This window comes from Mustela nivalis (genome assembly GCF_964662115.1).
Source record: "Mustela nivalis genome assembly, chromosome: 1".
Classification (NCBI taxonomy): Eukaryota; Metazoa; Chordata; class Mammalia; order Carnivora; family Mustelidae; genus Mustela; species Mustela nivalis.
The window spans coordinates 119,240,542-119,363,318 of record NC_139020.1 but is presented as its reverse complement, the minus strand read 5'-3'; the positions used below and the strand labels follow the sequence as shown (position 1 = coordinate 119,363,318).

Genomic DNA, 122,777 nt, shown 5'->3' with positions numbered 1-122,777 from the left:
ATTTCACAATATACACATATATCAAATTATTATGTTGTACACTTAAAATTAATACAATGTTATATGTCTATTATACCTGAACTAAAAGTAAATACATGTATATATATATATATATATATATATATATATATATTCACTTAGCATATATATATATATATGCACTTAGCATATAGCATGCACTTAACATATATTGCTACATGTAGCGCATATATCTGGCATGTGAGAAGACCCAGGAAAATTCTAGAAAAAAGAAAACTCCAGGCTCTGTGAGGGCTCTAATTTCTTTACCAATGAATCCTGGGCACCTAAGAGTACTTCAAAGCTATTTGTTCAAAGACTGAATGAAACAGAATGTGCTTCTGGCGAAAACATCCCTCCTTTGTATGTTAAATTCTCTAGATTTTCTATGTTCCAAATCTGGGGAAAGAAAAGCCAAGAAAGGTTATCAAAGTTAACATTTCTATTACTCACCTTGTATCAGGGACTCTTCTAAACTGTTAAACTCATTATCCCATTTATTGCTCACAATGACCCTGTAATGCAGGTATGGGGATAGTATAATCATTTCGCTGATGAGGAAACCTAGATACGGACAAGTCAAAGTGATTAACCCAAGGTCACTAACTTAGTAAGTGACAGAGCTGGGGAAAGGTTTGCAAAAGCCTCATTTGTTTCTACCCATTTGTTTCCCAGCCATAGAAGAGACAACACTTTGGCTGGTTGCAGATTAAGTGCCTACATCACATCCTGCACTGCAGTCCCCACCACCAGCCCTCTGAGGTGGTGCCTCCAGAGAATGCATCACTGAGTTTTCCAGAAGCTGTGGGTGATAAAGCACATGATATGGTCAACAGAAATGAGTTTTTGGCACATGATGTAATGAGCACTGGCTATTGCATAAGACTGATGAATCACTGACCTCTACCTCTGAAACTAATAATACATTATACGTTAATTAGTTGAATTTAAATTTTTAAAAGAACACAGTAAAATTTGTGTAGATGGGGAAATTTTAATCATATATCTCCCACTCTCCCCAAAGGGTTGAGAAACTAAATGGACTTTAAGACAATAAATTTAAGAAGACACTATTTGCCATGCTGAAAGTTTAGATGTGAAAGGTTTTTATATTCATCATTAGAGAAGAACTGGCAAACCAAAATAAATAAATAAATAAATAAACGAGTTTATCCTGGGGGAAAGGGACTACAACTGCTGCCTCCAACTCCTCCCCCTCCACCCCTACACTTATTCTTTTGCAATCCACCCTCCTCCCTCTGACATTCTGAAGTCAGTTTCATCCACTCACTGTTCTCACATTTGTTAACCTGGGCTAGAAAGCAAAGAGTCATCTCTGACTACTCCCCTCCAACCACTCCCTCAGGACCCACTGCCACCCCACTTCCCTGCCACATTTGGTTATCACAAGACCAAGCAAATATTCCTCTCTGACTTCAGCAACTACTGTTTCTTTTATCATGTGGGTCCTTATTTCCTCATTATAAGAGTATAAGAGCATGGCTATCGATGCCCAACAATCGATCCAATCATCAAAAGGAACAAGCAGGTAAATGTGAAGAAAAAAAGGTCACCTCACATTCCTTTTCCCAAGCCACAGAGAGGCAACTATGATCTCCGGGTTCTTATGTATCTTTCCATAGACACACTATGCCTCTGTGTGTGTGTGTGTGTGTGTGTGTGTGTACATATACATACATAAAAATAGTGAACATACATATATACCTATACATAGATAAACGTGTGTGCGCATGTGCATGTGTACACATTTTCTTCCTTATTCAGGTAGATTTGGTTTTATTCTACACCTAACTAAACAGCCTAAACATAAGACTTCTGCTAAGACAAGAGAGAAACCAGCCTTCATATTAAAAACATTATTGTATCAGTTTTTAGTCTCACCCATATACCAGCATTATTGTGCATCTTATAATAAAAATAAAATTCATTGGCTTTCACCATGTCTGCCTGTTCACTCCATAAGAAAAAATACTTACAGATGTGGAGTCTTGCACTATTCTTAGACACATTTTTTTAAAGAGAGAACATGTGCAAGCAGTGGGGGGAGGGCCCGGGAGAAGGGGCAGAGGAAGAGAGCAAATCTCAAGCTGGCTCCAAACTCAGCACAGGAGCCCAACACGGGGCTCAATTTCACAACCCTGAGATCATGACCCAATCGGAAACTGAGAGTCGGATGCTTAACCAGCTAAGCCACCTGGCCATCCCTTTAGACACAAATTTTTAAGCCTCTCCAATTTGAACAAATTATACCCTAAAATTATATCAACAACAGTCACCCTGAACTGGATCTCTCATTTCCTGTGTATCATTTTTTTGGTCTTTCTTTATTTCCTCCCTCACTTTGCTGGCACAATATGCCAGTAACTTTGTGAAGAAGAACATATGGGAAATTAATTTAATGAGAAATCTGAAAATGTCTTTATCCTACTTTCCCACTTAATTAATCATTTGTCTTGACATGGAATTTTTGATTGGAAATTATTTCCAGTTTCTAGTTTCTAGAGTTGTTCTTGAGAAAGCTATAGAAATTCTGACTCCTTATCTTTTTATGTGGTAGCTTTTAAGATCTTCTCTCTATGTTCGGTGTTCTTAAATTTTGTAATGATATGCCTATTCATCTACTGTGATTTACACTGAGGTGGCCTTTGTATCTGAAAATGTATGTCCTTCACTCTAGAGAATTTTTCCTGAATTATTTTGCTGATTAATTTTTCTCCTGTATTTCACTAGTCTCTCATTCTAAGACATGGGTTCCAATATCAGATCTCCTAGACTGATCCTCCTGTTTTCTTATCTTTCTCCCCTCTTTTCCATCTTTCTGTCTTTTGTTCTATTTCTTAAAGATTTCCTCAAGCTTATCTTCCAAACCTTCTGTTGTATTCTGCTATCATATTTTAATTTTCAAGAGCTCGTTTTTGTTCTCTGAATATTTCTGCAAAGAGTCTGTTAATTGTTGCATATCATCTTTTGACTCTCTGAAGATGTTAATGATAGGTGGTTTAAGTCTATTTCTCCTACCTTATCTCTGTGTCCTCCAAGTTGTTTCTTGTGGTTTGTTTCCTTTGGTCTCTTCCATGTTCCATGTTGGAAGATTCCTCTGATGCCTGACGATGCTTGGGTGTCTGTTCATGATTAAGAGTAAGGAATTAAAAATTTGTTTGGAGGATCTAAGTTTGTGGATGAACTTGTTAACTTTAGCATTAGAGTAAAGGGACCTAGGTGAGCCTTGGCTGAAAAACCATATTTAAATCTTTCCTCTTCTGCTGGTAGTTTTCCAATATTTTGCCTGGAAGGTAGGAGTTTGGCTGTCAGCACTTTGGGAGCTGAGTGAAAGAAAAGAGATGTGTGTGTGTGTGTGTGTGTGTGTGTGTGTGTGTGCACATGTGATAGTGGTGGGGTTTCTGCAGGCTTTATTCAGTATGAATAAATGTACTTAATTTATATGCTTTCAGTATTGCAACTTCATCCTCAAATGTGTGAGATATTTCCCAGTTGAAACACTTTCTGCTTTACCCTTTGAGAGAATGAGACTCTAGTCTTCCGCCAGGGTGGGAGAGGGCAGTTACCCAGTGGTGTGGAGTGAGAAAGGAGAGCTTAGCTCTAACTTACTATCAAACAAATTTTTACCCAGTCTTCCTTATTTTGGCCCTTATCTTTCCACCCAAACTTCACCCTCAATTTGTTCTCAATCCTGCCAGTTCCTGAGGCTTTTGATGATACTGGAGTGTAAACTGGATTGTTTTTTGGGTTTCTGTACTGAGAGATAAGACTTGGCTGTCTGGCCTTATTAAGTTAGTTATAACTCATCCAACTATTTTTCAGATTCCAAACTGTCATCTCCTTTCCTCTTCTTGTACTGCTAAATTTTTCCACTTAAATTAAAAAAATAATTTTTCTTTAATTTTAGTGGAATTTCAGAAGTAATGGAATTAGATGTGTGTATTTAATCTCCATTGTACCTGGAACTCCACTATTCTAGGACTCTACCATTGAGTGCTTTCAGTCTAATATCCAAGTCATCAACAATGTGTCTTGAAACTAACTCAACTCTTTACCAATTTTATTTTTCCCCTCTTCTCATCATATTGGAAAACCATGATACTGCCAGATTTAGCTACTAATAATTTCTGAAATACACCCTGTATTATCCAGGCTGCTTCCATTTATGCTATTCTATATCTCTGGAATATTTCTCCCCATCTTCCTCTGTTTATTGGACTCTTATTCATCATTAAATCCTGGCTCAAATATCACTGCCTCTGCTGGGCCGTATACCTAACGACTACACATATCCTTGGATCACAGAATACCCCTTCCAGGCAATAATTCATTCTTATACTAAAACGTTCCTTCCTTACCAAGCTCCATGATTCTGGTCATTGGCCAATACATGGAGAAACTGCAAGTTTCCCAGGAGGAATTCAGGCCACCAAATAAGCAAGTGTTATTTTGTTACACACACCTTTAGTCTTAAACCACTCGGTCCGGGTAGTTTCATGCTCTACATGCCAACTTCTCCCACTCATCCTAGATTTGGCTTTTGACCACCCGATTGCCTCCTGTCCTTGTCATACCACTTAGACCTGACAATCATTTCCTTCTCCCGCGTTAAAATCTTCGTTTCCTCACCTTAAGTATGGTTTGGATTCACTCCCCAAAAAAGCTGCCGCTGGCCACCCAGGATAATCATCCCTTGACCCATCTCAGCCTTCTGAGCCCATTATTTCAAAGCAGTCACACCAGACCAGATCTTCCCAGCCAACTGGAAGCAGGATTATAGTCACATGGCCCTACACAGGAGGTAAAGGTGTGCCCTGTATTTTAGTAGACATCCTCATTAACTTAAGTAAAACCTCTCATTTCATGGAATCATATAATTTTAGAGCTTAGAAGAACTCAAATAGTTCTTGGTCCTCGTGGGAGGTGGAAACTGGATACCACAGGAATTGAGAAGCAGGGTCTAGAGAGATGTGGAAACAGAAAGCAAGACTCACTCAGAGATGGGTAGGGTGGTGGCAAGGCTAAAACGAATAGAAAAGGAAAACTTTCTGTTTACAGCAACATTTCTGAGCCTTGCTACACTTTAAGTTTGCTAGCATGTAATAAGACACTTCTAATTATGTGAGCAGTTGTTGTTGTCTGTTCCTTATACATTTCCTAAAAAAATATTTGTCTGCAAACAGTGCGTTAACAAGCATTAAGGATAAAAGGCACAGATAATGAATGAAATGGCAAAGAGATCAGACTCAGTAGTTTACACATCTTATAAAGCACATGAGATTTCCCACTTCTCAAAGTATTTCCTATTAACCTACACTTCTGTTATAGCAATCAATAAATTGTCTTAAGTGAATGAGGAGAATACATTTCAGTTTTTGTAGGACCCTTCACCTATAAAGTCTAAGTCAGAATCACAGGTGGGAGGAACAATAGATGCTGTGGCTTGGGTCAAGTCTGTTTTACTAATGATGTCTTCAGAGAAAACTAAGTACCTGTGCCTTCTTCATCCTGGCACCATTTACATTGTTCCCTATTCACATATACACAAGAACAATGTAGTATTTTTATAAACAAGTGTAACATGACAAAGATTAGAGTACTTACTGCTTTTTAAATGTTTTATTGTGAAAAGAAGCCCTTTAAAAATACATGTGAAGTTATTTCAGAAAGGTGCTCTCCACCATGGCGGTAGTGCCAGTTTACTCCTACCCACTGCATGAGGCAAAGTGGCGTCTTTTCCCATGATCTGATTATATAATACTGCTCCTGAGATTACACACTGTGTTTCCGAAGTATAGAGAGTACAAAGTAAAAAGTCACTTACTTGTCCTAACAGTCTATTAGACATGGAAAAAATATAAAAAGCAATTAAACTATTAGGACTGCATCAAAATATAAAACTTGTGCACAGTGAAGGAAACAATCAACAAAACTAAAAGACAACCAATGGAATCAGAAGATATTTACGAAAGATGTATGTGATAAAGCATTAGTATCAAAATATAGAACTTCTAAAACTCAACACCAAAAAAAAAAAAAAATCCAATTTAAAAATGAGCAGAAGAGGGACACCTGGGTGGCTCATTGCATTAAGTATCTGACTCTTGATTTCAGCTCAGGTCACAATCTCAGGGTCGTGAGTTCAAGCCCCATGTTGTACTCTGTACACAGGGTGGTGTCTTCTTTAGATTTTCACTCTCCCTCTCCCTCTGTCCCTCTCTCCATCTCTCTTTCTCAAGTAAATAAATAAATAAAATCTTTTTTCAAAAATAAGCAGAAGATATGAACAGACATTTCTCCAAAGAAGACATAAGGTGACCAAGAGACACATGAAAAGATGTTCAACATCACTCATCATCAGGGAAATACAAATCAAAACTACAATGAGTGGGGCACCTGGGTGGCTCAATGGGTTAAAGCCTCTACCTTCGGCTCAGGTCATGATCTCAGGGTTCTGGGATCGAGCCCCGCATCAGGCTCTCTGCTCAGCAGGGAGCCTTCTTCCCCTCTCTCTCTGCCTGCCTCTCTGTCTACTTGTGATCTCTGTCAAATAAATAAAATCTTAAAAAAAAAAAAAAACCCTACAATGATATATCACCCCACACCTGTCAGAATGGCTAAAATCCAAAATACAAGAAGCAAGTTGGTGAGGATGTAGAGAGAAAAGAACTCTCATGCACTGTTGGTAAGAATGCAAACTGTTAACTTGTATAGTCACTGTGGAAAACGATATGGAAGTTCCACAAAAAATTAAAAGTAGATCTACTATATGATCCAGTAATTCCACTACTGGGTATTTACATAAAAGAAATGAAAACACTAATTCAAAAAGATGAATGCTTATTTATTGCAGCATTATTTACAGTTGCCAAATAATGGAAGCAGCCCATGTCCATTGATAGATGAATAAAGAAGATGTGATATATATATATGTATATATATATCTGATATATGTGTGTATATATATATATATACAATTATATAATATTCTATTATATGTAATGGAATAGTATTGAGCCATAAATAATAAATGAATGAAATCTTGTCATTTGAAATGACATGGATGGAACTAGAGAGGGTAATGTTAAATGAAATTGGCCAATCAGAGAAAGACAAATACATGAGTGCACTCATATGTGGAATTTAAAAAACAAATGAACAAAAGGAAAAAAAAGAGACAAACCAAAAAACAAACCCTTAACTATAGAGAATAGATGGTTACCAGAGGAAAGGTAGGGAAGGGATGAAGTAGGTGAAGGAGATCAAGAGTACACTTACCTATTGCATGGAGCACTGGGTGTGGTGCATAAACAATGAATTTTGGAACACTGAAAAGAAATAAAAGAAAATAAAATGGGAAAAAAAAGAATATACTTACCTTGATAAGCATTGAATAACATATGGAAATGTTGTTACTCTATTGTACAGGTGTAACTGATTTAATACTGCATGTTAACTACACTAGAATTAAAATTTAAGGAAGGAAAAAGGCCTAGATTCTTTAATAAAATGGAAATAATATAATAATATATTATTATAATATAATATAATTCTAATATATTATAGTTATAATTATAATAATATTTAATTATTATAATTATTATATACTATAATTATTATAATATATCATTTAATGTATTGATTTATTAATAATTTAATATATTAATGATAAATATATAAATATAATTAATAGTATTTAATATATAATAATAGATAATAAAATGGAAACTTTAAATATTCAGTAATACTGTTATCTTTCAAAAAAATTAATAAATACATAAATCACAGTCTTTGATATAATTACTGAGATGAAAAGATTCTCTTCTATTTCACAGATCCAGTATGGGGGTCGAGCAAAAGTAATTTCAGAAATGAGACACAAAAGACATGGAGCAGGAAGCAGAGGCTCTTTGCTTCCGGAGCACTGGCTACCAAATAATCGGTATGAACTCTTTAGGTTCATATTTGCAACTCACAGCATATACCTGAAGTTTCTTATTAGAACATGCCAGGGTAGGTTTGCCATGCTGACTGGCAACACAAACTAGTTACATGCTGTTTTCACCAGTCCACCTGCCACTTTTTAACTGCACACATCAAGTATGTGCCCTTAGGCTTCAAGCCTCACAACCTTTGTAGAACAATTGAGCTGTATCCATTGGATGGGAAAACATCAAGTCTATTCCATTAAAAAAAAAAAAAAACTAAAAAAAAAACAAAAACAAACAAAAAAACCAAACCCGAACAATCCAAAATATGGTGTGTTTCTTTACTGATTTACTTTTTCCTCTACTTTTCAATTTATTTGTTGAATCCTCTTGGAGTCATAATCTCAGAGTTTGAGACTCTCATTGTCAATTTAGAAAGAAAAAAAAAGGGAATGCTTTTTTTAATGCTAAAAATAAATTCTATTCCTGTGCTGAAACCAGGCATGCATATTAACATCTGTCAGTGTCCTTAGGCTTCAAAGAGTCTTGACCAGAAAAAAAATATTGTAGCAAGACTTATAGGAACAAGGTGACATGTCAATGAAAATTTTAAGAATTTCATTCTTCTCGAGTAATTGCTTATATTCAGAACTTACTAGATGTAGTTTATTTGTAGCAGAAGTACAGGTAAGTTATAAAGAAAACATTGCTTTGGGGTCTTAAACATTGGTTTGGTCAAATCATCCCAAAACAATGTAAGGAAGGGATTTTGCATCATTCCTATCATTGTCATCACCGTCATCATCATTATCATAGCTATTTGCTGAGCATACCATATGTCTGGCACTATGTTAACCACCTTGGGAAGAAGAAAGAAAGGCTGCATCATCTTGCAGAAGTTTAAGAACTTGTTTGAGAAGGGAACACCAAAAGGAAAGCATGGTGAGGTAAGGTAGTATCTGAATTTAGAGAAGGGGGGAAAAGTATGAGCGCAGCAATGAACAAGTATTTTACTGTTTTGGGACAGGATGGGGAGGTGTAGTCCTACATTAAGAGACAGGTATAAGTGAATACTATAAGAGAATACTATGAAATAATTTCTAAAGAAAGAATTCAGAGAAGAGTATCTAGGTATCATGGAACTACTGCCAAAAGTGTACCCTCAAAAGGGATTTTGAGGAAACGAGAGTATTTCTCCTCCAGCTTATTGTTTGATCCATGCTTAATTTGAAGATGGAGCCAGTCCCAAGAAAGCAGATCCAAGAGATGGCTAGATCATGGCGATGTCATGCAGACCCTCTTTCTAGCCACACCTTTGGTTAAGTGAGCCAATAGTTTTTCTCTCTCCCTCCCTCTTCTTTTCTCCTCCCACCCTTTCTTATCCCTTAGGTTGCTTTTATTTCTTTCTCTTTTTTTTCTGCTTTTAATTTATTTATAATATAATTTATTTTCAGCATAACATAATTCATTGTTTTTGCACCACACCCAGTGCTCCATGCAATAGGTGCCCTCCCTAATACCCACCACCTGGTTCCCCAAACTCCCAGTCCCCGCCCCTTCAAACCCCTCAGGTTGTTTTTCAGAGTCCATATTCTCTCATGGTTCACCTCCACTTCCAATTTCCCTCAACTCCCTTCTCCTTTCCATCTCCCCATGGCCTCCATGTTATTTGTTATGCTCCAAACCCTATGATCATTGACACTCTCTGCTTTATTTATTTCACTCAGCATAATCTCTTCCAGTCCCATCCATGTTGCTACAAAAGTTGGGTATTCATCCTTTCTGATGGAGGCATAATACTCCATAGTGTATATGGACCACATCTTCCTTATCCATTCATCCGTTGAAGGGCATCTTGGTTCTTTCCACTTATTTCTTAAGTCAGACTTTCAGTTCTTAATTGATGTATCATAGAATGGAAAGTCTTGGTTCAGCTGAGTCCAAAGGTACAATCAATATCTTCAAGCTACTCCCATCCTTGCTTCTGCTTCCTTTTGGCTTGGATTGTCTTTGCATTTTGACCTCCTCTCCTATCATAGGAAGATTCTTTCAATACAGCTGGGAAAGATGGTCACAAGAAGTTCCAGCTTCTGTTGTCTGGAGAATCTTTTTTGTCAGCCACAACAGAAATATTCTTGAGAGAATGTCAGTTGGGTTTGTTTGGGTCACAAGTTCATCCCTGAACCAATCACCATGGCCGGGGATTTCTGACTTTATTAAATAGGTCCAAATATTGCTCTCTTCTCCCTCCCAAAAATCCCAGGGGAGTGGAGTCAACTCAAACTGGAATACAGTATAATGTTATATTGGGGAGAAATGGTGTAATGGGTGTTGGTGCCCCATCCAGTTTCCCTTATCTGGACAATGCACCCATCCCCCTGGAGCTGTGAATGTTGACATTGTAAACAACCCATAAACTGCCTTCTCTCTCTCCGAGACTTGCCCTTGGCCAAATAAGAACTTCCTCCCCTAATTCTATATTTGAAATTTGATTTTATTCATTATGATTTTTAATTAATTTTGATTAACTTAAAATGTTGCGTTAAAATGGTGTTCATCTTCATTAATGACTCTTTGCCAACCTTCAAATTTTACCCTGCTCCCCTCACCCTAGTCCTGGCCCCAGCTAAGAAGCTATTGCTAGCCCTCCACCATCCCCTCTGGGGACAGACCTCAGTCAATGATTAACTGATGTAAGGGTACAAAAGGTCGGGCCCCATTGCCTCAAGACAGCACTAACTCTGCAGGAGGAGCTTCCCATAGGATTAGATCCTATAGTTAGTTTCCAGCTAGGCCCACATTCTTGCTGGTTTTTATTCCTGCCTCATTTCTGCCTTCCTCTCCTTTTCTGAGAGCATTCCCTGCAAGTTATATGGATAAGAATGCTTGACTCTGAAAAACAATCTGAGGGGTTTGAAGCAGCGGGGGGTGGGAGGTTGGGGGAAACAGGTGGTGGGTATTAGAGAGGGCACGATTGCATGGAGCACTGGGTGTGGTACAAAAACAATGACTACTGCTATGCTGAAAATAAATAAATTTAAAAAAAAAAAAAAAAAAAAAAGAATGCCTGTCTTCAGGGAACCCTACTTAAAACAGTTGCTACCCGGAACAGTTCTAGAAAGTAGAAACTGAAGGTGAGTTTCTGTAGTTCAGTTATTCACCACTTGGATAACAATGAGAACTAGGTTTTGATACTGCCTGGATGCTGTGGCAGTAGATTATTGAAACTTACCTGCAGTGAGCTATTATGGGATCCAGACACAAGAAGATGCATTAACTGGTACAATGCCCTAGCATTAAAGTCACCTAGAATCTCTAAAAAATTCCCAAGTCCAGACCACATGAAAGATAATTACATCACAATTTCCTGGGAGGAAGGACACAGGCACCAATCTTTTTAGAAGCTTCCAGGTGATGTCAATGTGCTGACAAGTTTAGGATCTACTGTCTCAGGCAGTTGAGGGGTATGGGAGCAATAGTAACTGCAAGAAAGTACTGTGGAATCAGCTCTTGGAACTCACTAATTTTTTGCAGAGAGAAAAATCACAATTTCATTAATGAACAATTTTAAACAGAAGAAACGTCAGAGTATCTCTTTGACAACATGTAAAGAGACACTCTGTTTCCTGCAGCTGGAGGGGAGACATGGCTGGAGACTAGGTTGAGGCTATATCGAGAACTTCAAATTGTCTGACACTCTAGGCTTATAGAACTGACCAGCTGTCTCCCCTATTGAAAGATACTGCTCTCCTGCTGCTTAAAGGCTATAAGGAGATCTCCAGGAGGTAGTGCTTTACAAGTAGAGTTGCCAGATAAGATGCAAAATGCTCAGCTAAATTTGAATTTCAGATAAACAGTGAATAATCTTTTAGTATCCCAGTCTCCTGTATCCTGTATTGTTACTTGCTAAAGCTGGCAACACCAATTTTTTCAAGATTTATTTATTCATTTGGGGTGGGAGGGGCAGAGGGAGAAAATCATCAAGCAGCCTCCACATCCAGCCCAAGAGCCTGGTGCAGTGCTCAATGTCATGATCAATGAGATCATGACGTGAGCCAAAACCAAGAGCAGGATGTTTAACCGACTGAACCACCCAGGCACTACTGGCAATCCTATTTTTAAGACAATTCTTGCCCTCTACATGGTCTGCCCCCACTTCCATCTGGCTACAGGACGCATCATTAATACCAGGGCTATCTAAAAACCTGACTGGGAAGTCTGATGCTTGCTAAAGGAACAGGAGAGAAACTATACCAAAAGAGCTAAGGACCTGGCTGGCATGTACTGGCAGGAATTGGGAAAGTATTCCTGGGAGTGAATCCTGAGGTGCTGGATAAAGGGAGGAGGAATGAAAATCTAGACAAAGGATTTAACACATGGCCCTAAGAGGATCCTGTGTGACAACTCCTAATATATTACTGAAATGGCACTTGATTGGAGAAAAACATGGCTCATTGTAAATGAAGTAGAGGTGTCAGAACTGTGATGGCAAAGTGTGGAGAAAGCCTCAGAAGGTTGGAATACTACAGAGCAGGGGCAGCTCTTAAACCTCAGAGGTAATGGGTGTAATTAATGTGATGGGCAGCAAGACTGGAACAGTAGGTAGGGGACCTCACTGATCCCTAGAGATGACTCCTAAAAATGGTACCCCTCGGGGCAAGGAAATGGGCCACCCTCAGAGGTCCTGTTTTACATATGTAACCAAAAAGGATCAGAACAGATAAGAAAACTGAGGTCACAAGCCCACCATCACCCTACATCTGGAGGTAATCTCTATCTTTGTGATAAATTTTTCTTGTTTGATTTATTATTTTGTAGCCTATGTATGTACCCTAAACAACATAATTTAGTTTCCCTCAGTTTCCAACTTTTATATAAATAAAATTATACTCTACAGTTTTTAGTATTTTAGGTGTGATTAATTTCCTTCATTCTATATTATGTTTGTGAGATTCATATGTATCACGAGTGTCCTCCATGTTATTCCATTGTATGAATATCCTATACAAGGTCTGCTTTGTGGGACATGCAACCAGGATAGTCATACAGGCTCTCACACTCAGAAGGACCTGTTTTTGGTCTAATAGTTTTATCTTTGAATTTTAGTTTGGTAAGGGAAGTTTGATGGAACAATGTAGCATGTGGTGCAGGCTTGAAGTCTCGGCTCAAAAATGATCCTACCTCCTGCCATCTTCCTGGAGTAGGTTTCAGCCAATCACTCCCAACCCCAGTCTTCCCAGGCTTCCTGGCCCAGCCCCATTCAGCAATGGTTAACACCCTATCAGAGATCTGGGCAAGGGCCCAGAAAGGGTTAGGAGAGTCTCCTACAGTATCTGGGTGTGGGCAGGGGGTGGAATATGGTTGCAATCATCCCTCTAGGCTGGAAATGCCATGGTGAATTTAGAGGTAACTTGATGGAGACGAACCTCTCATCCACCTATGTCCAGGAACCTAGCACTTTCAGACATTTGATTCAGGAGGTTTCAATACTTTGTGGATTAGAAGGGGAGAGGACTGCCTCAATTTTGGGGGCCAGTTCTAGAAGCTGGTGGGAAGAGTAACCCAGCAGTTGGTGGGTTTTGTGCCTGCACCAGAGAATCTGTACTTGCTCCATGAATGTCCCTGAATCCAGTAAAGCATACATTAGACAGCAAATCATAACCACCTTGACAAGTCGAGAGAAACCACAGAAGAAAAGAAAACCCTTTCTTCTTGCTTTTGGAAGGTGAACACGTTTTCATTTGGCACTGGGCCTGACAAATGATGTGGCCAGCCCTGATGCTATAGTTTGTTTGTCCATTATTATTTAAATCAATTTGCAAACCTTAAAAATTGTACCCATATAAAAATGCATATTTAAGGGCTAGTACAGTCAGTTGAGCATTTGGCTCTTGGTTTTGGCTCAGGTTGTGATCACTCAGGATCATCAGATGGAGTCCTGTGTGGGGCTCTACACTCAGTGCAGGGTCTGCTTAAGTTTCTCTCTCCCTCTGCCTCTCCCTGCCCTCTTCTCTAAAATAAATAAATAAAGCTTAAAATATGTATAATTAGATGTGTTTGACATATTTATACACCCATGATGCTGCTGCCAAAACCAAGATTCAGAACATTTCCCAAAAGATTCATAATATCCTTTGCAGTCCACTCTTCCCTCCATCCTGGCCCCCAGACAACCACTGATCTGCTTTTTGTCATTATAGATTGTTCTACAGATGACAGGTTGATTTTCAAGAATTTTACATGAATGAAACTATACAATATGTATTTTTTTAATTAAAACATTTTATGGAAGTATAGTTGACATACAATGGTAAATTAGTTTCAGGTGTACAACAGTGATTCTATAACTAATATGTATTATTCCTATGTGATTGGCTTTTTTGACTCAGCAGTGTTTTGAAAATCTACTTAATCTTGATGGACAGTTGAATTTTTCCCAAGTACAGCTATTATGGAAAATACCATTGTTGACTTTCTCACACACATGACCTCGTGCACCTTGAACAAATGTCTCCAGGGTTCATACATAGGTCCTGGGCCATGGTTAGTTTCTATTTTATTAGATAAAGCCAACCTCTTCCAAAGTTGTCATTCCAGTTTAAATTCCCACCAACATATATGACAGTTTTCCCTACTCTATATCCTTGTCAAATCTTGGTGGTGTCAGTCCATTTAACTTTTGCCAATCTAGTGGGTGTGTGGTGACATTTTATTTGTGGTTGGTTGGTTTTAATTTGCATTTCCCTTATTACATCATTTCATATTCTTATTGGCTAATTAAATTTTACTGTATTATGAGGTACCCATTTATACAGTTTTTATATTAGATCTAACTTTTTCTTTTTGATTCATAGGAGTTCTTTATATATCTTGATTACGAGTGAGTTTTTCTATCAGTTTATATGTTACAAATATCCTCTCCTCTTCCATAACTTGTCTTTTCATTCTTTTTATTGTACCTTCTGAGTAACAGAAGTTCCTCATTTTAAGGGACAAAAGCATCAATCTTTTCCTTCATGATCAATACTTTTTATATCTTAAGAAATCAGTCCCTACATGCAAATCATGAAGATATTCTCCTCCTGTGTTATCCTCTAAAATATTTTTGTCTTTTCCTTTCACATATAAGTACTATCTACAATTTATTTTTTTGTATCATACAGAGTATATATCCCAAATAATTTTTTCTTCAATTTGGATACCCAATATTCCCAGCATTGTGTACTAAAAAAAATCCACCCTTTTTCCACTGCTCTGATATACTACCTCTGTCATAAGTCACTTGTCCAGATATGCATGGATTCGTTGGGGGAATATCTGTTTTAGCTATTTATCTATTTTTCCATCCTTACACCTACCACCACACTGCCTGGTTAGTGATTACCAAGAAGTCTTAAGCTAAAGTCTAGTAAACAAGTTATTCCACTTTCTATCTTGACTAGTCTTAGCCATCAGCACTTTCATATATGTTTTAAAATTTGCTTACCAAATTCCACAAATAGATCTTTTTGAATTTTGACCGTTACTACATTAAATCTATGAATCAATTTGTAAAGAATGGACATCTTCACAAAATCATGTTTTCTATCCTATGAGTATGGTAGAACTCTCCAATCACTTATGTCTTCTTAGATGTCTTTCAATAAAATGCTTAAATTTTCTTCATGGTAGCCATGCTCATTTGCCCATCTTTTGATAGAAATGATCCTTGGCACTTAATGTGATATTTTTAGTTTTCTTTCATGTCTAATGAACTGTTGCCATTATCGAGAACTACAATTTATTTTTGCACATTGATTTTTGTATCCAGAAAACTCCCTAAATGCTCTTGTTAGTTCTACTAATTTATCTGTAGATTCTTTGAGGTTTTCTACTTACACAGTCATTTCATCTGAGACTAGTGATATTTTTATTTCCTTTCCAATCTTTATACCATCTTTTTATTTCCTTGCCTTACTGTATTTCCTAGGATTTTCAGTACAATACTGATTAGAAGGCATTTTAATTAGCAGGCATTGTTTTATTTTTTATCTCAAAGGAGATGCTCTCTAGTGGTTTACCATTAAGAATGTTTGCCGTAGGTCTTTGTACAGATTCATTATCAGTTTAAATATATTTTTATTCTTAGTTTAAGAGATTTTTCATCCTATAATTATAAATGGATATTTAATGTTATCAAATGGTTTTCTGTATCCTTTGTGACAATAATACAATTTTTCTGTATCATTCCATTAATGTGGTTAATTATGTTCATAGTATTTCCAAAGTTATTTGATTTTATATTTCTGGGATAAATGCTATTTAGTCTTGATCTTTTTTATATATGACTAGATTTGGCTTGCTAAATATTTGGCTTCAGATTTTTGTATCCATTTTCATGAGTCAGATGTCTGGTAATTTTCCTTTCCTCTCCAGTGTTCTAGTGCTAGTCCAGTTTTGGTATCAAAAGTATATTAGTTTCCAAAAATGAGTTAGAGAAATGTTACTCCTTTTCTATTTTCTAAGAGTTTGTCTCATACTAGAATTATTTCTTTTTGTTTTTTATTGTTTTTGTTTTTAGATTTTATTTATTTATTTGTCAGAGAGCGAGCGAGCACAAGCAGGGGGAGTGGCAAGCAGAGGGAGAAGCATACTCCCTCTTGAGCAAGGAGCCTCATATGGAGCTCAATCCCAGGACTCTGGGATCATGACCTGAGCCAAAGGCAGCAGCTTACCCAAGTGAGCCACCCAGGAGACCCTAGAATTATTCCTATTTAGAATGTTTGACAGACCTTGCTGGTAAAACCATCTGTGCCCAGAGTTTCCTGTAAGGAGATTTTGACTACTGATTCTATTTCTTTAGTAGTATAGCACTATGCAAGTTTACTTTTTCTCTTTGAATCAGTTTTGTTTGCTATATTTTTCTGGGAAATGGTCCAATCTATGTAACTTTTCAAATTTATTGGCATAAAATTATTTATAAAATCTCCTTGGTGTGATTATTGATGTGTGCAAGATCTGTAGTGATGGCTCCTTTGTTATTCCTAATATTAGTTATTTGTACCTTTATTTTCCCTTTCTCTCTTTCCATGCCAACCTCTCTCCCATACATGAACTCAATGTCACCAGAGATTTGTCAATTTTATTAGTCTTTCCAACAAACTACCTTTTGGCCTTGTTGATCCTTCCTATTTTATACTTTTCCTACTTCATTCATTTTTGCTCTTATATTTGTTATTTCTTTCCTTCTACTTTCTTTTGGCTTAGTTTGTCATGCTTTTTCTAACTTCTTTAAATAGAGAATCCATCCATTGATCTTCAGGTGATTTCCTTTCTGATCTACTTACATAAGGCTATGAATTCCATCTAAAAACTGCTTAATTATATCCCAATACTATGCCATGCAGCATTTATATTATTGTTCAGTTCAAGATATTTTTAAAATTCTATTGTGATTTCTTATATAGCTCATGGGTTACTTTTATTTTATTTTATTTTTTAAGATTTTATTTATTTATTTGAGAGAGAGACAGTGAGAGAGAACATGAGCGAGGAGAAGGTCAGAGAGAGAAGTAGACTCCCTGTGGAGCTGGGAGCCCGATGTGGGACTCGATCCCAGGACTCTGGGATCATGAACTGAGCCGAAGGCAGTCGTCCAACCAACTGAGCCACCCAGGCATCCCCATGGTTTACTTTTAAATGTACTTCTCAGTATCTAAATATTTAGGGATTTTCTAGGGGGGGTTTGGTTTTGTTGCTTTGTTTTTACCAATTTTTAGATTAATTTTACATCATAATCAGAGAACATGATCTGTATGATTCCTAGTCTGTGGTTTTTTGTTGTTGTTGTTGTTGTTCTTTATAGCTCAGTATGTTGTCAAATTTTTTAGTTTGTTCCTTGAGTTTGAAATGGAAGTACTTTTGTAGTTGTTGGGTACAGTGTCCTATATAAATTCATTGTGTCAAATCCATTAATGTAGTAAAATCATTTAAATTCTTATTGATCTTTTTTTGTATTGTTATCCTATCAACTACTGAGAGAAACTTTTTAACTCTCCCATGATATCTGTGAATTTTTCCATTTCTTATAATTCTGTCAATTTTTGCTTTGTATATTTTGAGGCTATATAATCAGATGCATTGTAAATTTTAAATTGTAATGTTTTCCTGGTGAATTAAGCCTTTTATTGTTATAGAGTGATTCTCACTACATATGGTACTTCTGCCTTTAAGTATACTTTGTGTTATGTAATTAGCCATACCACATTTGTTGGTTAGTATTTGAAAACTGTAGTTTTTTTCATCCTTTTAAGATACCTCTTAGTGTCTTTATGTTATAGATGTGTCTAAACATTTATTCTTAGTTTTTATAAATCCAGCTTATCAATTATTATTTTATTTATTGTAATTGTTGATATATTTTGCTTAAATATATCACCTTTTTGGTGCTTTTTATTTGTTCCTTCTGTTTATGTAAATTTTTCTCTCCTTTCTTGCCTTCTCTTAGATTAAGTATTTTCCAGTATTCTACTTTTATTCTCTACTGTGAAATTAAATATTTTGTTTCCATTATTTTAAAGACTTCTATAAAAATAACAAAATTAAAAATTAATCAAATTTGAAAAATTAAAAATAAACAAAATAAAAAAATACAAATTCTCAAAGTGTACAATTAATTACCTTTTCCTCTTGGAAAATACAAGGTCCAACTACACTTTTAATACCATTTAAACCCCTTCCAACTTACAAATTATTTTTTATGTATTTAACCATATCTTTTCTTTTTTTTTTTTTTTAATACCATAGACATTATTACTGTTTTATATAGTCAATTTACCCACATGTTTACTACTTTTACTATTCTTTATTTCTCCTTAAACTCTAGGCATTTCTTCTAAGTATCCCTCTAGGATCATTTTCGGTCTATCTAAGGCATATGCATTAGGCCTTCTGCCAGTGAGAGTTTGCTGCTGAAAAACTCTGTTTTGATTACTAACCCTTATTCTTGACAGATATAAAATTCTATGTTGGCAATTTTTTTAAAGTCCAATGAAGATATTACCCCACTGTTTTGTAGCTCTCCTTGTTACATGGAGAAGTCAACTGACAATCTGTCACTCCTTTGAAAGCAATCTATTTTTTTTTTTTTTCCCTTTCTGGCTTCTTTTAAAATCTCTTTATCTTTGGAACTCTGATATTTCATTATGATGTGTCTAGGTATAGGATTTCTTTTTATTTATGTTGCTTGGGTTTCATTAAGCTTCTTAAATTGCTGTATTGATATTTCTTTTTTCATTTCCAATAAATTTTGATCCATTATTTCTTCATATATTGCTTTTCCAAATTTCTCTTTCTTCTCCTACTAGAGTTCTGATTTATTTATTCAGGTCTCCCCATACTACCCTCCTTGCCTCTTAACTTTTTGTCTGTGTTCTCCAGGGTTTTTTCCTCTAGACATTTTTTCTTACCCTATCTTGTAATTCACTAACTATATCTTTACCTATATCTAATTTGTTGTTAAACATTTCTACATTTCATCTACTGTGAGATGAAATTCTTGGTCCTTCTCAAAATAAAATGGTTGTCATTCATTCATCCATTCATTTATGCAATTAACACTGAGTACTTACTATGTTTCAGGCATAGTGGATGAATAAACTTGGATATATAGTAGTGAGTAAAGCAGACAAGACCCTGCCCTCATGGAGCTCACAATCTAGTAGAAAGAACATACATTTAGGAGGTACTTAAACATGCACATTCATTCATATTGTAATAAATATGATGAAAAAGAAGAACAAAATATTGGGAGAGGAAATGGGCGTTGGAGTTTCCATTGTGCCTCTTTTACTTTCACGAAAGCTCGCATCCTGATTTATTCTAATTGTCTGATACTTGTGGCTATTTCTTAGCTACCAACTTGTCTTTTGTCTGACACTATTCCTCTCTGAGCCATCATCCCTAATAGGGATACGCCCAAGTCTGACTCTGCTTCTCTTTACCCTGGCTTCCCTGCTGACCTAGCATGGCATGAGTCAGTCTTGCTCTGAGAAACAAAGTTCTGAGAAAACTGAGCCAATGAAGAGGTGACAAAAAAATAAAACTCCTAGCGTAAGGGATTTGGAGCATGTAGGGGTGGAAAAATCACCCTGGAGTTGTCAGATGAACCTGATCCAGATAAAATACTCTGTGCTTAGATGAGCAAACAGATAGAGAAGTAAATAAAAGTACATTTTGAGTACTGTTTGGAACAGTGGCACATAAATACCTCCTGTGCCTTGAGAAAAACCCTCACACTAATAGAGATCTCATGACAAAATAAAACCTAAATATTTAGACTGTGAAAAAAACAGAAAACCAAACATGCAGTCAATGAATCCACATTTCCCTAACACCAGAGTCTGGAAAATAAACCATTAAATTCTCAGGGTTTCAGGATTTTTAAAAAAGTCCTAAAATGACAGGAAATTTCCTACCAGTGTCTTCCTTGAGCTGTCAAATCTCTGCTCCACCAGCTACATGGTCTTAGGGAGACTGTTAAGTCTTATTCACTTTGAGCTCAATTCCTCATCATAAAATGTGAGTAATAATGGGCCTTCTAGGGGGGTTTGATACTTAACATGTGATAGGTATTATAATTTTATAATATATAATTTTTTCGGCATCCAGCTCCATGCCGAGCACATATTAAATGCTCAATAAATGTTTGGTTGTTCTATGAGATGTACTTTTATTATTGAAGCCCCCTCAAATAGTGAGGCTACATCTCTAAGATAAATGGGTAGGTGGTATCTGCAGCCTCACAGAGGCTTTCAGAGGTCTGGTGACCAGATCTACAAAGAGTGACACAAAGGTACTCCAAGACACATTCACCAAGCTAAGCTCCCCAGGCACGGAAAGGAAAATACTTTTTCCATTTACCTAGGCCAGGTGCTTTGCTTGACCTATCTATCTTCCACCTCCTTAGGTAGACATGGTCACAGAAACAGAACAATTTGCATATTCTTTAAATAAATAAATAAATAAATAAATAAATAAATAAATAAATAACACTGGGTAATGATTATAAACATTCTTAATCTAGCTGAGCTAAAATGAAAACTCAAACTGACTAGAGGAGCTTTGCCAACTACCGGCTCAACATATAAGGTTGTGGTAGAGTAGACAGTTAGTTAGACACGAGCTGCAGGGAAGAACACTGATAAATAGGTTGCACATTAGAAGACTGGGGGCACAGCATTCTGACTTTGTGGCTTTTAAGACCCCTGAACATCCTGGCCTTTCGGCTTCTAAGGTCCCAGGACTAACAGACCAAGAGCCACCTATGCAGTACAAGCACCCCATCCTTCTATTTCTGCCTCAGTATAACCCATAGACTCATTATAATGCACATGCACTGTGATTTTAGTCCCACCATGGGGAATGCTGCCATGACTGTTCTGGTACAAACCTTGTAGGGTCAAAAACTTCCCCTCCCAACTTGTGAGAAAACTGTGCCAAATGTTTGGAATCCCTTTATTAGAGACCACTCTCCATGACCCAAGACCCAGCTCACATAAAAGGAAAAGACCCCTGTAGCCTCAGGGCACACCTGAGGGGCCTGCCCACTCTCCCTTCTCGAGGGTGTACAGTCCTTAATAAACTGCTTTGTGCTTACTACTTTCCTTCTGGCTGTCTTTATTCAAGCATGGATCCTCATGTAAATCTTTCACATAATGTAGCCTCTCCAAACCACTAACAGTTGCATGGACTTAGCTTTACAAGAAGACCACCGACACAGTCCCAGGCCCTACACCTCTTTCCTGACCAGAGTTCTAGCCCACACCCTGGTGGTCTTCGGTCAGCTCATATGTTTTAACTTTCCCCATGAAGCAGCAGCAATTACCTTCTTTATTCTGTCACCCGCTTCAGCTCCGTAGCTACGAAATGGCAAATCATGAAGTGTCAGAAGATGGGGCAGGGGCTATCTGCAAGGTCACCACCTCTGGCTGCCTCCCTGAGTATTTAATGGAAACTTAAGCTCTACAGGAAACTTTGTTGTTAAGGCCCTGGTACCTGGGGTATAAGGAGACTCTCTTGGAACAACACTTGGTCCCAAACCAGTCTGTGGCACAGAAAAAGAAGGTATTCTCAGGAAAGGAGAGACAGTCTGCAGGGCTCCCCCACCTGAAAGGGTAAAGTTCGCCTTAGAAAATTTGATGGACCTAACCAATAAATCATCTAAAATTCAAGGAGATTTGCTCCTACCACAAAGAAAAATAAGGTCAGAATTTTTCTTCTCAAAAGAACCAAAGCTACTCTTTGGAAAGGAAGTTTGATATTTATAACTATGGGTTTCTTAGTAATCAGCTGGCAACAATTTTATAAATCAAGAATGGAGACAAAATTAAACACTCAGATATGAGTTTTATACATCATAGTTAAGGTCAATCCTATGACAGTAAAATGGTTAATCGTGGGCTTTAGCTGTTCAGTAAAACAGGAAAAAAAAAAGATAATTTATTTCCTGAAAACTAAAGACTAGGCTTTCTCTTTAATCCCAGACCACATTATCCTGATAAATAAGGAAGTTGGGCTTATTAACAGGAGCTTAATAAGATTGCATCCCCCTTTAAATATCCTGAAGACATTGGTGGCTTTCCTCTCTAGCATCAAACTGTGGTAAGCAACTCAGAGTCATTTCCTGCCCTGCTCTTGACTCCCGGCAGCAGCCTGTGGACATGGCTGACCAGGGCACAGGGCCATGATTCATCTATCTTCCAAGCATACGGATATGAGGGCAGCACCATCTCACAGGAAAGCACAATTTTGTTTTACATTGTTTAATGTGCTTCTGGGACAGCACAAGCTGTCCCTATTCTAAGGCTAGAGAATTTTATTTCCTCTCTTGTTTGTGGAAATGGGCTCCATATCTGACCCTATTTAATCACAAATTGATAATACTAAGCACACTAAGATGCCAACTGGAGGACTTCCCTGGACCATGGCAGACAGCAGCACTAATCCTTCTCACTGAACTTAAGCCCGACCTCAGAATACAGAAGTCTTGGCAGCCCCACTCACAACAAGAGTAGGTATGTGTGATTAAAACCATCATATATTTCCTCAGTTCAACAGTTCATACTATTTTTTCACCAGGAAAGGAAAACTAGTTACTATTTCAACAGTTAGCATGGAATTCTACTAAGGGAAGAGAACAACTAGTTCTCTTGTACATTCTTCTGATGCCTTTTTTTTTTTTTTTTTTTTTCTCAGTGTTACTTTCAAATTCCCCTCGGAACTCCCTAACTCCTCAGTCAGAATCCAATATAGATAATCACCTTAATATTCCTGTAGACTTTGGGGAATGGAGGAAGAAGGATGGTGCCTATGTGAAATGAAGCACAAGGAAGAGAGGACCACAGACACTGAAAGAAATGGTAGAAGCCAGGAAAGAGTAGAGAGGCAGGCTGCAGAGTGGATAAACTCAGAAAGAGGCAGACACAAGAGAATCCTGCAGATAAGTGGGCAGGGAATGGGGAAACAGGTGCGTGAGTGTAGACGGGCTTGGGGCTGTTATATGGTGAGTCAATCTCCATTTATTTATTTACTGGACTATTTTTCTGGTCTATTTTTATTGATATCTTCAAATTTTTCACTTTGTCTTATCTTTTTATAGCAAGTTTATTGAGATACAATTCACATGCCATAAAGTCCATCTTTCTAAAGTGTCTAATTCAGTGATATTTAGTATATTAACAGAGTTTTGCACTGATCATCACTATTTAATTCCAGACGATTTTTATCACCCCTAATGGAAGCTCCATATCCATTAACAGTCACTCATCATTTCTTTCTTCCAAATAGCCCCTGGCAAGTACTAATCTACCTTATGACTTATGGATTTGCCTATCCTGGACATTTCATATAAGTTGAATTACACAATGCATGGCCATTTGTGTCTGGCTTCTTTCACTTACTATAATGATTTCAGTGCTCATCTATGTTGCAGAATGTTATCAGAACTTAACTCCATTTTATGTCAAGCTCCATTAATTGGAGATACCATATGTCATTTATCGGTGCATCAGCTGATGGATATTTGAGGTGTTTCCACTTTTGATTATTATGATAATGCTGCTATGAATATTTATATGTAAGTTTTTGATGGACATTTGTTTTCAATTCTCTTGGGCATATACATAGGCTATAGGTATATACAATTAAACATACTTGGAAGTACTAGATCATATGATAACTCTCCAACATTTTTGAGAAATTGCCAAACTGTGTTTCAAAGTGAGACACCCCTCAGCAGCATTTGTTAAAGAAGACTATTCTTGGGCACCTGGGTGGCTCAGTGGGTTAAGCCTCTGCCTTCGACTCAGCTCATAATCTCAGGGTCCTGGGATGGAGTCCCGCATTAGGCTCTCTGCTCGGCAGGGAGCCTGCTTCCTCCTCTCTCTCTCTGCCTGCCTCTCTGCCTACTTGCAATCTCTGTCAAATAAATAAATAAAATCTTAAAAAAAAAAAAAAAAGACTCTGCTTAAACCTAGCCAAAGAGGTAAAGGATCAGTACTCAAGGAACTACAGAACATTCATGAAAGAAATTGAAGAAGACACAAAAAGATGGAAAAGCTTTCCATGCTCATGGATTAGAAAAATAACCATTGTTAAAATGTCTATACTGCCCAGAGCAATCTATACTTTCAATGTTATCCCAATCAAAATTCCACTGGCATTTTTCAAAGTGCTGGAACAAATAATCCTAAAATTTGCATGGAACCAGAAGAGACCCCGAGTTGCTAAGGAAATGTTGAAAAAGAAAAACAAAATAGGAGGCATCACCACTGCCTGATTTCAAGCTTTACTACAAAGTTGTGATCTCCAAGACAGCATGGTACTTGCACAAAAACAGACACATAGACCAGTGGAACAGAATAGAGAGCCCAGATATGGACCTGCAACTCTATGGTCAAATAATCTTTTAAAAATCAGGAAAAAATATACAGTGGGAAAAAGACAGTCTCTTCAACAAATAGTGCTGGGAAAACTGGACAGCTATATGCAGAATAATGAAACTCTACCATTCTTTTACACCATAAAAGACCTCAACGTGAGACAGGAATCTATCAAAATCCTAGAGGAGAACATAGACAGTAACCTCTTTGACATAGGCCACAGCAACTTCTTTCAAGACACGTCTCCAAAGGCAAAGGAAACAAAAGCAAAAATGAATTTGGGGACTTCATCAAGATCAAAAGCTTCTGCACAGCAAAGGAAACAGTCAACAAAACAAAGAGGCAATCCACAGAATGGGAGAAGATATTCGCAAAGACAATACAGACAAAGAGCTGATATCCAAGATCTATAAAGAACTCCTCAAACTCAATCCTCAAAAAACAGATAAACACAACAAAAAAAAAAATGGGCTGAAGGCACGAACAGACACTTCTCCAAAGAAGACATACAAATGGCTAACAGACACACGAAAAAAATGTTCACCATCATTAGCCATCAGGGAAGTTCAAATCAAAACCACTTTGAGATACCACCTTACACCAGTTAGAATGGCCAAAATTGACAAGACAGTAAACAACAAGTATAGGAGAGGATGTGGAGAAAGGGGAACCCTCTTACGCTGTTGTGGGAGAATGCAAGTTGGTGCAGCCACTTTGGAAAACAGTGTGGAGATTCCTTAAGAAATTAAAACTAGAGCTGCCCTATGACCCTGCAATTGCACTACTGAGTATTTACCCCCAAAGATACTGATGTAGTGAAAAGAAGGGCCATCTGTATCCCAGTGTTCATAGCAGCAATGGCCACCATTGCCAAACTTTGGAAAGAACCAAGATGCTCTTCAACAGACAAATGGATAAAGAAGATATGGTCCATATATACAATGGACCTCCATCAGAAAGGATGAATACCTAATTTTTGTATCAATATGGACAGGACTGGAGGAGATTATGCTGAGTGAAATAAGTCAATCATATGGTTTCTCTTACTTGTGGAGCATAAGGAATAACACAGAGGACATTGGAAGAAGGAGAGAAGAAGTGAGTTGGGGGAAATTGGAGGGGGAGATGAACCATGAGAGACTGTGGACTCTGAGAAACAAACTGAGGGTTTGGGAGGGGAAAAGGGTAGGGGGTTCCATGAGTCTGGTGGTGGCTATTAAGGAGGGCACGTATTGCATGGAGCACTCGGTGTGGTGCATAAACAATGAATCTTGGAACAGTGAAAAATTAAATTAAATCAAATTTTAAAAAGAAGACTATTATTTCACCCATGGTATGGTCTTGGCACCCTTGTCAAAAATCAGTTGACTACTAGGTATTTACTCAGAAGGATAATATTTACCCAAATGATACAAAAATACTGATTTAAAGGGATATGTGTACCCCCAATGTCTATGGCATTATCTACAACAGGCAAATTATGGAAAGAACCAAAATGTCCATCAACTGATGAATGGATAAAGAAAATATGTTACACACACACACACACACACACACACACACACACACACACAATGGAGTATTATTCAACCATAAAAAGGAATGAAATATTGCCATTTGCAATAACATGGATGGAGCTAGAGAGTATTATACTAAGCAAAATAAATCACCCAGAGAAAGACAAATACCATGATTCCACTCACATGTAGAATTTAACAAACAAAACAGATGAACATAAGGGGGAAAAGAGAGGCAAACCAGAAAACAGACTCTATTGGAAGGATAGGTGGGCTGGGAGATGGGTTAATGGGTGATGGATATTAAGGAGAGCATGTGTGATGAGCACTGGATGTTGTACGTAAGCAACGAATCACTAAATTCTATAGATGCAAACTAACACTACACTGTATGTTAACTAACCAGCATTTAAATAAAAAACTGAAAAAGAAAAAAATCTGTTGGTCACAGATTCGTGGGTTTTTTTCTGAACTCTCCATTCTATTCCATTGATTTGTATGTCTATTCTTATGCCAGTAGTTAGTTCATGATCTTGATGACCACAGTTTTGTAGTAGGTTTTGAAATTTTAAAAAATGTGAGTCCTCAACTTTGTTCTTCTTTTTCAAAATTGTTTTGGCTATCTTAGTGACTTGCAATTCCATATGAATTTCAGAATCAACTCATCAATTTCTATAAAAAGTCAGCTAGGATTCTGATAAGGATTACATGGACTCTGTAGACCAATTTGGGGAGTATTACCATCTTTTTTTTTTTAACTTAATTTTATTTTTTCAGTGTTCCAAGATTCATTGTTTATGCACCACACCCAGTGCTTCATACAATATGTGTCCACCTTAATACCCATCATCAGGCTCAACTAATAATATTAGCTCTTCTGAATTATGAACATGCGGTGTCTTTCCGTGTATTGAGGTTTTCTTTAATTTTTTCAACTGTTTTGCTGAACTCATTTATTCATTCTTATAATTTTTATAGATTTCTTAATTTTGTTTTTATATAAAGTCATAAGATAGTTTTGCTTTTTTTTTCCCAACATGGACTTTTTAAATTTATTTTTTTTGCTTAAACACCCCTGTTAAACTCTTCAGTACAATGTTGAATAGAAGTGGTAGAGCAGAAATACTCACCTTGTTCTTTACCCAAAGAACTAGTCTTTCACTTTTATGTATGATTCTCTAACTTGTTGACATATAACTTTCTATTATATTCTCTTATAATGCTCTTTATTTTTGTAAAGTAAGTAGTTATGCACCTCTTTCATTCCTTTATTTTAGTAATCTGTGGTTTCTTTTTTCTAGTTAACCTAGCTAAAGTTTTGTTAATTTTGTTGGTCTTTTCAAAGAACTAAATTTTTGATTTATTGATTTTATTAGTTTTCTATTCTCTATTTCACTTATTTCCACTCTAGTCCTTTTTTCCTTCCTTCTGCTAGCTATATGTTTAGATTTTCCATCTTTTTCTGTTTGTTTCTTTTGATGGAAGACTAGATTATTGACTTAAAGATCTTTCATTCTTTTCCATATAGATGTTTGCAGCTATAAATTTCTAAGCACTAGTTTACTTGTATTCCATGTTTGGTGTGTTTTTCATCTCAAAAAATTTCTAATCTAGCTTATAACTTTTCCTTTGGCATAGTTGTTATTTAAGAGTGTGTTTTAACAATCTGAGGGGTTTGAAGTGGTGGGGGGTTGGGAGGTTGGGGTACCAGGTGGTGGGTATTATAGAGGGCACGGATTGCATGGAGCACTGGGTATGGTGAAAAAATAATGAATCCTGTTTTTCTGAAAATAAATTAATTTAATAAAAAAATAATATGTTTTAATTTCTACATATCTATGAATTCCCAAATTTCTTCATTAATTAATTTCTAATTTCATTCCATTGTGGCCAGAAAGCATGGTTTGTATTATTTTAATCCTTTTAAATTAATTGAGACTTATTTTTTTTAAGATTTTATTTATTTATTTGACAGAGAGAGAGATCACAAGAAGGCAGGGGGTGGGGAAGCAGGCTCCCTGCTGGGCAGAGAGCTGGATGCAGGGCTTGATCCCAGGACCCTGAGATTATGTCCTTAAGCAGAAGCTTAACCCACTGAGCCACCCAGATGCCCCAATTGAGGCTTATTTTAAGGTCACAAACAAAAAGTACATGTATATCCTCTCTTTTATTTATCTTTGTAATTACCTTTACTGTGCTTTTTATTTCTTCATGTGGGTTTGAGTTACTGCCTGGTTCTTTTCATTTGAACCTAAAGGACTACACTTAGTATTTCTTTTCCAGTAAGTTGACATATAGTGTAATATTAGTTTCAGAGAATAGTTGGAGATATTGTTTGACCACAATCTTATTGTGTATCAATACTGTGAGAGAGAAAATTTTAGAAAGAGCCAACTCAGGCAAGTAATATTCTAAATTTACCATATGCATCAGTCAAATCAGTCTGGGAGCCCAGAATGAAAGAGAACTTTAGCAAACTAGAGCTCATACTAAGGAAAGAAGAACAATATGAGAGAGTCTTAAAACCTGTCTTTGAGGAACTGCTAAAGGAATTGAAGCACATGGCTCAGAGAAGGGAGTGCTGCTGGGGAATAACTGAAGAGCCAGCACATACTAGAAGAAGATTATTATTAGGGATTCTTGGATGGTTCAGATGGTTAAGTGTATGTATGTCTTTTGCTCAGGTCATGATCTCCAGGTCCTGGGATCTAGCCCCAGCTCAGCAGAGAGTCTGTTTCTCCTTCTCCCTTTGTTTCTCCCCCTGCTTGTGTGCTCTCTATCTCTCTCTTTCTAAGTGAGTAAATAAAATCTTTTTTTTTTAAAGACTTATTCTGTATTGTCCAGAGGAAGGAAGTATGAATTGCTAGAAGATGTCAGTTCGATATAAGTCAATTCAACTCAACAAATATTTATGGTACCTATTATATGCCAGGAATTGTTTGAGGCACTGGGAATAAAGTAGTGATCAAAATCTCTATTATCAAAGAGTTTACATTTTATAAGAGAGATAGACAATAACACAAATACGTCAGGTGATGAGGTGATAATGTATCCTAAGATAAATAAAGCAAAGTATCAGTGACAACCAATTAAGAATGACATTTTAAAATGATGCCAGATACAATTGTATCAAAAACCATCAAGAAGTGCTTGGGTGTCTCAGCAGGTTAAGTAGCCAACTCTTGATTTCAGGTCAGGTCATGATCTCAGGGTTCTGGGATCGAGCCCCACTGGGAGCTCTGCACTTAGCGGGGAGCCTGCTGGAAGATTTTCTTCCTCTTCTTCTGTCCCTCCCCGACTTGTTCACCTACTCCCTCTCTAAAAATTAAATAAATAAATAAATAAATCTTTAAAAATAAAGAATTCCCTCAAATGCCTAGGAATAAATCTAGGAAAATTTGTGCAAAAGTTATACACAGAAAACTCCAAGTTATTAATGAGAGTAATTAAAGTAGACTTAAATAAGTAGGAGAATATTCATGTTTATGGATTGCAAATCTATGAGACGTTAATTTTCTCCCAAATTGACCTATAAATTCAATGTAATTCCAGTAAAAATTCTAGAGCTGTGTGTATGTGTGTGTGTTGACAATTTGATTCTGAAATGTATATGGAAATACAAAGGACCAATAGCCGCCCACATGATCTTAGAGAGGAATAAACTTAGAGAACTTTACCAAATTTCAAAACTTACTATAAAGCCACAATAAAAAAGACAGTTTGGTATCTCAGCAAAACAATAAGCCAATACATAATGGGACACAATAGAGAGTCCAGAAACAGACCCACACATAATTGGGTATTTTACAAAGATGACACACAGAACAGAAGGGAAATGTTGATCTTTTCAGTAATAGTGCCAAGTCAATTGGATATTCATTGGGGAAAAAAAGAAAGTTGACCATAAAAAAATCAATTCCAGGAGGATCATCGATCTTAAAGTAAAAGGAAAACAACAAGGCTTCCAGAGATAACATTGGAGAATATATTCATGACTTGGTGTAGGCAAAGCTTTCTTAAGCCGGACCAAACACACTAATCATAAAGGAAAAGACTACATTTTTTTTTTGAAGATTTTGTTTATTTATCTGTCAGAAAGAGAGAGAGAACACACAAGCAGGAGCAGCAGGGAGAGGGAGAAGCAGATTCAGATTCCCCGCTGAGCAAGGAGCCAGATGTACAATTTGATCCCAGGACTCTGCGTCATGACCTGAACCGAAGGCAGACGTTTAACCAACTGAGCCACCCAGGAGCCCCAGGAAAAGACCACATTAAAAATAAAACTTCTGTTCATTAAAAGGCAAACCACAAAATTGGAAAAGACATTTTTCATATCAATAATTGCAAAGAACTAGACTATAAAAGGTATGCAAATATTTAGCGTCAGAAGAGATTTCAAAGAATGTTCTAAAGTCAGAGTAATTTCTATTTCCACCAGTAGTAAATGAGAGTTCTTAGTTATCTTAACCCAGTAATTCTACTCTGATATATTGCTCAACAGAAATGCAAGCACATGTACACCACAAAATATCCATGACAGCATCATTTGTAATAGTTAAAAACTCAAAACAACTCAATGCCCATCAAGTAAAATGGATCAATAAATTGTGATACAGTCATATGAGAATACTCCACAGCAATGAAAAGGAACAAAGTGCTGCACAATATGGTTGAATGTCACAAGCTGTTGAGTGAAAAAAGTTAAATATAAAAGAGTATTTACTCAACGATTCCATTGATATAAATATAAATACGGTGTTCTAAATCAGGACAATGGTTACTTTCTGGGGTTTTTACCAAATGGAAAAAAGGTACAAGTGCTGGTCAAGTTGTACATATTTCTAAACATGTGTTCCACTTCCATAAAAACAAAAACAAAATGATTAGGCCCCATCTGAGTTTCTTAGCCCATCTTAAGAGGGATCAGGGTGAAAGAGGACATGGGCTAGAAATGAGAGTGTGAGAACATCCTCTAGCAATAACATAGGAAATTAGGAATCCAGGAGGAAAGACAGCCAAGGAGAAATTCATGGCAGCTAGATTCCTACGTGTTTGTAAAGAACAGAGTATTACATATTCATTTTTAAGTTGTGTTCTGGGCTGCAATTTGCTCCAACTTCTCTGACCCCATCACCTCTCCCCCTTCAACTTTATTTCCCTCAAGCCATATATAAAGTTCACAACACCCTAAAATATGGTAAAGCAGAATAAAGAAACGGATGATGTGTGGAGAAAAAAGGACTATGCTATTAAGGGATAGGAATCCCAGAGGAAGGCATCTCTGAAAAGGTAACACTCGAATAGAGATCAAAAAGAATGTTCCAGACTGGGAAAAGTAATTGAAAGTCTCTGAGGCAGGATCTGGTGAGCATATTCAAAACCCAACAAGGAAACCAGTGTATGGGAGCCAAGGAGGATTATAGGAGATGAGATCAGAGAAATAGCCAGATGACGCTGGCTTTTCTGGGCTATGAATTTTACTGGATTTTAGTCTGAGTGAGATAGGAAGTCATTCCAGACAGGGTTTTGAACAAAGAAATGACATAATCCAAGTTGTGTCAAACGTATCCTTCCAGGTGCCAAGGGAAGAACACATTGCAGAGAGGCAAGGTAGGATGCAAGAAAAATTAGGAGGTTTTCTAAGGGACACTGGCTTAGATAAAGCTGGTAGTGCTGGAGGTGGAGAAAAGAGGTTGATTCTGGCTGTATTTTGAAATTAGAGCCAGCATGACTTGCAGATGGACTGGGTATGGAATGAGAGGGAAAGAGAGGTCTTTCAGGGAAGCCTTAAGAAAGAACTTTCTAACCTAAAGAGCTGTCTATTGAATGAGCTTCTCTGAAAGCAGTTATTCTAATGGGGGCAGTTACTCATTCAATTTGTTTGCTCTTTTCCTTCTAGCTTGCCTGTCGTGTAAGATCCTAAGAGGATTCCTGCCTTTAGAGGCAAAAGGCCCCAGTGACATCTTAAGATATTCCAAGTGCCAAATACTCTGAAGCTTTAAGACAGTCTGATAGTGATCCTGTACTTGATGAATTTTTAGCCCATACAGTTGTAAAGTAAATTTCCTACACCAAAGTCACTTTTTAACTGCTGTGTACCTTTTCACACATATGCATTTTTATACTTGTCAAAATGAACAGCAGAGACAGCTGCTTTGGGGCAAGCAGACACCACACAAGCATGAGACTGGCAGATACGGATATTTGAAAGAAGGAAGAGATGCCCTGTCCTCCTGGTCTTTGGAAATCGTTATGAATACAGAGGATACCAGAAGAAAGTGAAGTTAAAGAGTAGATGATTGAATTGTAAACAAACACCCTAACATTTTCAACCCCCCTTCCCCAAATGCTACCTCTTTCAAAGCAATTACCTTCAGAGTAATTTACCAGTGTTCATACATAATACAATTGTCACATTGATGCTGCTGTTGCTCAAAGTTCACCTGGAACTCTTCTTTGGGAATTTGTCCTCAACGGGAGTTAATGTGACTTTTTTCAAAATGCAGTTTTTCCAGAGGTCAAGTCTCCCGCAAGCTCTGCTGTCAAGAATCTCAGATTCTCCTGGTTGGCAGGAACGTCAGAGCTTATAAACTATCTAGTGTGTTTGCCTTCCCATGCCATCACTAGTGACAAGCAGTCATCTAAATTCCGCTTCAGTTCCCGAAGGGAGCGCAATGTGGTAAATATTGCCATGGCAGCCCTTTCAAATCTTCTCACCCAGCTCTGATTGTCAGAAAGTTTCCGTTCGGGGTGCCTGGGTGGCTCAGTAGGTTAAAGCCTCTGCCTTAGGCTCCGGTCATGATCCCAGAGTCCTGGGATCGAGCCCCACGTCGGGATCTCTGCTCAGCGGGGAGCTTGCTTCCTCCTCTCTCTCTGTCTGCCTCTCTGCCTACTTGTGATCTCTGTCTGTCAAATAAATAACTGAAATATTTTAAAAAATTTAAAAAAAAAAGTTCCCGTTCCTTTTGAACTGAAACCTGTCCCACCATACATTTCATCCACTGGTCATAACGGAGTGTGAGGCAGGATTTCCCAAAGGTTAGGCATCTGTTACCACCTTCATCATTTGGCCATTTCTACCATATCCAAATAGCACTGGTCTTATTCATTCTTTAATATCTTTCTTTGGGGTTACCCAATTTTCTTAGGTAAGTAAATTTACCTTAAATGAAAGCTACAATATCTTGTAAGTGGAAAACCTGTATCAGTCAGAAATTAACAGTGTAAGGAATAATATCAGAAGGAAGCAAAAGCAATGATATTAAATTCTACTTAGGAACTGTTGCCTAGCAAAGGTGTTGAGCCTGAGGCAGGCTTTCTCTTTGTTAAAAACAGATTAGCAAGTGCTAGAGAAATGTAAAGACAAAGAATCACAAAAACGATTGTTCTTCTTTAGGCATAATCTATAGAGTGGAGAGAACTGAAAAGGACAGAACTTCTTTCACCATGTGATCCACTGTTATTTAATTTCCTCACCTGTATACCACTCAAAGCCATCTACTACATCCCGGGTGGGAGATGTACACACTGGAACTCACTGGCAAAGGGTTTGACTGTGGTCAAACTACTCAGATTTCAGGTCATGCTTCTGCCACCTCCTAACTGCTATAAGCTTCAGTTTCTTCTTCTTTAAAATGTAATAAAAGCTCTTCAGAGTGAAGAGCTTAAATGTCTTAAAGACATTTAAACGTTATGCCCAGGTGTGAGTTGATCACAGAAAAGTATTAATTCAGCCCAAGGCTGCAGTGTTATTCAGTTTTGGGGTGGAATTATTTCAGCTTTTGGGCACTGACTACATTGTGCTTGTAGCCAACTACAATCTTCCAGACATCTTGATATGGACGCCTGCTGAGCCAAATCCCCCACTATGAACTTGCATTGCTGGGCATTTGGGCCTGAAGGAGGGCTTGGCATTTATTCTTATTAACTAGATTCTCCTCTTCACTTTATCCTGGTGCTTGAACATTTATGCAACTCCCCTTATGCTGCCTTCGAGGGGAAGTAAATTAATGGGCAGAAGTTGGCTGTGATGAGGATGTATTTGAGAGATTACATTGAGTCTATGCTCCTTTAAACCAAGAAAATGGAAACTTTTTGTGGAGTAACCACTATGTATCCGGCATTTCCCCCAAATACTTAACTACATTTAATACTCCAAGAATCCCTCAAGGTGTTAGCCCCATTTTACAGAGAAGAAATTTGATTTTTTTACTTGAAGTTGTTAAGCTTAGTAACTATGCAACTTTTTACTCTTTTGGCTTAATGTTATTTTGTAAACACTTCACCAAGTTACTTCATCTTTTCCTTTAAAAATAACTATTCCCCTCTTGTTCTAAAAACATTTTGAGGCACACATGCCTTGATGTTTTTCATTTTAAGGATTGTGCAATATCTCATTAAGTTATCCTCCCATAATTTATTTAACCGATTTCCTATTGTTGACAGTTTGGCTTTGTTTGTTTGCTTTTTGTGTTTTTTATTACCATTAATTTATGTAAAAAGATAATAATCTTGCTACAAACATCTACACATGAACATTATTTTGTTTTGGAAATTTCCCCAAGAATGAAATTACTGCATCAAAGGGATAATAATTTTTGTCATTCTTTATAGATGCTAGCAAACTGCCCACCCAAAGGGGTATGTGTTGTTTGAGGCTAAAAAGAAAAACACGGGTTTTCTACAAAAGAAATTAATTTTCCCTACTGAAAAAATATTCGAGCGTCTGATAGGTGGCGGGCGCTATGCCAGGCGCCCCGGACTGGAATGAGCAAGGCATCGGTCCCCGTCTACCAGGAGCGCAGGGTCGGGTCGGTGCAGGAAACCACAAGCTACAGGTGCCTGCATCTGGCGGAGCAGGATCTCGAGTCCTTCGGAGCAGGAGCTTGTACAGAAGCAAGGAGGGAGCTGTTTTCGAGCACCGAGGAAGTCTCGCAGCGTAAACAGCGCTTGACCCGAGTCTTACAGAATGAGTAAGAGTTTGGGCATGGGATTTGTATTTATTCTACTGTAGCTCTCTGGTCTTTTACAAAAAAAAAAAAAGTTTCCCACTGTTGGCACAGAGAACGTTAGTGGAGTCGCAAGCCCCCAACGTCTTAAAGCCTCTTTCCATTTTCGAGGAGGAGGGAAGGGGTTCTCTCCGACTGCGGGAGCAGGATCTGGGGTCCGGGAAATTCCTGGTGCGGAGAGGACAGGGGAGGACCTGAGCGTGGGACCCGCTGTTCTCGGGAACCAGACCCAGTGGGTGGCCCCCGGGGGAGAGAAGAGGCGCCCTGGGCGCCGGGCTCCAGAGGAGTTAGCGCAGCTGGATCTGGGCTGGGAAGACCGTGAGGGTGCTGGGGTTACCAGGGGTGCGAGGTTACGGAGCAGCGGGCGAGTGGGCTCCGAAGGGAGCTGGGCTCCGCAGTCTGGGATCCCCAAGGGACAGGCGGGCGGGGAGCGGGAGAGGGGCGGAGCTCCGAGGCCCGAGCCGCGGCTGCCGCCCAGAGGGTCTGCGGGGGCTGCGGTGGCCGCCCTGACAGCCGGCGCCTCTCCGAGACCTTGACCGAGACCGTGGTTGCTGGGCCCACCTGGCGTCCTGAGCTCAAGTTCCTGCCCATCTTCGTGTAGATCCACAGCCAACGGGCCGGCGCTGCCCCTGGTGAGAGAGCTGGGGCCAGGGCTGCAGGTAGGACCAAGGTACGCGAGGGGGGCGGGCGGAAAGTGCCACAATGCAGGATGGGCAGTGGCGGGGTCCAGGGACCGCATGGGCTCAGGAGCAAACGAAGGGCGCCCGTCGGAGCAGCTCAACCCCGGGAACACCGGGTGCGTGGCTTGCGGGAAGTCAAGACCAAAGACTTCAGGAGCAGGACCGACTGTTCAGTTACCCGCAGAAGCTGCTGGGGGTCGCCCTTTGGGTTGAACGGGAGTGCGTACCAACACACGGGCTGTGGGTAGTGTGCTATGCCTGCGCCTTGTTTCTGCCTGTGGCGTTGTCAGAAAGAACTCCCTTTCCCTGTGTCTTAACAAGGGACCGGGCAGCTTTCTAGTATGTTCGCAATGGAAAGGGAGGGCCACCGTGTCAGCATCCAGCCTCTTTAGCCAAAGCCTCCAGGTGCCTTGAGGACACTGCCTCTGTGGCACCAAATTAAGGTGTCAGACCTGATCACCAGCTGCCACATTCCCTGTGGAGAAAAATAAAAGGTACCAGACAGTAGGTGGTCATTTATTATTTTTTAGGTTATTTTAAAACTGTAATTTTAACAGATAACACATGCACTTGGTTTTTAAAATCAAACATTGCAAAAATCTTGTCTTCCACTTTGTAGCTTTTTTTTTTTTTTAACTCATGTCCTCTCTTATTCTTGCTCTGTCCCCTCCTTTTGATTCTTTATCCTACCTCCTGCCTAAAGAAAGTACCAGAAGAAAATGACATCACTGCCACTGCCTGCATCTCATAATCGCCAGTGTTCCCCACTGGCACAGCCCCTGCTGTCTTCAAAGTCTTTCACTGGGGTAGCCCTTTGGGGTAGGGAGCCCACTACTGAGAGGACACTTCATTTACTTTCCTTAACTCTCCCAGCCTTAGGGAAGAGTCCATGATGAGTGCTAAAGTATGTTCTTTTCCTTAAACTAGAATTTCCAAGTGTGACTTAAGTAGAGTCTGGTACTGAGGGGAATTGATGAAGGATATTTCCTAAAATGCGCTTGATTTCCAGGAATTAACACCTCAGGAGTTCCTATTCCTGAAAACACAGTTTTGCCAATTATGGCTCTTAGTAGCTTCTCCCTTCTCCACCCAGGCCCAACAGAGTGGCAGGCAGAGGATTCTTCCTCCAAAAGAACCTCAAAAGATGGATGTTTTATACTTGTGAAGGGGCTCAGGGACATAGCTTTGTGGCAGACAACGGAGGTGGGGAGGTGGTGGGGAGAGATGTAGAAGAAGGGTTAGAGAGGAACACAGAAGTAGGAAGGGAGGAGCAGGCCAAGATTCTTGCGAAGAGAAGAATCCTGAAGCATAGGGCCCTGGCATTTAGAAATAATCTCCAGATAATTTTGCTATGTGACCACACATGTGGTGTAACTTCTTGCTAACAATCAGCACAATCAACTCTGTTCCAACGCTTTTACTAGGCAAGGCCAAAATGTATTGAGAAATGAAAAAAAATCAGCAAATAAACCCATTTTTATCTATTTGACAAAATAGAAGTAGTTTGAATTATTTTTAAGAACTAATAGGCTTTTTTAGAAGTTATGTAGTGTTTAAAATAACCTAATAGGGGGCACCTGGGTGGCACAGTCAGTTAAGTGGTCGAGTCTTGGTTTCAGGTTAGGTCATAACCTCAGTGTTGTGGGATGGAACCCCTAGTCAGGCTCTGTGCTCAGGGCAGTATCTTTTTTTTTTTTTTTTAAGGTTTTATTTATTTATTTGACAGATAGAGATCACAAGCAGGCAGAGAGGCAGGCAGAGAGAGAGAGAGGAGGAAGCAGGCTCCCTGCTGAGCAGAGAACCCTATTCGGGTTTCGAACCCAGGACTCTGGGATCATCACCTGAGCCAAAGGCAGGGGCTTTAACCCATTGAGCCACCCTGGTGCCCTGGACAGTGTCTTCTTAAGACCCTCTCTCCCTCTCCTTCTCCCCCTCCATCCTGCTTTCTCTCTCTCTCTGAAATAAATATATAAATCTTTTAAAAAATAATAAAGTAAATAAAATACCCTAATAAGTACTCTAAGTCACTACATTTCCTTTATTTTGTTCATTTTATTCATGTTGCATTACCTAGACCTGGATCCCACACGTGTCAGAAAGTTCAGGTTGGGGAGAAGCTGCACTTGTAAGGAGACTTTTTTTTTAAAAGATTTTATTTCTTTATTTGACAGAGAGAGAGATCACAAGTAGGCAGAGAGGCAGGCAGAGAGAGTGGGGGAAGCAAGCTCCCCGCTGAGCAGAGAGCCCAATATGGGGCTCGATCCCAAGACCCTGAGATCATAACCTGAGCTGAGGGCAGAGGCTTAATACACTGAGCCACCCAGGTGCCCCATAAGAAGCCTTTTTGAATGGAGGTGAGTAAGGGAGATTTGAAAATAAGGACTGATCCTTGTGGTAGAGTAGGGAAATAATGAGGAGGAATAAATTGACTACCAGCTTGAGTCTCATAAGAAATGAGGTATAATTCTTAAGAGAACATGGCAATGATTGATTGATTCATTCATTCATTCATTCATTCATTCATTCATAATGTTTATAGAGTATCTGGCTATGTGTCAGTCACTGGAGGAAAAAATGGTGAAAAAATAAAGAAAGATCTCTGATCTCCTGGAGCTTATAGATGCATCAGGGAAGCAACTGTTAATAAAATAACAAAGTATTGAATATGTAATTACAAATTAAAACAAGTTCCCTAAAATAAAGAAGTAAAGTTCTTTGAGGGTGTATACAGATTGTATTGCAAGACCAAGGAAGGGTTTCTCAAGGAGGTTTCCCTTCAGCTGAGATTCCAGAGTAGGTGGAAATATTGAAGATATATACGGTTTTGAGATAGGAGCAGAGTGTATCAGCTGATATTGCATTTGGCTGCTAGTAATCAAGAAGTCTGGCTGCCACGTAGTGTTTGCCATACAGCATGTGTATACATGTAGAACTAGCATTTCTGAAATTCTGGAAAAGGATTCCTTGCTGTCACAGTATCATCTGTGCTGTCTTAAGTTGGTCATGGTTTTCCATTGCTGTTACTCATGCTTTTAAATGAAGTGTTTAATTTCATTCTTATCTGTTTATTTTACTATGCATAATAAAATATGTGCATTATGGTTCAAAAACAAATGATCTATATTCCCATTGCTAACATAGATATGCATGTATCTGCCATACCAAATTTGACTTGTACATGACAACTCATTGTTATCACTTTCCCAGTGAAAAGAAGTGTGGCAGATAGACTACAGTATCTTCTCTCCACTCTTACCCACTGCTGTTATTGGTAGGATGTCAAAATGTTCAGTTACTCTAAAGCTGCAAGTACCTCTTCAGAGTTTCATATTCAGTCCTTTAGTAAAGAAAAACAATTACTAATTGCATTGATGCTCTAAGTAAAAGCAATATAAATTTCACAATGTATTAACGTGGGATGCTCTGATCAAGCAACATACTTCACATGTGAACAAATATTTTCATTCATCCAACAATATTTGCTGTAAATCTTCTATGTGCCCAGCACTGTGCTAGATACTATGGATAAAATGGATTAGTAAGATATAGTCCCAGCATGTAAGGAATTCATAGACGTTTAAGACGGGGGACTCATACTTACTCATGTAAGGATGGGAAAGCGCTGTGGTTGCCGTAATGAAAGCATAATTAAGGAACGTGATACACAGGGAGCCAAGGGGTCTATTTCACCAAGGAGAGGAGAAGTTGAGGAAAGGTTCAGGGATGAGTTAACACTTGAGATGAATCTTGAAAGATGAGACATTCCTCAGATAAACAAAGGAAAGAGGGCATTATAAAAGAAGGGATTTGTGTGGAAAAACAAACAAAAACAGAAGTGTGGAACAGCATGCCAAGGTCTAGGACATGCAAGTGGCTCAAAGAGCTGAAGCATAAAGAGCAAAAAGGAGCTCATGAAGGGCTGAGGCTGGAGTGGTGAGCAGACCAGGTCATGGAGAACCAGCGTGCCATCACATGGATAGTTGCCGGTTTTAAAATGTGCACAGTGAAAGCACACATACCCAAGTTTGAGTCACAGCTCTGTCACTTTCTAGCTGTGAGGCTTTGGTTAAGTATCTTGACCTCAATAAGTAATGGTAATGAAGGTTGCATCTCCCTTATTGGGTTCTTGCAAGAACTGAGGATAAATCATGTAGTACCCAGTACAGATTATGTATCTAGTTATTATTGGCGTGCTTTTTTTCTTCATTATTTATCCTAATACAAAGGAAGCCACTATAGGGTTTTAAGTAGAGGAGTGACTTAATGAGCGTTTTTATTTAGACCATAATCATTCTGGCTGCATAAGGATGCTGAGTTAAAGGGGGGACAAGTTTGGAACAGAGAAACCACTTACAGAAATTATACCCATTCAGATGATGATGATGATAGCCTGAACCATGGTGGCTGTGGCAGTGGCCATGGAGAAAAGGAACCAAAGCTTGAGATGTCTGCAAGTTTTGTAAAGTCCACAAAACTCAATTACTCATTACTTGTGGGGAGTAGGATTCTAGTCTGTCATTTTTTGGTTTTGTCATCTAAATGACTTTAGGATAACAAAAGGAAACCAGGTATCCACAAGGACTAGAGATCAGGTATCTAGGATGTGCTTCTGTGCAGAGAACTTAATGATTGGAACAACAACAACAACAACAAAAAAAAAAAAACCCTGTCTTTGTAATTGAGAAGACTCCTTGACAACTTCTATGTTACAACATAAAATAATGTCAGGAAGGCTTAGTTGATCCAGAACAAATAAAAGCCATTATCTCCCTCTCTCTCTCTCTCTCTGTCTCTCTCATCTCTGGGAGGCTTTTAGTTCAAGGTGAGTGAACATTAGATCTCATCCATTTGCCACTGTCATAAAGTGGCACATACAACACTCACTCATGCCTGGTAGTTTTGTTTTTCACTCTTGCCTGACACTAACCTGATTGAATTTTTTCTCTTTTTTTCTCAAATGCCCTCTCACAGTTCAATATGCACAAGCTAAGGTGCCTCTATTAAAGCCAGTGAGAATCAGGGGATTTAGATCATCCCTATTTTATAATGCAATGTAGTCTTGCTAACCACATCATCCATTTCATAAGATGGAAAATTATCCAGATGTGTGTGGTAGTGCTTGGTGGACTGTTGCTGGGAATTTTGTGCCTGTTTCCCCCAAACGTGGATCCTAGGAAATGCTGACTGAGTGTTGGATTCACTTGCTTGAACAACTGTATCATTACTTGAAGCCACAGAAATGTACAGACATTATAATTAGGCAGGGCCAATGAGTGAGTGGTAAAGTGTAAAATGAGAAAAAATAAGGTCTGCCTCTACACTAGACGGTCTAGAATTTGGATAAAAGTGGACTGTCCATCTCTGTGACTCTGGGCAGCATACCTCACCTCTCTGAGCCCCAGTTTTTACTGGGGGGTATTCCTTTAGATATCTGTAAAATGGAGGATGTCTCCTTGAAAGGGTGGTTGTGAGGTTTACATGAACTATATAGGGAAAGTGCTTACCACAATGCCTGGCATATGGTAGCCGCTTAACTGGTCCACATGCTTTGGCTCAGCTCCTGTCTGAGATCTTTCCTTACACTGATAAAGCAGGAAGAATGATGATTTCTTAGGTTAAGTAACCTGAATTAATTGGCTTTTATGTGTTTCTCATCTATAATTGATTTTTTTCCCTAGGAACTGGGGTGGAAACCTGTTTTCCTCCACCCTGGGGAAATGCTTATCGGTATGATGGGGGCAAAGGTAATGTGATACCCGCAGGGAGAAAACTAATTTTAGCTACTCTTTCAACAAGTCTTTCACATGCATACAAGCAAAATTACTAACAGTAAGAAAGTGAAGTGATTTGACTTCTTCCTCCCATGTCTTTTGTTGGTGGAGTTCCTAACAAGCATGTTTCTTGTTTACTTGCTGTTTTTCATGTAGAAAGAAAGAAGCAGGCTCAAAGACACTCTTATTGTTTCCCCCACCCCCCAACAATAATTGTGAGCTGTCGTCCTTAGGAGAAAAGTTGTTTTTCTCCTCTTAATGGAAGTTGATGGTTGAAAAAATTATCATGTCCTCCATTTGGTCATTCTAAATTTTTTGTAATTCGACATAAGCCTTTAGTTTAGTTCCACAGCATTGGTTGAGCTCTAGCTGCATGTCAGGCATTCAGTTAGCTCTACTCACTCAGATAGGCCAGTCTTGATACCCAGATCTCCAGTCTGGTAGCCCTTGTGGGGGATGATGGGTAGGGAGAGGAGGGGACGTGCCAGCTGATCAGAGAGAGCCAGTGAGAGTGGAACCATCAGACCAAGGTTCTTTACCACAGCTTCAGACCCCCAGTCCATCAGAGCTCCTTCAGGTCAGGATCCTAGTCGGCCCCTCCCTATACTGCAAACCCCTATCGAAGGGAGCGCTTTAGCACTGTTTGTCAATGGAGAGTTCAAGAGATAAAGGTAGTGAGGAGGCCATATGGCCTTCCCTTTCTTTATTCTTAAAAATGAAAATATTCCAAATAAAGTTTCACTCTGCAGTTATCTAATTATCACCTTCATCTTTTGGGAAGCAGCACAGCCTCATGGCTTAAAGTCCAGACTTTGGAGTTACACTGCCTGGGCCTGTGTCCCAGCTCTACAGCTTTCTAGCTGTGTGACCTTGGGTGAGTTATTTAACCTCTCTGTGCTCCAGTTTCCTTATCTATAAACTGGGATTATTTATTTTTATTATTATTATTAATATCACCTACCTCGTTGGGGTTTTTTATTTAGTTATAATTGAGATACATTATATTAGTTTCAAGTATACAACATAATGATTTGATATTTGCATATACTGCAAAATGATCACCACAATAAGTCTAGTTAATATCCATCACCATGAACAATTTTTTCTTGTGATGAGAACTAAGATCTACTCTCTTAGCAACTTTCAAATATGCACTACAGTCACCATGCTGTTCATGACATCCCTGTGACTTATTTTTATAACTGGAAGTTTGTACCCTTTGAAGCCCTTCACCCATTTCAACCACCTCATTTCACCCACTCATTGGTTGTTAAAAGACCTAAAAGAGCTAACACTCATTGTTCAACCTTATCCAGCACAGATAACAGGTCTTATTCGGTGTTGAAACCCCAGAGTCCATTGGAGGAGCTGAATGAAGGAACGAATCTCAAGATGTAGACTGCTATAGCACTCAGTGGTGATAAAGCACTTTCCTAATATTAACTCATATGATCCTCAGAACATCTCAGGAGGTCAATAAGGGAGATGCACAAGATAGGCATCATCATCTTACAAATGAGAAAAACAGGGCACTGAAAGGTGGAATGACTTGCCAGAGAAAACACGACTATAGATGACAAAGAGGATTAACGTTCCTGAGTACATTTATTTCCAGCCCTCGACTCTTCCCACTAGCTGTCTCTTGATTGTATGCAGGTTTCATGGAACTCAACTCCATGGATATCTATTGGCAAAAGTGAACACACATAGCTCTTACAGTTTTCTGAAGAAGTGAACTTCTTACTGTAAATATACTCCCTCAAATTGTAATTTCAAGCTAAACTTGAAGTTTGGAAAGTTTCTTTTTGGACGTGTGAGGAGGAAAAGAGGATTTATTATGGGGATGAGGAAATTCTTTTTAAATGTGAAAGTAGCAGAGAATCATGAAGGAAAATATTAATAGACTTTATTACTTAAACATTTAAAATACTATGTATAGGGGCGCCTGGGTGGCTCAGTGGGTTAAGCCACTGCCTTCAGCTCAGGTCATGATCTCAGGGTCCTGGGATCGAGTCCCACATCAGGCTCTCTGCTCAGCAGGGGCCTGCTTCCCTTCCTCTCTTTCTGCCTGCCTCTCTGCCTACTTGTGATCTCTCTTTGTCAAATAAATAAATAAAATTAAAAAAAAAATAAAATAAAATACTATGTATAAAAGTCATAATTAAAAGGAAAACAAACTAAAACAAATCAGGCCAAATATGCCAAAAGGTTTAAAGTTTCAGTATCTAAAGAGCACATAGAATTTAATAGAAAGAACATTAAAACTGTGGTTTCAAAAAAGTGGGCAAAGGATTTAACAGTTTTCAAATAAAGAAAAGCATGTGGTTGGTGGGTATATACAAATATTTTAACTTTACATGAATAAGAGAAATAAGAATTTTTAAAAATGGTATGCTAGTTTATTTATTAAAGATACTAAGACTTTAAAGATAATATAGGTGGAGTGGGATGAAATGGCTACCCTCGTAACACATTATCTGGAAAACAATTGTCTTAAAATTGTCTTAAAAGTGGACCTTGACCAAGGATTTCAGTTTCTGGGACTCCGTCCTAAACAAAATATCAGGAATATGGTTAGAGTCTTATATCTGAAGAGGTCCTCTACAGAGTTTATTTATGAAAGTGAAATGCTAGAGACAACCTATATGTCCAATAGAAAAGGAATGGTTATATCAGTTATAGTCGGGGGCGGGGGGAAAGCAACATAGTCTAGCAGCTAAAAACATGGATTCTAGAGTCTCACCACCTGGGTTCAAATTCTGCTCTGCCACATATTAGCCTGTAACCTTGGAAACCTCTCCATGCCCTACTTTTCTCATCTACACAAAGAGGATGACAAGGGTACCTACGACATAGGCTTGTTTTGTGGTTTAAATGAATCAATATCATTTACAACTCCAAAATCCTCAAGGCCCTGAAAACCTTTGGGGCTAATGTTTTTTTATAACTTTATTACCAACAAAGCATAAATGAACTGACATAAACTGACATAACCTAATCCCACTTACTGTACCCATATTCTGTAACCATCATCTATCTTAATCATTTCCCATAGTTTTACATTTCATGCAGAATCTCTAAAGTTCTTTATACATTAATAACCTTCATGCGCTTGTGGAAAGATTAACTTTAAGGTCAAAGCTAACTGGATTCAGGTGTATCTACTTTGAGCCAATCTCTTGGCCAAGAAATTTTTCCAATTCCTCCAGCCCAGGACTTTTAAACTTTAAGGATGGGAATATTCTTCACATGTAGATTGCTGAGTTCCACCCCCACAGAAATTCTGATTAAGTAGCTCTGGAGTAGAGCCAAATGTCTGTAATTCTCACCAGTTCCCAAGGTGATACTGGGGATGCTGATCCAAGGACCACACTTTAGGTAGCCTTGCTTGGATCCATTCCGTCGTTAATTTTTAATCTTCCTTTACATTGTACCTTTCTTATTTGAACACTTAGGTTTCTAGAAATCTTCAACTTGTTTTTTATGTTACTGTTCTCCTATCCTCTCCTTCCTATGCTGCGCTTTTATCTCCAGAAGTAGTCATATACTAAAATTTTATATCAATTTCCAAGCACTTACGATGCTCCAGTAACTGTGTAGTGCTTAATTCATAGTATTTTTTTCATCCTTTCAACCATCCTCATTTTAGAGGTGAGAAAACTGAGGTACTAGGACTCCTAGTAAGTGAGAAGAATAAGTCCTCTTGGCCCCAAAGCCCAGACCCTTTCCATTTCACTGTCCTGTCCCTGGTGGTACATGTCACCAGGTCTCCAGTCAACATGGCTTCTCAGTCCTTCCTCAGCTGCCTAGCTCCTGCCAAGTCCCCAGTCGAGAGCCTCCTCTCTCATCATCGTCTATCCAGATCCCATGCGGGTCTTCTATACCAGGAAGCTTTCTCAGCTACACCTGCCCACAGCCAAAAACTCACCACAACTTATGTTCCTACTTGATATTTATCATATGTGTTTGCATTTTCATATTAAGGGATTTTTGTCTTTCTAACTGAATTTGAAACTCTTCAAAAGCAGGGCCCATCTCCTGCATCTTTGGATCCCTTGTGGAGTAGCTATTGTGGGGACTGATTGCTTCCCTTACCCACACCCTCCTTCCTATTCTTCTCCTTTCCTATCCTCCGTTTCTACCTTATCCCTTCCTAATTTGGTGAAATCAAGACACATTAACAAGAAGTCAAAAAATAAGCCAACCTTAACCCTCTTTCCCCTCCCTTGCGTGTCAGCTATGGATGACTTGCTAGTGTACCCTGTTGTTCCATAGTATCATGAGAAGGAACTTTTCTATGAGACCCTGTGTTTGGCAGAGAAGCACTAGCAATGCCCTGTAACACCTGGTTCTTTTTGAGGGTTTCCAGACACCCTCCTCTCCTTCCATATTTCCTCAAATTCCATTTCCATTATTTTACTTCCTAATTCCATTCATCCTTCATTGAATGTCTTTACCCAAGTGTGTCAGGAGTTCTCAACTGCCTGCTCTCAGTTTGTACATCTGTGGAGCTACTCCCCCCCCCCCCCCAATGAAATCTATTAGGCCAGTATGGTGGGACCCATTCATTTGGTCTGCACACTTTGGTTATTTTCTCCCCTCCCTTCTCCTTTCCTTCCCTTCCTCTTTCCATGCCTGCCTTCCTCCTTCTTTTTGAGGTCACTATTCCTGTTATTGCTTGAGTGGTGCTATCAACCTGCTAGGTCAGCTTACACATGTCAGGGCTTAAAATCTTCCTTTTATAATTTTCCCAGAACTTGTCATTATCTCCTTGGAAGGAGGAGTCTGCCGAGCAGCTGGGGCCTCCTAACAAAGGGGTGAGCTTTCCCATAGCGCTTTCGTTCCTCCCTGCCCATCAGTAGGAGAGTGCTCATTTGTTTGTGTTGTAGCCTGGTGCAGCTATGATGCGAAAATGACACCACTAGGACATAATTGTAGAGTCAGTTCATTTTCTAATTGAAGAAGGCTCTTTTTCTGACCCACATTAATGAGGTGGTTTTGTGGTAGCCCTGATGCTTTCCTTTAGTATCCCATGTAATCTGAATTCCTTCTCTGTGGCGCCTCATTCCATGTGCTATTGTTGGTAGCTTTCAATATGAAACCATAAGAAAAAAAATTCTAAGGAATACCATTTACTGTTTCTTTAGTGTTCATAATGTATTAGACATTGCGCTAAGCATTTTTATACCTTGCTTTGTTTAATGCCATCAAAAACTTTAGTTAGGTATTATCCCAATACAATGAAAAAACTGAGGTTTAGTGAGGTTAAATGGCTTGCCTGAGGGCTCATGGCCAGTTAGTTGAACCAGCCTAGATTCAAACCTATGTCACATAATTCCAAAGCCCATAGTCAAAATTTAGTTTCTGGGAGCTTTGTTCCATTCTTCGGACTCTGAAAAACAATCTGAGGGTTTTGAAGGGGCGGGGGGTGGGAGGTTGGGGGAACCAGGTGGTGGGTATTGGCGAGGATATGGATTGCATAGAGCACTGGGTGTGGTGCAAAAACAATGAATACTGTTACGCTGAAAATAAATTAAAAAAAAATATGATGATTTTGCCAAAAGCTCACTTGTGTATTACCTTGACAGTATAAATGGAAACACCCTTATTTGAAGGCAATTTGGCAACAATATTATAAGCTTTTAAAATGTTCTTTTCTTTTAATCTAGCAATTCCCATGCCTGAATTTATACTAAGGAAAGAATAATTAATAAGTGCGAAGATTTAACCCTAAGGAAGGTTAGGGAGGCAATATTCATAATATGAAAAATTTGAAATATGTTCCATGTCCAACAGAAGGGAATTAACTATGATACACAGAGGTAATGAAATACCAAGTAGTCATTATAAATTATTTGGAAAAAGAATATTCAGTGGCATATAAATGTGTTCATGACATAGTAACTAGTATAGGATTTCAGATTACATCCATTTTTATAAAAACAGGTATGATACAATAGAGTCAAAGAGAAATGACATAGAGCTAGAGAACAGATATGTAATATATATATATATATATTAATGTGAATATATATATATATATATTAATGTGAAGAGTTGTGAGATTAATGAAATAGAATTCAGGCTAATTTTTATTTTTTTCTTTTATCTGTGTACTTTTTAAATTGACACTGACATTTTTTAAAACTTATTTTCCTTCTTTAATTGGAAAAAATGCCTGTGTGTTGTCTGAAGACATGGAGGCTTTGGAACTGCATCTTGCTCATTCCCTCTGTTTTGTGCTTTTATGCTAAAGACTTCTTGGATTGTTCTTTTGGCCCATCCCCGTGCAGGGCTGAGCTGGGAAGCTGATCGTTTGTGCTGGAAATATTTGCATGAAGCTAAGCTCTTGTCTGGTATTTTGTACCTTGTGGTTCAGGTAGCAAATTTATAGCTTGTTTGAACCAAATCCTTTTCCTGGTCTAAATGAACTAAATGCTGTCTCCTCTTCCTTCTGCTGCCTGGTTCTGTGCCCGGCAACCCTTATGTCTCCTGTAGAGCAGGAGCCAGCCACCACCTTTCCTCACCTTCACTTACAACTGTGAAGAAAATTTCACTCTTTTTCTTTTATTACAAGATCTTTGACTGTGGTTCATATTTGCCAGTGCTCTTTTTATATTTATAATTTCCTCCACAAACAACCTTTTCTACAGACCATTGAGTTCCATCTTCTCAGCTTCCTTAATAACTTTTTTTTTTTTTCTTAATGCAGGTTTTCATTCGTGTTTTTTTTTTTCTTAGACTCAGGGCACCTTGGTTTCCTAACCAAGAGACACCTCCCAACTGCCTCTTGCTGCTGACTCATATACATCTCCCAGCCTTATCACATTGTCTCCCCTGCTTTCAGGTCTCAGGGTGTCTTTGGAAAGCAACTCCCATTCTTGTTTTCTTTCTGCCCTCATCACTTTGATCATCTCTCTGCTGACTTCCTTCATTGACCGTTTAGCAGTCCCCATTTCTGCTTCTAGAGAATGTATCTGTCTCTCATCTATTTATATCCTCCATTTAGCTGGTAATCCTTAGTCTAATCATTTCAGCCTTTCATTTGGACCTTCTCTGAAGTGTTTTTTCAGATATTTTTAAAACAAGTTCACCACTCAGGCTCCTGAAGGGGATGTGGAGCTTTCTGAATCGTGCCTTTTTCTTTAGAGCATAATCAATTGTAGAAGGACTAGTTTAACCTTAGAAAATAAAATACTAAAACAAAACATCAGCTAGCACTCTCTGTATTTTAAAAAATGTATATATTGGTTTGTTTGTTTGTTTGTTTTAAAGCAAGTAATCTTTGAAAAGAGCAAATCATCCTTGGCCAAAAAAGCTCATGACATAGTATTTCCACCTCTAGGAATTAATCCTAAAGAGATAATCAGACAAGTGTTAAAGAAGTATTTAAAGATTAGTTAACTGAAATATTGTTTGTAATAGGAGAAAAAGAAGAAATATCTTAAATGCCCTGCAATAGATGACTGGTTACACCATTAATCACTATGAAGCTGTTAAATATGATTGTTACTTATTTATGGAAACAAACACATTTGTTGAATGGAAAAAAAAAACTGGGTTGCAGTCCAGAATGTATAATATGATCCCTTTCTGTAAAATTATACATGTATGTGTATATGTAGTCACCAGAAGGAGGGCTCCTGGTGATGGACTCTTCGGGTGATTTTTAATTTTGTTTATTTTGATGTCTTCTTTATACCTTTGTACATTGCTTATATATATTTCAGTTAGTAAATATTGCTTTTAAACCAAAAAAACCCTAGTTTCTTTTCTTAGTACATTACATAACTAACTTTAATTTTTAATTCTTCCTTTTATATTTTCTTAACATTTTACAGTGAAAATATCAAACACTGCTTGATTAATTATGAAGTATGTTATTCATACTATACTATAGCTATGTAATATACATGTATGGTTTAAAAGGTAATAATAAAATAATCAGTTTAAGAAAATTAATCCTTTGGAACCCTTCTGTGCCTCTAATCAAGCCCATCCTGTTCCTTCCTCCAAAAAGGAAGGAATTTGTATTTCACATTCTCTTACCTAATAGTTTTATGAAATACAGGTGTATGTTCAGTTGATTATGCTACAATTGTGTTACTTTAATGCACACTAGTTCATATGCAATGAGTAAAAAAGGGAATTATGTCAATATACACAAAAGTCACATTATTTATATAATATTTTTCTCCCCACATATATGTTCTGTACTACTAAGGAGCAGTAGCTAACTGCAAAGTATACTCACAAGGCTGAATGGAGCAAGCTGAGAATTTCTGTACACAAAACTTACCCACCCCAAGTTCCTCTCTTGGCTCATTTTAGCCTCACTCTGTCTGGGAAGTGCGTGTACCTGTCTAGGAAATGTTTATTACACAGTTCTTCCTGAACTTCAGGCTTAAAATCTTTGTCCCAAATCAGCTTCCTCAACCTTCCTTTCAGCCTTCTAAGAAGCTATTTTCCTCTTTTCTGTAAGATTAATTCTAATATTTGCAGACATCTTTATTTACTAAGAATGTAATATGACTTCTAACTATACTAATTTTTTACTAGGATTTTTATTGGTTTTATTAGTATTCTGTTTACAAGGTTATCTGGAAACTTTTTTATATTTTCCAGAGGAAAATAGTCCATAATCTCTGTTATTGTTAATGCATGGTTTTACAAAATAAGTGGCTTTTTAGTATATATATCAGAGATACATTGTATCCCTTAACACTATTGTTTAATTTGCATTGTTTTGAATTTTGTACAAATAGAATCATGCTATTTGCATACTTTAATGTGTACTTCTAAAAATATTATATTTGCGAGAATAATCCATGTTAATAACTATAGCTGTGGTTCATCCGTTTTCACTGCTGTATAGATTTCACTCTAATGGAGTAACAAAGTTTATCTATTCTTCTGTTGATCATCAGTTGGTATTTGCAGTTCTCTGGTGTTATTTTTTAAATGGTATAAACAGTTTTGTACATGACTCCTTGGCACATATGCAAGAGTCTCTAGTTCATTCTACCTAGGAATAAAAATGCTAGGTTTAGGGTATGCACATCTTCATGTTTCCTAGACAATGTGAAATAGATTTCCAAAGTGATTTTACCAACTTAAACTTCCAGAATTATTGTATGAGAGTTATCATTTATCTACATCCTTGCCAACAGTTGAGTGGTTGCCAAATTGTTGTGGTTTTAATTTTTTTTAAGATTTTATTTATTTATTTGACAGAGATCACAAGTAGGCAGAGAGGTAAGCAGAGAGAGAGGTGGGGGGTCGGGGAAGCAGACTCCCTGCTGAGTAGAGAGCCTAATGCGGGGCTCAATCCAAGGACCCCGGGATCATGACCTGAGCTGAAGGCAGAGGCTTTAACCTACTACGCCACCCAGGCACCCCTATTGTTTTGATTTGATTACAGATGTGTATGTATTTCTTTCCTTGTCTATTCAGAAGTTTTTCCCTCAAAAATGCCTGTTCATGTCCTTTGGCCATTTCTTTTCCATTGGGAGGCTTCTATTTTCCTTTCAATAGGAATGTTGTACATTCAGACTACTCCTCCTTTTTCAGTTAGATTGCTGCAACTATTCCCTTCCTGTTTGCAGCCTATCTTTTCACTTTACAGGATCTTTTTATGAGCAGTTCTTAGTTTAATGTAGCTAAGCTACATTAACTGAAACTACATTAACTAAAGTTAATTTGTCATCTTTCTTGTATTATTTGTATTTTTTTAAACTTCCTTAAGAAATCTTTCCATACTTGGGTTATACGACATTCGACATTTTCTTTGAAAATTTTTTTGTGCAAACCGTAAACTTTATTAACGGAAAATGGAGTGGCTTATTAATGGAAATCTTGTCTTAAAAATGGCAGAAAAGGTCACATTTTTTTTTTAAGTGGATTTACATGGTATTGAGCTGCATCATGGTGGCAGGATTTGCTTGCATTTCTTAAAAGATTCTACAAGTTCAAGGTTACTCTGGCTTGAGATTCAACTGTGCATCTGATTGCCTGGAAACTCAGAATGAGTGGGGTTTAATAGTGGCAGGTGAAGTAGGAGTACAGGTGGGCGTGGGAGGAGGGATGCGTGTGTGGGACTCAGCTGCCTTGCATCCTTTGCCTATCACACTTAAATCTTCATTTGCAGTTGATTTTTGTGTATGGTCTGAGTACTGGTCCAAATTCACTCTTTCCACACAGGTAATTAGTTGTCTCAACACTTTTTAGGTACAGTCCACTCCATCTCCCACCAATACAATATCATCTTAATTATCAAGGTTCGGTGTATTCATGAGTCTCTTCCTGTGTTCTCTGTTCTATACTATTTGTCTTCCCTGCCATTATCAACTATCTCAATTATTCTAGCATAATATTGTTTTGGCCAGCTGGTAAGATGAGCCTCCCTTCCCCTTTCTTCTTCTTTGGGACTATTGACTATTTTAGGCCTTTGTTCATCCATATAAATTATAGAAGCAGTTTGTCAAGGTGTGTACATGCAACACACACACACACATATCTGTTAAGATTTTAATTAGAATGTAGTGAATCTATAGATCAATCTGGGAAGAACTGACATGATAGCAATATTGAGTTTTCCATGAATACAGGAGAGAGCTCAATTTATTTAGATTTTCTTCAGCGTCTTTCAATAATGTGAAATTTTCTCCAAAAAGTTCTTGCGCATCTTTAGTTCATTCTCTTCTGAAGAAACTAACTTTTTTCTATTATAAATAGTACCTATTTATAAAGTATATATTTGTTATTGATAATTAATAGAAATGCAATTGGCTTTTATCTACTATATAACTGGCAACTTTGCCAAATTCTCTTATGAATTCTAGTTATATGTTGTAGATTCTAAGATTGTCATATTGTCTATAATTGATATTTTTTATCTTTCTTTTCTAAATCTTACATTTCCAATACATTCCTATTATATTACTAAATTGTCTAAACCTCTGAGAAAATGTTAAAGAGAAATGATGATGGGACATCCTTATCTTGTTTCTAATTTTAAAAGGATGGCTTTTAACATTTCATCATTATATACAGTGTTTGACATCTCTAGCACAGAGATGCCTTCTAATTTGGAGCACACTTTTTTCATACTTGATTAGGAAGACCTCAACTCAAGTTTAGACTTGGAACAAGAGGCAAAATCATATGCCTTAGATCTAGATTACTTAGGCTAATGTAGTATAGAAAAAGGATTTTCTATGTGGCCCACTAGAATTTGACATTAGGGTTTGGAGCCAAAGTCCTATATTCTCTGTACAAACGTTTTCCTCTGAGACCTTAAGGCAGGATTTGAGTAGTTCTGAGTCCCAGCCAAAACCATTTCCTAATGCAGTGGATGAGTATCAGAATCAAATGTTGGTGGGCCCCCACCCCAAAGTCTATGACTCAGCCAGCCTGGAGTGGGGCCTGAGAATTTGCATTTCTAAGAAGTTCCCAGGTGATGCTGATGTTGAAGGTCCATAAACACCTCTAGAAAACATTTCCTGGGACACCTGGTTGACTCAGTTGAGTCACTGAGTTGGTTAAGCATCCTATTGTCAGTCTCAGCTCATATCTTGGTGTTGGTCTGAGTGCATGTCTGGATCTCAGCGTTGTAAGTTCAAACCTAACTTGGGCATGGAGCCTACTTAAAAACAAAAACAAAACACTGTCCTAATACCATCTCTTTAAAACATCTCAAGAGTGACCATCAAGAGACAAGGAAACAAAATTATTAAAGTGCTTGGGAAAGAACAAGGCAGACTGTAACCATGAATACCAGTCCTGGACTCCATGACTGGGGGATGAGAGATGGTCAGTCCAAACATGGGAGAAATGAAAGAAGGGGAAAACACAGGAGGAAATGGGAGATTTGGGACAGAACAATGAAAGAACTCATAGGAAAGTATGAAGGAGACCACAAATAAGCAAATAAATCAGGAGGTGCTGGTTATTCAGTCTGCATCCAACAAAGGACACGGAGGGGAAGGAAGACAGTGAGACCTGCATAGCTTTTGGGAAGGGCAGTGATGGGATGGCCATTTAAGTGAAAATTCTCTGCTAAGATCTGTTCCACAAAGAGGTGGGCCCCTGCCAATTAAGATAGTAAGTGCTGGATAAATCAGAAACCTAAGCCCTAGGAAGTAATAGATTTAAGCAGATAAACTGGATTTATTCTTAAAGTAACTAAGAAAATGTAAGGTACCTCAAGCAGAAAAGCCTTAAAGTCATGTTCATTACTTCAGGAGCTGCAGTCCCTACCAGAGATGCTTTTACTTGGACTTGGGGCCAGTGAAGTGGCAGGGGTAGGACAGGGAAAAGGAAGAAGTTGGATTCATTGCCCTATTGGAGGGAAAACAATACCAGAGGTGCCAGAGAGAGACAAAGACTAACTGAACATAGGACTACAATCAAATGATGCTTTTTGATACTGGGTTTTTACTCACCTACAGTGTAAATTAGCGACTGATAAAACATAGGAAGGGTGTAAGTTCTCCACTCCCCTTCCATACCTGCTGCCAGCCAACTTCCTGTCAAGGGCTAGCTGGCTCTCTGGGACATCATGTTTGAAAGCTTCTTGGCTTTGATAGTGTACAACATCTCATAGCTAGAAGGAATCACACAGGTGGTCCTCACCTGCTAGGCCCATACGGCAGGAGTGACTAACCAAAAGTCAATGTGAGTAAATGCATTCGTTTACTTTATTTTACATATTTGGCATTAGGACTCTTTGATTCAACTTATATACATATTAAAACATATAAATCAGTATCTCCATATTTACCCTATAAAATCTGAAAAGCTTGCCTTGGATATATGTAGCATGTTGCCGCTAGGTAAACTCAAATAGTTTCATGTGTTTAAGTTTATAAAAACCATTGAGAATTATATCCCTATGAAGGATTTTTATCCCAAATTAGTTCAAACCATTTTTAAGCAAGTTGTTTCATCACTCTGTGATTCATTGCTCTTATGAGGCTAGAAGTAAAAGCACTTTAATTTCGAAGAAAGGTGCAGTATAAATTCAAGGTAGTTCTTAGCATTGTAGATTCTAGTGGGACATGGAGATCATCTGTCCACACTGACCCACGGCCCGATGTTCCCTCTGCTTCCCTCACACCAGCTCCTCCAGCCTCTTCCTGAACACTTTTGCACGCTCACTTTGGGAGGCATATATTTCCATTGTTGCATTGTCCTAACAGTTGTAATAGGAAACTTTTCCCATGCCTAGTAGGTATAAACCTACTAGGTTTATAGCTTGTACAGTTTTGATAGTTAGAATATTCTTTCTTACTTCACACCAAAATCTATCTCCCTGGAATATCTGCCTCTCTGTCCAATCCTATTCTTTGTACCCACTGAGAAAAAACCCAAGACCTCTTTCAGCATCCTGAGGACTCCAATCATGTCCCAACTAAGAGTTCTTTTCTCCCAACAAACTATCAGTATTAGTTCCCACAACTGTTTCCTCCTCATTGTTTCATTTTATGTCCTTTTTTTTTTAAAGGAATTTATTCATTTATTAGAGAGAAAGAAAGAGCAGATTTCAGGGGGCATAGAGGGAGAAGGACAAGCAGACTCCCCACCAAGCTCAGGGCCTGACAACACAGGCTCCATCGCATGACCCTGAGATCAGGATATGAGCAGAAACCAGGGATTGGAAGCTTATCCGACTGAGTCACCCAAATGCCCCACCACTTCATTTTCAAGCTTTTATTGTCCTATTTGCTTCTCTGGACAGAAGCCAGCTTGTCTGGATCCCCTTCTCTAAGACTGAAATATACATACCTGAACACCATGTGGCATAGCAAATGTAGGCAAAGGGTAGGTATGATAGGGTTCTTCGTCCTTCTGGTCCTTGTTAACAACCCACTGCTTTAGTAGTCACCTGACCCTGTGACTCATATTGGCTATAAACACTATAGACTCCTTCTATCTTTTTTCTTACTTATATGAGTATAGTTGCTAAGCCAGTATCAAAACACCTATCTAAATTACTCAAATCAACACTCATTTTTTTATCCATCAGTTGGACAACCATAGCAAAAAGAGGTCAAAAATAATTTAAGATGACTTGCACAAGCTGGTTCTTGACTATTTCAGCTGTGGTTTCTAAGAGATGCAAGCCCTCCACTTGAAGATACCTTTCTCATTTCTTCCATGTGCTTCCTTCTCTTGGCCAAATTCTGCCAACTGCCGTGGACCTTTATCAGTGTATTTTCTGCCCACATTTAGCTCCTCAACACCTGACCCTGTGTTATCCCCTCTTCTTGAAAACTCCAAGGTGACTCTTGGAAGTACTTGCATATTTGTTGTTGCAGTATACTATTTCCTTATCCTTTTGTCCCTCTGAACTTTCATCTACCAGATTCTTTCATTTGCAATTTTAGGTTTGTCGATTCTACTTTATGACTCTGCTCTCTTTTTTTCTGCCTACAGTATTCACTTAAAGATCCTTTTAAGAGTCTTTAATAGGGACTGTCTACTTTGCTTATTAAAGTCTTTGATTTGCGCTGGCTTCTAAAAAAAATGTTTTCTTCAGAACTTCTCTAAAAATATGCTACAGTAATTTTATGGTATCTTAAAAGGGGGTACAGACAAGCAGTTTCAGAGCTGGAAGAGAATCAAGTTCTCCAATCTCTCACTTGGATGACTAAGAAAAGAGAATGCAGACACAACCTTACTGTTCTATCTTAGTTCAGTATGTTCAAAAACCCCAGGGAGATAGTGGACTAGAAAAAAGGGGTGAGAGTGGACTGGGAACATTAAGATCATCAAATGACACATGCTGAACACATCTAAGTCCCAACTCTGGCCCAAAAGAGAAAGTTGTACTACTATTCAGGTAAATTCAGTTGTCATTCACTCTGTACTTAGATTGTACAGGAATGCTTTATAGTCTGGACTCTAATGGTGAGAATTTAGCCAAATAAAATCTCTTTTGGCTGCTAAGGGGTCCTTGGAGTGAAAATAACAAAGAAAACACCATGTGCCCTAACTGGACATATGGCAACAGAGCAGTAAGTTCCGTTCTTTGTTTGAAAGCACCCATAGCACAGTATTTTTTCAATGACTGGACTAAGGGTCACACCAAAGTCCATGATAAATGACTTGCTTTTCTTCTAAGTCATTTATTAACCTCAGGATTGTGGAATGCATCACCAAGAGACTAATATTTGCCACTGGAAGGACATAAACCAGAGTTTTCTGGACCACTAAGGGGGAGGGTAGAAAGGAAGTAGGTTTATCCTTGTTTTTGCTATTCTCCCAAATATGGCCACCTCACTACCCTGAATAACAGATGGATAGAGAGTCTTTGACCAAACATATGAGAAAGCTGAGCCATGCTATGATTAAAGCCTCCTGACTCCAAGAGTAGCCAAAGTCACAACTGACAGTTGGGCTATGAATGAGGCATAAAATGACCTACAAATTTATTTTAAATCAACATACTAGTGTGTGCACAGACAAATTAGTGTGGTCTCCATTTAAGTAAAGCCCCTTGAAAGGCTTTCCACTTATTGCATGATGGTTCTATTGCTCAAAAGATCTAGGGGGATTTGGGTGCAGGAAAACACACTTGCACACACTGACAGTCATTTATATTTACAGGTTAGAAATAGCTGCTAATATTTTGCTATATTTGCTTTCAACATTTTTCTTTAAGAAATCTGTTTCTATTGTTTCTCATTAAAGCAAAACATGGCTTATTATAGAGATTTCAAGTAATGCAGACCAGAACAAAAATTGAAAGGTTTTTTTAAACACCTCAAGGTCCATCATTAATATTTGGTGTAAATTCCAAGAATTTCTCTATATATGCCATTCTTTTGAATTTCATCAGTTTTTCAATTGACAAAGGTTCCACCTTTGAGAAAGTTTTTTAATTTGATTTTTGGAAATAGGTCAGAGTTGCCAGGAGCCAGCTAAGTCTGGTGAATAAGGTAATGATTTACCTGAGTGACAAGATTTTGGTGCCAAGTCAGGTGTAATTGGTTTTCTTGGACAGAGAGGCACCCGTGTCAGGAGTGCTTTGAACTCCAAGAGCTATCCTCTGAAGGGCTGTCTCTACAGGATGTGTACATGGGGTGGCAGAAGCCTTGGGAACCATAAGCTCTGGAACCAAGCCAGGACTGAGTCCCATGTAAGCTATGAGCCTCGATCCTTACCTATGAGGAGCCTCTGTTTGCTCATCTTTAATGGGATGTTCATAATATCCACTTTTCATGAGCAGTTATGAGAATCTAATTCAATCATGGACATGAAAGCACTTTTGCAAACTGTCCAGCCCTGTACAAATGTAAGGCACTATTATTTAAGTATGTGTGTCAGATTAATCTTGTTTCTTGATGGGCACACCTCCTACACACACAGTCTCCATGGACGGCCACATCATCAAAACATAAGTGGGTAGGACTATTCTCTTGCCTTCTAGTTTCCTTCAGCTGGAGATTTATCCCTTCAAGGCTGCCTTGCCCTTGACCTCATGATCATTTTACCTGATTTTTCCAGTACCTGAGCATAGGCAAGGGAAATCAGAGAAGAAGTGGTGAGACATTGTTTAAATCACCACCACTGGCATTTCTAGCTTTCAGAAGCCTGGGGGAAAAGCCTGGTAAATGATCTCAGTCTGGGATGCCTGTTTTGGAATTTTAAAAGGATCTGGTCAATTTATCATTTACCTGAAATATTTTTTTGACATTATCTCTCACAGAACAAGGGAATCTGAGAACAGTTAGGAGTTCCCATGATGTATTAAAAAGGGCAAGAAACTAAAAACTTATCACATCCTCAAAAATGGGTATAATAACTGTACCATCTTAATAGTTGGCTGGGAGGACTAAAGTTTTAAAAGATTTTATTTATTTATTTGAGAGAGAGAGAGATCACAAGTAGGCAGAGCAGCAGGCAGTGAAAAGGGAGGGAAGCAAGCTCCCCGCTGAGCAGAGAGCCTGATGCAGAGCTCTATCCCAGGACCCTAGATCATGACCTGAGCAGAAGGCAGGGGATTAACCCACTGAGCCACCCACTGAGTCCTGGAGGACTAAATTTTAGGCACTATTTATGTAGCCAGTACAGTCTGGCACATAAAAAGTGCTCAATGTTAGCTAGTATTTTTGGTGTTTTTATTAATACAAAGATTGGAATTTATAGACTTTTAAGTTATAAAAACATCAGGACATGCTATCAGCAAATTTTGGCATGTAAAAGAATACCTCAGCAATAATGAGCTAATATTACTTATATATACAGATTTAATTTCACCATTTGGATTGTCTTACAATTTATATTTTATTCATTCAACATGTATTTATTGAGTATTTACTATACATAAGGCATTGTGCCATCCATTGGAGATACAACAGTGAACCAAACAGACATCACTCTCATCCCCATGGAGCTTACAATGAAGGCAGCAAGCAGTAAAGAAATACTTATGTGTACAAGTGGTGCCTTTCTGGAGCCGGAGTGGGAACTGGTTCAAAACCTTGGTCAGGGCTAGGCCAGCAATGAAGGTTAGAGTGGCAAACCCACCAGTTCAAGGTTAGAGGGATGAAGAGGTACCATCTATGATACCAGATTGATGAGACATTTAGTGGATGATGCAGACATGTGAGCTCTATCGTAGAATACCAAATACTATGAACTCAATGTTGTTTAGCTTCTTGTGATTTAGACAAGAGGAGCTCCTACCTTAAAGACTTGGTTTGCTCTAGAGCGTGAGGCCTTTGGGCAGCCTCCCTAGGAATCTACTTGCCTTTCTGATCCCATTCTGTTTCTCTCCATCTCAACGTTGTGCACATAACGTAAACTATTCAGAATTCTGTGAGAAGTTTCAGTTCAGTATTGCCAGTACTGCTCTGTCTGCATGTACATATGTATATATACACATTGGGTCAACCATGATGAGCATGTGTGGAAGTTGGGGCGTGAGGAATAGCTACATCCAGGTGCATTAGCCTGCAGAGCAACAAGCATCTCCATGCTTGCTACGAAGTTAAAGAATAAGCAAAACTAATCTAGAGTGATAGAATAGAATTTGAGGGTGTAATTGGGAGAAAGCATGAGGGAGTCTTCTGGTATGCTGGAAATATTCTATGTCTTGATCTAGATGGTGTTTATATGGCTGTTGTACCTTTGTAAAAATTCACCAAGTTGTAGTTTTATAATTTGTGAACTTCATTAAGTTATGCTCAATAAAAATGTTTTTATTAGAGAGAGAAATAGAAGAGATACCTGAACCCAAAGCACATAAGACAAAATGATGGTCCATCCTAGTAACAATCCAAAGGAGTAGCAGTGTGTCTCCTCTCAGAGCTTGCTGGCATCTGACCTCTCCTTCCTATCTTGCTTCCAGTCTTAATCCCCAGCCAATGTTAATGCTACCCAGCCACATATAGAAAGGTTGACAATTTATGCCAATAAGTCAGGTCCAGTGAAGTGTCAGACAGTACTGATTATTTCCAACTATCGGAAATTCAGCGAGACACAGACTGAAAATTTCTAGACAAATCCAAAGCAGCATCCCTGTTAGTCATCATCAGTATCCCTGATGATCACAGTTAAATACAAATAAACAGAACAATCATAGAATACCAAGGACTTACAGCACTATTAACTTGAAATCCTGGAGAAGGAAAACAATAAGAACAAGAAAATTAACAGAATGAAATTATATTTGTCTTGCCTTTCAACTTTATTTACTGTGTCCTTTTCTTGAAGATTCTGCAATTCACATTAGGCTATTGAAGGCACTGATAAGCCCTATAGTCAACAGACATGTTTACTCTTATTTTGCACAGTGTTTCCTTATATATTTGATCAAGAACATTTTGGGAATCTACAGTTATCATTTATTTTTTCCCCCTCATTTTCTTCCTTGGAAAATCATCAAAGCTCACCATTCCAGCTGCCATCTTGGTGCTATAAAGTCTCTCTTGTCTTATAAAGCAAGGAGGATGTCTGTTGAGCACATCCCCAGCCTCTCCCTACAGCTTTAGGACATCTCAGCCCATAGCAAATTTTTACCTAAATGGTCTACATGGTATAGAATGGGGATCTAAAAGGAGTTCAGAGGGAACTCTGAATTCATTATCCTTTCATTCAGTGAATATGAAGAATGAAGCTGGTGATATGAAAAGGCTCTATTTCTGCAGTTTTTATTAAGCCACCTTGAGAACTGAACCCTGAACTCAATGAATCTTAATGAACAACTATGGCAAATATAAAATACCTTTTACTCACGTCAGTCTTATCTGTCATTTAACTCCCATCTTCTCCCACTTCCTTTTAGATACATGAAGCTAGCACATTTTCCACACAAACACCTGAATCTACAGCGATTCAGACCCCTCCTTCCTGCCACAGACACATTAGCTGAGAATTCTACCAGAAAGGGAGAACGTGGCTGACTACCTTCTTCTAGGACTGAAGTGGGGTTGGGCTTTCTCTGAGAAAGCCTCTAAAAGACAACGTCATTATTTCAGAACAGATTCTACAGAGAGGTAATGGAGGCCCTTGGGAGGATCCACGCCCAGCTGGAGGTAAAGACAATTCACTTTGTCTAGACCCTTGGTTTTCTCATTTGCTAAGTGATTCCCAAAGTTCCCACCAGCGCTGATAGTCCACGTACCCAGGGTGTGTGCCTAAGGTGCCTGGCAGCGTGCCCACACCACTTGCCCATGAGAGGCTCAGGAAGCAAGTAGGATGTCTGTTGAGCACATTACTGTATCATTTCTTAAAGCAAACAAAAACAAAATGGTTTTCTATTGGCATCTAAATGACTCTCTGGCCAGGTTAATGTGACCACTTCAAAGTAACAAGTCCTTCCTGAAATGTACATACCTATGAGGGACACCAGCAGTCTGAGGAAGGAGTGGATTAGAGTGGTCCAGTGGAAGAACACTGAATCAGGAATCTGCAATCTGGTTCCAGCTGAAGCTTTGCCAGTTACCGGCTGTGTGATACTGGGCAAATCACTTAAACCCCCTCAGTCTCGGGTAATCTTGGTGTAGCTCTGGTTGTTTGTTTGTTTTCAGCATTATGGGCCTAACACTAGGAATCACTTCCCTGTCTAGCTCGCAGAGATGTTAATAACGCTCCATTTTTTCTTTCTATGTCTATGCATATTTTTAAAACCAGTTAGTTTCACCGTACATGCTGTTCTGTAAATTTGTTTTTCAATTTTTTAACAGCATATTATGAGAATTGTAATATGCCTTTTGGTGGTTTTATTACCTGTTTTTAAGGACTGCACAGTCTTCTGAGATTGTACCATCTTGGCATGCCAGTCATCACTTGTGGGACATGGAGTTCCATTTTTGCTATTAGAAATAAATAGTATTGGGACACCTGCGTGGCTCAATCAGTTGAGCATCTGCCTTTGGCTCAAGTCATGATCCCAGTATCCTGGGATTGAGTCCCACATTGGGCTCCTCACTCAGTGGGGAGGGGGGGAAGGATGAATTGAGGAGAGGAAGGGAGGAAGAAGGAAAGAAAAAAAGGAATAGTATTGTCAAGTGCAGAGTACAGGAAAGAATCCGGTCTTCTCGAATAGAGATCAGATCTCTCATGGGCTACTTATACAGACTCATCTATCTCTGGCGAGAGTTGAGATCCCAAGGACAGAAAGGACTGAAGGACTGGTCACTCAGAGGAGAGGAAGAGGCTCAGGAGAACAGGGCAGGCGCTGTATGCCATCTGTTTATTGGGAATTGAGGTACCAGACACGTGTATGGCTGTTAGAACAACCCTATGAGATAGCGGTTGTCCCCCATTATCTAGGGGCATTAGCTAGGCCGCCCTAGCAAGGGTGAACTGAATGTGCACTCCTGGCTACCAGCTTAGAGGGGAAGCTAAGAAGGGACCACAACTACCTGCTCCTGTGCCTTCACCCTCTCTACTCCCCAGCAGGTATCCTCCCTTCCCTCCCCCATCTACATATTCCATCCCCCAATGCCCTACTCCTCTCTGGTACACCCCCCAGATACCCATTGACTTACCCTATCTGGAATTCCCAATCACATATTTAGCATTTTATTATAAATGATCTAACTCTCAGATCCTTTGGGTTACCACAGTTGATTAACACAGCCTTGCCTGTGTGCAATAAAGGGCCTACAAGATAGAAAAATTCCTGTTTTTCTGAAATATTGTTAAAATTTAATAATCCCACAGTACAGTGAAGATAATCTATGCCAAATGCTTGTTTTATTGTGAACAGTCTTATATTTAAAATTAAATTTAAATTTTATTTAAATTTATTTAAAATATATTTAAGTATATTTAGTATATTTAAATTTAAATTAAATATACACTTTAAATCTGCTAAACATTTTTTGCCAGCCTCTCTATTACTCTCTCCCAGTTCCATCCCACCCTCAAAATCAGGATGCACACTAGAACCAAAATTTCCTACTTCCCTACTGGAGTGCGTTTATAAGGTTTGTTTGCATCTCGGCTTCCATTCCTTACCTAAGCAATGAAGTGACAGAATGAACATTCACATTCTATTCCTGGCACTGCCAAAGGTCATGTGCCTTTGGCAAGTTGTGTCCCCTCCCTGAGCCTCAGTTAACCCGTTTGTAAATGACAGATTCAGACTAATCATAGACATGCCGCCTGGATTTTACTGGATTCCGATTATGTATTCATTTTGCTCAGAGTGTGTCTCTGGTCTTAAATTATCAATGACTCCTAAAGGAGCCTAAGGCCTTGGGAGGCGATCCCCCAAACTGGCCCGAGGCGTGTTGGGAGACCTTTTGCGTCAGTCCCCTGCCAGGAGCAGGAAAGTGCAAAGGCAGTGTCACCTCTCGCCGTGGCGCCGGCGCGCAAGGCCATAGAGGACCTCTCCCCCAGCTCCACGCATTACAAGTCAAAACAATCTCACTTCCTTGCTGACGCCACGGCCAGGCTGAGGCTGGAAATCGATCTGCGATCTTTCTGCTCCAGCACAGCCGGGCCCCTGGCCCATGCGGGCGCGTGGACGCGCGGGCGAAACGGCGGGGAGCTGCGCCGGAGCGACGGGCAGGGGCTGCTGACGGCGGAGAAAGGAGCGGGCTTCCGCGAGGGGCATCCTCTCCAGCCCACTATCCCCCCAACCCAGGACGGTTGCTGAGCCCAGGGGAGGAGGGAGACCCTCTCACCCGTGGAAGGCGAGGGGTGGGGACAGGCAGAGTGGCCAGCCCTTTGCTGAGGCTCCGCCCGCAGGACTCACCAAATCGGTGCTGTCCAACTCAATCAGGGGGAGTGGCAGAGCCCAGACTAGAACCAGGGTTCCCTGGCCCCTTCTAGTTCTCTGTCACCAACAGGGTTTCCCAGCCAAAAGGCTTTTTCTTGGTTTCTCCACAAACATACTTCCAAGTTGTTGCACTGACCTGTCGGACTGATACATAAAGCATCAGAGATTTGCGCAGTTGAAACCTGAAACCCATCTCTCCCTTTGGGATCTACAGCGGAACTTCCTTGCTTGTTTTACTTGCCATTAGCTCAGAACTTCTGCAGCTTTCACACTGTCATCCTCTGGCCTGTGGTCACCCTGGGAGACATGAGAAAACGTCCTGATCACGATCCCACTGTAAGAGTGTGTCACACAGCTAATATCCACCCTGTGGACAGGATGCTAACTGCATCTCTAACCCAGCTGCTGGGTGGCATGTCTGACTTTATGCTCCAGTCCTGTGTCATCATCATACACTTGCTATCTGAAGGTAGCTGCACCGTGGGTGAGCTCAACCCGGTGTATTTTGGGACCAGAGAGAAACAGCAAAGTAACCTCTCTGCTCAATTAAAGTAAGGCGAGGGGCGGGTGGGGGAGGGGAGCTGGCATTGCTATCATCATGTTAAGAAGTAACATTTATCAAGTATGGACTGCGTGCTAGGCTCTGTGATAAGTTCTCACAAGATTATTTTAATGTAATCCTTACAGCAACCCCATCATTCCTGTGTTCCAAAAGAGGAAACAAAAGCACCAAGCTACCACCTAGTCATTGTCAAAGCGGAGATGAGAACCCTGGGTTCATTCAGAGCTTGTGCCTTCAACTGTTATGCCCTGTTGTCTCTCATGACGGAATGAACATTTTGATTTTAAGGGAAAAGATAGCAGATGGGGAATAAGGAAATTTAGCTTCCATTCTTGCCCCTTTACAGAGGTAAGAGAGTGGTACCTCTCCATGGGAAGAAAAACATCCAATCATATAACCTTGCTTTTAGGCTATATGAAACACCTGAAACATACAGAATTTGTGCAGATGTGCATTTTTTCTGGGAAGAGCAGACATATTGCATTGACATTTCAGAGAGAGGCATATAAATAAGTGCTTGGACTATCTCATCTTTATAGCCTTTTTCTTGCCAAACAGCCTACTCTACACTGTCTTCTAACATTTTAAATAATGATGCAATAGCAGCTTCAGACTCCAGGACACCTCTCTGACCAGGGTTCCTGGCTTCATGCTGGCCTTTCCAGCACACCCGCATGTCCAGATAGTGATCACAGGAAGGACCACATCGGGATGGGATCATCAAATTCATCCTCTACCTATTTGCAACACCTCAGCATTTTTGCTTTAGCCTGTTGTATTCGTTACTTGCAACCAGACTCTCAGTTTGTATAGAGAGACACCAAGAAAAGATTTCAGAACCCTTTTTAATTATACTACAAAAAGAATTCTAGTGGTGGAAACTCCACCAGGCTTGGGGTAAATTGTCCATTCATTATTGACGATCTGCAATGTCCAGAGCATAGGGCAGTGAAAGACCAGATCCCTGACTGCCTGGAGATTCAGAGGGACTAGCAGGGAAATGCTAGGAAGATGGAGAGCACTAGGAAGAGTGAGGCCTGGAGAGGCAGGAGGGGCTTCCTTGTGAGGTGATGGAATGTGAGCCAACCTTGAAGAATGAGTAGGAATGAATTAAGCCAGATATACAGGTCAGAGTGCGGGAAGAGCACCCGAAGCAGAGGAAACAGTTTGTGGGAAGGACCTGAGACAATAAAGAACCTGGCCCGTTGGAGGAAGTGAAGGGCTGGGCCGACTAGAGCACAGGAAGGAGAGTGGTATAGGCTGTCCCCACACCTACAATGAGGCTGCTGAAGGAGGCAGGACCAGCGTATGCAGGGTTCCTGGAGTCAAGAGACATGGGTCCCAGAACCAGCTGTATGATGCTGTGTGTGTGTGTGTGTGTGTGTGTGTGTGTGTGTGAGAGAGAGAGAGAGAGAGAGAGAGAGACAGTCCTAACTGGCTGTGTCATGTTAGCAAGGAAGGCAACATCTCTGATCTTCCATTTCCTTAGCTTAAACATGCAAGGTTCGAACTAGATAGCTTCTAAAGTCCTTTCTGGCTCCACTATCTTGTGACTTTTGTGACTTTAAGGAAGTGAAAAAGAGTGAGTCAGTGAGACTAACTGGTCAGTGAGAAAGAGAAAACTGGCCCCTGATACTGGGGAGATGGGTGGCACTATCAGTAAGTCCCTGATGTTTTCCTGCCGAACACAAGCAACTTCATAGAACTTCACCATCAAACAAGACCAGTCTGTGACTGTGAAGGACAGAGACAGGAAAAAAAAAAAGCACTTCACAATCATGTCTGAGCACAGATTAAAAAAAAAAAATGTTATCCAAACCACAAAAACAACCAAATATCCCCCTACCCTGGCTCAGATGACTACTGCATCTTTACAATTGCAGCTTCAGCCTCTCTCTAGTCTTCCTTCACTTTAGACAAGAGTCACTAAAATGCCCTCTCCAAATTCCCCTCACACAAGCCTCAGCCCTGTAGTTCTTCCTACTACCTTCTCTGAGATGACCCACAGTTCTGCTTCTCCGCAGTGAGTAACAAACCACACTTGTCCAACCATAGGGCTGTGCCTCCCAAAGGGCCAGGACAAGGGCCAGCCCTCACAACCAGTGCCTCTCCCATTCTGCACCCTAGGTGCCTCCCTTCCCTCTTGGCCTGCTGGTGCCTGGCTGCAGGGCATTGACATAAGTCCCCTCCCCTTCCAGCGTTCTCTAATCTCCCATCAAGAGCCCTACTCTGAGCCTCAGGGTCTTGGGAAGTGGAGCTGTGATGAGGAGGAGAAGAAAATGAGAGAAATGCAAGAGGACAGCTTCACAAAGGCATTTGCATTCATCAATGATAAAAGCAGAATGAAAGTGATCTCCAAAGCAAACATTTTTTTCCCTCACTTGAAGTTCTGGGCCTCCTCCTTTCAGGCCTCCACCCTGCCAAGACCAGGCATGGGCTACATGGGAGGTAGTGGTATTTCTGTTTCCCAACCAAACCACACCAATCATACCCTCCCTTAAGGTCATCTTCATAGGAAGGTAGCTGGTTCCCAGGGAACTGACTCATTTGGCAGCATCAAAGGGGGTAAAAACTGTTGCTGCTGGTGATTCAGTGTCTCAGCTTGGACTTCCCATCTTTAGCTATACTTTTTTCACTGGGGGGAGTCCCCACTACACAACCCACTCCATTCTCTTCATGTGAAAAAATGGCAAACAAACAAGACCCCTGATGTCTCCTGAGTGAGTCAGATGGCAACCAGGGAGAAGAAGTGGCCTGTTTCTCTGGTCACAAAACAGACTGTTGGACTCATTGCCCTAATTGAAAAGGCTAATGGAATCGGCTCCTTTGAACTTTCAGAAACCATCGTGCATACCAGGCACGTAACGATTTCCAACACTGTCAGCCTACAGTCCTGGCAAAGATGGAGTCTTCTCTGTGTTCAGTTTACTTCAGGGGGCAGCAAACTCTCTCTGTAAAGGACCAAATAGTAAATATTTTAGGCTTTGTGGGCCAATGTCTGTTGTAACCACTCAAATCTGCCCTTGTAGCACCAAACCAACCATAGATAATATGCAAGTGAATAGGCCTGCATATATTTAAATAAAATGTTTACAAAAAGAGGTGGGCCAAATCTGGTCACAGTTGGCCCCTTGGTCTAATATAGTCAGCACATGGGCATAGCTGAATAGGAACAGAAATAATAACCTTCACCATTACTTTTAAAAGAGCTTATTTCTCATCAGAGAGATTGGGAGAAGTCTTATAACCCAGTTGAAACTTCAGAAAGACAAAAGAAAGCAAAAGAGGCAAAGAAGAGAGAAGAAAATCAAAATAAAATAGGATTTCACTTCAAAAGAGGAGTGGAGGCATCAGAGTGGAAGGAGATCTTTGTAAGGCCTCTGTGGCCTCCTCTTACCCCAACAGGACTTCGGGAGCCTCTCACAGGCTCAGGAGCAAGTGGAGAGACACTGATAGTGCACTGGATAGACACAGACTGTTCAATGTTCAGGACCGTTCCAGCTTCTGAAGGAGAGGTCTTTCTGAGCCCCCAGAAGGGCTGACAGAGTGAGCCGAAGACAACAGAGGGTACAGGACAGAGAGGATTTGTGAATCTTAAATCTTAAGATTCTTAAATCTTCCAGAATCTTAAATCTTCTTTTAAGATTTTGTTTATGTATTTGAGAGAGAGAGCATGCAAGCACGAGGAGGAGGAGAACCAGAGGCAGAGGGAGAAGCAGACTCTCTGCTGAGCAGGGAGCCCTATGTAGGGCTCAGTCCCAGAAGGCTGAGATCGTGACCTGAGCCGGAGGCAGACACTTAACAGACTGAGCCACCCTGGTGTCCCTGTGAAAGTGACTTCTAATGGCCACATGTACACAGGATCCTGAACCTTCCTATCTGGAGCTAATCCACTGGTTGTGAGGAATATATATCCATTTGGCAAATCTGAAAGAGGAATTTAATAATGAAAGAATCAAGTTTAAAATTAGAGCTCCCGGGGTGCCTGGGTGGCTCAGTGGGTTAAAGCCTCTGCTTTCGGCTCGGGTTGTGATCCCAGGGTCCCGGGATCAAGCCCCGCATCGGGTTCTCTGCTCAGCAGGGAGCCTGCTTCCCTTCCTCTCTCTCTGCCTACCTCTCTGCCTACGTGTGATCTCTGTCTGTCAAATAAATAAATAAAATCTGTAAAAAAAAAAAAAAAAAAAGTTTAAAATTAAAGCTCCCAAGATTCTGCCAGAGAAAGGTAGAAGAGAAGGATCACTAGATAGGTAAATCCCCTGGCTGGGAGGGAAGGCCAGAAGTGGCCAATCTGTGGTTAATAGACATTTTCTATAGTTCACAAATCATGCATAATTTTTATAGATACAGAAATTCACCCTAGCTACTGAGCAGTGATTTATGAAGTATGTTTCCTGGAATACTGGTTTTGTAAGATGTTAACAATTATTACATGAGAAGAATTTCAGAGAAACTGAAGAATGAATTGACATTGACAGGAAACTACTGTGTGTGCGCGCCAATGCATTTCTGCCTTATTAGGTTATGCTTAGAAAAAAAAAGTTATAACATTGGGGAAAAAAGGTTCATTTTGAAATTATTCTTAGGAACCAGATTTTCCAGAGCCAAGAACAGACTACTAACCCATGCCAATGCAGATAAAAAAGAATTGTTTGAAATAGTCTAGCAGCAGTTCTCAAACTTGAGTATACACTGGATGTAGAGCTTATTAAAACCAGATTGCTAGACCCCCTCCCAGAGTATCTAACTCACTAGGTTGGGGTGGGATGCAGGAATTTCTAACAACTTCCCAGGTGATGCTGTGACTGATGTGGTAGTCCAAGGACTTTACTTTGAGACCCACTGCCATGCCTCCAGCCCAGTGCCTGACAGATATGAGAATCGATTCAATATTACCTTTCTGCCTGAGATTTACCACATTGCAGGAAATCAGTTGGATGGGTTTCCACCACATGTGAGGGTATGCTGGATAATCCAGCTTCAAAGTCAGGCTTATGGAAACATATGTGGCTTTATTTGGGGAAAGTGTTACTATGCTTCCAGATCATCTTGTCCAAAACAGCTTCAGGTGTCTAGTGGAGAATCTTCTCCTGGGGGCAAATGAATGTAGCATGTTCCATGTTTTTAATGTACCATGTTTTTAAATGACAGCTCATGATCCTCCAACAAGTACACATTTGGAGATGCCAGTTATTTCCTGGCATTTCTTGCCAGGGGGACGTTTCTTCAAAAATAGAAACAAATTCAAAATGAATTTAACAGGGGGTGATAGTTCTTCAGAAATAAAATTCAGTTTGAACAACTGCATTGTGATATATCTGGAGATTTTTTTTTAAAAAATGCCAGTATAGATTCTGACAGGACTGTGAAACAAATATATATTAGAAAAACAAGAAGAACCCAGATGACCAGAATGTTGATGCGAGTCACCCAAATTATATTGTGTGAACAAAAGGCAGCAAACATGTCCTGAGATCTGTCACAAAAGGGCAAGGACACAATGCCTGTCAACCTCAAGTCAGTTTCAAGCATGGTTCCATTTTTGTTAGCATACTCTAAAGACTGACGTGAAGAGGTTAGAAAAAGTTCACAGGATATTAACATATATCTCTAGAAAAATATGAAATAGTCCTAAGCAGAAAGGTTTGAAAGAAATTTGAATTGTTAAGCCTGGAAAAAAAAAAGGAAGGCAACTCTATTGCACCATTAAATGAATTAGAATTTTTTGCCTCTGGACTTTTGCTGCAGTGATAATGTAAGCTAAAGGAAATAGCCCTAATTTTTAAAATATATGTGATTTTGGTTAACTTTAAGGCAAAATGTTCTTTAAAATAGGATGATGGGAGTATGTCATTTTGGGCCTTAGATTTTGCAAGAAACTAATAGTAGCTGGGATTTTCACAGAACTCTTCCATGATTCCTGCACAGACAAGAGAAAATCTGAAGGAAGCAATTGCCATTCTCACTGAAACAGCCCAAATGCCCACCAGTGGGAAAGTGCATGAATAAATTGTGATATATTCACACAATGCGCTATTAAAAAAGCAGTCAAAATGATGAACTATATAGTAACACATAATAATTGAATTGTATTAATATAACATTAAGTGAAAAAAGTCTCAGAAGATTACATGTAGCATGATGCCCTTTTAAAATGTTTAAAACAATTAAAATAATTTTAATGCTTCTTAGGAATACATGTAAATACAACATAACCATATAAAAGGAAAACAAGAGATGGCTACAATGAGAAAGCCTGGCAATATCACTGGTGGGCAAGGATACGAGTCAGTGGAAATTCTCATTTACTGCTGATGGGAAGATAAACTGGTTACAACCATTTGAAAAACTTCTTGATATTACCTACTAAGTTAAACATACACAAACTCTATGACCCAGTAATTCCAATTCAGGCATGTACTCAACATATTTCTCAAAAAGACATATTCAATAATGTTCACAGCAGCACTACTCACTAAAACCAAACTGTGGGGCATCTAGGTGGTTCAGTCGGTTAAATGTCCGACTCTTAATTTCAGGTTAGGTCACAGACTCAGGGTGGTGGGATTGAGCCCTGCATTGGGCTCTGTGCTCAGTGTGGAGTCAGCTTGATTCTCTCTCTCTCTCTCTCTCTCTCGGCCCCTCCCCCTGCTTGTGAACTCTCTCTCAAAATGAATAAGTAAAATCTTTCAACAAAACTGTAACAGGGGAATGGATATAATGTGCAATATAGTCATATAAAAATGCTATCCGACAATGAGAAGAAAACAAACCATGGTTACACAAAGCAGTATAGATGAATCTTGCAAACATAACATTGGAAAAAAGAAGCCAGACACAAAAGAGTATATACTACATAATTCCATGTATATAAAGTTCAAAAACATGAAAAACTGATCTGTGATGGTAAAGGTCAGGCTACTGGTTACTTTGGATGAGAATAATGACTAGGAAGAAGCATGAGTGAGGTCTCTGGGGCTCTGGTTCTATTTCTCAATCTAGTTTCTTGGATTCTGGTTTCATGAATGTGTTACATTGTGAAAATTCACTTATGATTTGTGTATATGTCTTGATGTCTTATATTTCAATTAAAAGTTTGAGAGACAGAGAAGAGAGAAAAAGAAGGTAAAAATTTTATTTAAAAAGAATGGGAGATATGAAGTAAAAAGTGGAATGAATGTAAAAATGGAAGTAAAAAGAAGCAAAAATGGAAGTAAAAAGAATGAAGAAGTAGTATGCTTATGGGTTAAGCATATTTTTCAAAATATATTTCAAAGTACATATAGTATGACCAGATAGTAAAATCATTTTTGCAGTGTTTTTCCTTCATATTTAATGTTTATATCTATTTATATAGCCATCTTTTTTTCCTTAGGTAACCTTTTTTTTTTAATTTTTTTCAACCTATTTTTATTATGAATTTATGTAGGATAAGGAAAACTCAAATATGCCTATCCCAACCTTTTAAATAACATTTTACAGTAACATGTTTTCTGATTTAAAAAATTATACATTTTTTTAAGTTTCAAAAACAAAAAGCAAAATGGGAAAAATCCATAATTCTACCACTGAGAACAAATCACTCAACATTTTGATGTATATCTCCCAGTCTTCATTATGATTAAAAAAAAAATTTTTTTTTGTATTTCTTTTTTTAAAATTTTTTTATTTTTTTAATGTATTTGACAGAGAGAGATCACAAGCAGGCAGAGAGGCAGGCAGAGAGTGGAGGAAGCAGGCCCTCTACTGAGCAGAGAGCCCGATGCGGGGCTCAATCCCAGGACCCTGGGATCATGACCTGAGCGGAAGGCAGAGGCTTTAACCCACTGAGCCACCCAGGCGCCCCCCCCCCCCAAAATTTAAAGCCGGGGTTGGTGGGGTGGAGGGGAAAGCAAAGAAATGATGGATATGTTCAGGATGATGGTCTCTTTAGTGGGAAAGACATAGGAGCACAGGATGCAGGAGGGGAACCTACAGGGAGGGTACTACTAATGTTCTTTGGGATGCTTATTCATTATTATTAAAAATAACTTAAAAATAAAGAAATAAAAGTGAGTAATGGTGATCAAAAGATATAAACTTCCAATTACAAAAAAAGTAAGTCATCAGACGTAATGTACAACATGGTGACTATATAGTTAATAATACCACATTGTTTTGTATATTTGGAAGTTGCTAAGAGATTAGATTTTAAAAAGTTTCATCACAAGAAAAAAAATTTATAACTATGTGTGATGGTGGATGTCAACTAGACTTTTTGTGGTGATCATTTCACGATATACACAAATACTGAATCATTATGCCGTGCACCTGAAACTAATATAATGTTATATGTTGATTCTATCTCAATAAAAAATCTCCAGACAATACTAGAGAATCAATGAACAATGGAAGTAATTTAAATAATAAAAGAATTCAGTTAGTTATCAACAAACGTAATTAACATACAAAAGTCAACAGCTTCCATAAACACAAATAATAGCTAGAGAACATAATGGTAAAGAAAGTGCCATTTATAATAGCAACAAAAATAATTAAATACTTAGGAATAAATTTAAGAAAAATGTGCAAAACCGATGAGAGGAAACACTCTTGAAAGACATGAAATTACTCTTTTTTTAAAAGATTTTATTTATTTATTTGACAGAGATCACAAGTAGGCAGAGAGGTAGGCAGAGACAGAGAGGAGGAAGCAGGCTCCCTGCTGAGCAGAGAGCCCCATGTGGGGCCCCATCCCAGGACCCTGGGACCATGATCTGAGCCAAAGGCAGAGGCTTAACCCACTGAGCCACCCAGGCACCCCTACATGAAATCACTCTTGAAACAAAAGGAAAGGCATCCTTGAAGTTCTTGGATAAGACAACTCAACGCCATAAAGATGTCAATGTAATATAATCCCCATAAAAATATCTACAAGCTTTTTTTATGAAGCTGGACAAGTTGATGCCAAAGTTTATAAGGAAGAACAAGCATGCAGGAATAGCCTAGAACACACTAAGAAATGAAAGCTATAAATGTAGACTAGTCCTACCAGGTAATAAACTGTACTATGAATACCCCTAATTAAAACAAGGTGCTACTGTGGTACCTGTGTGGTTCAGTAGGTTAAGACTGCGACTCTTGTCTCAGCATAGGTCTTGATCTCAGGGTACATGAGTTCAAGCCCCATGTTGGGTTTCATGCTGGGCACGAGACTACTTAAAAACAAAAACAAAAACAGCTACTGCCACTGCCATAAGAATAGACATACAGACAAGGATAGAATAGATAAAAGGGGTATCTTCAACCACAGAGCAAAGATGGGCTATTTATTTACTTATTTAGTTTAGATGAGCTTTTTAATCAATGTTGCTGGCACAACTAGGTAGTCACTTGGAAACAAGGGTAAAATCAGACCCATATCTCATAATATACACAAAAACTGATCAGGAAACTAAATGTAAAATTTAAAAAGTTAGATAGAAAATAAATTAACAAATTAGAGTGGAAAAAAATGCGGTGAGCTCCTCTATAAACTCAGTGTAGGGAAAATCTTTCTAAAAATTCAAAATCCAGAGACAATAAGGGAAATAATTCATAAATTTGACCACATAAAATGTATTTTAAAGTTGGGTGGTAAAATAAAGTCAAAGAACTGCCAAATTCGTTGAAAATATTTGTAACAGGGCACCCAGGTGGTTCAGTAGTTAAGCATCTGCCTTTGGCTCAGGTCATGATCTCAGAGTCCTGGGGTCGAGACCCACATTGGGCTCCCTACTCAGTGGGAAGCCTGCTTCTCCCTCTCCCACTCCCCCTGCTTGTGTTCCCTCTCTTTCTGCCTCTCTCCATCTGTCAAATGAATAAATAAAATCTTAAAAAAAGAAAATATTTGTAGCATATCCCACAACTTAAGGTATTGTATTAGCTTAAGGACTAATATCCATAATATATAAAGAACTCTCAAATTTTGAGGAGGAAAACCCAAAACTCTGATAGAATAATGGGAAAGATAAATGAACAGAAAAATTTTTCCATAAACAAAAATAAAAATAAAAATAATTTAATAAATAAAAACAGAGCAGGTATGGGCCAATGGTGAGGGTGTATCACCAACCAAGGATTATGATTAATACAACTCTATGTACCTAAGGGCCAGTCAAAACTCTAGGAATTCCCATAATAGATTTTATGCTGAAAATGAAAGTAGCTTAGTCTCCTAAAAACCTAAAATGCTATTACTAAGATACATTTGGGTGCCCAGACAAACAGGGAAAAAAAGGAAATGACTTCTCTTCCCTTTTGTTGCTGAATCTCACAGTTTTCCCCATGGGTTCTGAATTCCAACTCCCACACTGGGTAAGAGTGGCCACCATGATCCAAACATTGAAGTCAGAAGGTTTCAGGGTGAACCTGTTATTCTTCCCAGGTCCCTTCCACCTCTAAAATTCTGTATTCTATTTTTTCTTTTTTTTATTATGTTCAGTGAGCCAAAATATATTGCATTATTAGTTTTTGAAGTAGTGTTCAACGATTCACTCGTTGCATATAACACCCAGTGTTGATTAATGACCTGGTCTCCCAAAACAGTCACTTAAATCTACCCACTCAGTTACTGAGGCAAGAATGGCTTTCCCAGACTCCCTCCTCCTCACTGCAGTCGTCCCCGGGGGCACTTCTTATTCCCCATAGCAGAACCCCCGATATATATTTGTTTCTATGTTTATATCCCTATCATTGTTATAAAAATGAAAGATTTAATAGGGTGAGGAAATGGGATGAAATAAGCACAGAAAGAAAAAGCAATATGTTGAGTAATGTTAGAACACAAAAATGCACTCTTTGATTTCTATATTCTCTAGAGCTGGAACTCAAATTTGGCTTCAGCTTCCTAGCAGGCAGAGCAGAGAAGCAAACAGGAGGTAAGAGAAGATTTCATAATGCCTATAACATTGGAGCCAGTTTTTCCAAAGACTGCATTTCCATTTGCTTAGAGCTGTGTCCCAGCAGTGTGTTTCGACAGGCTTCTGCTATCGGCCCGTGAGAGCCAACAGCTAAATAGCAAGGATTTTTACAAGTTGGTTGTTAAATCATTAGTAGGTTGAAATCTGCCAAGGTGGGAACATTCAGCAAACACTACAAATCAGGTCATTTTTTCTTTAAGTTTTTTCCTTTTCTTTCCCTATTTTATTTTTGCCTCCAGAGAGCCAGTTTACCAGCACACCCTGCATTTTCCAAAGGTCCTTGTAGGGGAACACTATTCTAGGTCAGAGTTGCTGCAAGTGGGAGGGAGAAAGGTTTGGTGTACAAGTTTGTTGAATGCCATGGAAACATCTTGCAGGAGAAGAGAGCAGGAACATGTATGCCCAAGATCAGAGAATGACTGGACCCCACCCCCTATTTCCAATACCACCCTTTGGAATTTCATTCCTGGGATTACAAGAAATGCTATGCTCAGGAGGGATGGACATACCTCCCCATTCAAAAATGCATCCAGAGAGACTGGGGAGGTCCCAGGGAAGGATATTACGCTTTTCATGAGGTTAACATTTTCCAAGACTGTGTTTCACAGCATTGTTACTAAGAGCTTCATGCTGAAATAAATTTCAGAATGAGTGGGTTAAAGTTATCTTTAATGCAGGACTTCTCAAAGCCTTTGGGAGGCAAATGTGTCCTTGTGGCACAGAGTGTACATCAATTCCCAAACTTACTTTACCTGAGGACACTGTAGTAGCATATCTTGGGACACCAGGCTAAAAAAACACCTGGCTTATCAGGGTTCCTTGCGGTTTTGAAAAGTTGTACCAGGACATTATTCCACAGAAATATTTTTTTCATATAGGACTTGAAGCTCTGACATTTTTCTTTATAAAGACATGAGTTGCATATCTTTGCTTTTCACCTGAACCATTTAATTATGCCCATTGGTGTCCACACATCCATCAGCAGAGCTTACTTAAGGCATGAAGGGAATCATTTTAGGACAAGAAATTTTCTAACTCATAGCCTGTGTCCCCAGGAACTCACTGTCCTGTTGTGGAAACCAGGCATCGGCAATGTCAAAGTCCAAAGCCAGCACACATTTCAACTTCTAAGACTCTACAGCAGAGAATGAGCATTTCTCATCATTTTTTAACCTTGACTTTTTCACCTTCCCTCAACTCCCATTCCATTTCCTTTTTTGTCTTTTTCCTTCTTCTTAATAGCTTTATAAACTCCTAAGATGGTTTACTGTGATGTGGGCAGCCTACATATATATTCACTCGCCTAATCATTCATGGTGTCCTTCTGAATTCAGGGCCACGAATGGGAAAGACCAGGCCATGTTGTCACAGAGCTCATAGTACAACATTAATGAATGTTCATTTCCTCTCCTACTTATCTCCTTTATTTGCTTTGCCTTGGCGCTTTCTCCCCATTTTGCTTGACACTCTATGCTGTTCCTCCCCAGTCTTGTTCATCCTTTCTCCTCCCTTCCTTGATAGCTTTTTCCAATGACTAACAGGAACCCAGCTCAGCTGGTTTTTATCACGCTCCTGTCCTTGCATTTTTCCAACTCAATTAAGCCATTACCAGGACTAAATGAGGCATGGACTCTCCAAAAGTCACACCTGTTGTCAGGGAGATGGAGGGTAAGAACCTGTGCAGCTGGCGGGTGAACAGCAAGCCAGGCTGGAGGGAGGCAGCCGAGTGTGACTCGGCAGGCTGTGTTCCCCCAGTGCTGAAAGAGGGCCCTCATTTTAAAACAAGATGTCCCTTGCTTTAATACAGAAGGAATGAAGTCTGACACAGACCTGAGGATGGTCACATTAATGATGACAGATAAGATGTCTCTAATTTTTTAACAAATGCACCCCAGGTGCGTATAAAAACCCACATTGTGGATGTGTCCTCAGCTAGAGGTAAAGAAAGCTGTAACCAGAGCCAGGTACATGGGTTTTGTGATTATTGGTTGAACTTTCTCAGGTTTTTCCCTATTCACCCTCATTAAAGTGTACACGTTTCACCTTTTCTGCAATGGTGGCTTCACACCTTACTGTTCTTTATGATCAGCATGACAAAAGAGGCCAAAGATTTATAGTATAATAAATCACAGACAAATCAATGTATTCATTGTATGTAGATAAATGATTTCTACTGGAAATCAATTTTGGTTTCATAACCACCTTTTTTCTAGGCAACCTAGAATTTTTATGTCTGCATATTAGGAATCAACAAATTATATTTTTTTGAGCTTGTCATGCCTCTAATTTACTGAGTGGCTTTATTTATTTATTGTTTTATTTATTTATTTATTTCTGAGTCGTTCTATGTTTAGAGGTCTATGCTTTGGTTTTGTCTAGCTGAAATGTAGACAAAATCATTCTTCTCTAGAGTTACACAATTTCTGGAAATGTTAAAGCCAACGGGGCAAGAACCAAGGTGGTTTTTACTTTGATGGAAATCGAAATGTTGCAATGTTGTCTTCTAACCTTGCTCTTCCATCCTCTGTTCATTCACCCCTGACTCTGGAGCTTTTTGGACAAATGCAAGTTCAAGAGATATTGACACTTTTCAGTATCAGGTACCATGTTCAATACTGAGAAGGCAACTGTGATCATGATGAAGATCCTTCCCTCAGGAACCTTTGGTCTTGTGGGATGACCCTTCTCTATTTTGTCCTACAATTGCCCCCGGACAACTGCTCGTTTTTACTGGTCATGTTTCATTCATTCTTTCAGCAAATATTTGTGGAGCACATATTAAATTCTAGGCATTATACTTGGTGCCAAGCTACAAGGATGAGAAGAGATAGGCCATACCCTCAAGAAGTTTCTGGTCCCCACTTTGAATTAATTCTCCTTGAAATATCTTCTGCCTCTGTACTTTCTCAACACCTACTTCATGCCTCTTTGTAGCATTTGCATCACTACTTATAATATGTATCTTTATCTCCTTTTAAACCATGAGTACCTTGAAGGCAACAATCTCAACTTCCTCTCCTAGGTTCCTCACATCCCCTAGTATTTAACACATTGTGGGGGAGCTCAATAATTGTTTTTGAATGAACCAATAATTCCATGAATTTACAAATTAATGAACCTATGGAGCCACAGACCAATCTGCCTGACCTCCCATCCCACATCTCCTGGATTAGGAACTCACCAATCAGTCATCTGTTAGTACTGAAACACTCATCATGATTTCAAGGACCTTCTAAACATAAAACCAGCTGGTACACGGGTCATTTCCTCTTCCAAATATATTTGCCTTTGAGATAAAGAACAAATACTAGCTTCAGCTTGTGTTTACAATACTTTCTTACAGGAGGACAAACATGATTATATATGATTTAAATGAAATGAACTTATAGTAAGGAAAACAAATGGGTTCACTTGTGACTCTTGGATAGATACTGTTAATATAGCTACAGAAAGAAGAAATATAATAACAATGGCTTAAACGAGCTAGAAGCATTTTCTATCTGTCATGTAAAAGTCTGGAAACAGTCTCATACAGAGGTTCTGCTCCATGAAATCATCAGCTCATGGCACCATCATTCCCTAAGATAGGGTGCCTGGGTCAAGATGGGCTCCAGCTGTCACCTAGACCTCCGATGCAGCAGAAGGAAGGAAGAGGGATGAAAAGACAAAGGACAAACACAAACTCTTAAGCAGTTTCTTGGAGGCACCTCAGCTGACATCCCACTGGTCATAAAGGAAGTTGAGGGAAGTGGTTTTTATTTTGGGTAACCACATGTCAAGCTAAAAACAATTTTAGTGTGGCATAAAAGGAGGGATACAATCAGATGTCCTTACTGCAGATACTGCAACTGAAGTGTTAGTGACTAAGGACTTATATACTTTGATTCCTGCAAGCTGAAGTCACAATGAACTCCAAGTGTTAATTCACTGTGCTATGATCACAGTTGACACTTCTCTGAGTGTCACTTTCAATGACAGCAGGACTGAGGGAGAAGGAAAAGAAAGCTTTTGCAGTAAGGAAACTGGGGGGCCGTGGGAGTCTGGGAAAGGCGGTAGCAACAGCAGTGGCAATAGCAATTGAAAGGGGAAGACGGGGTGGAGAAAGATGGTAGAGTCAACAGGACAAAGTGGTTGGATATTGGAGGAAAGAATGAGGGAGAATTTAGAACAATTTAGCTTTCAAACGAATTAGACCCTAGTAATTGGACTAGAAAGGGCAGTTTGGAGACTGCATTGGACTGGTGGAGTTAACTGCTACAAATTGACCCAAAATCTCTCCTTGATCTCTTACTTCTCACCATGAATTTTCTTTTGAACAGACTAATGAAGTTAATAAACTTCTCCAAGTAGTTAATCTTTCACAGGGAAAATTTAACAGGTCTTAGTGACCTACCTTAATCAGTAATAATGTTCACTCTCCGAATTCAGTACACTACTCCAGACTCCTTAAAATTCTTAGTTCTTGAGGTATTCTTAATTCAAGTGCCAGAATTTCTCACTTGAGTAAGTTGAATATATGGAGAATCTATTCCCCCATCTAGAAAATAAAGTTGGTATTGTACTTGTGAAATTTAAAATACACTGGATGTTTAAAGGACGTGACACAATGCCTGGTTCAATAAATGCTAGTTTTTGTCTCCTTCCAAAGTGCTTTTTTTTTTTTTAATGCATTCATTCAACATTTATTCAGCACTTACTATTGCAGACATGGCTAAATGCTAGGGAACACAGCTGAATTTAGTTCTTGAAACCAAAGTTATCATTTTTTTTCCACTTCTGAATGGTGAGATAAATTCTGACCCCCTATACCAATGTGCCTGCTACTGGACTGGGAGTTCCTGAGGGCAGGGAACATACATACATTTGTTACCTTTATATTCCCAGTCCTCAGCACATGTACTTATTAAGTGTATGAATGAATGCATGACCAAGGTCCAAGAAATGAAGCCAAAAATCTAAATGCAGGACTGGAGTCAGAGAACTATGGTAGTTCTGGATGGATCATGGATGTTCAGACATGAGGTCATGGAGAAGTTCAGACATTATGGGAGACAATTCCATGAATGCTTAGTGTCCGTGGGGGTACTCCTTCCACATGGGGCCCAGCATCTGCTAGAATGGCTATTGGAGGAGGTAGCGTTCCTAAAGGGCAAGAGGCAGGCAGCATGGGACATGGGAAATCCAGGCTGTGCTCCACCCCTAAGCTGGATGCCTCAGTGTGGGGCTTTGTCTGGCCCAGAGGAGTTCTTTTCTCCATTCACACAAAGGCCCCAGTTTGCCAAGCTACACCCTGTGGATATGAGCTCCTAAAAACTGAAAGATTAGATGTTTTCCAGGCAAAGTTTAGGCCAGAGGGACCAAAGAGGGGGAATGGGATGTGTGGGGTCTGAGAATTTTACAAAAAGCCTGGTGTACTTGAGGAACTGAAGGCACTTTGGGATGACTGGAGCGTGGAGTTCAAAGAGAAAACCACCAAGAGTGAAACTGGATCACAGCTAGCATTTTCCGTGAGTTTACTACTTACACTGTGTTAATGACCTTCCATGCATAGTTATTCAGATCACAGAAAGTGACTTTACCAAAGTCATATGTTAGAAAACAGTGAAACTATGATTCAAAGCCAGGTTTAACTTCAGACTCTGTGCTCCAAACCACACGTTCCATGGCATCCAAAGATTTGTAAAAGCAGATTGCAAAGGAATGAAACTGGAGGCAGAAAAGTCTATGAGGAAATAGTTGCAGAAATCCAGATACGAAATGCTGGCAGACTTAAGATGGCCTTGGAAATAGAAAGGAGTAGATGATTTCAGAGATTTAGGAAGCACAATCCACAGGACTTGGTGGTTGTTTGAATATGAAAGGCAATGATGAGAAGAGGGAGGAGGCTAGGATGACTCCTTATTTTGTGTCTTTCTGGGTGGTACACCATTTGCTGAGATTAAAAAACAATGAAGTAGCAACCAGCAACCTTGGGAAAGAGGTGAGTTAAGAGCCTGCCAAGTTGGAAGCACCTGTCATCCAGGTGGAGATGGCCACATGACAGTTCAGTACTGGCCCTGAACCTCAGGAGAAGCTGTAGAGTTACCCAACATGAACATATAATTGGTAATTGACCCAGAAAGTGGGTGATAGGGTGTAGAGAAGAACAAAAATTTCCTAGCAGAAGGACTTTTCCCTAGATCCAGCTGTTAAGCCTTATCAGCATAATCTGACCTTTGATTTATCTGCATCTTCTACAAGAATCATTCCTCAAAAGTTTACAGAGTATAATATTATAAACTGAAACCAGAAATCTGTGATAAGTTACAAAAATGGGAATCTACTATAATAAAGAAAGAATTAAAAAATGGCCTTTTCTGACATTTTTGATTGACTTAAAGCCAAATTTAAACTTAAATATGACTATTCTGTATTTTCTGTAAGAACATAGGTGCTGAATAAAATATCATTTATATAACAATAATGCAAGGAACTACTACTACTAAGAAAATTCTATGCATTATTCATGCAGAAGAATGAATGAATTAAAATCCAGCAATGACGTCAGTGGAGGCCTTAGCTTATCAATTACCTCTTCAAAATGTGGCCTCACAACTGAACACAGTCCTTCTCCAATATGGGCAAGTAAAGTTTTCTGTATCTCACGCAGTGCTATAAAAATGAGACTCTCAGTCATGCCTTACCCTCCTGTTACCCATCAGCCTCTCTAAATGGAAATTCTAAGCCATGTTAGTTGCAGTCATCATAACAAGATGGGATTTAGGCTTAGCTGAATTCATTTTATCTCTTTTCTTTTAGAAAGCCTCACAGACACCCTTTACGTGATGTGGCTTCTAAAGACTCAAGGACCACCCACCTAGTAGTCTGCAAAGGCAAAGGCAGAAATGGATATTCAAACACCACAGCCTCCGTTCTGTTATTAATTACTCTGTAGACATGTGCCCACACTGTAGGGAGTGAACTGCACCAAGGGGGAAAGTTCCAGGGGCCCCCAAACCACCAGCACTCTTGTTTTCCCCCTGGAGAGAAAGCAGAACTATGGCGTTTTATAGCTGCTGTTTCATCCTCTTGGCAAGTACCTGGTGCACTTCTGCCTATGGGCCTGACCAACGAGCCCAGAAGAAAGGGGACATTATCCTCGGGGGGCTCTTTCCTATTCATTTTGGAGTAGCAGCCAAAGATCAAGATCTAAAATCAAGGCCGGAGTCTGTGGAATGTATCAGGTAAGGAAATGAGCCAAATCAAAGCCTATCTTCTATTGTAGAAAAACTGTACCAAACCCAAAGTAATTTTTTTGAAACTTGGTTCTCTCTTTTTAAAGATGGTGATTGGTAGTCATGCTGAAATCACTCCATTCCCCTTTTTAAACGAAATTTTTCAAAAAGTAGAATGTCAAAAGTATTGAGTAAAAAAATCCATGGCCTGTTGGGGATACGTGTCCAGTCACTTCGTAAATGAATCGACATTGTTCATCTAGCAGCAGTGTTGCTGAATGAAAGACTAAGTACCTAGATGGAAATTGATTACAGGTCTTGCAAACCTGAGTAGTAAAATCTCCCATTTTCCTTAAGTGCCCCAGGTATTAAAGTCAGTAATACCGGAGTGTTGGTTGCCTCACTCTCACTTTTTATTAAAAAGGATTTTAAAGTTGAAAGAAACTTCAGTGGTTGATATGATCCAGGCATCTTCAAAATGCAGACTGCAGGATTTTGGAAGTCTTTCTTATAGAAGGCTGCGATCCTGCTGCTTAACACAGAATATACCTAACGCCAATGGAGAAAACACAGATATCTAAGTGTCTCACTGAACTCTCTCTTCAGTTACTGGAAGACAGCTATCATGTCCCATTGAATCACTTCTTTTCCACGCCTGAGTCTTGGTTTTCTGAACAGTTACTTCATGACATGATTTCCAGACCCCTCACCGTTTTCATTGCCCTCCATCTAATGTTCCCTAATTTATCATGACTATGATACAGCATCTAGAATTAGGCACAATTCTTTCAAACAAGATCTGACTTCTGCAGAGTAGAATGGACTGTGTATCACTTCCCTTCACAAGGGTATCAGAGACCAGGAATGCACCCCAAGTTTTTACCCACCTTTTAAGAGAAAATACCACTTTCTCTCTAAAGACTTGCAATGCTCAAAAGGGATCCTGCATTTTTTTTCCTACTCTTCCTGTTTGCTGGAAAATGAAAATGAAAACTACAATTGCTCCAACAAAACTGGATTTCTGTTCATGTTTCTAATGAAAGCTGGAATAGATAAAATTTTCACATTTTTCTCATGAATACAGAAAAACTAAGTACAGAATTTCAATTATGCTGATTATATACCTCACATACCCTCTTTGTTGTGCCCTACTGGACAGAGTTGTGTGTGTGCTACATACATACTTAATATCAACTAAGAAACCCTGAAATGCTGTATTTTTTAAATTATATTTAAGAAAGACAACAAAAGCAGTATTACTGTTTTATGTAAAGAAATAGTCTATAACCTCTCTAATTTTTCAGGTTTAAAACAAATAACTAAAAAATAAATGATGGAAACATAAAGAAAATAACTAGGAGAAAATGTCACGTTAAAAATTAGGAACCTAAACAATACAGTGGAGTATACAGCAAATTGTTTTTACCACCTGTCATTGAGTTCCTGTAATCTACCATGTAAAGAGAGAACCTGAGGAGTTGTTACATTTCCTCCTTTGGGCACTGATACACTGATTCCACATAAACTTCTAGCTCTTACTCTTGGCCAGATCCGGAGAGATGAAAACTATGTCATTGACCCTACTTCTCTTTGTTAAATTTGCTTGATATTTATTTAAAATAATGTTCTTTGAAAAGCAATGTATGCTTATTTTTAAAAACAGAATATATAAATAAAGCAAAAGTCCACAGTTTTAAAACCATCCCTCCACCACCCAGAAATAACCAGCTTGCAAACAGCCCTTCTAGATATGTTTGTTAGTTTACAAAGATGAGACTCATCATTTCCCTTTCCCCTTTAAGCTCCAATAATGTCATAATCTAAATTTGTGCAAACCTCAAGTAATTTTTAGGCTCCAGCCTATTAAAATCCTAATCTTATTTATATTTTCCCTAATCTTTTTTTATCTGTATTATTTCTTAATACTCCACATTATCAACTTCAAATTCTTTGCTGGATGAAGCAGAAACAAATTATTCATTCTATTACTACAATCTTTGCTATCATTACTCCCTCTGTGTAAGGACCAGAGTGAGAATTTTACATAATTATCTCATGTTCACAGCTACCATATAAAAGGTAGGCAATGTCCCCATTTTACAGAGAGGTCTCTGAGTCTCAAAGAACACATCATGAAACAAAAGGGTAACAGAGCCATGCATGATTCCAGCACAGCTTTGCCCAGTCCCTACTCTCAAGGAATTGACCAGAAAGCCTCCATTTTCTTCCATTTCTTCTTTCTTCCAGGTACAATTTCCGCGGGTTTCGTTGGTTACAAGCAATGATATTTGCCATTGAGGAAATCAACAGCAGCCCAGCCCTTCTTCCCAACATGACACTGGGATACAGAATATTTGACACCTGCAACACCGTTTCTAAAGCCTTGGAGGCTACCCTGAGTTTTGTGGCACAGAATAAAATTGATTCTCTGAACCTTGATGAGTTCTGCAACTGCTCAGAGCATATCCCCTCTACTATCGCTGTAGTGGGAGCAACTGGCTCGGGCATCTCCACGGCGGTGGCAAACCTGCTGGGCCTCTTCTACATCCCCCAGGTACATGGGCCTTCTCAGGTGGGGCAGCAGGGTAAGCTGTGTGTGGACTCAAAGAGCTGCCATGCCCACTGTCCATACAGCTTGCTATTTTCCTACCTCTGGTTTACATTAGCACAGAAAGCCTTTTAATTAGTCAGGGCACTGTACCATGACCATTTGGGATTTCTGAGACCCCAACTTCATCATGTCAACTAAACCTTCACAACTCTTCCAAAATTCTTTCTAAAATACCGTGTATAAAACTTTGTCTTTTTTTTTTTATCAGAGTGTTCAGTTATTTACTTTTCACTCCCTTCCTTCAGTGAATGCCCACTCTTCTGATTTTACTAAAAGGAATGAGACCATGTAATGTAAATCCCATCTTTCAAACTCAAAATATCTGTCCCTAATCCTATTCCCTTAAAAGTCTACCTTTCTATGTTCTGGTTGAGGGTTTAGCTCAAGGGGAAGAAGAGTATACTTCCTCACAGAACAGGAACTTACTCACTACCTTGCACATTCTAGAAATGGAAAATATTCTATTTCATTCAACAAATATTTATAGAACATATATGAATAAATAGTATCCAACCTGTAGGAACTCAGCCTAGGTGGGGAGATGTCTGTATTTTGAAATACTAGTAAACAGTTCACTGAAACAAGTGCTATCATAAACATTTATTCAAAGTTGCATATTTTTCCCCTGTGAAGTACACCTTTTTGCATGTTAATATTCACAGATCTATGACATCATTTTGTAAGAGTGAAAAATTGGAAACAACCTAAATGTCCATGGATGGGAGAATCAACTCAAATGCAACATCCGTTATGACAATTTTTAAATCAAATTATAAATGATAATTGAATTTATCATTTTCAATGTCTAATATATAAAATTTGTAAGAGTACCTTTCATAAATTTACATTTATATGTTGGGAGTCTCCATTTCTTTGGTGATAGACATTATCCTTTTATATACATGTGGCAACTCAAAAAGTCTTGTCATCATTTCCCAAATCCTTACTTCAGGGAATTAAAGGTGCTTCCCATGGGGAAGCCCTGACTATAACTTTCGCGCAAAATGATCTAACAATGCCCTTATCAGTAAATGTGCTGGGCAACATGCAAATATGCATCTTATAATTTTGGCATATTGTACAGAATTTTTTTTAAATACAAAAAATGAGTTCTTGTAGCCAACAAGGCATAAGATATAATCACCACCGAATAAATAAAGAACCCAAAGTAAAGGTTTAAACTTTTTGTGGTTTGGATGAAAGATGACTTTAAGCTAAATTGGAATTATTAAAGTGAAAACTATAATAATTCTCAGTCAAAACAATGTTAAGTGTATCTACAGCAGTGGTTCTCTGCTGTGACTGCATGTTGGAATCACATGGGAAGCTTTAAAAATGCTGATGCTTGGGTCTCACACCCCCGAGGTCCGGGTTTAGGTGACAGGAGAAGCAGCCTGGGGGGCAGGAATTTTGAAAGTTCCCAAGGTAATCCTTCTCTGCAGCAGAGTTGGGAACAGTTTCTCTGCAGGGTAGGGGCAGAGGCCCAGGGGTATTTCTTAGGCCACTCATGCCACCAAGTGGATGCAATAGGCAGACCAGCTGGAACAGTTGTGGTTAGAAGTTTTCTGAATCATTCATGAACTTCTCCCCTCATACAATAAAAAAAACATTTTGTGTGTTTTTAAGGGTTTTTTGTTCTGTTCTGTTTTGTTTTGTATTTTGGTAGGGAGAACAAATAATGAACTAGTATTTTTTGTCCACTTTTCTGGTTCCTTTTGAAAAATTGGACAAATATTATAAATCTTAATTTTAAGAGAAACATATCCATAGCAGATATATTTGTTTGTAATTTTAATCCTTTTAAAGTGCTTATCAATCCACTTTTCAAAAGAAGAAGTAAACAATAATGGATGAATTTACAAAATGCCTGAGTAGGTTTTTCATCTGCAAATATCTGATTCAGAAGCTTGCTGTTTATGTCTGCAAGTAGAGCTCTGTAAAAACAGTAACATCTCAACAAATTACTTAACCTAACTACCCATACGTCATGAACTCTCTTAACAGCCAGAAGGAACTTATTCCGATAAAAGGAAAAAATGTCGATTTCCTATTGTAACTTCCATAATCAAAGCTCTTATCAGAAAAATCATGCCCCCTTAGTAAAGATGGACCCGCCCTGGTCTGGGCAGAGGGAGAGGGTGAGTTAGAATCTTAAGCAGTTGCCATGTCCAGCACAGAGCCTGACACAGGACTCAATCTCACCACCCTGTGATTGTGACTTTAGCAGAAATCGAGAGGGACGCTCAACTGACTGAGCCACCCAGGTGCCCTGGCTCTGATCTTTCATACACCAATGTCTTTCATGTTTTTGATGTAGAAACTATTCATTGACAAGAAGGTATATATTGGGAAATTCAAGGAGGACACATGATGTGATAAGCACTGGATGTTATATGCAACTAATAAATCACTGAACACTACATCAAAAATTAATGGTGTACTAGATGTTGGCTAATTAAATTTAAATTTTTAAAAAAGATCTAAAAAAAGGAAAATTCATTTTAAAACATTGAACATAGAAAACTAGTTGTTTCAACTGGTGAGAATTATTAAAAGGACATTCTCCCCAATTTTTTCAACTTGGCTTCCTTTAAAACCTCTCTAGAAAACTAGAGAACAAGAGATATTAAACACTCTTTCATTACCAGAAGAGAACAAATGGAGGGAGAGAGAAACTAGGCAGAATAGGAAAGAGGAGCTTCCTTGGAGCTCCTCTGAAGAGCTGTGGGTTTATAACCCACAGGGAACCTCATTCCTTCCAGAAGTGAGTCATGGACAAAGTGTTCGTCATAGTGAAGGGGAAGTTAAAACGTTTAGATCAGAACATGGGTATATTATAACCAATGAGGCAGCACAGAGGAAGTTAGGAGCAACTACAAAACAGTGTATAGAAGACTTTCCTTGATAGGATAAGTAGATTCCACTACTGCTGTGTTGACTTTATGGCCAGACCCATTTCTCAAGGTAGTTTTAAAGAATCACCCACTGGGAATTAGAATGCTCCCTGAAAGACAAATGTTTGAGGGCTCACACTGGAGAGGAACAGATACTGGCTGTCTTCACCCTTTCATCCTATCTACCATGAACAGCATGTTTGATAAATTAAATTAATAAATGTTCAAAAAACCACCTCTGCACAGCCTCATTCACTGGTACCTCACTCATTATATGTTCTCTCCAGGTCAGCTATGCCTCCTCCAGCAGACTCCTCAGTAACAAGAATCAGTTCAAGTCCTTCCTCCGTACCATCCCCAATGATGAACACCAGGCCACCGCCATGGCAGACATTATTGAGTATTTCCGCTGGAACTGGGTGGGCACAATTGCAGCTGATGATGACTATGGCCGGCCAGGTATTGAGAAGTTTCGAGAGGAAGCGGAGGAGAGGGACATCTGCATCGACTTCAGTGAACTCATCTCCCAGTATTCTGATGAGGAAGAGATCCAGCAAGTGGTAGAGGTGATCCAGAATTCCACAGCCAAAGTCATTGTTGTTTTCTCCAGTGGCCCAGACCTAGAACCCCTCATCAAGGAGATTGTACGGCGTAATATCACAGGGAGGATCTGGCTGGCCAGTGAGGCCTGGGCCAGCTCTTCCTTGATAGCCATGCCTGAGTACTTCCATGTGGTTGGAGGCACCATTGGATTCGCTCTGAAGGCTGGGAAGATCCCAGGTTTCCGGGAATTCCTGCAGAAAGTCCATCCCAGAAAGTCTGTCCACAATGGTTTTGCCAAGGAGTTTTGGGAAGAAACATTTAACTGCCACCTCCAGGAAGGCGCCAAAGGGGCTTTGTCCATGGACACTTTTATGAGAGGTCATGAAGAAGGTGGTGGCAGGATAAGTAACAGTTCCACTGCCTTCCGACCTCTTTGCACAGGGGATGAGAACATCAGCAGTGTGGAGACCCCTTACATGGATTACACACACTTACGGATATCCTACAATGTCTACTTAGCTGTCTATTCCATTGCTCATGCCCTACAAGATATATACACATGCTTACCTGGAAGAGGGCTCTTCACCAACGGTTCCTGTGCCGATATCAAGAAGGTTGAGGCTTGGCAGGTACATCCTTCACTCAGATAGCAGTTCACTGTGTACTAAGGCAGAGGTGGGTGGATCCAGGCAAGACAGATAAAGTGGTTACCTCAGAAAGGCAGTATTTAAATGACATTGCTATACATAGCTTTGGATTCAAATTGCCTTTTCAAACATCTGAGCAACTGACTTCCACAAAATTAATAGTCATTTAATTTGACTGTTTAAATACTTGACTCAACTGTTCTTTAGTCCAGCAGTTCAGAATACCTAGAATATGGCCTCTAAAAGTTTCTAAATATCCTGGAACAGATTTAGTACTATGTCAAGTATTTTTTTTTTTTGATGCTTAAATTACAAATATTGTTCCCTTTTAGCAAGTATTTATTGAGTACCTATTATATTCCATGTACTAAGGGACATAAAACTAGAGTTACTGTGTTTAGCCACTACTTTTACCATAATATTATTCACAATATAATGTGCTGGAACACCCAGTAAGCCAACAAAGTTTAGGACGCTAGCAAATCAAGGGCATAGGAAAAAAAAAAAAAAAAAACACCTCTTCTTAAAAAGATTTCATATTGGATATTTCAAAAAGAAACACTGAAGTAGTTATCATAGAAAATGATTAGATGAAGGTGGAATTTCTATACTTATTTTATGATTTAGTCTTGTTTTGTATTTTGTATTTGAATTGCACATAAAGAGACATCATAATCTTTTTCATTTCATAGAAATTCTGAAGATAAAAGTTTGACTGACTTAAATCCTACATAGTTGTTGTCTTGCATAACTTGATTTTTCAACCAAACCTCATTTTACACTCTTTTTGTATTTTCCTCAGTTCCAGACTGACCTATCAGAGAGTGCATGATCATTAAGGGGAAGGGAAGGGGACATTCCTGAACATGAGTTGAATCACCCAGCCTCCAGCTTCAGCTCCAGCTCCCTAATCTACTAGCTGTATCATCCCTAGCAAGCCATGCTTTAAGTCAGTCTCTTCATCTGTAAGATGGCCCTAATATGTAGCCTACTTTCCACCCAAGGTTCTTTTGAAAGTGAAATGTGATGACATATGTGAAAGCAATTTATAAATTTTCAAGCTCTAAATGGATGGTGATTATTATAGTAGTATTATGCCTCTAATTAAGCTATCAGGTTAAATGGTAACTAAAACAACTATATATGTAGAAACCAACTCCCAACTACCACAGATCCTTGGAAAAAGATACCAAGAAACAAAGAATGTATAACCTATGTCAGTGATTTTAGCCCTCTCATGGGATCAGGAGTGACTGGGTGATAGAATGAGCCAGGACTGCAAGTACTTCTTAGTCCTTCTTGTATAGAGAAAATCTCACTCAGATGTCATTGTTGGCTAAACTTTGTCATCTTTATGAGGTACTTAAAAGTTTCTTTCCTTACACTGCACCACCCTCTTCCTGTACTCTGGCCAAAAAACAAAGAAAAGAAAAGAAAAAAAAAAAGCCAGGAGGAATTCTAATGACAGTCAAAAACAAAAAAGACTTGAGGAGCCATAATGATAAGGAGTGGAGTTTTAAAAAAAGGAGGAATAAAGGGACAATATTTTACTAAATACTGTTGTCTTTCCTCCCTTCCCTTCCATGTCCCCTGAAAGGAAGACTCCAGTCCTTGAAAAGCCTATAGGACAAAGGTGAGGTTGAAGGGGGAAGAGGCTTCCAGTAAGTAATTTGACAGTTCTGTTCTTCAGTGGCTCCTCTCCAAACAAGGAAGTAAGATCCAGATGGTTAAAATCAAAGCTTAGGCATATGTGGAAAAAAAATTGTAAGAAGGAGGCTACAGTCAAGAGTTTTAGTTCCATACAGTAGAAAACCCCAACCAAATTGGCTTAATCAGAAGAAACTCATATTATTAGAGGCTCATAATACTGAAAACTGGAGAAGTATTCCAGATACAAGTAGATGTTTTCATCTCTATCTATGTTCCTTATTCCCCATGGTTAGCAGTTTTCAGTCTCTACAGTAGCTTCAGGCTCATCAGGTCTTTACTGTTAGGCTCTTACTTCCCAGGATCTCTTGTAAAATTCCCAGAAGCCACGTTGATTGAACAGTCCAGGATCACACATCCATCCCTGAAGCTAGGAGTGGAATCCTTTCAAATTATATAAACAGAGTAAGAGGGAGAGTGGATCCCCAAAGGGAAATCAGGATGCTGTTACCAAAATGAAGAAAAAAAGAGAGGCAAAGTAGGCAAAATAAAGAGCCATCACACAGACACCTTGGCCGACAGGTTAAGTACAGGTTAAGATGTGCACTCCTGGTTCACACACAGCCTGGCACAATTCATCCAGCAGAGAAGACAGATAGGAAAGTAGGGGCACAGCTCTAGGAGGGAATAACGTGATCATTAGCCAAAACGTCCATGTACTTGCTCTAAGTCTCCTTTAAGCCTCGGGAACCCACGCAGTTGGTGGGCATTCTGGAATTTGAGATATTGGCCATGTCTGTATCTATCAAGAGATGGACTCACAATTATTCACTCTCATTATGAAGACCTACATGAAAACCTATCACCTGATCAGTATACATAATCTCATCCAAAGATCTCAGCCTGGAATTCCACCCCCATCTCTCTCAATTCTCTTATAAGCCAACCAGCCTGACACATCCCCACAAAACCATCTATGAGGTTCTGTCATAGCATTTTTACTTAGATCATATCCCACACCTGAAGGGCCATCAATTTTCATTTCCTTTATCCTCTGTCCACCACAAACTTTTAACCCTTTTTCAAAACTTTCTCCTAGAAGTCTTTGCAAGTCATACTCCTACACACACTCTTTATGGCCACTCCTTCTTCCTCATTTTTGCCATTTATATACTCAACTTAAGCTTCTATAACTCTTCAGTTGACTGAAATAAATTCTTATTAATTAAATTTCTCATTAAACTGGGTCAATCACAAGTTTTTTCTTTTGTTGATCTTTGCTCCCCCTAAAATTTGTCAGTCAATTCATATGCCTTAAAGTATCACTAACAGATAATTTATGAACATACAATATACAATTCCCTCCTGACCTCCTTGGAGATGCCAAGTCCTTCTCCACTGCTCCTCTCTGTCTTCACTCTGACTCCTCTAATGTACTGCTCAGAACTATGGCCAGAATACCTGACACCTGAGTATGTATAGAATAAATGAAAGAAAGAATAGAAATCTAGTTAATTTGGCCTTGCAGAAAACTGTTCAATCCAATAACCCATCCTTGAATCAATCACTCTAGTCCAGTACTCTAGACTCTGATTGGATAAGCCTGTGTCACAATGCCCAACAATCAAATTTGTATGGAACATTATGTAAGGAAATATGGAACCACCTTCTTCTTTCTCTCAGGATGATTGTACATAAGGCATACTTTTCCCCCACCTTAAACCAACCACTCACTAGTCAAAAAAAGGTATGCATAATGACAGAACCACGGTGACAACAGAAGTCAAATGGAATTGCTCACTCCAGGAATTGCTAGTACTACTGGGATTTGGAGAGGGGGGTGAATTTTAACCAGAAAAGATGGGGGTATATAAGGAAATATGGTTGAGAGTAGAGAAGGGAACTGGTCCTGGATCTTCCCAATACTCTTAGTACAGGAAGTGGGCAACAATAGTCTCTTTATCTGTGTAAACCATTCACCATTCACCCCTGTGGGGATGGGGTGCTTTCTACCAGCCCATCCCATTTTCCCTCTGTGCTATGATGCCAAGTGTAAGAGCTGGAAATCCTAGATGACAGTGGGGGATTTCTAGTCTCTAGTCTTTGGCTTAGTTCAATTAAACATTAGAGAATGTGCCAAGAAGTTGTTCCCATTTATGCTTATAATGAGCAAGTTTGACTTTAAAATCCTTGAGAGGAAATACCCTAAAAGGCCACAAGATGGAAATAGTACCACATAAAAGACAGTAAATGACCATCTCAGTGTTTATACGTTGTACTTTGTCCTTTTCGCAGTGTTTAGTTTTATGAGCCCATCAATTTCGTCTGAATATTATTTTCTATGTTTAAGTCTTCTCACTAGCTGTTTTCCTTTCTCTTCCCCTACATTTATTCTTATTTTCCTCATATTTCTCCCCAAGTAAAATAATTTAGAGGCATATTATACTCGATTATAATCTCAATTAAAATTTTATATTTTCTTTCTTAATGGAATTATTAGTCCTTTCTTTTAAAATTCCAGAAGAGTGCTCTGAGTAAAATACCTAAATGATTTTGTAATGTATATTCTCTTTTGTGGGTCAATGAATATCACTTTAAAGATCCCCTATATTACTTTTAAGGGTAAAACAGCTTCCATCTCAATCTTCCCTATTATGCAAGGTATTAGTGTAGAAAATTAGGTGTTCAAAGGCAAAACTTGAAAGTCAACAGTTAATAGAAACATTAAAGATGTCTAAAAAGATTACTTAGACATATGACTTAGAAAACAAATAACTGACTCTTAATGGACAAGGTACCAATTTTGACTAGAAAAATTCAATACTCATGATTTTATTTATACAGCACCTATGAGGATGAAACTACAATACCATGCTGGTTAGGATTTGAAATAAGGACAAAAACAAAAGATATTATCTGAGATAGGCCTTGAAGGATGAACTGGATTTTTGGAAAGGGTCTATTACTTGGAGAAAATGTCAAATTCAAAGGCAAATGTACAACCACATAGGTAAATCCCCCAAACATCATGTAGAGCGAAAAAATCCAGACTTAAAAAGGAGTCATACTCTTTTTATTACTATACTTATATCATATCCTTTCTCTAACAATAGGAAAAAAAAAAAAAACACTTTCTCTAATGATAGAAAGAAAACAGATCCACAGTGGCCTAGGGCTCCAAGTTGGGGTGGGGATTAACTCGGAAGCGACATCCGGGAAACTTTTGGGCTGATAGCAGTGGTGGTTATACTAGCATATTTACCAAAACCCAGAACTCTACTTTTAAAATAGGCATATTTTATCCTATGTAAACTATACTTCAATATAGTTCATTAAAAATATAAAATAATGAAAAGTCCCTGGAGTTGGGCAAGTTCATGCCATGATTGGAGACGGATGTTATTCGGTATAGACCCCTTTTCCGATTAAGGCCTTTTATGTTGCCACAAGCATTATACATGTCTCCATGATCCCATTTTAAAAATAAACCCATCTTCTCAACTTAAATTTTAAACTAGTTAACTTGTTGTAACTAGCAATAGACAATGTAATAGACTGAGTATCTAGTTGACAGTTTGGACACTTAAATTGCTACTTAACGGTTTTATGACCTTGGGCAGTCACTTAATGTGCCTGTGTCTCATCTTCTTCACCTGAAAAATGGAGATAATGAAATGTATAAGTTCATTATAAGGATGACACTAGTTAATACGTAAAAAGTGCTTAGGATACTACCTATACATAAGTGTTCATGTTAGTATTAAATATTAGTCTTGAGTATTATTCTTTTGGAGGTGAGGAGGTGAGGAAAGTAAGACTCAAAGAAACCAAAATGATTTGCCCAAAGTCATATGTCTAGCCAATAAGAAAGCCCACATCTGCCCTAGGCAGTCTGTTCCCCTAACACCATCAAGATCGCCCCTGTTAAAAGAACCATGTACCCAATTGTCCCTCTGGGCACAGGCTTTCTAGCTCCTAAGTGACCGCTGGGTCAGCCAATGGCTTTGCAATGAAGACAGTGGTCCATACCTTAAACCTGGATGATCAGCAGATCACCATCCTGAAACTGATTCATATAGAGGCACAAAGACAAAGTACAGTGTGCAAATAAGTAAGAGTGGACACAACAGACCAAATTAGAGAATACCAAACATCCTTTTGTCCATCTTGAATATAACTGTATCTCTTATCACTAAAAAAGTCCCTGTTTGGCCCATATTAGGTGCTTAATAAATACTTGTTGAATGAACAAATAAGAAAAGAAAGAGAATGGGACAATGATAAACACTGAGAGAAGACAGTGGTTAAATGAATAACTACAAAACAGTATAGAGACATAGGCACAGAAAAAAGAAAGTGAGTGGTCTGAAAGAAGTTAGCAGAAAATGCTCATGCAAAAAACCCCACAATAACTCGGACTTCATAAATTTGTGCTGAAATTTACCTCTTCATTATCAATGAGATAAATGATGGGAAAAATACCACTTCAGTAAGGATTTTAAGAGTATAAAAAAAGAGTACAAACAGGATTATTCATACATGAAGATACAGAAACAATTAAATTTTATTCTTATTTTTAATCGACACAGGTGTCCTAAGAATCAGGAACAATTTTTTAGCCTGATTTGTACTAATGAATCTCCTTAAAAGGAGAAAAGACACTTTTTTAAAAAATCCATTTTTGCATTTTATTTTAAATTTTTAAAGGGGGGGTTGTCCTTCCTGCAATTAGTTTGAATTAATTTACCACAGCTAGTTGAATAATTCTGGTTCTCTCTCTATTAAGGGACTGCCAGTCCTACATTTTAGGTGTTGGCCACTCCCTTCACCTTCTGGCATACTCTGTCATCAATCTTACATGGAACAGTTGTTTGGGGGACTTACCTTTTTTTAAATCCAGGATGTTTTTCTTTTTAATTCAGAATGTATGAACTTAAGTTACAGTTATATCTCAAAGGGAAAATTTGTGTTGGCTTTTAATCCTATAGTATAATTTTAAGTATTTTGCTTTTAAAAACAGGTTTAAGTTACAATTGTTTATATAAAAGCCTTAATTTTTATGGTCTTCAATGAAGTTTTTCAAAAAGTGAATCCTAAGTCTTTTCACCTTATTTGAAAGTTCTTTTGTTTGCTTATTTGTTTTTGTTTATATATAGAACTTAGAACTTTATCTTTTCAGTCTGAATCAGCAGAATTCAGCCAACTGTACTGGCTAGAACCTCCATTCTATAGCTACAGTGTATAGCCACAGTGAGAATTCACATTCTTGTTTTGATCCTGATCTTAGAGGAAAAACATTCATTCTCTCACCACTAAGCATAATGTTAACTACAGGTTTTTCATAGATGTCCTTAATAGGATTCAAAAAGCTCCTTTTTACTCCTAGATTATGGAGAGTATTTATCAGGAATAGAGATTGAATGTTATCAACTTCTTTTTCTATATTTATTGAGATGATCAGATTGTTTTCCTTTTGTAGTATGTTAATGTAGTCAAATGTTAAACCAACCTTGCATTCCTATGATAAACTCTACTTGGTCACAGTGTATTTTCCTTTTTGCAGATAGTTAGCATTTGGTTAAGAAATTTTGCTTCTACATTCATGAGAGATATTGGCCAATAGTTTTATTTTTGAGTACTATCTTTATCTGGTTTTGGTATCTGAGTAATACTGGCTTCAAAGAATGAGTTAGCAAGTACTGCCTCCTTTTCAATGTTCTGAAAGAGTTTCTGTGGAATTGATATTACTTCTTCCTGAAATATGTGGCAAAATTCATCAGTGAAGCCAGCTTGGGCCAGTTTTCTTTTTGAGAAAAATTCTGAACTGTAAATTCAATTTCTTTAAAACTTATAATGCTGGGGCACTTGGCTGGCTCAGTCAGGTAAGCATCTAACTCTTGATTTTGTCTCAGGTCATGATCTCGGGATCATGAAATAGCCCTGTTTTAGGATCTCATTAGGTGTGGATCCTGCTTAAATTCTCTCTCTCCCTCTCTCTCTGTCCCTCCCCCACAGCTCTCCATGTACACATGCATACTCGATCTCTCTCCTAAAAAAAAACAACACTTATAGGGCTATTCTGGTTACCTCTGAAGACAGCTTTGATAGTTTGTGTCTTCCAAAGACTGTATCTCAATTGTTAAATATACTGACATAAATTTATTTAGATTATTATTAAATTGTTATTAATATTCTCAGACTATATGCAAGATGTTTAGTGATCTCACTCCTCTCATTATTTTTGGAATTATACATCTTCTTCCTTTTTTTCTGTCTATCTGGGTAGAGATCAACTGATTTTACAGATCTTCCAAAGAACCAGTTTATGTTTTAGTGACTTTCTCTCTATTTTCCTGTTATCTGTTTCACTGATTTTTGCTCTGATCTTTATCATTTCCTTTCTCCTGCTTTATTTGAATTTACCTTGCTTTTCTTTTTCTAGTTTCTTAACTTGGAAAGTGGGGTAACTGTTTTGAGACCCTTCTTCTCTTCTAATATAGTAATTTTAGTGTTACAAATTTCCCTCTAAATGTTGCATTAGCTGTAGCCCCCTCAATTTTTATATGCTATGTTTTCATTTTCATTTAATTCAAAAATATATTCTAACTTTCCTTTCATTCCTTCTGAAATGAATAGGTTATTTAGAAGAGTGTTACTAGTATCTGAGTATCTAGATTTTCCAAATATCTTTCTGTTGATCATTTCTAATTTAAATCCTCTGGAGTCAAAAAATATAGACTTGGTTTGAATATTTTTAAATTTGTGGAAACTTGTTTTATGATCCAGAATATGGTTTATATTAGTAAATACTCTATGTGCCCTTAAAAATAATGTGTATTCTACTGCTATTGGCTTCAGTGTTCTATAAATCTCAATTAGATCAAGTCTGTTGATCAAGTATTATTCAAGTCTTTTATATCCTTATTGATTTTCTACCTACTTGCTCTTTTAACTAATACAGAAACTATGTTGACCTTTTCTTATTTATCCTCAGACTAGTGAAAACCTCATTATGGTTTGACACTACCTGACAAATGCAACAGTATTAGTTTAAGGCCCATACTATTAATCAAACATTCAAAAGACATAGTTTGAATATCCATTAAAATTCAGGGAGTTGGGTTAAATTGGAAGGGGAGGTGAATCATGAGAGACTATGGACTCCAAAAAAAAAACTGAGGGGTTTGAATTGGCGGGTGGGTGGGAGGTTGGGGTACCAGGTGGTGGGTATTATAGAGGGCACAGATTGCATGGAGCACTGGGTGTAGTGAAAAAATAATGAATACTGTTTTTCTGAAAATAAATAAATCAATTTAATTAAAAAAAATTCAGGCCCTCTACAAAACACTGGGGATAGAGAAAGGAATAAAGCTTCTTTAGAAGAAATGTGTCTAATCTTAGGTATAAAATTTCTAGCCACAAAAATTCTGGGTGCTTCCTTTTCTGGATAAGATATTTGTACTGCTCTTACCTTCTGCCTACCCTTTTTTCCCTGTCTCATTAGAGGTTAGAATTGCTATGTCTCATTAGTAAATTCTCAACATCAAGTATGCTCAAGGTTACCTTGTTTCAAGATACCTGCTGCTAGATACCAGCTTCACTGGGAAAGTCATATTTGGATATGTGAAATCCCTTTTGATACCTCCTCTTTTAAACAGCTTTTTAAAGATATAATTCACATACCATACAGTTCACCTATTAAAGTGGTTTTTAATATATCTGCAGAGTTGTACAACCATAACCATATTCAATTTAGAACATTTTCACCACATTAAAAAAAAACTTCCTATCTTTAGCTATCACTCCACCCCCTTCACTCCCCCATTAGTAAATAACAACAAATCTACTTTCTGTCTCTATATATTTGGATATTTCTGGACACTTCATATAAATGGAATCATAAAATATGTGGTCTGTGTGACTGACTTCTTCCACTTAGCATGTTTTCAAGGTTCATCCATGTTGTAGCATATATTAGTACTTCATTCCTTTTTATGGCTGAATAGTATACCATTATATGGATATAATAATTCATCCATTAATCCAAATGAAGGACATTTAGCTTGTTTCCACTTTTTGATTATTATGAATAGTGCTACTATAAACAATTCTGTTAAAGTTTTTTTAAATTCAATTATCCAACATATAGCACATCATCATTTTCAGATGTAGGGTTCAATGATTCATCACTTGCATATAACACCTAGTGCTCATCACATTCCATGCCCTTCTTAATTCCCACCACCCTGTTCTCCTACCACAATTCTCAGCTAGTTTCTCAGGGTCAAGAGTCTCTCATAGTTTTTCTCTCTCTCTCTCTCTGGTTTCTTCTCATTCTATTTTCCCTCCCTTCCCCTCTGATCCTCTGCATGATTTCTTATATTCTGCATATGAGTGAAACCATCTGAATATTGTCATCCTTTGACTTATTTCACTTAGCATTTAATACCCTGAAATTCCATCCACATCAGTGTAAATGGAAGGTATTCATCCTTTCTGATGGCTGAGTAATATTCCATTGTATATATAAACTACATCTGTTCATATGTTGAAGAACATCTTGGCTCCTTCTGCAGTTTGACTATTGTGGACATTGCTACTATGAACATTGGGGTACAGGTACCCTTCAGAACACTACATCTGTATCTTTGGGGTAAGTACTAAGTAATTCAACTGCTGGGTTATAAGCTAGTTCTATTTTTAACTTCTTAAGGAACCTCCATACTGTTTGCCAGAGTGGCTATATTAGCTTGTACTCCCACCAACAGTGTAAGGGGGTTCCCCTTTCTCCACATCCTCACCAACATTTGTTGTTTCCTGTCTTGTTCATTCTAACTTAATGGCTAACACTAGTTAGCCATTCTAACTGGTTTAAGGTGATATCTCATTGTGGTTTTAATTTGTATTTCTGATGACAAGAGATGTGGAGCATTTTTTTATGTGTCTATTGGCAATTTGTATGTCTTCTTTGGAAGAATGTCTGTTCGTGTCTTCTGCTCATTTCTTGATTGGGTAATTTGGGTTTTTCTGGGTATTGAGTTTGATAAGTTCTTTATAGATCTTGGATACTAGCCCTTTATCTGATATGTCATTTGCAAATATCTTCTCTGATTCCATAGGTTGCCTTTTAGTTTTGTTGACTGCTTCCTTTACTGTGCAGAAGTTTTATCTTGATAATGTTCATCAATGAACCCAATAGTTCATTTTTGCTTTTGTTCCCCTTGTCTTTAGAAATGTGTCTTGCAAGAAGTTGCTGTAGCTGAGTTCAAGTTTTTGTGTGGATATAGGTTTTCATTTTTCTTGGGATGGCATATAAGAGTAGAATTTCTGGGTTGAGTGGTGACTCTATTTTTAACTTTTTGAATTAAGTGTCAGAATGTTTTCTAAAGTGTCTGCACCATTTTACATCCCCACCAGCAGTGTATGGAGGATTCTGATTTCTCTACATTCTCATCAACCCATTATTATCTAGTCCTATGCCTTTTATTATGAAATCTAGCCTCTGTGCCTTAGCTCCTCTTTACCTATCTACTTTATGTCCCTCTGTTCTCTAGCACATACACAAATTTTAAGAAGCTGGTTTCTTTATTGCCCCCACACCACTTCATATTTATTCCTAACTTGATCTTTGTCCATGCCTTTCCCACTGTTCTTAACACCATCCTTCCTTCTGTCCTCTGCCAGTCCAAATTTCTACCATGCCTCAAGCCTGCATTGAGATTTTTAGTATTCCTTTTTAATTTCCATATCTCCTGAACATAACTGTATTTAGAGCTGATAGCCCGTAAGTTAGAGCTTAACTATATTTTATCTCACATGGTTTGTTATTTCATCCAATATTTATGTCTTATTCCTTATCTCTCTAACCCATTTGTAAACTCCAGGAGGACTATATTACTAAGCCTTATACTACTGCAGCCTAGTTCAGAACACATAGTAGATACTCTATAAATATTTATTGTTGATTCATCCTAACAGCATACAAATCTCCCCTTATATTTAAAATGAGTTTTTTAGTGGAAACTTTAAGAAAATGGTTTTTGATTAGCTCCTTCTTCATTCAAATTAAGATTATGGTAGAAATCTCCATCCCAGGCCACTAGAAATGCAAAAGGGTTATAGCCAGTGATTATCTTTGAGTCACTTTTCTGCCCAATTTGACCAATGTAGAAGAAAGCCATTTAATTATAAAATGATTGTCCCTGTTCCTTTTCTTATTCACCCACTGACGCCTGGAGAGTTTCACTGCAGAGAACCTATAGACAGAAGAAAGGATAAAGGGAGCTTGATGCCTGGCATAATTGAGAACCAAGGAATTAAACCTGAATAGAAAGTAAATTTATACTAAATACTCTAGCTTTACCACTATATATGTTTTTAAGATTATTCTTCAAATAAGAGTGATGCTTTTTTAAAAATATATTTAATGAGGAAATATTACTGACAAATACTTGCCATGGACCCTCTAAACAATTTCTATCAGAGGTGGGATGGTGTGGTAGGAAGAGCTCATATTTCAATCATAGCTCAAGAACTTCCTAGCTTCTGACTGGCAAGTTTCTTGACCTCTCTATGTCTGTTTCCTCATCTATAAAATAAAGATAATAACAGAGTTGTTGTGAGGATTAAAAGAGATGTTGTGTAAAGCATTAGTACAGTGCCTGACACATAGGAAGTATAAACAAGAGGTAGTTCCCTGCCTCTCCACTCTTTTCATCTCCTTTTACACACAACAGAGCAAAGACAGAGTTAGCACAATTGTGGAAATGACCATGGACCCTGTACAATTAGGATAAAACCCTTGCACTGAAAGTAATGGTGGGTATGTGGGATGAAAGTATAGAAGGTTTTGGAAGCTACTTAGAGAAGTTTGAAGCATATTTCTTATGAGACATGAGAGATCCCCAGCAGGTTGTGGGAAGAGAATGATTGTGGAATGGAGACAGATATTGACCATGTCAGAAAAGTTCCAGGGTGGGTGGAAGGAATGAGGTTCTAAGTACTGCAAAGGAGGGTTAGCCTTACAGAGTAGAAGGACTGTATATTCCTCTGAGGGGAAGAAAGCTGTGTCAGGACAGGGTTGTGTTGGGGTAGAGACAAAAGTGACACCACAGATTCCACTCTTTATAGGAGGCCAGATCATTCCAAGAGCAAGGAGGAAAAAGAAGGAGAGCTGAATGTATAAAAAAGGAGCAAATCTGGGGTACCACTCTGCAGACAGGATTAAGAGCTCAGTAAAAATTAAGAAAGAAATATAAGATTGATGACCATTGAGGAAAGCTCTGGAGAACACAGGTGGTATGAATCCTTAGTAGGATTCAGTCTCCATCTTTTTGAGGATAGCTTAGCAGTTCTGGTTGCACAGCAGAAGAACAGGTAGCAAGGAGTAAGGTAACCCCTTTCCTCCATAGGTCTGGACAAAAGTCAGGGCAGCCAGAGTATAGCAGGATAGCAATGAGAACACTAAAGGAGTAAATCACACAGAGAAGGTTAGGTGAGGCACCCAGGGTGCTATGTTCGTGTGCATATGTGGTCTGCCATAGACTCTGTCCCCAGACTTGTCCCAGAGTTGTTTTGAGAAAATTCAGGTAACTCCTGAAAATAATCTCATTACCGATGTATTAAAAAGCAGTGTCAACTCTGGAATGGAATGGGACATTAAAGCGGCCCTCAAGTAGTGGAACACTTAAGGTCTAGCTCAATCAGCTGAGTTTGTCATGCACATTAATATGGATAATGGCTGCTAGGCCCCAGTCAGACCATCCACTAGACAAAATCAACCCAAAATTTTTTCCCAGTGTCAAATTAGATGCTGGTTTTTATGATAAAAGGGAGAAGTGCCTCTAGATGTACTTCTGAGACCACCAAACCACAGAATAGAAGAAGTCCATACCAAGGTTTGTAGAGACCCTGTAGCCTCTTTGGCCCAGCACTCTCCTTACAAAAGTGAAAAAACATGCTCAGAGTTAGAGAATGATAAAGCCCAGTGACTTGTGAGGTACAGCAGAAGCAAGCATCCCTACATTCATAGGCAGGACTGTGTCTTAATCTCTCTTGGTGGCTCAGTGACCCCTGGCATGTCCCACATGGAAGGGGCTGAGTGTCCACTGCCTCCTCCAAGCCACATCAGGGGCATACAGGAAGCAAAGCCAGAAGCCTAATGATGCAACAACAGAGCACAGCTGTTAAGAACGTAGGCTTTACACCATTTGCTAACTGTGTGACCCTAAACAAGATACTTCCATTTCTATGCCTCACTTTCCCCATCAAAAAAAAAAAAAAAAAAAAAATGGGGGTGACAGTACTATTTGCCTGACTTCAAGAAAGTGTTTCAATTTGAATACCAAGTAAAGCCCATGGCTTACCGGGGCTGTTGCTAACACATGCAAGTACCTTAGTGTAAATTAGAAAAAGTGTCTCTTCCCAAAATATTTAACCATACATGGCAGCCTTGTGGCTTGTACTCAGAATCTTCATTCCTCTTTAGGTCCTGAAGCACCTCCGGCACCTAAACTTTACCAACAATATGGGGGAGCAGGTGACTTTCGATGAATGTGGTGACCTGATGGGGAACTATTCCATCATCAACTGGCACCTCTCCCCGGAGGATGGTTCCATAGTGTTTAAGGAAGTCGGCTATTACAACGTCTATGCCAAGAAAGGAGAAAGGCTCTTCATCAATGAGGAGAAAATCTTGTGGAGTGGGTTCTCCAGGGAGGTATGTGCTCTCCACCAGAACAACAGATGGCTCTACCATGCGCCGAGGAAATTGTGCTCGGCCTTGGGGGGGAAGAGGGTTGGGCTTCACCACTGGACTTGAAAAATGGTAAGTCCACATCCTTCAACTCACTAACTGTGCACTGCCAAGGTTCTCTGTGAAATCTATCAGTGTTTAGTACACTAAAGAGGAGAATCCTCAGAACCTGAGCCCCATACCTACTATATTGGAAAATTTATTCTTTATAAATCTGACTCCTTGGCTAAATAGCTAACAATTTTCTTGTCTAAAACTTTCCCCAACTAGTGCAAAATATTTAAGCAAACATAAACATCATTCAAGGCAGAGCCTGGACTATTCACAGTTAGTTCCCTGTCATCCAAATAGCTCAAGATGGACTTATAAATCAAAAGGACAATTTCTTAGAATATATATGGGTTGATGACTTGGGAAAGAGAAAATCTCTGAGAGTACTGTGTTACGATGTTTGAGAGTGCTAATGTGTACCATCCTTCACTATTTCTTCTCCTTTTCTTCCCTCCCCAGGGTCCCAGGAAACTTAGAATCCTCAGGTCCAATACTGCCCTTTCTATCCCTTTTTCATTAGAAGATAATGCCAGTCATCTTCTATTTGGATTTTTTTTTTAAAAACTTCTTGTCAAATCAGTTATTTCTTTTCTGTTAGAACAAAGAAATTATTTTATTGTTTTCCATGTGTTTAACTTTGTAAGATGTCTCCAAACCATGCAGATAGGTGGGAAGAGAAGGGAAGAGTCTTATTAAAGAGACACTTTGAAAATAGCATGAGCTCTGCCATGTTATCTGACATGATCACATGGAATGAGGCAGAAGTAGAGCTTCTGAAATGATGAAGCAATAAATTAGACAAAACTGTCAAAAACAACCATTTAAGGATCTGGCAGTCAACCAAAATCAAACAAAAGGTGAAGTGTCTTTCTAAGAAAAACTAACGAAATTCGGATATAAGAAGTCTAGCATTTTAGTTTCGGGCAGCTCCCCAATTATTTCTAACAATCTGGTTTTATTTCTTTTAAGTTTTCTATGTGGACAATCATATCATCTGCAAATAATAAGTTATATTGAGTTATTTCCAATATTTATGCCCTTATTTTTCTTGTCTTATTCCACTAGCTATGAACTCCACAATGTTTAATAATAGTGGTGATAGTGGGCATTCTTGTTTTAAAAGAAATGCTTCTTATATTTTCTCATATAGAATGATGTTTACCTAAGAATTTTCTATATCATCCTTTACAAGTTAAAGATATTTCTTCCTAACTCCTTTCTCAGTTAAGTTTCTAATCATGAGTTCGTGTTGAATTTCATCAAATGTTTTTTCTTCATCTATTGATGATCATATGATTTTTCTGCATTAACTTATTAAGGCAGGGGATGACACCTATAGATTTTTCTAATGATAAACTTGTTTGCATTGCTGGCATAAACCCAACATGATCATGATATATATTGTTTCTTAAGTCCTTTGAGTTTGTTAGTTGTTTTAGTACTTTTCATCTTTTTTCAAGTGGTGAAAAACAGTTACATTCTTTCCAGATCCTTTCAGATTCCTTATACTTAGTATATAGCTCCAGACTTCGGTGTATTTTTCCTTCCAATAACCAGAACTCACCACTCTTTTTCAGGAGACAACCAGCAGGCTAATGGACCCCACTTTGCCCACAGGCTCAGAGAGGTGGAAGAGCCTAGGAATTTACATTTCCCTAAGATGACCCTTAAAAATTAGTGGTGTGGAAGTATGAAAGCCCTGGCTCCCTTTTCCTCAGGTCAGGAGAGCTCTGAAGAATAACTTAGAGTGGAGGGTTCTCCTGTGGGATCAGGCAGAAGCTAATCTTTGATGGTCTTTGCTCAAGATCACACCCTTGTTGTCTTCTTACCTTCTGTGTCTGACTTTCTCCATTCTCTTCCTGGTTCCCTTGAAAGAACTTTCTTTATAAACTACCTGTACATAGATTCTCAACTCAGGTCTGCTTCTGAAGACAAAGTAGTGAGATGAGACTGTAATTTCTTTTTTTCTTTTTCATACTGCTCTTGTCCAGTTTTGGAATCAGGGTTACACTGCCCTTATAAGAAAGAGTTAGGTGTTCCTTTCTTTATTTTTTTTTAAACTTTGGTAGAGTTTACGTAAGATAAATTCATCTGTTCCTTGAAAGTTTAGTGTTATTTGCCTGTGGTAAACATAGAATAGTGATCATCTCGGTTATGAATATCTGGTGGGGGAGGAAGCAAGGGATAGAGGAAACCATACAGTTAGGTGTAGGTTATTGTCCTGGTCCAAGCTTTTGTTTTGGGTGGTAATCATTAAAAATGACTAAAAGAGATTGAAACATGGATAAATAATGAATAAATAATAAATAAAAACATGATAGGGAAAAAAAACAAGGATTATGATCAATCAAATTCCATGCACCCTGAGTCCACTAGGGAAGTAAACAAATAAATAAAATCTCTGTTACCTGAAACTAATATAGCTATTGCAGATTTCTTTTGGATAGTAATTGCCTGACATATCTTTCTGATCCATTTACTTTTGACCCCTCTATGCCTGTCCTGCCTTCCTTGCTGAATGGTTACAAGTATCTCAGAAGTCTCCCTATAAAGCCTAAAATAAAATTGCAGGAATTACAATTCACTACAAAGTTCAAAGTCTCATTTTCCAAACAAATTTCTCATCTCAGCATCTCCCCCTTGTAATTGTCCTATCGTGTGTAGGTCCATGTCCCTGTATCTTTTAGTTTGTCTTAAACTACTGTTTCCATGGAAAGTAAACAGGTGTCCCATTCTGAGACTTGGAGGGAATGGAACAGGGGATTATTTAAAGTGGATTTTGGTCACTGTGTGGAGTCTCAACAACTAATCTTTCCAGAATCCCATGAGTGAGTGTGTGTGTGTGTGTGTGTGTGCACGCGCACAGGTGCAGGCACTTGCCCATGGACATCTCTCCTTTTCATAAATAACAGGAACAAGGATCTCTGGAGCTTCCTCTGTCTGGAATGGGCCTGAAGTCTGTTGTACTGGTCCTTGTGCACAAACTCCTCCCCTGTACTTACGTAAAAGGAGCTGTGAACCTGATTCCATAGCTGCAGCCCTTCACTTTTGTGCTCTCGGTTCTCCAGGTGCCATTTTCCAACTGCAGTCGAGACTGCCTGGCAGGGACCAGGAAAGGAATCATTGAGGGGGAGCCCACTTGTTGCTTTGAGTGTGTGGAGTGTCCTGATGGGGAATACAGTGATGAAACAGGTAAAGGAACATGCCCTCATGGACACCACGCAAAGCCTTGTCCACTTTGGGGCCCTCGGGTCAGTGATGTCCCTGAAAGGGCTATGCTGAGCAGGTACTTAGCACAGTTTCTCACTGAACAAGGTATGCCTGAAAGTCACATTGGGCCAAGCACTGAGGGGGATAGAAAAGAAATATTAGATGTCTTGTAATACTATAAAAGCTTAGACATCTTTCTTTTACTTTGATACCACTCTTCAACATTGTATTCCTTTTCTTATAGCTCAGGAACCCTGAATAGACAAAGTTCTGTCTGTTCCAGACTACAGAGTTCATAGGCCATGATATATTGCCTGCTGGGTGCTTGGCATTGCATTTGCTGTCTACTTATGCTTTTCCCGTGCCTCAGTTTCTTCATCTATAACATGGGAAAAATAAGCCCATTTTATAGAGTTTGGGAAATTAAATGAGTTAATGTTAGTTTAGCAAGTGGTAAGTTCTAGATAAATATTAAATAAAAACCTTACCTTACATATTGGAGGCACCCTATAAATATTAAATGTAATTGTTGTTGTTATTATTATTTCATTTCATCCTCACCACAATAATGGTATTATTGTTTCCATTACAGAGATGACTCAGAGATGAAACTGAGACTCAGAGAGGTTAAGGAGCCTGGCCAAATCTACACAGCTAGTAAATGGCAGAGCCAGGATTCCCATCCAAATCTCTGACTGAAAGCCCATGCTTCTTTTACTCCCCAAAACTGCATGCTGTTTGGGACATAGAAGAGACTTAATAAATGTCTATTGTCTGAATGAGTCTGCAGTCTCCCTCACTGGAAAGGCATAGATATGGAGTAAGCAAGGCAAAGTCTTTTGTGTGGGATACTCTCCCTTGCTCTAAGAGGAAGTCTATTCTGACATGTCCACAGAGCCCATCCATATATGCAAAATGAGTCAGGCTGAGTGCATATCACTATAGAAAGTTGATGAACTATGCTAGACACCTAGTGTGTAGGTAGCCACCTGTCCAGCAAGATGGATCATTCCCTGCTATAAGCCATCAGCAAGTAGTGCTAAGGAAAACATGTGGCATGACCCCCCACTGTGTATAAAGGAAAAAATAACAGAACTGTTATAAATACATGAAATTAAATAAGTATATTATTAAACATAAGTCAAAGTTCAGTGTGTTTGTAATGTAAAAATCACAGTTATTTCATCAACAAAGAAAATTTAAAGTGACCACATCCAATAACCTGTATACCCTTACCACCACACCCAAACTCACAAATTACAGTCTATGCCATACAGTATCTAACTCTTTCCTGGAATAATTTACAGATGCAAGTGCCTGTGACAAGTGCCCCGATGACTTCTGGTCCAACGAAAATCACACTTCCTGCATTGCCAAAGAGATTGAGTTTCTGTCCTGGACAGAGCCCTTTGGGATTGCACTCACTCTCTTTGCCGTGCTGGGGATTTTCCTGACAGCCTTCGTGCTGGGTGTCTTCATCAAGTTTCGTAACACACCCATCGTCAAGGCCACCAACCGAGAGCTCTCCTACCTCCTCCTCTTCTCCTTGCTCTGCTGCTTCTCTAGCTCCCTGTTCTTCATTGGTGAGCCCCAGGACTGGACATGCCGCCTGCGCCAGCCAGCCTTTGGCATCAGCTTCGTGCTCTGCATATCATGCATCCTGGTGAAAACCAACCGTGTCCTGCTGGTGTTTGAAGCCAAAATCCCCACGAGCTTCCACCGCAAGTGGTGGGGGCTCAACCTGCAGTTCCTGCTGGTCTTCCTCTGCACTTTCATGCAGATCGTCATCTGTGTCATCTGGCTCTATACCGCCCCACCCTCAAGCTACCGCAACCATGAGCTGGAGGATGAGATCATTTTTATCACATGCCATGAGGGCTCACTTATGGCACTGGGCTTCTTGATTGGCTACACCTGCCTGCTGGCTGCCATCTGCTTCTTCTTTGCCTTCAAGTCCCGGAAGCTGCCAGAGAACTTCAATGAAGCCAAGTTCATCACCTTCAGCATGCTCATCTTCTTCATCGTCTGGATCTCCTTCATTCCAGCCTACGCCAGCACCTACGGCAAGTTTGTCTCTGCCGTGGAAGTGATCGCTATCCTGGCAGCCAGCTTTGGCTTGCTGGCCTGCATCTTCTTCAACAAGGTCTACATCATCCTCTTCAAGCCATCCCGTAACACCATTGAGGAGGTGCGCTGCAGCACTGCTGCTCATGCTTTCAAGGTGGCAGCCCGGGCCACACTGCGCCGCAGCAACGTCTCCCGCAAGCGGTCCAGCAGCCTTGGGGGCTCCACGGGCTCCACACCCTCCTCCTCCATCAGCAGCAAGAGCAACAGTGAAGACCCCTTCCCACAGCCCGAGAGGCAGAAGCAGCAGCAGCAGCCACTGGCCCTGACCCAGCAAGAGCAGCAGCCACAGCAACCCTTGACTCTCCAGCAGCAGCCGCAGCCACAGCCACAGCCTCAGCCCAGGTGCAAGCAGAAGGTCATCTTTGGCAGTGGCACCGTCACCTTCTCACTGAGCTTTGACGAGCCTCAGAAGAGTGCCATGGCTCACAGGAATTCCACGCACCAGAACTCCCTGGAGGCCCAGAGAAGCAATGAGACCCCGAGCAGACACCAGGCATTGCTCCCGCTGCAGTGTGGAGAGACAGACTCAGAACTGACTGTGCAGGAGACAGGCCTGCAAGGGCCTGTGGGTGGGGACCACCGACCAGAGACAGAAGACCCCGAGGAGATGTCCCCGGCACTTGTAGTGTCCAGTTCACAAAGCTTTGTCATCAGCAGTGGAGGTAGCACTGTCACAGAAAACATACTGCATTCGTAAAATGGAAGAAGATGGCCAGTCAGGGAGGATCCAGAAGGGTTTCCTGGGAACACATTCTCTGACAGGAATGAGGAATCACCCCAGACTCCTTTCTTTTGTGGAAGGAGGAATAAAACACACCAAACACCTCATACTTTGTTGAACTGTTTGAAATAACAGTGAATTGACTCATGTTCCCTTTAAAATTAAAAAAAAAAAAAGAAGAGGAGCCGCGCGACTCTGTGGTTGGCTATGTCAGAGTATTGAGAACACCATAATCAGATTTGCTCCTCACGTCTCTTCTCTGCTCTCGTCCTCTGTTCAATTCACCCAAAAGCCAAGAGATGAAACAAAGGCTGTAAGCAACCCACCTATTCCCTTCTTTTTTCCTTAACACTGAAATGCCTACTCTGAACATTGCAGACACCCTGGCCCAGAGACAAAAGTGTGCAGAGTGACAAAACATCAGGCTGGCCACCACTAAATTTAAGAGTCTGAAAGACAGAACGTCACCAGTGCTGTCCAGCACCTTGACAATGGGAAGAACTTCAAATGTTCAAAACCATAAGGTGAACATGTCCCCTCCTATTTATGAAAACTGTAAGATATTTGGTCTCCTACTTGCTGCTGCTATCATGTTACATCTAGAAGGTTAGCATCCCTCCTGTACGAACTGCATTTGGTCAAGAATATGATAATGATGCCATGTTTAGATTCCAGGATCACAAGAATCACCTCAGATTGCTGGGAAGGGACGTGTGAATCCAATGAGCTGTATCTGTAATTAATATTCTAACATCTAGTTTTATCTTTAAGAAAATGCTTCTGTTATAATAGTTCATGGACAATATAAACTGGAAAAAAATGTCACAGTCTGGTTAATAAAAGGCAGTATTATTGAGCTCCTTGCCCACCCTTGCCCACCTCACCACCTTCACCGCCATGAACTAAGACCAAGTGAGTCCCAGGGATCCAGAAATTCCCTCCATCCTGCCCCTAAGGCTTTCTGAAGCCGGATCCACACCTGACCCTGTGGAGAATAAGCTTCCAATCATTAACCTCTACCTGTTGCTGGGATAAGAAAGTGTGATTCCAAGAGATGTCTCATAGAACCTTAGCCTGGCACTCCCCCTCCACACACACACACCAAATACCATACCTGTATTCCCTCCAGAAATGGGGATCTGCCTATGGGTGGTTAAAGTGATTGAATGGCACAGCTTCTTCTGAGCATTCAGGGTCTGGAGTCAGAGAGACCTGGGTTCAAGCCAGTCACTTACAAGTTGGGTGACCACAGGCAGGGAACCTTAATTTCACTAAACCCTAATTTCTTTGTCTCTAAAATAAAGGTAATAATCATTCTTTCCCCACAGAGCGCTTATGTGAATTAAACAAGATAATGTATGTAAAGTACTTTAGCATGGTGCCTAGCACATAATAAACACTCAATAAATATTAGTTAATATTATTACTGATACTGCAATTATTTTTTTCACTTGCTTAGAATATAAAACAAACCTTATTTGTTTACCATTCAGATTTTAATGACAAGTCCACTGAGGACAAAATCTTCCTTCATAATAACCCCCAAGAATTTTGGGACCTGGTTCAAGGGATTGGGTCAGTCCTAGCAACACTGGCTCTGGGTGGCAAAGCCAAAAAGTCAGTCAGACCCCCAAAGGTCCCCATGCTCTGCTTCTCTGGTTCCAGCACCAAGGGAAGATGGTCACCAGTTTGGCAGTAGTTTCTTAGATCACTCTAAATGCTGCTCTTAAGGAAAGCCAAAATATAGCAACTAAATCTATGTGAGGCTTCAACTTCACAGCTCTTGATGACTTCTTCCTCTGGCACATTCTAGGGCACCGTGTGGGTGCGTGACTGGAAGATGCTGGTGAGGTATCTGCTCCCCAAGCCAGGAAGGGCCCTGGCCTCAGGCCCCACCTGCTGCTCCTGCCCTCATCATACCACTGAGCAAGGCACAGAGCTGAGTGAAGATTTACATTCAACATTTTACTTCACCTTAAAACAAAAACAAAAACAAACAAACAAAGGTAACTGAAAAGTTTGAGGGCTTGGCTTTTATGCATCAAAATAGCCATGTAGAAACACATTTCGCTGTACAAAATGTCACCCCTTCATCCTTCATCAGCAACATCCATGTTGTTGATCTGGAGGGGCTCATCTAGAAAACACACAACATTTTCATTAAGCTCCATTTCACCAAGCGCTTACAAATAAAACAGTATTTCCCAATATTCTTGTCAGAACGGTAAACTCGACATCATTGTCCTCATTTACATGCCGCAGGCACAACTCTCAGACAAAATCAGCAGGGTAAAATATCACTTTATTTTTCTGTAACAACCTAGTTTCTATCTCAACTTCCCATTCAGCCTAGTGACAGCCCAATTTATCTTAATTAAATTAGGGTTTTCTCAGTAACTTCAGAGTTTTCTGAATCGCTTCAGAGGCCTCCCCCTTCCGTGAGGGCTTTTAGTGAAAAGGGAGCTGGTGTTCGCCAAACATCAACTCCAACTGACATCTCTGAGAACATTCTTCTTGGGCCCTCTGTAATTGTTACACCTCCACACCGGCATCCTCTGGGGCCTGGCATCCCCACATGGTCCCCAGTCATGGGATCCACGGTGATTTTCACAGCTGCATTACTTTGTCCCAACCATAGTATCCTCCCAGGCCTGCCAGCTTTCTCATGAATAGAGAACACTGGGGCCTGGGAACTGCCTGGCAGTTCCCAGGTCCCTCCTTCCTGGTCTCTACTTCGCTGCTGCCTCCACAAAGGTGCCAGAGGGAAGAGAGGGCGCGTGTCTCCAGATCTGTACAGGAATTGGTTGAAGGCTGAATCACAGCCCCTCAAAGATGCCCACGCCCTAATCCCCAAAACCTACAATGACAAATTATGTGGCCAGAGGGAAGTAAGGTTGGAGATGGGATTAAGGATGCTAATCTGTCAACCTTGATGGGGAGATTATTTTGAATTATTCATGTGGGCCCAATATCATCACCAGCTCCTCAAAAGTGGAAGAGAAAAGCAGAGAATCAGCATCAGAATAATGTGATGTGGGAAAGACTCCGCACATCATGGCTACTTTTGAATATGGAGGGGAAGGATAGCCAAGAGACACAGGTGGCTTCTAGAAGCTGAAAAGGCAAAAAAAAAAAAAAAAAAAATCATCTCCCCAGAGCTTCCAGGAGAAACCAGCCTTGTCAAGACTTTGATTTTAGTCCAGCAGGGGCCTTTTTGGGCTGCTGGTCTCCAGAACTGTAAGATAATAAATTTATGTTGTTTTAAACCAGTAAGTTTGTGGTACTGTTACAGAAGCAATGGGAAACTGATAAGTTTTTACTGTCCTCCCTTTCCTGAGTTTTTTTGGCTCCGGGAACAGGTCAGGGTTTTCTCAGAGATCCATCTGCTCTCGCCACCAACTAGCTCTTTCTCTCTCCTCCCAAAAGAAAGTTCTACCCCATATTCTATTCCTTCAAATCTATTTGGGAAGTATAAATCTTGTGTTCTTAGTCTTTCTGGGTTTCAGTTTTTTAGATAATTAACAGCCATTTGCTCTCAATCTCACCTGTTAGTAGCAGAAAGCTAAAAAAACAGTAGCCTCAACAAACAAGGGTGTGTTTCCTCTCTTGTATAAAGTAAGTCAAGAGTTTTTTTTTTTTTTTTAAGATTCTTTAGAATCCATTGGCAATGGAAAACTGTTTATCTTTCTTTTGAAAATAAAAATGAATTATATAGTTATGAAGAATTTTCACTCAAATGAAAGCATTTCCCAGATTTTAAGAATTTACGTTAGAACACCACAGGTAACAATCAGCATGTGACATTATCACTCTGAAAGTCCCTATGATCACCAAAAGTCTAACTGCATTAGTTTCGATTCTGAGGAAATCAGACTTCCCTCCATCTTTCTCCTTTCTCCTTTTGGAAGTTGCATTTCTGACCGATGTAATTTTTCCTTTGGGACTGGGTAAAGTCATAGAAGCTGTGGGTTAGCTCTGCATAGAGCCAGTTTTCTTCTGTTACCTCCTGTACCTGAACACATCTGGGCTAGCAGAGCAAAGGAACACCAGTAAGGGGTGCTGGTTAATCACCCCTGGCCTGAGCCTGGACAGTCATTTTAAGAGTCCACTGAAGATAAAATGAATCTTGAAGGTGGGTGGAATTGGCGTAGATGGAAGAAAGTTATTGTAATCACTGTTTTCCAGGATACCCTGGCTCTCCTGTCCTGGATCATGGGAAAATACCAGCAGTTGTAGTGAGAAGTTTGCTATCATTGCAAGGAATGAGGTAGGGGTCAGGAATACAACAAGTACAGGGTTGGAAGAGTCACGGAACAAAGGTGAATTCCAAAGACAGAGAGAAGAATTTTAGCCTTGAGGGGAGCTGCTCAGCTAGTGGTGTGAGTGGAGAACAATTAGAAAAGACTAAATAGGGGCAGGAGACTGGGCAGAACAAGCAGAAAGTGCATTTAGGGACTAGCGAGACAACTGTGACCCAGGCATCAAGTGGGCAAGGGGGACCACCTCCTGTGCTGAAATGACCACCATATCCGTCCCCTCCCCTGAATCATGCACTAGAGTGGGGAGAGTTTGGAATAGAGGTAAGGATACCTGTTTATAACAAGAGCTGAATTGGAGGAAATGGATAGGGGAGCAATAGAAATTATTACCAGCAATCTCCCTCTGAAACTGGGGCATTAGCTACCTGGATCACTACCTAGACTAGGAGGCTAGAACTAATAAAACAATTAACTCTAGGACTAATTTCCCAGCAGATGGAGTGCAAATATTTGTGAGTATAATGGATCAAAGCCCAAGAATTAACCTTCAGGGTTGGAACAGGATTTGATCCCTCATAGAATTATCAGGAAATGTTTCTGGAAGAATGTGATTCTTGACATCAACCCAAAGATGTGGTTATTGCTCAAAATCTCCCAATTTTCTTTAAGTGTTTTGTTTCTATCTGACCTATAAAAATATTCAGACGTTTTTAGACATTGCTGCTTGTGGCAGACCGATCATTTCCACCTCTTTAGAATTATCTGTAGTTCCCAAGTTTTGTATATTAAGCACAAAATTGTATCATAAAAATTAAGAAAAGAATTTAAAATTGCCATGAGTGAAGTTTAAAGCAGATAAGCAAACTATATTAAATAAGAATTATCCAATTAGGTCAATTGCCACTATAAAGTTTTGCTCAGGCTATAATTAGCTCAAGGACTCTTCGGGACTATTTTTTATTGTTAGTCATGAATAGGTCTAGTACTGGAGTAGTGAAACACCAGGAGTGGAATTCTAAACAGCGTAACACATAAACTATATATGTCTTTAGGCGAAGTATCCAATTCATTTGTCTCAGTTTCTTATGGAAAGAGGATACAACATTACCTGCCATAATTATTTGGCAAATAAAATAACTGACATAAAAGTATCCCTCCCCCCTTCAGGAGTATAGGAAAAAGATAGAAAACCATTAAAACCACAGATGACTGAAGTTTAGAAGATTTGCTTTTAGAATCTCAAAGAGTTCAATAATGTCTTCTATCAAGTTTCTTAGCTGGACACAATAAAATTCATTCTAGCTAGTCTAAGCAAAAAAAAAAAAAAAATCTGTTACAAGGATATTAAAATGCTTATAAAATTATGAACATCCAAGCTTGGATGCTACACAATCAGGAACAATGCAGCCAGGAGAAATACCTAATCCCTCCATGGGGTTCTTTTAGCAAACCCATTTCCCCTGCCTTCTACTTAGTACCCATGGCACAGGGAAATGGACACTGGACTCTTCATTGCAGTTGGAGGAACCAAACTCTTCTGCAACTGTGCTTGGCCCATTCACCTCAACCTTCCAGGCTTCCCACTGGCTCTGGGAGTCTGGAAATGTGGCTTTTGCTGTCCAGCCTCTACAGTATAGAAAGACCTGCTAGGACAAGGTCAAGAGGATGATAGACATGCCAATTTGCAGTACACCATGCTCACAAACAAGGCATTTTTAAGATCAAACAGAAAATGAAAAATACATTCTTCTGAGAAAAAGCAAGAAACATAGGATTCCCTTTCATCTTAACAGCTATGATAGATAAAAAGTTACTACCCTGAAAATAGAGCTGCAGCTGGCATTTTGCCATTAGAGGCTGCCAGCAGATAACAGAGAGAACGTGGGAAGTACTTCAGGTGGGGATACTGGAGGGGATGGAATGATGGGAATTAAGTGCTTGATCCTAAGCCCATTAGTACTATTTTGACTTTCTAAATGATAGGCATATTTTGTATGTATCTGTCTGTGTGTACCTGTGTCTGTTTAATAGCCTGGAGAAAAATACATAATCGTTAAATAGTGATTGTGATGGGTGTTAAAATTATGAGTGATTCTTCTTTTCCTATTAATATTTATCTGGGTTTTTCCATTAATTTCTTTCTAAAATCATGGTTTGTAGCAAAACTAGAAAAAAGTGTTCTTAAATTATCAAATGTGATATTATCATGGTCATGTTTTTGTTTGGCTGGGTGTTTTTTTTTCTTTCATTTGTTTTACTTTTTATTTAGAAATAATTTTTAAACTTAGAGAAAATGTGTAAAAGTAAGTACTACAAAACCACACATATAACCCTTTACCCAAATTCACTTACTGTTAACATTTTACTCTATTGGCTTTGCCATATGTACTATGGTCAGTCAATAAGATGTGATGTAGGGTGAAGTATTTATGGGTGAAATCATATGATGTCTGGGATTTGCTTTAAAATATCACAATGGGGACGCCTGGGTGGCTCAGTTGGTTGGACGACTGCATTTGGCTCAGGTCATGATCCCGGAGTCCCGGGAACGAGTCCCACATCGGGCTCCCAGCTCCACAGGGAGTCTGCTTCTCTCTCTGACCTTCTCCTCGCTCATGCTCTCTCTCACTGTCTCTCTCTCAAATAAATAAATAAAATCTTAAAATAAAATATCACAATGTGTTGGGGCACCTGGGTGGTGCAATTCATTAAGCATCCAACCCACTGGTTGCAGCTCAGTTTGGATCTCAAGGTCTTGAGATTAATCCCCTGCATTGGGCATTGGACTCTGCACTCAGCACAGAGTCTGCTTAAGACTCTCTCTCCCTCTGCCCCTCCTCAGCCCCTACACTCATGTGCGCTTTCTCTCCAAAATAAATCTTTAAAAATAAATAAATAAAATAAAATATCATAATGTAAGGAAGAAATAAGTATATAGGAAGAAAAGAAAGAACAACACAAAGCTAATGGTTGGTGAAGCTGGGTAATGAGTACACGGGCCTCTATATTTCTACTCCTTCTACTTTTGTTACGGTTTTAAAATTTCCATAATAGAAGAAGTTTTTAAAAATAATCCCCAAAAATGAGAATTCATCAGCCAAAAAGATCACACAATAGAAATTCAGTGATTTGACTGGCCCCAGTTTGTCGCAAGAGAAGTCAGTCCATCAAACACTCAAACAAGAACCTGAAAGTCTGCCAAGCAGCTAAAACTGTTGTAGTTGAAAAGCAAAAATACTTAAATAAAATTAAGATAATTATAAAAAATTTCAAAAAGTAATTCTTTGAAGCATATCAGAAAGGCCTTCTTGGAGGCTGATGAAGACCAGTCCCTCTGGATCTTCTGATGTCCTCTATTAGGATCTATCCTTAGGTAAATTAACTCCAGGCTGGTTTCATTTTCTGGATTGTCCTTTGGCAAAAGGTTTAAAGTTTCTATAAAGATCCTTCCCAGCCTTCGTGCCAATAGTTTCTCTTTTATGTATACACCCCTAAGAAAATAATCCAACAAGAAACAATTAATTAAGCAGCACCATATTCCAGCAACATGAGAACCCACCTGAGCCACATGCCTGGAGCCTGCACCCAAGGGAGCACTAACACACTGCTGAGGTTCTGGGATACAAAGAAGAAAGAATCCAGATGCCCAACATCCAGGGCATGGATAAGGAAATTACACTATAATCTCGTTGCAAGAGAGGCCACAAACATCAGATAAGACAAGCATGTATACTATATCAAAACACATCATCAAGTTTAGAAGTAAGGTTAGGGGGGAAAGCAGAATAACACAAATGAAGTTTCATTGAAAAGGAAGAAGAGAAAATACAGGGAAGGAAAACAGAGTATTGTCTGCTTGCTTCTTTCTTTTTCAATGTTATAAAACATCATTGAAAAGAGAGAGAGAAAGAAAAAAGGAAGGAGGGAAAGAGAAAGAAACGAGACTACATGTAGTATTTTATCTACAATTTAAGGATGAATAAAGCCAAGATTATAGTGGACAGCAGACGAGAAGAAACCATTTGTGAGTTCTTGAGCTAAATCCATCAGAATTCTTGATTGGATAAGCTATGGACCATGTTAATCCATTTCCCTACATCCTGGCCCCTATTAAGTGACCTTAAATAAAGTGAAAGGTTGGGATGCCCGAGTGGTGGAGTCTGTTAAGCGCCTGACTCTTGGTTTCAGCTTGGGTCATGATGTCAGGGTCACAGGATCAAGCCCCATGTCAGGTTCCATGTTCACTGCAGAGTCTGCTGGGCATCCTCTCTCCTTCTCTCTATGCCCCTCCTGCTTGTATGTGTGCTTGCTCTCTCTAAAGATAAATAAATAAGTTTTTTAAAAAAGAAAAGAAAAAACTTCTAAGCTTTTTTTAAAGTTTTAAGTGGAAGATAAAACATTCAAAAAATAATTTTATTTTTTTGAATGGCCTTTTCCATTCAATTTATTTCTGTATCAAAGAATAATTTTAAAAACACACATCTTTGTTACAAAAATGTGGTAAGTAAATGTAACCCAAATATAAAACACACAAAATATTATTAGCATCTCTCAATCTCTTTTCTAGTCTCTTGACTTTCCCTTCTCCCCCAGCACGCTAATTATGGCACCAGACATCTATGTCCTGATCTTTCACAACTCTAACAGTCCTATCAAAAAAGCAAAACTCAGGGGATATAATCCTAAAGTAACTTTATTTTTGTTTTCCTATCCACCTAAATCTGCTCCTTGGGCCTAATTCTCTTTTCCTTAAGTGAAAAACTTAGGTATGACTTTTCTGGTAACTGTTAGGTGATACAAGATCCTATTCAGTAATTTAAATGTCTAGTTTCTTGTTATAGTCAAACTCTTGGTTTAATTTAGTCCCCCTCCCATTCCCTCAGCTCCAGCTTCCTGCAGAGAGAGAAGCCATTAGTCAGGGAAGGGGCTCTGGTCAGCCATTTCCCTATTTATCCCACAAGTGCTATGCCCTCTCCTCCTTACATATATGGCTATCCTCTCAAGGATGGGGCACAGAGAGAAAGAAAAAGTAAACTGGGCAGGAAAGTCCCCATACTGATTCATACCCAGCAGGTCTTTACAGATTACTCTTGCTCATGAGTATTTCCATGTGTTCCTTAGAGATTCCCTCCATTGCTGGGGTCCCCTCTCCTGTAGGTTCCTTAATGTGGGTGATGAACTCTCCTCACTCCCAAATATTCCACAGTATCTCTAGTTTCTCTGTTTGCTCATGCAGGTAGCCCTCTTAGTCAGGATCTAAGAACATGCTGAAGATAAGCTCTAGGTTCCCACTGCCCTGAGGTTCCTTCCTAAGTAGCAATGGCCACTGGGAAGAATAAATAACACAGTGTGGATACACAAAAGCACTAGTTTGCTAAAACTTGGCACAACCACATAGCTGAGGTTCCCAAGATGTTCTTAAGCTCACAGGCTTCTATAATAACTGTTATTTGGAATTCAAAACCATGCCTTCAAAATCACTACTTGGTCTACTGTGCAAGCCCCTCCCAATCTCCTTCCAGACTTTCTCCAAGGTGGAGGTTGCAGATTTTCCCATTATAACATCATTAACTTAGAGTAGGCCTCAAGAGTAGAGATTTTGACTTAAACTGAAGCCTCTAATACACCTGGTTCAACTGTAGATACCTTCTTGGTTCAACAAACTATTGTATACCTAAGATTCTGTAGTTTTTTCCTTCTTATTTTGTCTGACTGCCCCCAAAATCCACCCAAACTTACTAATTTAAAACATTTCACTCTACTAACTAAAACCTTATCATTTTCCTTTCCCTACCTAACCAATAATATCCAACAATTTTCATTTGCCATTTCAGAAAAACCCCACCAAAGTGAGTGGGACAGATTGTATTTTATTTAATGAGACACCAATAAGTCTGATTTTTCTTAAGTCTGAGAAAATTAGCTGAGCCAGAAACAATTTGCATTGCATTAAGAGCTATAAAAATAATCAAAATAAGAAGTCAGCACCCAGAGGGGCCTGTAGATGCTAAGTGGCTGTACACTACACCAGAACTTCACATTTTTGTAAAGTATGAAGTCTTGACACTACATGAGTCTGGATGTTCTCATTTGAACAGATAACCCAGAACCAGGTATGTGTGACCCACCTGTGTTTAAGTGAGAGAAAAAGAAAACCAGAATTTAAGAGGTTAAGTTGAGGTGAATTACAAGATTTAAGCCATTTGGATCCTCCAATTATAATCAGAGAAAACACTTAACTTCCTTATCAAAGTAAAAGAAAACTAGCAAATGAAACTATCTGACTTCAGATATATCAGGGTTCAATACAGCATCGCCTTTTACTGAATTCCAATGCAAAACAAACATAAGGTTGCAGTGGTTCTGTGACCTTGTCAGGTCACAGAATTGTGGCCCCAAATAATGTCTTCATCCTAATTCCTGGAACCTTTGAATATGTTTTGTTACACAGCAAGAAAGAATTGTTATATATGGAACTAAGATTCTTATTAGCCAACCTTGAAAAAGGAAGAATATTTTGGATTATATTCAGGTGGACCCAGTGTAATCACAGTAGTTTTTATAAATGGAAGAGGGAATCAGGAAAGTCAGAGAGATATCTGAAGATGTTACACTACTGGTAACATCCTGAAGATGAAAGAAGGGACCAGAAGCCAAGGGATGCCCTAGAGAAGCTGGAAAAAGTGACGAATAAAGCTTCCCTTAGTCTTCAGAAAGGAACGAAGTCCTGCCAACACCTTGATTTTAGCCAAGACCCATGTTGGACTTCTGACCTCCAGAACTGTAAGGTAACAAATCTGTGCTGTTTGAAGCCACCATATTTGTGGTAACTTGTTACAGGAGCAATAGAAGTCTATTATATTTAGCCTTTTTAACATGTCAGTTGGGATTGGCTCTCCTGCTCTGACATTCTCTGGCTACAAGCCTTCCAGAGTAATAGAAGAGACAGTAAAATAATTTTGTGGCTTCAAACCACTGCAACTTCTGAAAACTTTCACATGATAATAGGAATTGGTTGTCATCAAATTAATTTGACTATATACTCTTAAATTCAGTGACACTATAAATAAAAGTTAGACAAATCGAAAATATTGGACATTCTATAAGACAACTGTCCTGGTCTCTTCAAAACATTAGTATCATTATTTTTAAAAAAAGATTTTAGGGATGGGGCAAGATGGTGAAGGAGTAGGGGACTCTATTTCAACTGGTCCCTTGAATTGAGCTGGATATCTACCAGACCACTGAACACCCACAAAATTAGCCTGAGATGCAAGAAGGTATATCTGGATCTCTACAAACAGAATATCTCCGGCAGTTGTTTTTTTTTTTTTTTTTAATATTTATTTATTTATTTGACAGAGAGAGATCACAAGTAGGCAGAGAGGCAGGCAGAGAGAGAGAGAGGAGGAAGCAGGCTCCCCGCTGAGCAGAGAGCCCGATGCGGGACTCGATCCCAGGACCCTGAGATCATGACCTGAGCCGAAGGCAGCGGCTTAATCCACTGAGCCACCCAGGTGCCCCCGGCAGTTGGTTTTGATGTATGAAGCGGGGAGCCGTAATTCTGAAGGCAGATATTGGAAGATAAATGGAAAAGAGAGAGAGCCTCTAGGATCCTGCACTCCTGGAGGGCAAAGTATCCCATGCTGGGGACTGGGTACAGACTCACAGACAGGTAGTAGCAGGGAAAGGACTTTAGGGCAGCTCCCCAGACTGAAACTGGAAGCTGCAGGGGTATGTGTGTGAACTGGGAGCAGCTGGTGGTTTTACAAGCACAAAAGGCAGAGATGTGCCTGGCCCTAGAAGCAAGGGCTGGGAGTGCTGCCTTGGGGTGCACAACCCAGGACACTGCAGTTTTTAGCAGCACAGACAAAAGCAGAGACAGTGTGGCTTGTTGTGCTTACTGAAGAACAGGCTGTGATCTCTCTGTTCTGAGACAGAGGTTTGGATATGGTCATTTCTGCTCTGACTCTCAGAAGAGACATGGAAAGCCACCAGGAAAAGCTGCCAGAGAACAAAAGTCCCCCCAAACCAGTTTTCACTGAGCTCATCTCCCCCCCACAACAGGGGCAGGGCAACTCTGCCCAAACAAGGTTGCCTAAGCAACAGCACGGCAGACCCCCTCTCCCAAAAGACAGGCTGAAAGAATAAGAGGCCAACAACCCTAAGGTCCTTATAAAACTTATAAAAGTTTTATAAGTCCTTATAAAAGTTGTGGTCAATAATTTGTAATCTGTGATCGGTACATTTCCTCAACCACCCCTCAACAGAATGACTAAAGGGAGGAAACCCCCAACACGGGAAAAATTCCGAGACTGTGACCTCTGCCACAGAACTAACAGATATGGATATAAGCAAGATGTCAGAAATAGACTTCAGGGTAACAGTTATGCAGCAACAATAGCTAAGATGGAGAAAACCATAAACAGCAACATAGATTCTCTAAGGCAGAGAGTTGATCCAGCCGACCTTAAAAATGCTATCAATGAGATCCAATCTAA

General features: G+C 39.2%; 1 protein-coding gene across 3 annotated transcripts; it reads left to right on the top strand.

Moving 5' to 3' along the window:
- Nucleotides 1-35,896: 35,896 nt before the first annotated feature.
- Nucleotides 35,897-111,440, top strand: CASR (calcium sensing receptor). 3 transcript variants are annotated; one of them, XM_082740330.1, is made up of 7 exons: nt 35,897-36,081; nt 82,397-82,821; nt 85,060-85,366; nt 88,605-89,489; nt 103,642-103,872; nt 107,028-107,151; nt 108,477-111,440. In XM_082740330.1, exons 2-7 carry the CDS (start codon nt 82,637-82,639, stop codon nt 109,991-109,993), a joined length of 3,249 nt encoding a protein of 1,082 aa, XP_082596456.1. In that variant the 5' UTR covers nt 35,897-36,081; nt 82,397-82,636; the 3' UTR covers nt 109,994-111,440. The 3 variants fall into 3 exon arrangements, with proteins under 3 accessions (XP_082596456.1, XP_082596457.1, XP_082596458.1); XM_082740331.1 differs by having other exon boundaries at nt 35,905-36,070; XM_082740332.1 differs by lacking the exon at nt 35,897-36,081 and adding an exon at nt 82,110-82,218.
- The last annotated feature ends 11,337 nt before the right edge of the window (nt 111,441-122,777 follow it).

Bases quoted from the DNA above. Each gene is read 5' to 3' on its own strand.
- CASR (XM_082740330.1), top strand. From the start codon at position 82,637: ATGGCGTTTTATAGCTGCTGTTTCATCCTCTTGGCAAGTACCTGGTGC. The intron at 89,490-103,641 runs GTACATCCTTCA...ATTCCTCTTTAG, and splicing joins AGAAGGTTGAGGCTTGGCAG to GTCCTGAAGCACCTCCGGCA. The intron at 103,873-107,027 runs GTATGTGCTCTC...TCGGTTCTCCAG, and splicing joins GGAGTGGGTTCTCCAGGGAG to GTGCCATTTTCCAACTGCAG.